At 34.7% G+C, this 144,179-nt stretch overlaps 3 protein-coding genes and 1 pseudogene across 3 annotated transcripts in view; 3 read left to right on the forward strand and 1 right to left on the reverse strand.

The window, feature by feature from the left end:
• sntg2 (syntrophin, gamma 2) overlaps window positions 1-32,503 on the forward strand; it is a 375,695-nt gene extending 343,192 nt beyond the window's left edge. Inside the window, exons 13-17 of the mRNA XM_088904645.1 lie at window positions 799-870; window positions 9,581-9,790; window positions 28,663-28,755; window positions 30,369-30,479; window positions 32,372-32,503. Coding sequence (XP_088760771.1) covers window positions 799-870; window positions 9,581-9,790; window positions 28,663-28,755; window positions 30,369-30,479; window positions 32,372-32,503 — 618 coding nt within the window. The remainder of the gene's footprint in view (window positions 1-798; window positions 871-9,580; window positions 9,791-28,662; window positions 28,756-30,368; window positions 30,480-32,371) is intronic.
• On the forward strand, window positions 24,976-25,073 carry LOC148839647 (U6 spliceosomal RNA; annotated as a pseudogene).
• Window positions 32,504-52,467: 19,964 nt separating the features above from the next.
• LOC148839648 (marginal zone B- and B1-cell-specific protein-like) lies at window positions 52,468-58,403 on the reverse strand. Its single transcript, XM_088907674.1, has 4 exons — window positions 58,182-58,403; window positions 54,878-54,981; window positions 54,116-54,220; window positions 52,468-53,316 (listed from the first exon to the last, which is right to left on the reverse strand). Exons 1-4 carry the CDS (start codon window positions 58,401-58,403, stop codon window positions 53,145-53,147), a joined length of 603 nt encoding a protein of 200 aa, XP_088763800.1. The 3' UTR covers window positions 52,468-53,144.
• A 15,219-nt stretch (window positions 58,404-73,622) lies between these two features.
• Window positions 73,623-96,136, forward strand: tpo (thyroid peroxidase). Its single transcript, XM_088936037.1, has 11 exons — window positions 73,623-73,716; window positions 74,362-74,455; window positions 75,034-75,203; window positions 77,784-77,916; window positions 79,854-79,983; window positions 81,519-81,725; window positions 83,555-84,070; window positions 89,967-90,225; window positions 91,293-91,463; window positions 95,145-95,382; window positions 95,923-96,136. The coding sequence occupies exons 1-11, from the start codon at window positions 73,623-73,625 to the stop codon at window positions 96,134-96,136; spliced, it is 2,226 nt and encodes a 741-aa protein (XP_088792163.1).
• Window positions 96,137-144,179: the final 48,043 nt, after the last annotated feature.

Raw genomic sequence — 144,179 nt, forward strand, 5'->3', positions numbered from 1 at the left:
AAGAAACATTGTTCAGGCTTCTTTGGAGAATGTGAAATTATAGATGAGATGAGCACAGGATCATGCACTCCATCCTTTTGTGAATGTGCGCAGCGGACCATAAGTGTAAAATCTGCTGCAAATGTGCTTACAGAAGGTTAGTTTTAACCTACAAGAGCATAGTGTGCACCTTTATTTTGCAAAAGCAGATTTCAAACTATTGATGTGCAGTATTGATGTATGTCTTCTTGCACTATGTCAAAAGGCTAATTTTAAATGAATCTATAATTATGGAACTTTGTAGCCTGTACTCCCTATATTTTGTCTCATTACATTTCTATTTTTATTTGGATTAATATTAATATACAGATTAACCAGTGAAATGTTAAGCATATCAAAACAAATATACACAAATACTTTAACTAAACTAAAAAAAACGTCCCAACACACTCCTTTTCATGTTCTCCAGTTAACTCTGAGGTAAGCCTTATTTTAGCCTTATTCTTTCAAATAGTAATGCAGATGAACTGTATGTGTAGAGCTAGTTTCTTGAATGCAAAAAAGTTTTTTTGTGCAATGTTAAGTTTTAAAATACTATGATTAAACAACACTAGTAGACATTTGATCACAAAAACATGTATGCTGATAGATTTTTTTTTCTCAGATATTAACTGAGTCAAAATTGTTAAATTAATTTTGACTTGGCTAATATCTGTCTTATCTTATCGGTGTGTTGACAAAAAATGTTGTTGAAGATTTCAGGCACTGTATTATAAAAGATGTTAAAAGATACTGTGTGTGCTTTTACTTATTTTTCAGGTCAGTACATTAGATTGGCCACGAGCTGAAACAATCCATAACCTCTGTGAGGTTCTCTTTAAGGTACATAAGGTAAGTGTCAATAGCAAGTGGCACTACAGTATATGCAACACAACTATAAATGTCTAGACCTTACTAAAATTATTTCTCAGCTTTAACCTTAAAAAGAAGTTATTTTGGATTTCCGATTCAAAGAAATACAATATATACCAATGCACAAGTGTAATGCATTTAATCAAATGTTTTACACAGCAAACAGAAAATGTGAACAGAACTCAAATCAATAAACAAGTACAACCTTTGTAAATATTAAAAAAAACATATGTTAGTGATCACAAATATACCTGAAAAAGCCCATGGATAGACTATCTTGAATACTCTTCCTGTGTAACAGCAGCCAACACCTGAAATCTAAGAAGTTGTAGTTGTTTCTCATTGATGGCATTGGTGAGCTTTTACCACAAATGGTCTGTTGGAGTCATTTCAAGGGGTAAAAGCTGGCAACAAGACCTTCACTTTGATTTCTGGAAACCACAAACCACATTGTCCAAAAACTTTAATGTGTTCATGGAGATTCGTCACACATCATTCTGTAACGCACAGAGGCTTGAACAATGCAAAAGTCAGTATAAAGAACATTAGAAGAAGATTCCATCAAATCTGTCATGGTCAAAATTAACACTGAAAAAAATACTCCAGCACTCTCTCCTGACATCTCAGTTATTGGCTGGATTATTACATACTGTATGAATAGCCTCTGAAAATGAAGGTCAGTTCCATGCAAAAGGTGAGCAATATCCATAGTCTGTTTATTTTTTCTAGATTGGTTTGTGCTATGGACACTACAAGCTGAAATTATTACACAGATGAATCAGATAGATATGAGGGCACCAGAATGATGTGGTGAACCCCTTCCAGGACATGGCATACACAGAGTAATTTTGCTGTTTTTTCTGACCTAGTTTGCTGATTGTTGAAGCAGTGCATCTCACAATCAGTAACATTCCTCACTGCAGTCTTATGCCTGCAGACTTATCGCAAACTACCAGATGATTTTCAGTATTCAAGCGTGGCGATGTCATATACAATATTTCACTGTTTTTGTGTAAACTGAAATCATGTCTTTTTGAATGGCTATTTATACAAATTCTTTAAACTAATTCTGTAAATTTTAACTTCATCAATCTTTTATGTGCTTTAGCACCTTTTGCCACAGTTTCCAACAGCGTACTGAACTGATTTATATTGTTCTTAACAATAGAACCCAAATGCCAAAATACCTAACACTTGATGTTTTTATTAACGTTCATGACTAAAGTTCAGTTTTTCTTTATAAAAAGTGGAAAGCTCTTCTAAGAAAATCACCAGACTTGTCTGCTCACTAAAATGAAATTAAAACATAGTACCGTATATGTGGCAAATTAGATATTGATGTAGAACCTGAGTGTTGCATTTTCGTTGTGTATTCATATAGTAAACAAGAGAAGATGATTTCAATGCTGATTTTGATTGCTTTGTAAAATTCAATCTAATTTGTAATGTCTTTTTATAGAATCTGTAAAAAGGTATATGACACAGATTGATTACAAGATTGAAATTCTATTTAATGTACAGGTACAGCAAAAATCAAGTTAACACCTTTTGTCCATGCATGAGTTACAGCTGAAATAAGGGTATGGCTAACAACAGATAAAGTTATACAGTACTTTTTATTAAAAAAAACTTTGAGTTTAGACAGAAGGATAACCAACAATAATAACACAAACCCAAAATAAATATGGTCAATAATTAAAACAGAAGCTCAAATACAAAATGAAAAAAATAACTGTAATACCACCATCTTAAGAGATGAATTTCTGTGGTAGTAGTGATTAGAATTACTTTAATCATTTAAGACAACACAGTCTGTGTTTATTCTTGGTAGGAACCTTTAAAGTAACCCAACCACTGTACTTATCCAATTGGATCTTGAAGATTCTCACTTCCAAGTACTTCCTGCTGTCCCGAAGAATAGTAAGTGATCATACAAGTAGCAATCCATGCACGAGAAAAAAAGAAACTCAGAGACGAGCAAGTTTTAAAATACAAGTCTATAATATTCCACTAAGCATATACAGTGAACAAAATGTTGAAGTAACTTCTGAATGAAGACCCATCAAAGAACGAAGCTTAATGCATTACTGCTGCATAGACCCTCAGCGAACAAAAGACACACTTCTTTTAATGGAGGGTTTTTATTAGAGTACAGGTGGTGGCAAGGTTCACCTGCCACCAAATAAAAGCTGTCCATTGTACTGATTGTGCATTGTGTGATTGTTATAATACATCTGAAGGTTGTTCTGGGCTTAATACAGTAAAAAAAATGTAAGAAAAATTGTGTTATGTTTTTTTATTCGACAGTTCCCTTTTTAGTGAGTTGCACCTACAGTATTATCTCTGGACATATCTATCAAATATAGAGCCGTTTTTAGCTTGGCAAAATATAATACCTCTAGGAAAAGGCAAAAATAATCCTGTTAAAAAACAAAATTAAGTGTTTATTATGCTTGATCAGGTTGTACTGTATACTGTATTGTATACTGTACTGTATTATACTGTATGTTAGAAAAAAGTGAAGAGTATGTCACAATCCTTTGAAATCCTTTGTGACATGTAAAGATAGAAAATACTTACAAATTCCTAGAAATAAAATCAAAATAAAATCCATTCATAAATCATAGAATTGTATATCACAAAATAGTTAATTCTGCTTAGTACAACAGCATCCTCCTCAGGTGAAGGCTTTTATAACTTTTTGTTTGCTTTCTTCTGTTCCACTGAAACTTTTTCAAACTGAGAGGGGATATGTAAAAAATCATTATGGATTGTGAACCATTGTGAAAGTCACTAAAATGTAGTTATCTTTTCAAATAGCAATGTATTTTGCCATACTAACCCCTAATAAGATAAAATCACTTTATTGGCCATATACAATTTCTTGTATTAGGAACTTGTCTTTTTCATATACCCCAACTTGCTCTCCATGAGACACACAGACAGGGAGATAAGCTTGGGGTCAGAGCGCAGGGTCAGCGATTTATATAGCGCCCCTGGAGCAGTTGGGGTTAAGGGCCTTGCTCAGGGGCCCAACGGAGTAGGATTCCTCTGCCGACCACGGGATACAAACCAGCAACCTTCCAGCCACAGGCACAGATCCTTAGCCACAAAGCCACTACACTGCCCAAATTCAGTATAGCTAGTGTTATGCTTCTGTGTAACAAACTGCTTTATGATTTAAATAAAGAAATGCATTTCTTTAACAACAATAGACTAGCCTATATGACTTAGGATGAAGGTCTGGCAGAAATTTAGATGATTGGACAGACCTTGGAAATTGGGAATACTGTACGTCTAGTATAATGTTGAGGAAGTATAAGACAGTGTGGTTTGTGCAATGTTTAAAACAAAATACATTTTCCAACACAAATTTCTAAAGTTAATATAATGCATTTGGTGACTTTGGAGTTCCTGAAACCCTGACTCAATTTAGAAATGAAAGAACATGCCATCCGTTATCAAAGATAAATCTGTGAAATCTGAGTTAAGTTCCAAAAATTTGTTGTTAATTTAAGTAGATTTATTTTGGAATGACCCTTTCTAGATAGCAGAGCTTTCATTTCATAAAAACAAAAAGAAAGAAAATATAATTGTGCTATATGTCTAATAATTACCCCCCCCCGCCTCCCCCCCAAAAAAAATAAAAAATAAAAAACAAAGTTACTTCCCAGAGTTTACAAATTAAATAAAAAATGGATTCCTTGGACCATTTTATTTTATTTTTTCTTCCAAGACTGAATTTAAAGTCCTTATAAACAGGACAATAAAAACTTGTGTAAAAGATAGAATTTTATGAATGCCTTTTTACAATTTAAGGTGGACGTTTGGCAATGCTTGTAACATTTGTTGCTATTCTGGAGAAAAATACATTTTCCCATTTTTATTTTAGGAATTGATTTACTTTTCTTAGGAGTAAAACATTTTACACTTCTTAATTAGGCAAGCATAATGGGTGCCATCAAAATGCTTTTAATGATTTAAGGATAAATGTCACACCTGGTGTACAAATATGTATTTCATTTTACATCTATTTTAGTCATGTACTAATTCGTAGTTTGGATATTATTTATTCAGACATTACTATAAGTTTAAAAACATTCAGGGAACTTTTTCAAACTCTACATTATATGTACTCATAAATACAGTGTTTATAAATAATTTCTTAGTAATTAATTTGCTTAATCAAATGGAAAACATGGCTAATCTCAAAGATTTTCTCTCAGATCTCAAATGTTTGTGGTTGGAAAAACAGAGTGTCTTTCAAATGGAATACTCAAAATAACACAGAAGCACTTGTTTGGAATTAATCTCCTCTGGATTTAAATTTTAAGAACTTCCACAAATGTACTTCTTGACTATTTTAAACACATAAAAGAGCAGTTTGTAGCATGTTTTGAACAAGTGCAAAGAAAAAGTGTTTTCCCCAGTAGTTATATACTGTACTCAGTAAGAAAGATCATACCAAAAAATGAAAAACAGCTCTATTACTACAACTGTAGGGCCTGAAATTCCATACTTATGGGATTACTTGAATAAATTTGATAGAAAGTCTAGAATAGGGATAGGGAAAGTAGTTAATAAAGCAAAACGAGATGTTTAGTGAAAGAAAGTTTTGTTAAAACCTTGAAAATATTTTAAATCTTTTTTAAGGTTTAACTTAAACATTTAGCCAATTTATTTTACATTCAAATAAATATACTTCCATTAAAAAGAAATCTTTGTTATACAGTACAATAGAATTTTTCTTGCTTTGAAATATTTAGAAAAGCCTTTCTCACAAAGGTCCACAATTGTCATAACCACACATAATCCAACACCAGATCCTTTCCGCAAATGCCGACGCATTCCCACAACCACAGACAATCAGACACCTACTCTTCTCAATTGCCGTAAACGCCAGCGCATGAACTAACCTTCCAATTGCACCTCTCACTATTCACCATGCTCACTATACTTAAGGGCTCACTTCGTTCACCACAAGGCTCAGTATTGGTTTCACCACTGGAGCTCCTGTCTCTTGCCTTTTTTCGAGAAACTCCTGCCTTTTGTAATATTATTGATCCTCCGGCTTTCTGACCCGAGACTGAACTTCAACTACAATTCTTGATCCCGCGATTTGGAAAGTACGCCTGGCTTTTTCTCTGTGCCTCGTTTTTTCTCTCTCCCGCTGTATGTGTGAGATCGCCAGTTTATCTCATAGGGTCCATCTTAATCTCATTTTAAACAGCACCCTTACAACAATAAGAATAACATTATCTTATACTGTAGTTCAATCATTCTTGCATATTAACTACAGATCCAGACATCCAGAATGCGCAACGAAGAATGCAGTATAATGCGGAGTACATGGTCTGTTTTAATGCTTTTTTTTTAATTCTGTTGCAGGACTACACTAATTTGTAAAACTGCCAGGTGGCACAGTGAATACTTAACGTGGATAAGGGATAATATTTTTCCAATAATAGAATTTAATTTATAATGGTTTATTATAGCTTGATGTGCCACACATGAATCACATGAAATACACATACACATGTATGTATGAAATGTATTTTTTGTAATCAAAATGTAACGAATAATTTCCTAATTATTGTTGCTGAAATCAGCATTAAGACAAAAAATAGATTATTTTATTCAGGACATAAACCTTAAAAAGTACATCGCTTTCACAAGCTATAATAAAAAAAATCTATTTTTTATAAACCCAGCTGAGTAATTTAGCTTTGTAAAACAGTACAACTTTTATTTAAAAAAATATTTGTGCTTCAAACCTGAACTGAACCTTGGACTTTCTAAGTAGTAGACAAGCTTTTAACCACTGTACCAGAGCATTGCTCAAGTGCAGTGCCCGACATTAGAAACTGAGTATTTTATTGTTCATTACAACAACAGCAAAATATAGTTAAAACGATCATGTTAAAATGTTTCCAAAATAACAACTGAACGAGTTCTTGAAATCGATGCAGATGTCTACAAGAAAGTGGAATACGGTACCACTACCAGCTAGGATAAATGTAATATTCAGATCAACAAATAAATATTGATAATGACATTCAGAAGGTATTTTTATTTACATTCCATGTTAATATTCCCTATTATGTTGATTTAAAAGTACTACAACAATTTATACTGTAGAGGGGGGTTATTAGGTGGGATTATTAGGCCAGGATGCCGGGATTACACCCCTTCTCTTTTCGAAAAAGTCCCTGGGATTTTTAATGACCAGAGTGAATCAGGACCTTAGTTTAACATCTCATTTGATGGATGGCACCTTTTTACAGTACAGTGTCCCCGTCACTATACTAGGGCATTAGAGCCCACATAGATCACAGGTTGAATGTCTCCTGCTGGCCCCACTAACACCTCTTCCAGCAGCAACCTTAGTATTTGTACATGCAAGCCAAAATGCTATTTTTGTTTTTCAGTTCAGTTTGTGTTTTTGATCATGAGGTTAATATGTATGCTAAGTAGGAACTAACGTACATGTTATGTTTCAGGTAATTCCATGCATATATTTAATCATATCAGATCATATAAAAATACTATGTGTTTTACCAAATTATTTCAAGTAACCATAAGTACTAGCCCAGTGGGAAAAAGACATATAATATACGTCTATTAAATGCATACCTTAGACGTCTAAATGTGGTCCGCAATTCGTCTAGAATGAAATTCTAATATACATCTATTGTTATACGTCAATTATACGTCTATGATTAGATGTTCATTATACGTAAATGGTTGGAGTTCTATTATACGGATACATTTAGAGGACTATTATACATATATGGTTAGAGTTCCGGATAACTTTAGAGGACTATTATACGTATATGGTTAGAGGTCTATTATACAGATAACTTTAGAGGACTATTATACATATATGGTTAGAGGTCTATTATACGGATAACTTTAGAGGTCTATTATACGTATATGGTTAGAGGTCTATTATACGGATAACTTTAGAGTCTATTATAACATATAATATAGAAGTAAGTTATTTTCACAGTAATTAATTTATTTATGATATTTATTACTATATTTATTATACACGTGTAAATAAATTAATTACTGCGAAAATAACTTACTTCGTACACTGTGCAGAGTGCCGTATACTCCTAGTTGCGGCACACACGATATATACAGTAAAAAGCCTCAGGCACTGTGTTAGAAGTGTTTTCGATGTTATATATGCGTTTATTAATGTCGTCGATTTTACGGTTGCAATTCGACAATGAATATACGTATAGCCGTATTTTCGCCGTGAATATACGTATATTCGACGAATCACTGCCCACTGGGAGGATTCATTCACTACAAGTGTATTTCAGACTGTTAAAGCTGGTATTTGGTTGTTTATCCCTTTGAGGTAATAACTGCTTGGATCATAAAGCATCCTCTAGAGAGGTATAACTCTGTATGATGTTGTATCTTGTTACACAGTGGAAATATGCCTCACTCTGTGACTCCTCTAGTCTCCACTGGAGATCCCAAGACAACAGAGAATGTGGCGCTCACTCTCCGCCCTGAACCTGCAGTAACTAGCTAATCAATTACATCTGCTTTCACGCACTGTGACAACCTTCATTTGCGGTCTTTAAATTGCTTTCACTTTTGGTGAAATATAATATTAGACTATTATTAAGAAATATACAAACATTCCTTCACACTTTAAAGAGTAAAACTGGTGGTAAATTTTAGAATATAAATATTCTGCAATGCATTTAAATAAAGTTTTTCAAGTTAGTTTAAAAAAGCACAATCCTAGCTAGGATTGGGATTATTATAGAAATTACATGTACTGTTATTTTTACTAGCTGAGACCAGTATCTTCTATTCATCACCATCATGATTATTGTAGAAAGAAATTTGTATTATACTTTATATATTAAATATAAATTATAAAATGAAATATACATTTATATATTTGTACTAGTACATTTAAACTAAGGATTAAATTCTGGTACATACAATATATAAAATTAACTATTGCCACTGAATAAATCCAAGCCTTATCTCAGATTCATGAGATCCACAGTCTACTGTAGGTTCCTCAGCTCTAGATAACCAAATCGGTAAAAGTACCACCTGACAGTTTGTATTTGCCCCAAATACATTAACATTATACCATTTATAATGAAGTATGGCTCAGCACTTATTTCCTTTCGACATTAACTGCCATCTAACTAATGGATAAAAATAATTGATCATGTCATTAAAACATGCTGAGACATCATAGTTTTTTAATCATTTGAACCTTTCATCCTCACAATTGTGTAGTGCTATGACGATTTAAAATTAAAGTGCAGTCACGGAAACAAGAAAACGACTAAATACTTTTTTACCTGAAGACGTTTCTATCATATTTTATTTGAACTGTCAAAAATACAAAACATACTGTACGTAACACTTATGACAGACCATTAATAATTATCTATAACTTCCTGAAAATAGGGACGATGCCTCCAACAAGTATTGTATTTGTGTTCTATTAAATGGCATTTAAGAATGTTTGCTTGTATCATAATTTCTATGTAGTGATGGATTCCCTATAATGTGTAGTTCTCATTCTGCTGTTCACAAGTAGAGAGTGGAAAACTAAAAATTAAAAAGTCCCAAAACTATTACACAAGAACAACAAATAAATAAAAAGTATAATTCATTAACCTGTGTACATTAAACTTTTCAGCTGTGGATTACCGAAGATTGCTGGTTACAAGCAAAACTGTACCTTGGCCTTCATCAGGACTGTGAGCTTCGAGACGATAAGTCTTTCTGCTTCAGTGTCATGGCTGGAAATGGCAAGAATCACTACTTCAGTGTTGAACTAGGCAGTGATTTGGCAGTATGGGAGAAGTCATTCCAAAGAGCAATTTTTATGGAAGTACAGAGATCATTGGTAAGTTTAACAAAAAATAAACTATTGTTATGAATGCAGTCTGCTTAGTAACAAATATTACTGACAGTTTAAACACTTAAACCTTGACCATTAGTGATTCATTACCATGTTAATATTCCACAGTTGATTTGGGTTAGGGTTTAGGTAAACTGGTTTTGAACTTAGTTGTCAAACGTGCTTATACTAATGTAAACAGGGCCCCAGACACTTTTAAAAAAAGAAACCTTTATTTGCTCAAATGATTTATGGATTTACTCCTGAACTGCCTGAGCAATGCTTCAATTTAGAATGTTTTACTATGGGGTAAAAAAGGTACCGTTCTCATAAATTTCAAAACTTATTCCAAAAGCAAAGGCTGTTGAAAGGCCTTGTTAAAATAAAATACCTTTTGTTGTTTTTTATATATACAGCATATATTTATATTAATATTCTGTAGTAAAAAAAATCTAAGGTTTTGTTTTTATATTAGTGTTACAAAAATAATGGTACTTCTGTAATACTAATCTCCCTACAAAGGGAATAGAAGATAAAAAATGTTGTTCTCATTTCTGTAAAATATGTAGAATAGCAAATGAATCAGTAATAGGGCTATTCAGCAACACCAAAAGTGGAGCCAAGAGGGAAATAGAGCTTGTTTCTGGGTTGGCATTCATGCATTACAGTCTATAGTTTTTTTTTATCAGTCTGCCTGCTTTGACTTACTATCATGCAAATTTTAATGTGACATTGTGTGGGGGAGAGTACTAGAGGTTTTGCACCTGTTATGTACTTATAATCCACATCTTCAAAGGAATAAATTCAATATCAATCCATAGAATCAACAGAACTTTAATTTTATGATAGTTTTTATGTAAATTGTTCATAATAAAAGTTTTATAGAAAAAAAGATAATTGATTTCTATTAGTATTTTTTATATTAGTTCATTGAAAAATGATACATTTATCATTGTGAACATTTACAGTATGTACTGTATGATGTATAGATTGAGGGTTAGAGATATACACTGCATATTCCACAAGAAATATGGAACATTCCAGGTGATAATTGAAAATGTGGAGAAACCTGAAAAAATACTTAATTGCTTTTCTTGGCTTTTGCAGGCAGGGAATTTATTTTGAATACCTTCTTAGGACAAAACTAAAAAAAAGTATTCATGCAGAGTACCCTTTGGCTTCTGGCACACTAATTTTGAATGACCTCTTTACTCATAAATGCTTTAAAAACAGGCATATAAAGAAGGGCTACAATAAGTTTTAGCTTTCTTTTTTTAAACAAAAAGACGTGCTTAATTAAATTTATTCAGAACACCATGTTCAGAAATCGACATCCTTATGGAGCTGTCAAAAAGCCTGTGCAGAACAAAAGCTCTGAACAGAAAGAGTGTTCTGATGGAAGACTCCCTGCTGTGGAAATTTGTAGAATCTTTTCAGCCTTTTTTCTTGGAACCTTTCTGGGTTCATGGAAAGAGCAAGTGTAGTGCACAAAGGTTGTATATCTTCTGCTTTTCCTTGAGAAAAAGGAGGAAGTCAAATGAACTGCAATGTATAAACATAGACTATAGTCGCAGCAGTTAAAGAAGAAGGGCTTTGTCAATGTGAAAAGGACATATGAAGCCAGATTCCAAAGGGGAATTGGGGTCGTCACCATCTCCATTATAATCAAAAATCAGTTCAAGAAGGCAGTGTTTTCTATTAAATACTGTATAACCCTGTACTTCATAAAAGAATAAACTAAGACTAGGGAGTTCAAGGTTTATCTAAAAGAAAAAGCTGTTGAGGAAGTTTACAAAAGGTAATATACAGCACTCATACTGAGAAGCAATGTTTAATGCCTAAAATCTTTAATAAAATATTGTTAAATATATTAAATAAATATATGTCTTAAGTTTATTTTTTACACCAACAAATGTATTTTTATCTCTGTTGCTTGAACCCATTCCAGTCGTAAAACCACACTGGTTAATCTCTGTAGTTTAGAAGTCACGTGCTTGTATTTAGACTGTCATATGGTTGGTATGATTGGGATTCCCCGAGCCGAGATGTAGAATTTCAGAAATGGCATCAGGGCTGGTGGGCTCATCCAGCTTGCCATGTACCTCTCACTTTACACTGTTATCGAATGAATGGTGTGCTGTTTGTCTCATCCCCCATATCTCAATTTATGTTTGGAATGTTGGGATCTTCTAGTAATATACAGTAACATTACACTTTCTACATACTTTTACCTCATTTAACCAGTACTGTATAGATGGATTAAAACTGATCTAGCTCTAGTTTGCTGTCTTGCCTGCTGTTGTTGATATATGGTCCCACAATTAGCACCTCTTCCATTGCAAAAATGCACACTGTATCATCTTCATTGTCATCCACTCCTAGCCATATTTCACATACTCGTATAATGTCATAGTTTCATGTTGATGTAGTATCCTATGTTTCTTGCATTTTCTTCCTTACTTCTAAGTTTCAGGCATGAGTATTTAAGAATGGACATGGTGTATATTTTAAGATTTTTTTTTGTGTTTTCTGATCCTACTAGAATCCTCTGCCATTTTAATACTTGACAACTACTCTATAGTAGTTGGTTATGGTATGGTTTCAAATACTTCAGTGGCCCTTTCATTAAAGTGCATGTGCATCATGTCACGTTTGTTCTAGAAACAAAGTACCAGACAAACCCCACCCCCACTCTCTGCACCAGGCTTTTTGTAAACTAGAGTGTTAATTCTCCAGATTTTCACTTGTTTTTTTTTTTGTTTTGTTTCTAGGCTTGCATGTGGCACAAGTAGAATTTAAGCTAAAGCTTAAATTTTGCTTGTTGCGGTTCAATCCCAGCTCAGGGCAGACATGATATCTTCAATATAATAAAGGGCAACAAATTAAGTTCTACAACTATGGCTGTTGCTCTTTGGCAACAGCTAAATCAAATATGTCAGTTTTCATTTCAATTCAAGAATCCATTTTTCTAAATAATAAAGGACTCTATCACATACAGTAATAAGACAAAGGTCTTTATTACTCTTATTACATAAATATACAGTAGTATTACATCAAATATCTATCTGTGATCATTAAAATCACTATGTAAAATTTCAATAAAACCTGTGGTTAAAAAAATACAAGATGTGGAAAACAATTTTTAGATGAAGGTCTCCCGAATTCTTTTTTTCCCCTATGTGTTTTGTGCAGAATAATATTTATTAGCATCAAACATTCTGAAGGATAATTTTTTTGATAATACTGAGGGAAAGTTTTAAATATAAAAATGGTGAGTAAACCAGAAGCAGTAGGAGAATCGAACAAAGTACTGTATAATAAAACAATATTGGAAGGAATGATCCAGGTTACATTCCTAGAAAACAATTTCCTGAAATTCAGGCCAGTTTTTCAATCACAGGTATGAGACTTGGCTATCAAAAATGTCAAGTTTAAATGGAAGCAGAGACAAATGCAGAATCCGAGGTGGGAAAGGTCTAATAAAATTAAATATTAGTAAAATGTATATTTTTATTTGTTTTTTTAAAAATACAGTTTATCTACAAAACTGTTTGTGTAAACGAGCTAAAGGTTTAAAATTGACAGCCAATATATGTGTATGAATGTGCATACATAAATATGCTGAGTCTGTGTTTAAAAACATTATAGTACTGGCTTTACAGAACTATAATTACAGTAATTTACAGTACAGATGAAACGCAGAGTATGCATCAGAAGTAACATCAGACGGCGATCTTTGAACTATAGCTTTCGAGCAGAGAAATCAGCCACATTTAAATTATTTTTAAAAATAACATAGGCCACAACTGATATGAAAATATGTTAGATGTGCTGAAATCCCTCAATTATAAATGGTAAATAAAATGATTCATTGGCACTATACTGTATATAAATAAAAATGTTATGTTTTAAAAAAATGTTTATAAAATGCTCAGTATTGTATACTTTAAGGTATTAGACGTTGAAGCATAAATGTATTTTTTAATCTTATTTAGTCCTAAAAATGTACTTCAATAATAAAACACAACAACTTCAAAAAGCCCTTTTGGCTTCAGTAAAAAAAAAACGTTTATGCAAAGATATAAAAAGTAATGTAAAAGCATGGGTCTGTCAAGCCAGATCTAAATCATTACAGGTCCAAGACAGAGAACAAAGCATAACTCTTTTTGTAAAATGGTGTATATATTTCATATTTTAAATTGATCCTGTAATTTCCAGACACAGATAAGATCTATAAATAAGGAGTTCCCCTCTATAAAAACACACAGTAAGTGGAAAATGTTCAATTGATTATCAATTGACTAAAAGTTTGGAAACCTACACTGCTGAAGAACTCCTGAGGTACAGTATCTAATTTTCACTTCAGTGCATGAGGAGACCTGACTTAAACAATCACATATTAAAACATATAATTTTCAATTTTTTCTTCAATAAAGACCAGATTGGCAGCCAAGTAGGTTCAGTGTGGCTAGGTTGTTACCTACCTATAAAGAGTGGCTCTGGTAACACTACATCTTACAGTATGTCTTCTGCTCATTATGGGACTGTGCTTATACAGCTGTAGAAATGAATTTATTGTCCTTTTTTATATTGGAGATATCATGTCTGCCCTGAGCTGGGATTGATCTGCAACAAGTAAAATGTAAGTTTTATCTTAAATTCTACTGGTGCCACATGCAAGCCTAGAAAAAAAAAGACAATTCAATAAACTGGACCATGTACATGGAAAAGCAGGACATTTTTGTTGTATAGAATGTTTTGGAGTTTTTTTAGATATAATTTAGGATATAAGAAAATAATTATTGAACTCCAAGCCTCAAGTAATTCTCAGTTGTATGCTCAACATTGCCTTCTGAAATATGAGTTGATAAAAGTTCAAAATAACATTATGGTGCTGCCTTAAAAAAGGATTTAAACCTAAAAATAAGGGTTCACATGACAAATATAGGATTGATCCAGTACTTTGAACAGTAACAGCACTTGTTGCATCAAAAAACACTGTACCCATAAATATTTGACCTTTAGGACTCCTTCAGGAAAGTACCAACGAGAACACTCAAAGGCAGGCTGGAGTAAAATGTATTTAGTGAGTGCTCTGAGAAACACATTAGAATATGTTGACAAAATCATATCAAACAACATCTGGTCTTTGTTTGTGATGAAATAAATATCCACAATTTCAAATGTAATTAATTGAAGTTTGGTTTTGAGTTTCCTAACTCAATAATCCAGAGGAGTTTGAATGTTGGACTCCCTGAGATGAGGTACTAATTCTGATTGAATTCTTTGACCGATGTCTTCATTGAATGAATATACTGTACAGGTATGTCTGAATTGAGCCTAGCTGCTGAAACATGCCTTTTTTATTTGCAATTCCTATTTCTTTTCTTACAACATTCATTGTACTTTGTGTGACTTCTTTTATTGTAGATCATTTTGTTAATTTATACAATATATTTTTATTCAGTTTACGATTTAATTTGAATGAATCAGAAATAATTTTAAATTTCATACAAAGAAACATTTTCTTAGGGCACACATTAAAGCAGTTAGAAATTATCTGGCAGAAAATGCATTGATAAACTTATTTAAACAGGATGCTTTTGTCACACAATGGTTGCTAAATGTAGGAAAAAGCTTTATATTGGTATTAAATTATGTCTAATTTCAATGTTCAATTTGTCAAATAGAATAAAATGAACTTTTTCCAACAGTTTTCAAAGGCAAAGAAAAAGAACATATTGGCAAAGCATATAAACTGCCCTTGTATTAAATATTAAATTATTTTCTAGAAAACTCAAATTGAACTTCATTTTATTGAGTTTCATCTTCAGAATGAACAAAATATAAACGAAAAATGTGTTAAGCACATTATCCAATGCAGGGTCACAGGGAAGCCAGAACCTATCCCAGCAAGCAAAGGGCACAAGGCAAGATACACCATGGATGGAACGCCAGTCCAGTGCAGGTCAAAGAGAGTGAATATTTTCATAGGCACTGACAAAGTAAATACATACAGTATACAGTAAAAATACACAAGGAACATTCTTCACAAAGCCTTTTTATTAATTTAAAGCAGTAGTTTGTAGAGTGTGTGTGATTATCATATTTGAAAAGGCTAGAGGGAATATTATGATAAAGTATCAAAATGGGAAAATTGAAGTAAAAAGAAATAAAGCATTAACATTGCAAATAAATCCCCATTGTATAGTGCCAGTTGAGCATACAGTCCATCAATGACTTACATTGAGAGCAAGGGTACTGTGAAGGACTGGTCCAAAGACCAAATGATGCAAAAAAAAAAGCAAAATGCTCTTAACTTGTTTTGCTAGTTTTTTAACTTCACTTGGAAATTTAAATGATGTAACATTTCTTTCTTAAAAATATAGACATGAAATTTCCATTGGGAAAACCTTTTGATGTATGAAATATAATATATTCCAATATATTTTTAAATGTATATGTTTTCATTTCATGCTTCAATGAGTAGAAACTTCTAAATAGAAAAAAAAATGCTAAATTTGCTTTGAGAGTTTACTATAGGTTATTCTTGGTGTGATGTGCTTTTTGATGAGATAGGTTTAAATAAAATACTTGGCTGGGAACAGAGAATGATGGAACATTTCTTCCTTAAAAATATAAACTTGAGAGATTCCCACAGGGAAAACCTCTCCATGTTAGAGATACTTTAAATTATAAGGGTGAGTGAAGAGCTCTCTTCTATGTTTCACCAATTACCAATGCCTCCTGTTGTCTTAGATGAGAGGATGTACTGAAAATTGAATTCAGGAAAGCTCAGAAAAAAGGATAGCTGGATAAAAAATAAACATAACTGATGGATACCGGAAGACAAATTATTGGAATTTTATGCAGTTAGATGTTTATCATTGATTAAATGTATTAGCATGTTCTTACTTTGCAAACACTGTAGTTAGAAATGTACAGTATATTCATAATACAGTCAAAGTAATGAAAATATAACAAGAAGAAAACATCTATCTTTGTGTGTATGTTTACATATAAATGCACACCGACTATATTGTCGAAAGTATCTGGACTTGAGATAAACGTAAGCATTTACCAAGGTTTAGGCTCACCTGTGGACTTATTGGCTGTTGTAATTCTCAAAGGAATACATTCTATTACTGTTAAGATAGCTTGAGGAATATTGTATCAAATCGTCCACAGTCATATATACAGTCTTTCATATGTATCCTAGATTGCAGACCTGCCTCTAGATAAGCCAAGTTGTTTTTATCGTTATGCACATTGAACAGCATGTAACCCTCCCAGTTTCTAACATGGAATTTTATTATGTTGGCAGAGTTAGATTTGTTAGATTCAAAACAAATCTTTTGTAACTTACTGTATACTATGACTGCTGTGTGGTATATTGTTGAAAGCTTGAGTAACATAATGTTATCATACAATATGTTAACTCAAGGAATAAATTGTCTTGTGAAGCAAATGCTACATTTATCAAACGAATATGCTAATCTTTTCAATACTAAACATTTAATTACTGTATGTTTTTAAACACACATTTTTTTTAAATGTTACAGTTCAGTACAATGGTGTCCAGTACAATTTCTTCTATTTAGCATTCTTGCTCACAAAAATATTAGGAACAATTCTTACTGTAAAAGTTACAGTTCCACCTCCTTGCCACCAGAGGACACCTCTAGCACTGGCTGCTGGCCCCGTCTGCGCAGCAGAGATGCACACCACACAGATGACTGTATTAAGTCCTGTCCAATCACAGACTGCCCAGTATACTTACTGTAGGGCTCCTCTTCCTTAGCTCTATATAGGCTGTGCTCTCTTTCCCTTCAGTGCTCAGTCTCATATACCTCTGGTAAGGCTGTGGACATCACTTACCTGTTTTTTCCTGGACTTGTATCCTGCTTCTTATTTTGCTTCTTTTTTTCCGGTCCTTGTTCATCTTCTTGGTCTTTTTTTTTCTTATTTTCTCCTGATTACCTGTAGTTCCCTTGCCCATGCTTCTTGGGTTTTATTTCACTTTGGATTGATTCTTGGTTCCTGATTCTGGCCTGTTCCTGGACTTTGATTAAGAATTTAGTCTTGTTGTGTAGGCTTAGAATCTCAATCTTTTGGTTCCTACAGGGTCCATTCCCCTGTTCACTCAAGCTGTCTAAGTTTTTACAGTAAATTACCAAATGATTATTACCCATATGTTCCCAGGCATAACTAAAAAAATAATATATCTTGTGAATATTTCATAAGCTTCCCATTCATTTACTGTACATGTATTTTCACAAATACAATTAGTTTTCACTACTGCAATTTATAGCCTAGCCTTATTAACTTTGTTTAATGGGCTCAGTTCAGTTCTGCCCCTGTTGCGATTTAATCACCATCAAAGGTGGGCTCAAAACATACACAGTTTCACTCCTTACAGGGACAAATTCCACTAAACCAAAAGATGGGTCTTTCACTTTGATAGAATTCTGCACTGTGTAGGTTTTATTAGAAAGTCATCACTTCTATAACATGCTCAGTGCCCCTAAGCCTTGATACACATGGATCAATAGAGCAATATGTTTACTTTGATGCTTAGTATAACAAGAATATGCAAGCCAGAAAACTGCCAGTGAACATGAATCCATATGGGTTAAAATAGAAAACACAAATTCTAAAGGCATAATGATAGCTGTGTACTACAGACCACCTGATTCAGAGATGGATAAAGAATGTTTGCTATATACTGTAATAAGATAAGAAAGATACCTGTATGTAGATATGAGGTAATGAGTTTAATTCACACTTAAAAATTGGGATATTGCTGTGGAGAGTACAGAAGCTGAAACTGATTAAAATGCTCAATGATTGTTTCTTAAACCAACTTGTAATGATACCTAGAGTAATGGTACAGTACTAGGAGAGATTTTCTAGAAGTAACCTAGCTAACAGTATAAAGATACAGATGCAGCCATTCAAAATAAGCGGGTGATACCGCATTATTTTGCGGTGCGCTTTACGCAGTCTACTGCGAGTTACTGTAAATTCTTGTATAGTACCGCAAAGAAAATAATAGTATCCGGAATTTCCGCAAGGTGGAGCTAATAAAGCTCAACCTCTCATGTTTGAGCTGTCGCCATCAAAGTCTTTAATGAAGATATTACTAATAGTATTAATAATGAATGACCTTGGACAAGCTGTAAACTCAAAGTATTGCCCTGGTCCACATTTTTTTTTTCATTGACCGTCTTTGTAAAAGTAACACCACAGCATTTCGCAATCACGCATTTGTTTCCAATCATGCAAAGTACAGTAATTTTTGAGAATCTCCGATTCACCATGCCTTTCACATGCTCATAAAAGAGATTGATTTAGGAACATAAACATATTACTATATGCAAACTGTACTGTATACAGTATGTATATGTATATTTAATGTCTTTACTGTGCCCGTTTAAGTATTGAATATTTATATGGAATTTTACCACTGAAGGGAAATCTTAGTAGCTGAGCATAAAAAGAATAGGAGCATACTGTAACGCGTGTGAAGGCCATAAACGATATTAATTTTGGAACATAAACATACAGTATATGGCTGGTCTCGGTACTTTAAAGAAAGCATACACACCACTATTCCATTTCTCCCTAAACATTTCAAGCATCGAAGTCTTTAACTAACGTGATACCGGAGTCAAAAAGCATACTTTTAGAATTTGATTAAAAGGGAATATAATATTGAATCGCGAATCTAAAGAAATTAATAATGATATAATTATATTCATGTACCGCAACACAAGAATTGTGCACGCTGTACGATGTCTGTTGATAATGTTTTGTAGGGCTTTTTCAACACTCCTCATGTGACCTTGCCGGTGGCGCTGTGGGTTAGGTTTCTGACTCCCACATCACACGCTGGGTGTTTGAATCCAGCTGGAGTCATGACTTTTTTTTTTTAACAAACATTTCTTTGAAAAAATAAAACGTTTCCCTGGGTCAGAGATTAAATAAAACTTCACTCGCACCAAACAAATTTATATTTCTAAATATCACAACATGATCGAACTTAAGTCATTTTAATAACAATGAATAGTCACCTATGCGTTACAATATTAACATTTATATTGATTTAAATCGCTTTTTGATTTAAATCGCAAACGCATGTTTAAAAATATGTGTTTTTTGATTCACAATAAGACAAATGCATTATAAATTGATATCTTTGTCTTCTAAGTATCTTAATAAACTTTCAGCATCTGTGAGCTCGGTGACTTTGAGACCACTTGTTATCCCAAGTTGTTTGAATCGCCACAATTCAAATAGAGAAAAAAGAGCTGACTGACAAGATTTAAGATGTGGCTGTCAATGTTGGATTAAAAAAAAACACGTTGCCCGACGTTAGTTGCATTGCTTGAAAAATAATTTTATTTCGAGAGACTGGATAAGTAATTCAAGTGTTTTTTTAACTTCCTGAAAAACAAGTAATAATTTAACAATATGTGCAAACGTTTTATGATATGTCGCTGTTGTGAATGTCTGTGGAGTGTATGTTATTTGCCTGTCTGTCTTGGCTGTGCTCTCTCTCTCAATTCAATTCAATTCAAGGCGCTTTAATTTTAACTTGCTTTAACTCCGCAAGTCTGAGTTCTGAGTTCTTGTGTCCGTCCTATCCGAACCCGAAAGTATTACAATATGTATCTTTATAGCAGGTGGTGTACAGCTTTTTAGTATAGATTACACTTTTCTAAAATGTATTTAAAAAATAAAAACGATTACAATCTAATCTTTCCACGTTTGATCCCAAGATCCCAAGAAAAATAAATCTAAACGGGGAGAAAGCTATGCTGAAAGTTTATTAAGATACTTAGAAGATTAGAAGATACTTAAAAGATATCAATTTATGTTGCATTTGTCTGATTGTGAATCAAAAAACACATATATTTAAACACACGTTTGCGATTTAAATCAAAACGCGATTTAAATCAATATAAATGTTTATATTGTAACGCATAGGTGACTATCCATTGTTATTAAAATGACTTAAATTCGATCATGTTGTGATATTTAGAAATATAAATTTGTTTGGTGAGAGTGAAGTTTTATTTAATCTCTGAGCCAGGGAAACGTTTTATTTTTTCAAAGAAATGTTTGTTAAAAAAAAGTCATGGCTCCAGCTGGATTCAAACACCCAGTGTGTGATGTGGGAGTCTGGAACCTAACCCACAGCGCCACCGGCAAGGTCACATGAGGAGTGCTGAAAAAGCCCTACAAAACATTATCAACAGACATCGTACAGCGTGTACAATTCTTGTGTTGCGGTACATGAATATAATTATATCGTTATTAATTTCTTTAGATACGCGATTCCATATTATATTCCCTTTTAATCAAATTCTAAAAGTATGCTTTTTGACTCTGGTATCACGTTAGTTAAAGACTTCGATGCTTAAAATGTTTAGGGAGAAATGGAATACTGGTGTGTATGCTTTCTTTAAAGTACCAAGACCAGCCATATACTGTATGTTTATGTTCCAAAATTAATATCGTTTATGGCCTTCACACGTGTTACAGTATGCTCCTATTCTTTTTATGCTCAGCTACTAAGATTTCCCTTCAGTGGTAAAATTCCATATAAATATTCAATACTAAAACGGGCACAGTAAAGACATTTAAATCTTTCTACGACCGACCAACGCACCACGAGTGCCCCTGTCGGTCAACCAATCACGTACCGCGGTATTTTGCGTCAACGCGTGTCACGATGCACGAGGCCGTAGCCGATTACCTCCGGTACGTGTCTGTGTCGCGCACTTTGAATGGCTGCATCTGTATTATACAAGATAGAATAAGTGGAGAATTGTGATGATCATATGGTATCATTTCATGTGCACTTTAAATATAAATTAGGCAGATTTTACTTTATATGCTGAAAATTCAAAAATTAGGGTTTACAATTTTAGAAAAGCAGACAATGAAGTAATGAAGTGGAGCTTGAAAACAATGAATGATAAACAGATGGTTACAGAGCTAACAAAAGAACACCAATCATACCACAAAAAGAATATTATAGCATCAGTATGAGTTAAAAGAAAAAATATTTCCTTCTTTCAGGGGTTTGACACATACAAACAAATTAAAGGAGGGAATTTAATCAAGCATACATTGTACTGTACAGTACAGTCAAATGTAAGGGGTATTAGTGTCCCCCCAGGAGATTACTTAATATTCTGAACAGTAAAAAAGCAAGAGAGAACTGGAAACTAAAAAGAAATTAATTAAGGAGAACTGAAGACTTTTCAATACAATCTGTGTACACATAAAGTATGTTGAATGGACTTCCTAACCAGGTAGTTGAAATCCAAACATTGGGCTCCTTCAGGAAGTGACTAGACAAGTGTTAGATTCACATACTCTAGCTGCAAACCTTTTAAACAGGTATGGTGGACCACAAAAACCTCCACTTGAGCCATTTCTTATGTTCCTAGTTGCATTGATATAATTACACTGATACAGTAAATACATTAGAAAGGAATCCCAGTAAAACTTTCAACTGCCCTCAAATGGAATTTACCAAATGACACCATAGCTGGTAGTATGGCAATGGCATTCAAGCTTGCAGTATGCTGTTGTTCAGAATTGCAAAATATACATTTGTGGTCTTCCTGCCTTTCACAAAAATAGATGTACTTTGTCCACACCATGACAAATATGGTCATATCAGCATACTGCGACTCTACTGAAGGATTCGAGCTGCTCCTATGCAAGCAAATAATTACCATTAACAAGACACTCATTTCAATTTGTTTCTTAATACTGTCAAGTGTCAGCAAATAATTGATCATCATCAATCAATCAGGAAAACATGATTAATTAACTATACAATATATTGATCCTGCTGAACACCACTTCAATAATTAAAGAGCTCATATAGTAGCAAAACTTGGAAGTGCAGTGAATTTGAGGGGTCCTATGTCAAGCAGACCTGGTTTAGTCTAAATTTCATAAGGAGCACACAATCAATGAGCAAAAGACAGGAAAACAGGGGGTGAGGAGTATCCCAAATTCCTGGGGAAGTGTTTCCCTGGGAGTAACCCCATGTTTTCAGGGTTTCATTCCAGATCAGTACTTACTTAATTAAGCTTACCAAAAATTTAACTGCAGACCAAAGTTTGGGCTCTTAAATAGTAAGGAAGGGTTAAAATTTGCGTGAAACCTGCTCTAGATGCTAGCTTTCAGAGCTCCATTTTTTGTTGTAAATGATCAGGTGGATTTAACCAATGACACTATACTGTACATCACAAATAAGGCTTACTTTGAAAGTATTTGACTTGGTGGCCTGTTTCTATACATCATTAATTCATAACCAATTAAGTGCTGAGACAACTATGGAGGACCACTTAGTTTTAAACACTTTGAAATAGACATATGGACATAGGGTTGCTACACTTCATGGAATTAATAAATTTAAAAGAGATTATTTCTGAAACTAAGAACTGAATGCAGAAAACAGTTCAAATCAAATAAACATCTAACCCAATAAAAATCATGGTCAGAGCAAAATCCTTAGGAGAACCAACGAATCAAGATTTTGAAAAACTTTCCTAGGGTCCTATGGACAAATTGAATTTAATGTTGACTTTATTTCATTAAATAATTATAGTACAACCAATTGATAAAGAATTAATGACACAACAACTCTTTTTCAGTGATCACAAACCTGTTCAACAAGTTACACTTTTCAGGGGAAAGACTGCCACCTACTGGCCAGTGTGTGAACCCTCCATACCTAATAATACTTTCACAAACAATTCAACCAATTACAGTATAGATTAGGATAATCTTTTTTGTACTTAACTATGTTTTTCTTTAGTAGCCTACATAATAATGTCCTTAGTAAATGCATATTCCATTAAAAAACACCATTATATAAATATGCATGTATCCTTACAATACAAAAAAATACAAATACTGCTAATTAACTGCCAGATTATTTCTCTGGTTCATACAATATGCAGTAAAATAGAATCCCTTTTGATGGTTTACTCAACAGTCATTTAATGGTTGGCAGATGTGCATTAAAAATTAGCCACCAAAGTGAAATTTGACAACATCTTGCATAAGAAATTATAGTCATGGAGAGTCAAACAAGGTGAGGTGTGCCCCACATACAGAGCAGGAAAGACACAGTTCCCACCAGGGTAAATACTGAATACTGAATAAATACTGTAGTTACATACAGTAATTTGGACCAAAAAGTTTTTGAATCAGGATTGCTTTTTTGTATCAGATCAAATAAGCCTATTTTTAGTGCAGAACAGGTGGAACCTTAAAAATTAAACATTTCTATTATACAACAGCAGTACTTTACTGATGTTTCAAACAGCTAAGAACAAATATATGCATCTAATAAGAATTCCTTAGACATATGAATATTGCATCTTTCATCCCACAGAGATTTATATTGTATATACTGTAGAAAACGGTCCACTTCACCATTGAAGATCAACTTTTACAGTACCTCTGTGACACGTGACAAATGCTCTGTTAGATTATCTAGAAAGGTGAGAAATTACTTTGTATTACCAATTGAACTAATACTGTAAGTCAATTAAATTTTAGGGGAATTTTATGGAAAATTAGGGAAGTTACATTGCACAAACCCAAGCTTAGATTCTGATATCTGATTAGGCTACTTTTAGAATTAGATCTATTTTTAGATTTAAGTTAAGCAGCACTGTGTTAAGTTCTTGCCTTTGTAATTTTTAAGAAGTATAAGGAGTATATGTATTGTAATCTGTGTGAATACAGTGTGCGTAGAGAAATCACCATAAAAATCTGTCAGTACATTCAGTACATACTGTACACTTGGGTACACACTGTACAGGTAATCTTCAATAAAACTATTTCTGATGCAGTTTTATAGTATAGTACGTTTGCAAAATACCACATATTGTTACTATCATTTCTTAAAAAAATGATACATTGTTTTATATTGAGAGGTCTTCAGTTTAAAATAAAAAAAAATACAGATAGAACCAGTGAAATTGGTAGTGCAGAAGAGAACTGTTTTGTGTGGGGGAACTTGATGTTCCAAGCTCGGATGATAAGCTGCCCAGGTATGTACAGGGGAAAAGGTCAAAAGTGTAATAAAGTTACACAAAAATAAAGGAACGAGATAGTTCTTGCCTTTTCATACACAATTTCCTTGTCTTATTGTTCACTTTGTCAGAGCATTTGTGAAACAAAACAGAGAAGACTAGCAAGGCTCCTTTGTGAGGATGACATGCAAATTTGTGAAGCATTAATTGTCTTAATGTTGAGAATAGCTCCATCTCCTGAATAAATATACTGTATCTGAAAGAGCATCCAATTAGCAATGTGTAGAAAAGGAAACTAAAAGGCACTGACTAGCTTCTTCACTTCATGCCAACAGCCCCAAAAATGTCTGTTTTTGTAACATTGTATGCCCTGTGATTGACTAGCATCCTGTTCAGTGTGTATTCTGCTTTGCATCCATTGCTTGCTAGACAGGTTCCAGCTCCCCCATGACCCTGCATTAGATGAGGTTAGAAAATGGATGAAGGAATGGATTAAATAAAAGATTGTTTTGTGAGATTACTGAACACATGCTTGAATCCAGAAAACCACATTGATCACTACTGATTAAATCAGTCTTACAGTATGTATCTTCTGTAAATTTTTGTTAGCATTTGTTGTACTGTACTGAATATACAGTACATCATTGTGTGGAGAAGGTACCATTAGAGTAATGAGAAAGAGAGAGAAAAACATGTTTTCCAGGGAGAAAACACCCTACATACAGTATTTAGAATTTGTTTTATTTGGTACTATGCTGCTTGATTAAAACAGGGCCTTGACAGGCCATGCTGAAATGTGTCATGCCTTACACAACCTTATTATTAGACATTTCTATATATACCATGTTCTGTTAAAGCAAAATAGTTTAATGTTGAATCTCAAGCCACAGCACTTGTTTACTGTAAATGCCACGTGATTTAGTTAATAGTGAACTTGAGTAATTGAGGTTCAGTGGCTTTTAAATTGGTAAATCAGGGAAAATTTTATATTATATAGACAAGAAAAGGAAATCCACAGTGGAAAAAAAAATGCAGGGTGTTGTAAAATAATATATATCTCCAAAAAAAACAGTTGGAAACTGGTTTTTAAAATGCCACCTGACCTATTGACTTTCACCAATTAATCAGGTGACTGAGTGTGGCAAGCCATTTCCCACAGTGTTCTAGAGAATGTAATACAGACAAGAGCTATGATCTTATATGATCATGCCTTTTTGTCATTATATAATCAAAACACATTTCATAAGCGGAAATAACATTACAGATTTTTTATTGGGAAAATGCCTCCATACTGTATCTTAAGAATCTATTGCTGGTTCTTGTATTAAACTCCCAGTTTAATTATTATTACTTGTATCAAACTGAATTTAAACTATTGATTAAGGGCATGTGATATTTCAATTTGCCTCTGCCAAAGACTGGAATATTCTGCAGAGTAAGAGTATTCTGTACTTTCGTACCTGAGGTTGTATTCAATTCCATAATTGAATCTTTTCTGTCTGACTCTTGCACTTCTAAAGAGTGCTATGTCCTTCTGGAGCATGTTATGTCATTTATTGATTGATTGTCCTTTTCATTGCCTTCTATGTAATATTGGTGTTAATGTTTTGGCCAGGTCATTGTAGTAAATGAGAAACTGTTCACGACTGACTTTCTGGTTAAATAAAAGATTGTTATTGCCTTCTGAAACAGGCTGAGTATCATTGAGGGCTGACACATCAACATACTGTAACAAATACATTAAAATGTAAATTACGGTATGCAATAACTCCTCAGAGCACTTCTGTTTCTAAGCTAAATTAAAAATAATAATAATTTTGGAATATTTGGATGTTTTAAATATTTTGGCAGAGTTGTTTCTGGATTAATAAGAAGTGGGCAAAAAACAAAGCACAAATCAGATGTTCACAATATCATTATGGATGTGTATCATGAATATCGCAGCTTTACAAAATCATGTCAAAAATGCCATTCATCTTTAAGAAGCCAGGACTGACATTTACAGAGAGGAACCAGTCATTATACATTTACAGTAGGTTATCTCATGTATTTGCTTGGCAAGCTCAGGTTCAGTTTTTTAAAAATTAATGTGTTTAAACAACTGAAATTGAAATTGAGATTGAGTGAGCTGGTCTGGAAAAATGAAAAAACATTTTTTATATTATTCCAAATCCAATTATTTGTTTTGTTTATTACGCAGGAAATAACTCCTGAGGAGAAATACCTTTGAGAGAATAGTAGAGTTAACTGGAGCTAATTAATCTAAAAATGCAAGCAGTATTGTGTTTGTTGTTCAGTTTGGTATGTTTTCTTTCTAAAATACAACAAAAGTAATGTTACAGCAAAGTACAGTTACAGTCAACATGCCTTCACACAAAATGTTACCTTAAGTAAATGATTATGTTTGTGTAAACCATATTTAACTTACTGTATCATTTGATAGTTTCATGGTAAATAGTATTTACCATCTATCCATTATTAAAAACACACTCAAGTGTCATAGAAACCCAGAATCTATCATGTAAGCATAGGATGTAAATCTTTCACAGGATACACATTCTCACAGGAACAATTCAGACACACATGAAAGTGTGGTGGAGAGGTGGAAGACTACTGTGTGATCTAGACAACAGAAATGGACAACACAGGGAGCACATGAAAGTTCCAGCAGAAGTAGCCTCAGGCTAGGATAGAACCCAAGACCCAAGAAAGACAGCAGTGCTAGCCACCTTGGCACTTTACCACCCATTTTGCCATCTTTTCCAAGAAATGCAGTGTAAAATGATAAATTACAGTACGTACTGTAGACCACAAGGATTACCTAAAGTAATGCAGCACAAAACAACAGAAGATGAATGCAGCAGATTTCTTTTTCTTACCCTCTCTCTTTATGGCAAATATAGTAAAAGTAATCTTTTTTTTAAATAGACAATATTTAAAAGCTGAACTGAATTAATGCAAAACCTCCCAGTGTTAGCTTTGCCCCATGTATGTCCTGAATTAATACCCATCAGATACAGACATTGACAAATCTGTCTTTAATAGGCATTAGTAAATATGTAGGAATGTTACACTTGACAATCTGTTCAGTTGCAAATTAGCCTTGTCATGTAATCAGATCAGTCAATCAAATACACTTTAAGCGAGCTAGATCATTAATTTAAAGTGATTTGTGCTCTTACTTTTTCATACAATCTTTCACTTTGATGATTCTAAGAAATCCAGATGGTGCCTACTAGAGATTTCCTAAACAAGAAATACTACTGCAGAGTATAAGGCTATTTAATCATTAGAGGTGTTTGCTGCTTATTATAACCAATGCAAAGTCTGAATCTCCAAGGTGTATATGGTATATCAAGATTGTTCCTTATTATTGTCAGACTTAACATTTTAGACACAAAAGTACAGTATGTACTGCAAATGTTTCATATTTTCTCCATTATTATTAATCATGCCCATCTAAGAAAAAATGGGAAAAATTAGTTATTTAAATATTCATTGTCAATAACAGCTAGAGATCTTTTGAGGACAGAACATTGACATTGTCCAATTAAAACCCAGTTTAATTTATCACCTATACTTGAAACTGGCAGAGGGTTGTTGTGTGATATTCCTTTACTTTGATTTATGCAATTAGAGGCTTAGATTTTAATGGAAAGCATAGTATCTTGCCATTAATTTCTTCTAGGTAAATAAACACATTTGCACGTGTATGTGCTGTGATGAAAGCTAACAAGCAAAACTCTTTTCCTGTCAATTCTGTGCTTTAATATCATAAGAATACTGTATCTGTCTTTCTCACAGTCAAAGACATATACATGCAGCAGTCAAGGAAAGATCCTACGTTTTACCATTGACTTTGAAACTGGATTCACATGTTCTGACAACATTTCTAAGGTAATTATTGAAAAAAGCTTTTTTGAAATTATTATCAAATATGTTATGGATTCCCAGACAAACAAATGCTTACAAAACTAAGTATTGTTCATTGCTAAATGTTATTGTTTACACTTTATAGAATATACATAAATGAACTACTAAGTTTTCACCACTTACAATAAAATGTATTATTTATTATTTTATTATTTATTAGCATTGATTAACTACACGTACATATAATGATTTCATTCAATTAAGAAGAGAGAAGGTGCCTTTTCTAAACAGATAACTGCATAATTAATTATAGCACTCACTTATTAAAAAAACCTTTTCATACTTAAGTCAAATGAGAACAAATTTTAATTTGTAATGACAACCGGTAGAGTACACATTTATGCAGTTATACTGCCAGCACTGTCCACAACGGTTAAAAAGATTTAAACTTCATTAGTTACACAAAAAGCTGTTTAAATATCTTACACAATTTGACTAATACCATTTATTAAGTCATTCCCTGTGTTTTCAATAAAATATATGTAATACTAGTAATTAGCTGTTTTGTTGCATAAATGGTGAATACAATATTAATGTTTCTCATTATTTTGAGTTTAGTTTTATATTTTCAAGATAATTAAATTAGTTGGCTGTATTTTTCTTGATTTTGTACTAGTATTATTATGCTGCTGACATTTTTTAACAACGTGTAAATCTGATTTGTGTTCATTAAAAACAGCAGGAAATCAAGTACATCCAAGATGTATTTTTATGTTACTGAAACCAAAGCAAGTATAAGCTAATTACTGTGTATTTGTATGTATTAAATTGACGGGCCAGGATTACATTTATCAACTACTGTATTATGTAGTATGGATGAAACTATTCTACATCTATTGATTTAATGTCGCTCAGCATGTGCTGGCAGAGTCTGATTGAAAGAAATATGAATAAAATTTTAGAATGACCTAGTTATATACAAAAAGTATTGATAAAACCTGGAATTGTTTTTGTGTTTATTTTATTAGATGCTAATTTTTGATAAAAATGACAGCATTTTTTGTAACCATTTGTACGTACCCTGTGAGCTTTAACTCACCATTTGATCATTGGTGTAGTTGATAGATTATTTTATTTAATGTCAAGTCAAAGGTATGTTCTGCCCCCATTCTTCATTAGTATTGTTCTCATTGTACTCACGAAACAATTTGATATTCATAACTAGAAATAATTAATCAGCTTGAGTTTGTTTACCTTAGATGTGTTCAAAAATATAACAAATATTTATATTTTCCTCCAGAGAACAAAATAGTACACAAATGACTTGATTAAAAAGAAATAACCTATTAATTAACCTATTAATGCTATTATAAATATCATGCACCCAAATTCTAGAATGTAAATTATGTACACCACATCTGATCTACCATTTTTGATCAGTGGTAAATTAATTTGAGTATGCTGCCTGCTAAGATATTTATAGTGTCATGATTCTGAAACAGTCATACTGCAGATTTAATTTTTATACTCAGGAATGTTATGGTTGTTATAACCTCGTTATGGTTGTTTTGTACATCTCTAAAACTGCCTCAATAATTCAATCTTTTCTATTTCTAACGTATGATTTTTTTCTCCAGAATGTTTTGTGGAAATATAAATTCTCACAGCTGAAAGGATCATCTGATGATGGAAAGACACGAGTAAAATTCCTTTTCCAGAATTCAGACACTAAGCAAATAGAAATGGAGGTACAGTAAATAATATCACAAATGCTAAATTGTGATTCATGCATTGCAAGTCTTGCTATGTATTGCTATTGAACAACTTGTCTGGCAGGGGAGTCCAAATTTCCTTTGATCTACATTGATCTATAGTATATGATTCCTGCAGACCACCACATACAGTTGCCTTGATCTCAAATGGACCCTTAATACCACATCTGAGATTTTATCCAGAACTGCAAAAGATCTCCCAAGAAGGCAGAAGATTTGGCCAATGGCCCCTTCTTTGGTGAGGGTAATGTAGCCAGCCAGACCTATTCCCCAGAAACAAAGTCTCAAACTCTAGAGGGCTAGTTGGCCCGCTGAACACCTGTTAAACGTTGGTTTTCCCTACTAAACATTAGTACTGCTGTTTTGCACCAGTACGTGTGACTGACAAACTAACAGCACCAGAGGCTGCTGATCCAGCTCCTCTGTTGCCTGGAGATGAGTGTTGATCTAGTCAAAACTTTCAATTTAAACCACTCCACCAGTGTGTCACTCTGTGGGTGTATTAGCGTGGATACCAGCTGTTGACAGAACTCTCAGAAAAGAAACTCAAAGTTCTGACCTTCTCATTATGGTGCTCATCCTGGACTCTGAAGTAGGCTATATTCTGCAAATTGCATTTGTTCATTGCTACATTTAGAGTAAACTTTAAGGTTCCCCTACTTGCGAAAAGGGTACTAAGTGATCTACTGTAGCTGCTGGTTGTCTTAAAAACTTACTGCATGAGTAATAGTTCAGTCATTAACCATTGATCAACTTCTATTAAATGTACAGGTTCTATTAAACAGTACTATTTCAGCTGTTCAGTAGTTCATTCAAATTCAAAATTCCAATATAATGACCCCACATATATAAAGGAATATGATACTTGCTTGTCTGAGTAAATGGCTGCCCTAGCCGAAGGTCAGAGTTCTCACAACACCCAAACAGATCTCCAAAACATCAATACAGATTTCTTTGAACATACAGTAGAGCTTGGAGTGAGTCAGTTTGGTTGCAAAAGCTTCAGAAACTGATAGGATTGCATGTAATCAAAGAGGAGTGCATATGATGCATGTGTGTATTTAATCAAGCAGATTCATACTGTAAAATACTTCACATATTACAAAGATACAATACTTCACACAAACACTGATGTGGAATAAAGTGAATGAGAATACCTCTCATGCAGACAGTGGAAAGTAAGTCAGCAAACAGATACTACGAAATTCGAACTCAATTGAAATTGAAACACTATTGACAAAACAATGTAAAAAACCTTGGTCTGTAGATGCAGTGGTTTTGGATGCTAGACCAAAAATGGAGGGAAAAGGGGAGGAGGGGGGCTGACACAGCAAAGTTAGCAGAAGAGAGAAGGAGCAGAAACGGAAATGAAGTGTCCATGGTTGAATTTAAATTCCATGGAGAATTGATTGATTGATAATAGGATGAAAAGAGCGGAGAACATGGTCAGTGCAGAGAAATTGTTATTTTCTGTGGAGAATCTAAGAAGCTGCTACAGTAGGTCGAGAAAAGGCAAGAAAGTGACCCAGCTTGGAGGAGCTGAACACCGCAAAGTCTTAGCAATGCAGACTATGAGCGACATCTGCCTTTGACGAGAGTGAAAGGCTGAGTACTAGGATCCTAGCCACAGGGAAATGAAAGTGTGAGATTAGAATTTGACCACCTCCTGAGCTTTTAACAGCACTTTATTGTATTTTCTGTGCTATTGTACATTTTATTGTGATCATTTGTTATTGTTGATTTTCAGAAAATTTCTGACTGTTCAATTACATTGTTGTGAATACATTTTTATGATTTGGTATTAAGTCTTGACATGTTTAGAAACAGCTTAAAAACATATCTACTGTTATTTTTTTCTTTTCTTTCAGGAACTAGAATTTTCAGACCTAACAGCTGTACTTCACTGCATACATTCTTTCATCGCCGCAAAAGTGGCAGCAGTGGATCCTGTATTTATTAATAGTCAAAGCATCGCAAGGAAGTATATGTACAACAGCTAAAATTTCTACTTTCTTTTATTCTTTGGATGACCTCTATTTAATCAGTATTTTTTCTACAAACCCCTGTAAGATAATCAACAAAATAACAAAGTAATATCTCTAACATTTCAAAACCGGAGTACATTTTTTTCAATTTCAGCTTACATAATCTACTGCTAAGTAATTTCAAGGTTTGCTGTGATCACTAATTCATTTGCACCTAATTGATATTGGTATTGTATAACACCACTTTGAAGAACTGTGTGTGTATGTGTCAATGCAACTCTTAAAAATAAGCTAAGTAAAAAAATATTTACTTAAGTATTTTGCTTGAGGTCCTAAATGTGATTGCATTATGATTCAAGACAATTGCTCTATGAACAAGAAAGGAGAATTTTTCATTGCTGAGTTTTGACATTTGCTGGAGTATGCATTTATTCAAAGGTGACATGCGTTCTGCTTGATTTAGCAGGAGATAAAGTGTATTTGTGTTCCAGTTAAATTAATCAAATGCATAAGCTCTTCAGTACTTCGTAAAAGACCAGCATTTTCACTGGAGATTTTTAGTGATTTTTTCTTTTAATTGGAATCCCCAGTTATTTTATTAATAGATTTTCCTAATTTCAATTCAGATTTGTTTCTTGGCTTGGCTAACAGGTATGACCCAGAGATCTGCATTGGAGGATTGAGGGAAGAGTATGTCTTCCTCTGAAATGTGCACTTCATATCCACTCTGTAAGCCCCATAGGGTTTCAAACAGGTTTTGTTTGGAGGAATGCTACAGCTTGCTCCAATAAAAAACATCCCATAGCTAAGCTCACTGGTTCTCAATACATCCTGGTAATTACTGTTGCATAGCTAGCTCTGTGTAATAATTTTCTTTTGTCACTCACAGACAGCTAAAGACATGGATCATGATTAAAATTGCTAAAGTATAGCAATGCTGGAGCACTGCCAAAGGGGTATAGAAGTGCAACCAATGTTTTATGTGAATGTGTTCTTGAGTCAATACAACATTTGATAAAAAAGCTCAAAAGTGGAGTGACTATTTTTAGACTATTTTAGATTACCATTGTTGGGATAAAAAAAAAAACCTTTATTAGATTTATTTTTTGTCAGATGCTTATTTTGTCCATATCTTCATCATCATGTGGTGAAATTCAATAAAATTTCAATGCCCTTTTAATAAAATATACAGCATATAGATTCAATTCACCACAATAAATCAACAAGTAAAATTCTGTTACAGTACATGTCCAGGTCAAACTATTTTCTTCTCCTGTGATAACACTGATTAGCAGTGTATTCTGTATGAAAGTTCTCTAACAGTGGCCTCATTTACGTCTGACATAAAAAAAACAACTAAGTCATTTTTTAGCTACTGAGTTTTGCCAAATTCAGGCTTAGATTTACAGGAAGGGAGAATTTTTGCAAGTTGTCTTGCACTCTACACAAAAACCATTATATTTTTGCACGTTTTGTTTAAATAGAAGTTAGAATAGATGAGATTTCAGCTACTTCCATCCTCAAGAAATATGATATATCACACAAGACACTTCAAAACTGTCTTTACCGATGTGGCCACATTATTTAAGATTTAAGAAGAAGACATTCAGATAATACACTTTAAGAGAAATGAAGCTTATTGAATGGTTTGTGTGGAATCCTATGAGCATGCAGCCTTTAAATAGAGATAATTCTGGCTTATTCCTGATCCAGTATGATATACAGTACAATAAATGTTTAGAGAGAGTACAATTTGTTTACTAATGTAATAAGCAATTCCATGCAGCAGTTGCCAAGCATGTTTTTCGCTAAATGTTCCAAATTATTTACAAACTTATTTACAAACCCCATGGACATTCACATTCTTTTAGGTTTTAAGGCTTCCATTCATTTAAAAGGCAAGTAGTCTTTCTGGTTACTTTCGCACTTTTCACACTTGCTTCTCCTCTTACACAGCAACCATTGGGTATTGCGTGCAGAAAGGGTATTTCATGCAAGCAGTAAAAACATAAATTATAAATACAAAATGGGAAATGGTAATCTAGAAAGAGCCTTACAGTAGATGTTTATGTTGACGTGCCATTTTCTAAACAACGTGGGGAAGCAAGTAAAAAGGAAAACATGCTATTACAGTATATATTAGATAAAAGCTTAAAGTTTTAATAAAGGGATGTTATTTTAAAAAAAGTTAAAATTACTGTATATAATGCACAGGTAAGACCTCTTTTAGAATATTGTATACAATTTTTGTACAAACATATTACAGAAAAGATATTGGAACCCGTCCAGAGAATGGCAAACAGATGCAATATCTCGGGAATTCAGGGAATGTCCTTCACTAAGAGAAGGGACTGAATCTTTTTAGTGATGAACAGAGGGGACTACAAGGGGACCAGAGACAAGTATTCAAAAACTTGAAAGTCACTGACAAAGTCAACCCGGTGGATTTCTTCAGAATGAACAGTGAAACACAAACAAGAGGACACAAGTAAAAACTATGTGAAAGTGCATTTAAAACCCAGAACAGGAGACACCTCTTTACCCAAAGGGTGGTGGGAGTACTGAATAAGCTACTGTGTAACATCTTTGGATCAATTTACTACTGGCTACAAAATGAGCTTGAATGGCTTCTTCTCATTTGTAACCTTTCCTATGTTCTTATGAAATAAAAAAAACATTTTTTTTGTTTTATCATACACTGTCATAATATGATTATGTGTAATACTAATGTTGTGCCTTAGACTGACTTATTGAAAACAAAATTACTAAAATGAACAAGGTTCAAAGTTTAAAACTGACTTTGAAAAATGTATTCCACTTATATTTAAAGCTTAATATTTATTGAATTTAGAATCAGTTTTCTAAAATTATATTATATATAAAATTTAGAATCAGTTTTCTAAAATTATATTATATATACAGTATATGAAATCATATGAGTACAATATGAGTAATGTTGGCCTGTGGTTCTCATACACTTATTAATGGTAAAAAAATATATATAGCAAACACAGTGTGAATATGCTAAATTTCTCTCCAGGACTTGGGATTAAAAAAAGAAAAAAAAATCTAAATTGAAATATAAAAAGTACATTATACAAGAACTCTCCATGTGTTTTATATTTATATGATTCTTCCAAAAGGGGAAAATAACAATGTGGCCTCCACTTCCTAAAGAGGCTGTGACATACAGCAGCTACTGTTTATTAATAGTGACCATGTTTCCTCTATAATGAAAAATCTGTTGCAAAGTCTACTTGAGAAATGTAACTAATGAAAAGCAAGACCAAGTAAAACTAACTAGTTGAAATAGCTGAGAGATACTTCTCTTCATTTGAAACAGCACAAAAGCAAACACCCACGTTTGAAAAAAACTAGCTGTTTTACAAATATCTTAAGTAATTACTGTCATATCAAGAGACCATAATGTATTAAATAAATATAAATAAATGGGGTAAATAGTAAACAAAGCTTATTAACCTAAACAAGTTTATATTTTTAAAATGCAAAAGGTGATTGCTATTATTTCTTGTACTGTTATTTCAGAAGCTCAAAAATGCTTTCTTTCCTGTTTCTTAACTGTGTTCAGTTCAGACCAGTTAATTAAACATGCATTATTTTTTTTACTTTCTGATGTAAATAAATAATTGGTTTAATATAACATGCCATATTTTCCGTCTACCTCCATGGCAAAAGATCCCTTAAGTCTTAACAGTGTATGAATAAATCCATAAATCCAGCATACAATCACCTTGAAAGACCTCATTACATTGAAAAATGTAGGTCAAACAGTGAATGTTGTATTACATATATAATTTGCATATGTACATGTAATCAGTCTCTGGATAGACTGTTTCACGACTGTTGCTGTGAAGCTGCAGCCAGCTGGCAAAGATTTGCCATTTGCAATTGTTTCCTGTTCAAAGAGCGGGGTCCTGGTCTCACAGGGTGCTCTCCTGGACTCATGGCCACTGCAAGACCTTCGCACTGTTTTCTAGAAGGTGTCATGGTGTGATCTAGCTAGAAAACAGTAATTTTGCAGAGAATCTTTTGACTAAAGGACTACAGTATGTATCACTTTGCAGTACGTTTTTCTTCAATTTGCATTTATGTATCACACTCCCACTCTGCCTATTGGCTTTAACAATGCACCAGTCAGTTTAGTGCTCACCATGACATTTCCACCTGTTGCCCCCACACATCAGGCCTGGCGAGCACAAAACTACATTCATTGGTGAATAAAATTCCACTACACTCTCTTCTGTTACCTTGGGGGTTTTCCCTCTCGTGGAAGATGAGTATACCATCTCTCAACCTTCTATATTACACTGAAAAGTCTCTGAGCATAGAGATTATTTTCATGCAGCTGGGGCAATAAACCCATTCTGCAGAGCCAAAGACTGTTGCTTCCTGGAACATCTTGTGCTATGCACTGTTATGTCTGAAAACAATTGCACAGATGAAGAAAATTAAAATGATGGTGCTTAGCCAGCGAACTGTCCATCTGCCTTTCGGGACATGATCTGATCCTCACAGAGCCATCCAGACTGCTGAGTTCTGATACAAACTATCTTATCCTCTGGACAACTTCTCTCACAGTCAGGACATACAGTATTCCACCATTCCAGGTATCAACCAGGTAATCTTCATTACACAAGCAGGGTGTGGACATTTATTTTTAATTTATCTTTCACTGTTTTTGCCTCAAGTAAAATCGTGTCTCTGAATGATTATTTTTACAGATTACTAATTATCTCATTTTGAGAGTTTTAACAACTTCAATTAAAAAAACTGAGCACGAAGCATTTATGATATGAAATGACTTGATTTCAGTATTTTGGTACAGTATGACAAGGAACAATAAACATATACTGTAGTTCAGGTGGGTAGCTACGTCAGCATGTGTATATATATACTGTATTTGCTCAGTAAACATAAAATGTAAATGACAGTACACAATTAACTATTTTCATTTTTTTCATGCATTTTGTCAAGATTTCTGTTTCACAGAGTATTCTGTAAGAGCTGTGATATTTCTTATTTTATTTGGTGTCTTTATTTTATTGCATACTGTAATACCATTAACCACATTTCATGGCATAGTTATAACATTCAACTGACAGGAAGCAACACATCGTGCATTGACAAGTCATTTAAAATACAGAGTGCAGCTCGGATCTTGAACATTAAAGTATTAAACTATTAAACTAAAGCACTGCAGTGATCACAAGTGTTCTCTATTGACAGATTTGTAAATGAAAACAGAAAAGAAGCTTTCCAGGGGTTATTTATTGTGCTCCCCAAACATCCCTGTGGTTTTCCTTTTCCATTTCTTTCTATTTAATAGTGCATGTATAAAACATTTCCTTTTTAAACTTCATTGCGTAGTGTAGTAGTTACTACTCTGGCCTCTAACAGTAAATGGAAGGTTGTATGTTCTGTTGCAGACACTGTTATTAAGTAAGACCCTTGAGCAAGGTACTTTACTCCATTTTCTCTACTCCACTGAGCCATACTAATGGGATACAGCAATGGTGAGGTAATGCTGTGATGAATTAGTGTCCCTTGCTGCGGGAAGTGATGTTCTCTCCCACCTTCTGCAGCAGAAACCGGAATAAGCTCTGACCCGATAAGCCTCTATGTTTGAATTTTGACTTTATATCTTTTCAAATAGATGTTAACTCTACAAACTACTTTGAAGGTGTATACACCTTCATTGACAATTGGATTTTCTGATTTATTTGAACATTTTTACTTTGAATTATCTATCCATCATTTTCTAAAATTAAGATGTATATTTGCTACATTATTTTTCTGTTCCTTTTTCCATCGCATTTGTATTGTGCAATACCATTAACAAAGAAAAATATAACAAAAAACAAAATTGTCAGTGCTTCACTGCTGCATTAGAGATTACACAATTAAGTAATACAGAAACTTAGTACTCAAATTCCTTAAAGGAAACGTAAATATTGACAATGAAAAAACCACACTTTTTTAATAAATATAATAATATATTACCATAAGATAAATTTATTAGTTACTGGTTTGTTTGTGAATTATATTATTTTTCGACAACACTGTCTCTTATCCACTCAGAGCAGAGAATATGGAAGAAAGTTTGAAGAGCTTAGATAACAACACCAAAAACAAACTTGTGAATCAATGGCTTTGTGCTTTTTCCATTTGTTATGGCTATTTGACCAAAAGGGCCTAAAAGCCACTCAACGTAAAGTGAGCACAGAACATAAAGTACTAACATCTTTGTTTGCTCTTTCCCTGCATTAACTTTCCAAATAAAGTTGGGAATGTTTACCACTCACCTTCACAATGTTCTCAAAGTGTTCTTTATTCTCACTATTAAATTCCTGCCACTGTATGTGTCTTTAAAACTGAAAAAAAAAACAATCTTTGAGTCATCTGTATGGCAAATCGTATGTACTGCACAACTAATACAGAAAGGAAATTACATTTCTGATACACATCTTATGATTTATTGTCTTGCTTGTGCCTTGCATTTTTCATAAAATTCAGTTTTTCTTCTGAAGATTGCCATTTCATAAACTAATGAAATGTTAATAAAATGTCATTTGCATTGCATGACCTTTAAAAGGGGACATATGCTTTCTTAACATATCACCAGTATATCTGTTTTTTAAGACATCGTTAAAAAGATATCACCTGTTACAAATAGATATTGAATGCAATTTGGAATTTATCTGTGACATTTTTTAATGTTTAAGTTTAATTAAAAAGTACAATAGCTCCAAACCTTTTATACTGCAGGTGGTGAAAAAATACACTTAAAATGTGCAAAGATAAACAATGCTTTACATACTGTAAATATAATTACAGCACTTATGTTTTGTCCTAGTGATACATAAATCTGAGCATACTCTATACATTAGTTTAACATTTACTGGTATGCAAGGCAATAATGTTACCTTAATTTCCTATTGTTATAAATGGAGAATCTTTCTTGTCCATGGTAACCCAAAAGAAGATAAATGTTGTTGATATATTATACCACGGTTTATAAAAGAGTGTTAATCATGCTGTTCACAACAGTTTGAAAGCCTATTTTTTCTACAATTTATCTGTTACATTTTACATAGAGGACTGATCTCAACACAGAAGTGCCTAAAGTGAACGATTTATCTTTGTTAAAACAAGGAACTATGAATCATTTTTTACAGATGTGTGCAATAGCTTCACTTATATATATACTGTATATAATGAAAAAAGCATTATTTAAAAAAGTAAAATATATTAAAGAGCACCACTTTTGAAAAAGTGTTTTCTTTCATAACAGCATGCAAGTTTTCTTTCTGTAAAAGCTAAATATGGTATAAATATTTTACAGATCTTTTTTAATTAAGGCTTTGTTCTAAAATTGAGTACTTCATACCAAAATCATTTTTTTAACATTACAAGTGTCAAAGATTGGAAAGGTCTCCTGCAGTGTAAGTAGATTGCTAGCCATACAGCTCATTTCTTTCCACTCCATTTTATTTCTTTGAAAACTGAAGCATGTCGAAAATGTAATGGTTTCTTGCATCACAATCATAATGCTCAATCCTAAAGATTCTTGTTTTCCATGTTTCAAAAGACTAATGTTTTCCCTTTGTCACAAACAAGATAGTACAAGCATTGTGTTATTACTGATGTCTTTTTTGGAGAATGAAATTAGGGTATTAAAATAAAAAAAATCTGCATTGGATCTTAAGAATATTTATATACTTAAATATAACCCTGAAAGTCTGGGTTCCTAAATTAAACTTAAACTTTAAGTTAAAAGTCTGGAATAGGAATAAATACCATGAGTAACTGCTGAATATAACTTTATGAAATCGTACATTGAACATTAAATGATTTGGTATTTTAGAAGGATGATTTAAGAAGAAAATTTAGAATCAATGAAAAGAATCTGCATGTGCTTTTATATATTTAACATGACGTTAAAATATTCCACCCATTCAGCCATTTTCTAACCGATTTATCCAATTCAGGGCAGCAGGGAATGGAAGCCTATCCCAGAAAGCAATGGGCACAAGCTGTGTTACACCCTGGACAGGATACCAGCCCATTCGAGGGCAGACACAGACACAAACATGCACACAATCATACAAGGGCCTCTTTTCTCAAAAGTCAAATAACCAACCAGTATGTTTTTGGAGTGTGGGAGGAAACCAAAGCACCTTAGGGAAACACAGGGAGAACATTCAAACCCCACGGGGACAACATTCAGTTAGCACCCCAGGAATTGTCGCTTCTACTCAAGATGAAAAGTTTAACATTTCAGAGTATTTTGAATTTTTAAAGAAACATCCTAAAGACCTCTCCCTGAGATATTTAAAGCTCACTTTCCTAAGTGACCATGAAGGTCTTGCTAACATAGGAATTTGGCACCCCAAGGTGCAGCCATTTTTTTGCTAATTTCCTTGTGAGAAAGTGAGGAATGCATTTCTATGATTGTTGCAGCACAGCCTTAGAGGAAGTGCAAATAAAGTGCTAATCTGCCTTCAGCAACTTGTCATATACTGTACACTACAAGAAAGGAGATGGGCTGAAGAACACTTAATTCTTAAGTAGATAAATTCCAAAGGGGGTATAGATACAGTAGTTCCTTTAGGTTGATCTTTTTAATCAACAGTCAAAAAAGGGCTTTGGGTAAAAATTGGAAACTAAAAGAGAATCTGTTAAAACACTACTTATACAAAGAGTTTTGGGCAAGTTTTGAAACCCCAGCAATGCAAGACAGCAATGATAAACCATGGCATCCTCTTTAAAATAAAATTTTATTTAAAAATACACATTTTAAAGTATTTGTCTTACTCATTCTTCAGTTTTGATTTTACAGTTCCTAATCATGTCATGTCACCATTTAATTTCAGCACAGGAGAAATAAAGCTAGTATCCATGTCCGCAAAAAATTGTACACCCAGACTATAGATTTTCATTCAAGTAGTCTCCTAACAAATCCAATATATTAAAAGATCTTTCCATAAATACATATGGATTGATCATCCCAAAGGTTTTGGAATTACAGTTGTTAAATTGGCTCTGAAAATGGTGCTCTTTTTTGTTGTCCCTCATACATTTGCTGATTTAGTTGCCATCCACTCAAAACTGAGCCAGGAGTTTAATAGGCAGAAATTCCCACAGTGGATGTGGGCATATGGATTATTGCACCTCTGCCACAGATGAAGTCTCTTCAGAGCCGTGCTTTCAGATAAATAAAAGCCTTGGGCAACACTGTTCTCAATGAGCACCTACAGTAATGGGTAATTTTAGCATAAATGTTGCTGAGACATTGGACCACTCTGTCTTACTTCTGCTACTGCAGAAGGTAACGTAAATGACTGTGAACTAAAGTAGAAGGATATTAATACAATAATGGAAGTTTAAGAGATAGCCAATGTTGATTTAGAAAGGGAAGATCTTGCTTTAGTTCTTAACACTAAAGCATACCATATGATAAATTTAAGTTCACATATATTTTTTTTAATATTCCTTGTAAATAGCTGACTCGAGAAATCCACTGTAATGTATACACATGGATCAAGATCTGGTTAATGGCAGAACAAGAAACACAATATTCTTGAGGGGCATAACGTTTAACTGAGCTCTTACCATCAGTGGTGTACTACAGGAGTTTGTTTTAGGCTCATTGCTCTTCATGATTTGTCTCAATTATTCCATATCTTGGCATAGATATAGTAGTGAACTAATTAACTCTGTAGATAATGCATAAATTCGAGGGAGTGGCAATCAAGCAAAAACAGCAAAAACTCATTAAATCTGAACCAAACTGTGGATTTGGTACTTAAGAAACATCAAATTGATAAGTCAAAAGTAATCCAAAAGCCTGTACATTCTAATGCTTTCTGAGCTTCAGGAAACTATAATTGAAAGGGATCTGGGACTCTCTTACAGTATGTCCTCATCAAGACAATGTGAGGAATTAAAACAGCAACTTTTGAACGTCTTGCTAGCAGACCTCTTCAGTTAATAGTTCAAGTAGGGAGCTGCATCAGCATGCGTAGGCTGCAAAGGAACAAATAATAATAATAATAATAATAATAATAATAAAACCTTTATTTTATATAGCGCCTTTAAAGGTGGCTTCTCAAAGCACTTTAAAGAATGACAACAACAATAAATAAAAAGAATACACAAAATAAAACACAATTGCAATATACAGAGGAGACCGTGGATGGTGGTACTAAGAAAAGTAGAGGGGTGAAGAATGGAACCAGTTAAGTAAAGGCTTTTCTAAAGAAGAAGGTTTTGAGTCTGGATTTGAAGGAGTTTAGAGAAGGTGACTCTCTGATATCCTTGGGCAGAGAGTTCCAGAGCTTGGGGGCATAACAGGAGAAGGACCTGTCACCCATACAATGTAGATGGGCTTGGGGGACAGTAAGGAGACCAGAATTAGAAGAGTGAAGGTTGCGAGGTGGGGAGTAGGGCAATAATAGTTCAGACAGGTACTGAGGTGCCAAGCCATGCAGAGCCTTGTAGGTGAGCATGAAGATTTTAAAGTCCACACAGAATTTGACAGGAAGCCAGTGCAAGGACTCCAGGATAGGAGTAATGTGATCATTTGTACTAGCCCTGGTCAGGATACAGTAGTCAATTTGAGAGAACACAAATGTGTATATCAGCTTTTCAGCCACAGTTAGTGATAGCATAGGGCATAGTCTAGCGATATTTCTGAAGTGAAAAAAAGATGTTTTGACAATATGCTGCACATGTGGAGTTGTTAAGCCAGAATCGAATATAACCCCAAGTTTTCTAATTTAGATTGAAGCTCAATTACAGAACCATCTACAGATAGGGTTACAGGATTGGCTTTATGAAGTTGATGAAGGGTGCCAATAAGCATGACTTCAGTCTTGTCGCGTTTAAGATGAAGGAAATTTTGAGTCATCCAAATTTTTATGTCAGAGATGCAATTAGATAGAATAGAGACAGCTACATCAGTGTCAGGTTTGGTATGGATGTATATTTGAGTATCGTCAGCATAGAAGAGATAGGTAAGGCCGTGTGATCTTAAAAGCTGACCAAGTGGAAATGTAAATGCTGAAGAGCAAGGGGCCCAGTATTGAGCCCTGAGGAACACCAGACTTAACAAGTTCAATTTCAGACCTATAACAATTAAGAGAGACAAAGTGACAGCGATCAGTGAGGTAAGATTTGAACCATTTGAGAGCAGTGTCAGAAACTCCAAACAAGACAAGAAAGTAAGATGTTATGGTCAACAGTGTCAAAAGCAGCACTGAGATCAAGAAGGATGAGTATAGAAAGAGAACCAGAATCAGAAGCAATTAGAAGATCGTTAGTGACTTTGATCAGGGCAGTTTCTGTGCTGTGGTTGCTGTGGTTGTCGAGAGCCAGGTTATTTTGGCACGGGGGTAATGGCAGCAGTTTTGAGGACCGTGGGTACAGTGCCAGTGCTCAAGGATTCATGTATAATATGGGACAGAGAGGACAATGTGAAGAGAAGAGAAACAGGACTGAAATAAAGTGGTGGGAATGGGATCTAAAATAGATGTGGTGGGTTTCATACAGATGCAGCCATTCAAAGTGCACGTTACAGACACGTACTGCAGGTGGCGTCGCGCATTGTGACGCAAGATGACGCGAGGCACCGCAGTACGTGATTGGTTGACCGACAGGGGCACTCGTGGTCCGTTGGTCTGTCGTAGAAAGACTTACAGTAAACGTCTTTGCTGTGCCCGTTGTAGATATTGAATTTTACCACTGAAAGGAAATCTTAGTAGCTGAGCATAAAAAGAATAGGAGCATACTGTAACGCATGTGAAGGCCATAAACGATATTAATTTTGGAACATAAACATACAGTATATGGCTGGTCTTGGTACTTTAAAGAAAAAATACACACCAGTATTCCATTTCTCCCTAAACATTTTAAGCATTGAAGTCTTTAACTAAAGAGATACCGGAGTCAACAGGCATACTTTTAGAATTTGATTAAAAGGGAATATAATATTGAATCGCGTATATATTTTATGAAAGCAAGATTGCTCAGCTGGACAAAAGTACACAACCTACCTTTATCAGAAATATTTATGCATCAAAGCCTTTACCGAAGATATTACTAATAGTATTAATAATGAATGACTTTGGACAAGCTGTATACTCAAAGTATAATTTCTTTAGCACATTTGTACAAGCACTTGGAATCTGTCCAAGCCATACTTTGTCAGGCATTTTGTTTTACTTCAACAGGCATAAAAACTCCCTTGCTTTTAACAGGGCGTTTCATAATTTCTAACTACGAAAATGATTTAAAATGCGACACTTATCATTCAACTAGAGCTCAAAATATCACAAGGATCCTCAAGAGCACAGCAAAGACTGTATTAAAAGATACTTGTATGAGATACATGAGAATCCAGGCTTTTTTTATCAATGCTTTCTTTTCCGTATACCAGATTTTATGGAACCACTTCAGAAGGGTGTCAGTCAGTCAGATTCCAGGAATCGGTACTTTAAAGGAAAAATACACACCGGTATTCCATTTCTCCCTAAACATTTCAAGCATCGAAGTATTTAACTAGCATGTGAAATAGCGTGTGAAAAAGTGGTAGTTTTAAGCTTTTCTGCTAATATAATATGGAATCGCGTATCTAAAGAATTTAATAACGATATGATTATATTCGTGTACTGCGACAGGGCTGTGTAGGGCTGTTTCGCCTCCCTGTCATGCGAGTTGTCTTGTAGCCTACTGGTCTACGTGTCTGATTAACAACTTGCAGGTTGTGTGTTCAAATCCAGCTGGTGCTGGACTTTTCTTTTAACAAACATTTCTTTTATATTTCAAAATATCGCAACATGATTGATTCTAAGTCATTTTTGATAACAATGAATAGTCACCTTCTTCCCTTCTGAAAACGGTCCCTGCTTCTGCTTCCGACTTCTATTGTGTGTGTGTGTAATAGAGTAAATTTTTATAGAGAAATGGAGGCTGGACAGTATACGATACAATATAAACATTTATATTGATTTAAATCGTGTTTTGATTTAAATCGCAAACGCGTGTTTAATTATATGTGTTTTTTTCATCATAATCAGGCTAATGCAACATACATTGATACAGTATCTCTGTCTTATTTTTAGTAAATAAAGTGCATTTTTGCACACTATATGTGCAAACGTTTTATGATATGTCGCTGTTGTGAATGTCTGTGGACATCTGCTGGCTGGACAGGAGGCTCCACTGTACACAGAGAGCTTAGAAGACAAAGATATCAATTTATTTTAGTCAAAAATTTATATATCACCTTTAAAAGTGGAATCTCAAAGCAAAGTAAATACCCAACACTGATTGAACCCATCTGCCATGCTAATAAAACACCTTGAATTGAATTGAATTGAGGGAAAGAGGGGGGGAGGGCGCGCAGCAAATAAGATACACTCCACAGGCATCCACAACAGCAGCATATGAAACGTTTGCACATATAGTTAAGTTATTATTTGGTTTTCAAAGTCGGGAGACATTAGAGGCTTGCCACACCCGGACTGTTAAACCAACGCATTAGCACGTCAAAGCCCATTGAGGACCCGGGCGCAATAATTGTTTTGTCCCTTGATTTACTGATCTGCATTAATTATGGAAATCGAGTTCCTGCTCTGTGCAGACGACCTGGTCCCGCTGTCGCCCACAGAACAGAGGCTGCACCAGAACCTGGCACTGCTGGAGCAGCACTGTCAGACCTGGGCGCTGACAGTCAATCTGGACAAGACCAGTTATGGTTTTCCAGAAAAAAAGCCAGACCCCAGGGAAACAGCTACAAATTCACACTTAACAACACATTAACACCTAACAACGGGAGCAGGGACGAATTAGGCCAGTACCCACTACTGTTAAACATACAGAAAAGGATATTAAAGTATTGAATATTAGTATTGGCTTTAGTATTAGCCATACAGAACATTAAAGTGCCCCTTTTCCATTCAGCGGGTGCCTGAGACGCTGTGTCCTATCTTCTGACAGTCGCCGTTGTGAACAAACATTTCTTTGAAAAAATGAGACGTTTCCCTTGGTCAGGGATATAAATATATAATATATAAATAAATTAAATTTAACTAACGTGAAACAGCGTGTGAAAAAGTGGTAGTTTAAGCTTTTCTGCTAATACAATATGGAATCGCGTATCTAAAGAATTTAATAACGATATGATTATATTCGTGTACTGCGACAGGGCTGTGTAGGGCTGTTTCGCCTGTCTCTTCATGCGACTGTACCAGGAAGAGGATTTCTTTCTATTCGAAACGTGTATTTTAAAAGTTTAAGAAGTAAAAACCTTACAGCGTACACAGATTTCTAAACTGATCAGGATCGTTATCTTTGTCTTATGCATAATAATGTTCACCGCTCTGTCCAGCAAATTAATAATAAACTTTATTTTATATAGCGTTTTAAACGAATAAGTAATTAGATTGCTCATAAACCTAATCACTTGCTTTTTCTTTTTATTTAGGCTCAGATTTCAACTATAGATCGTATTATTAATAACCATAATAACAACCAACCAACAAAAACAACCATATAAACATAATACCAACCAAAAACATAGATAACGACCACAATACAAAATCAAATATATCAAACCATTATACTCTCGCAAATTCCTCCAATTATCATAATCCCGCCCCTTATGCAAAACCAAACCCTCCTCCCATCCCAGTTTCTCCTCTTTATCATAAACAAAATCCACCTCAATTTTCAACATAAAGCCTTGCTGCTTACTGGGTTTTTGAGGGGGGGAGGTGTCTTTCGCTGGAAATCTCGCCTGCTTCTACTTTACGAGTACAACCCCCTCTCTGCAGGAGTGCTGGCTGTGACGAATTAAACCGGTTTCACAAGTATTTTTAAAGTAGGAAGTACAGTGTTAACTGGTAGCTGGGCACCTCAATTTAGTCACTTTAACATGCTAATGCGTTGGTGTAACAGTCCGGGAGTGACAAGCTTCTAATGTCAACTCGACTCGATTGGAAGACAATGAACGTATTTTAGCCCTAAATGAATTAATAGCAAACATGGTTTACATAAAATACATTTTTCCAAGAAAGTTTATAATAATGCGATCTATAGTTGAAATCTGAGCCTAAATATAAAGGAAAAGCATTTTCAGAGAGCAATCACGCTGTGTTTATGTAGAAAAAGCGATTAGGTTTATGAGCAATCTAATTACCTATTCGCCTAAAACGCTATATAAAATAAAGTTTATTTAGAGATGAATGATCAGTGTCGCAGTTTAAATAATTTTCGTAGGAGGGCTTGGACAGATTCCAAGTGCATTTTTGCAATTTACGTTGTAATACAGTTTAGAATACAGTTAGTCTAAGCTTTATCAGCTTTATTTATGGGTTGCAATTTAGAAAAAGTCAAAAACCGCACTCAAAATGCAATTTAGAGCTTTCTGGCAAGGGGAGACACCCAAATTATAATGTAACATGCCACTGTTTGTGCATGAACAAAGTTATACTGCAATTTTCCTTAGATACGCGATTAAAAAAAATAAATTTTTTGAATCCCCGGCGGAACACACTCCATAAGAATCAGCGCTTTTATACAGTATATCGCCTTTAAACACATATATTTAAACACGCGTTTACGATTTAAATCAAAACGCGATTCAAATCAATATAAATGTTTATTTTGTAACGCATAGGTGACTATTCATTGTTATTAAAAAGACTTAAATTCGATCATGTTGTGATATTTAGAAATATAAATTTGTTTGGTGCGAGTGAGGTTTTATTTAATCTCTGACCAAGGGAAACGTTTCATTTTTTCAAAAAAATGTTTGTTAAAAAATAAAGTGATACTGTACAGTAGTTCCATGGAATTCAATCACTGACCATGTGACATGGGAGTCAGGAAACTAACACACAGCGCCACCAGATTTGATAACGCTATAAAAACGCTATAAAATAATGTGACTAGGCACAGAACAAGTTTACAGCACAGTACAATAATAAATGCTGACCATGACTTTAGAAGCATAAATTACCTTACACTCAATTTAAACACAAGCTGTCTTTAGCCCTCTAAGCTGGTTCATACAGAAATGTAGAGATCCAGGCTCAGAACACACAGCTTCATTAGCGAATACATATGCAGGACAACTAGAGAAGACGTTTTACAGAGGATGGATTTTTAGAAACATCCCATCAGTGACATCACTGAAGTCAACTCCTACTGTTTGTAACTGTCGTGTGGATAGTTTCACAAGAATCAGACAAAGGTTTAAGCATCGCTTGTTCTAGATAAAACTGCAAAAAAAACAACAACCCATAATGTACTTCTTTGCTGCTCTGTTTGCCCAAATCATATATTCACAACATTAAATTAGAAAATAATATTACGTAACCAAAATCCGCAATATGGAAACAGAACCTGTGTAATTGTTGACAGATGATGTTCTCGTAACATTTTTACAAGACAAACTACAACATTTAAAAAATGACTTGTATGTACTTGATATCTCTAATCAATCCACGGCGATATAGTTAAAGCAGTCCCCGCACAAAACGAAACTAAAACACCCTGGGCATACCGTTTCGCGCTTCTTATCAGTTGCTCAAAAGTAATTTGACCGTATGAAATGCATAATATAAACCTAGAAACATATACAGTACGTGAGCAGTACTTACGTAGTATCGGTGTCAAGACATACCTCTCAAATACTGTAAATCAAGTTAAAAATATCTCAAGACCGAATCTGGTCATAATGAAACCATGTTTCGTGTATGTTTTCTTTAAAATACCGAGACCAGCCATATACTGTATGTTTATGTTCCAAAATTAATATCGTTTATGGTCTTCACACACGTTGCAGTATGCTCCTATTCTTTTTATGCTCAGGCACTAAGATTTCCCTTCAGTGGTAAAATTCCATATAAATATTCAATACTTAAACGGGCACAGTTAAGACATTAAATATACATATACATACTGTATACAGTACAGTTTGCATACGGTAATATGTTTATGTTCCTAAATCAATCTCTTTTATGAGCATGTGTAAGGCATGGTGAATCGATTCTCAAAAATTACTGTACTTTGCATGATTGGAAAAAATGCGTGATTGCGAAATGCTGTGGTGTTACTTTTACAAAGACGGTCAATGAAAAAAAGAATGTGGACCAGGGCAATACTTTGAGTTTACAGCTTGTCCAAGGTCATTTATTATTAATACTATTAGTAATATCTTCGTTAAAGACTTTGATGGCTACAGCTCAAACATGAGAGGTTGAGCTTTATTAGCTCCACCTTGCGGAAATTCCGGATACTATTATTTTGCTGGCGGTATTTACCGGTAACTTGCGGTATTTACCGGTAACTTGCGGTAGACTGCGTACAGCGTACCGGAAAATAATGCGGTATCGCCAGCGCATTTTGAATGGCTGCATCTGTATGTGTAACTAGTTTATTGAGGGATGCTGAGTCAAGAAGAGAGAAGCTGGAGAGAAGGGAACCACGGAAGGATGGAGGGGGTATAGAAATGATATGCGTAGTGGAGAGAATGTGATGCCGGATATTGTCGATCTTAGAACTAAAGAAATCTAAGAATGTGTTGCAAAGTTGCGATGAGGCAGGCAATGTGGTGGGGCAGTTTGGCTTGAACAGTCTGTTGATGGTGGAGAAAAGATGTCTGGGGTTGTTTTGGTGATTTTCAATTATGTGAGAGAAGTAGGTGGATCTTGCAGACTCTATAGTAACCTTATATTCAGAGTAATCTCTCCAAACCCGATAATGTACATTTAGGCCAGAAAGACAGCACCTACGCTTAAGGTTGCGAGAGGCTGCCTTCATATTTCGCAGATGGTCATTGTACCAGGGGGCAGGGCGAGAGAAGGAGATGGTTTGAGTCTTTAAAGGAGCAGAGGTGTCAAGGGTAGATAAAAGAGCACTGTCAAGTAACTGTATTTTGTCCTCTAGAGGGTCAGAGGAAGAGAAACAAGATAAGGAGGACAGAACAGAATTTGCAAACCTTGGGTGATCAATTGATCGCCAGTTGTGGAAATTTACAGAGCTTGAGGGGGAAGTGTTAGAAACAGGTAATTCCAGATTGAAAAGAATAGCTAAGTGGTCAGAGAGGCCTAGATCAAGGGGAGAGCAGTGGGAGACAAAAGAGTAATTTGCAATAATTAAATCTAAGGTGTGTCCTTTGTTATGTGCAGGGGTACAAACAAACTTAAAAGTAAAAGTTTATGCCATGCTTTTCTTTTTAGCATGGAACAAACATTTACTTTTTCCTCTTCAGTTAATGTTTATATATTGTAGGAATCTTGCAGCCTGAGGTGCAGCCACTGGTTTACTGATTTCCTCTTGAGAAAGTGAGGAATGCATTTCTATGATTGTTGTATCACAGCCTTAGAAGAAGTGCAAATAAAAGCAAAAACCCAAATTCCTGGTTTCAACAGATTGTCATGTATCGAAAGTTTAAATAAATGTAAAAGTCTTTTCTACAAGAAAGGATTGGTGGAAGGACACTTAATTCAAGTAAATAAATTCCAAGGGAGTATACTTAGTTCCCTGGGTTTAGTTTTGTTTTTAATCAATGGTGAAAAAAGGGCATTGGGTAAAAACTGGAAACTAAATGGGAATCTATTTGAGTGAGAGAATAGGAAATACTCCTTATACAAAGAGTTCCGGGCATCTGAAGCCTGTTTCTCTTTCAGGGGCCTGAATTCTTTCAAGAAACTCTTTTACAAAATGTTACATTCATTTAGCTACCAAATTGCCAGACAAGCAAAAGAGACCAAATGGTCTTCACTCCTTTGCAGCCTTTGCTGTGATGGAAGGTATATTAAAAGGGCTCAGACCAAAAAAACTTAAGTACTGTGTCTACACAGTTACACTGTCTACAGAAATGCCTATTTGAAAGAGAAATCTGTTATGGGCTTTTTGTCACTCAGTCCATCTTAGGAGTGCAAAGTTAATTTTTCCACATTTTTGTAACTATTAGCCTACTATACCTAGATTCAAATTTCGCATCCACACATTACTTAACATTTTAACTTTAAAAACTTGCATGTGGGTCATACAGTAATAGTACTTCCTTGCATTTTATATAGCAGTCTTCATTCTAAAGCATCTCAGCGTGTTTTAAATATGGGAGGTGACTCATGTCCTCTACCAGCAGGATGGTGTACAGTATGGCAATCCCATTGACAGCAGTTCAGATTTAGAAGTAAGAAATGGCATCACCAACTCAATTAAGAATGCCAGAGTAATGGGATCAATACCTACAGTAATATTACTTACAGTGCCATGGGATCTTAATTAGGCAATTATGATAAATTAAGACAAATACTACCAGTTTACACAAGTAATAATTTTAGAATAATAATTTTTCGACTTTTCTACTATAATACTCTATTATTAAAGATTTCAATACTATAATATATTATAATACTCTACTATAATTTTCTATTTTTCGACTAATAATTTTGGATGATATGTTAGGAAGCATGCCAGGATAGACTCCGGTTCCCCTGCAACCCTGATTTGAATGAAGTGTTAGGAAATGAATGGTTGGTTAGAAGCACCATAATGTGGCTCTTTAATTCTATACTTAAGCTCCTTCTGTGTAGAGTCTGCATGCTCTCCCAGATTTTCTTAGGTTCTCAAGTTTCTTTCCACCTTCCAAAGACATGTAGGTTAAGTTAATTGGCATCTCTAAGTTGTCCCTAGTTCATGTGTGCCATGTAGGATGTATTCCTGACTCAACCCTCCATGCACAGTATGATATGGCTAGACTTCGGATTGTCCTGATCCATTATAGGGTGAAGCAGCTCTGGATTATGGACAGATGGAAATCTTTATATTCTTCAGTTAGATACTCCTCAGAAACTTGAGTAAAGATGGATATAGTTATGACATGATTACTCCTGGGTTAATAAAACAATCCATTAATAAAACATAAACAAAAGCCTGCCTTTCTCGGATGCTTTATTTTAAATGTTGCTCAAATAACACTTCAACATTATAATTACATAATATGTGCCTACAGTACTTAGTTTTTAAATGGAGCAAGATTTAACACTAGTCATTAATACATCCATAAATCCATAGTACTTTATTTAGAATGGAAAAATGGTAACTGGCTGTTTCAATGAAAAATAATTTACTCAGAGGTCTCCATTTTGTAAAAACCTTGGAAAGCACTAAGGCTTTACTAGTCAAATTGCAGAAAAAAAGAAATATGGAACTTTAACATGAAGTGTGTCAATGTAACTACACTGGGTTTTTCAAAAGTAAAAGCTTAAGCATTTTTAAATATACTGTACATGGAATGAACTGTAAATCAGGATCATGGCTGAGGTATGAAAATATTTTTTTCTGCAAAGACATTAAAAACCCTTGTGAAGAAGCACAGTATTTTTAGTGAAAATATATTAAGATCTGTTTAGAACAACCCAGTTAACAAAACAAATGTCTACAGAGATTATACAGTACATATGTTTTATGGATTAGGATTTTACACAGTTTCTTGAATGTGACTTTTTAACCAACTCCAGAATGTTTTTTTTTTCAATATATACTGTAATATAGTTGCCGAGTATCAAAATTCTCTTTTCAAAAACATAACAAAGACAACCATTTCAGATCACAGATTTTAGAGTTCATTTTTGGGTGAATATATTTTTTCCTTTTTACTTAGCCTATTGCAAACTCCAGAGCTTCCAAAGCAGAGGTAATCCCTTAAGGAACTTGGGTTTCTTCTGTATTCTTGGTAAATTTCTGTTTCATCATATTCCCCCAAGTAGTTCTGACACATTTTAAATAACCTGAAAAAATGTGCAAAAGATAATTCAGATAAAATTAGAAAGTGCTTTTGTTAGCTGTTTTTTTTCATTTGCCTTGATTCCATTAGAAAGTGTTTTTTTCCCCTCACAAAGTGCTTACATTTTGTCCTTAAGAGTTCTTAATATCCATTTAGGACTTGTAAACAGTCACATTCTTACAATCATTTTAATTAATCAATCAGTTTAATTGGTTAATGAATTCTGATTAGCATTACACATACAAACATGTTTGGACAAGAGCTTGTGACAAACTTAATTTGACACATGAAGAGATCTTGATGACATCCTTTGAGCTATTTCATTTTGTCAGGGCTTTATGAAAGCATTGCAGACTTCATGTAGAATTTTCATTTTATTTCAGTGGCAGGAAGTGAATGATGGTAAGAATAGCACAGCCGTAGGTGTTTGCCTTTCAAATGATCCTGTTAAATCCAGGAGTTATGAGTGTGCAATGATAGCACCACTGATTGAGCAAATAGCAAAGACCAATCAGCCATAATTCTGACTTTTCTTGGCAGACTGCAGTACTTACTGTACAAAACTAAATTTCTCATCATTAAAAAACACTTTCACTTCATCACAGGCTCCTGTGTGGAATCTCCCTGTAGAGATGTTGGAAGATTGGGAAAAAAAAATACTGCAAGGAAAATACAGAACTACTATATAACATTGTATAAGATAAAGTTAATATAATTTAAATATAGAATATGCAGTTGCTTTAGCCAGCATCTACTGTAGCAAATGAGAATGTCTGAACTAACAGAGATGATATTTTTCATACCTTCCTGGCCACGGCCCCCCAAACATAACCATGCCCATCTCACTTTCAGTTTCCAGTCCAGGCCCTGAAAGATGTTTGACTCCATACACTTCTTTCAATCCATACCTGATCATGAAAAAGCATTGAAAGCATACAATATCATCACCACTGCTTTCTTACTAAATTAACAGTTGGTAGTCTAGTGCAGGTGGCCCCATTCTTTCAACTTCAGCTATCTACTGTAGTTATTAAAGTTGATACCCTGGAGTCTTTCAGGAAACAGCTGAATTTGATCCTTATATCAATAAAGTAGTAACAACTGAATGGGACCGATGAGCTGAATGGCTTCCTTTTGTTTATTACCTTTCTTACATACTGTACATACATTTTTAAAAATATTTTCTTTTAACTTTCATGTTTATGGGACACAAATGCAAATAATTGCAAAAAATTGAATGCATCTGAACACAAAAAACTAGATTTAAACTGAACTAAAATCTATCCACAGCCCAAGGAACCATATTACATACTGTGACTGTGGTGCAAAAAAAATGCAAGTGAATAACCCGACAACCAAAAACAGAATACATGATGTTTCCTAAGATACTTATGAGTCACAATTGGTATGCATAAGTATGACAAAGCAGTAAAGCAAACTATAAATAAATCGTAAATAATTTCCCACTTAATTTTAAGAATATTTGTGGTTCTTCAAATTAATAATAAAATACAGATTTTGTTTATTAAAAAAAGATGTCAAAAACAAGAATGGTATAAACTTACTGTTCCCATTTCTGAAAGCAGCTTTGTTCCAGTGCGTCCATGTACTCAGATTCCAGCAAATCTGCATTCTTGCCTTGCTGTGCTTTCGCCAGATATTCCGTCATCTTTCATACAAAAATAACACGCAAAATGTGTTAAAAGTAATGAATCCCAGCCAATTTTTCCTCACCCTAAATAATACAAAGTTTTTTTTTAATAACTCCTCAGAGAACACAATATTAGACTTTTCATGTCACCAGGGGCACAGATAACAGGAATTATAAAAGTAAGCAGATAATCTTGATTTTTATGAAAGGTGTTTTGGCATTTTCCAGAGGATATTACATAGGAAACAGCAGGAGAATTACAGGATTTGCTTAAAGATCACAGTAAGTTCCAAACATGTTATACTGTACTGTATATATTTTAAATTCACCCTTTACTTATGCCCTATATTTAAGTTAAAACACTAACATTCTTTATCGGTTACTCCTGAAGAAGGGCTAATATTCCCCACAACGCTTTAATAAGATGAACTACAGTATTAACTGATACAACACTTGCTTATAAAGTGCAAGAAAGTTCTACATGTAAAATTACTTACAGTACCATTTTATAACCTATGGACAAACGTTCCTACAAACTGATAATTTTACACATCATTAAAATTGAATTTATTCCACTGAAGATCATCATAAAACACCTACAGGTCATAAGAAGTTACAGTACAGTGCCTATCAAAAGTATTCACCCTCCTTGGACTTTTTCACATTTTACTGTTACACTATAAAATGTGTTTATTTGGGATATTTTGTCATTGATCAACACAAAATACTCTATAATGTTAAGTTGAAATCAAACTTTTACAAATCCTCCTATATTAATTATAAATATAAAACAGAAAATAAGTGATTGCATAAATGTATTTACCCCCTTTTACTATGACACACCTATAGCAAATAGGCTCTAGTGCAACCAAATGACATTTAGAAGTGATATTATTTTTTGAATGGAGTCCACCTGTGTTTATTTAGGATAAATAAACTGTAGCCATCTCTGATTAGTTCAGCTCCCAACAAAAGCTACTGTACATCATGAAGACAAAGGAACTTTCAAAGTGAATCTGGGATGTGCTTATTAAAAAGCGCAATTCAGGTGAAAGGAATAAGAAACTTTCCAAAGCATTACATATCCCCAAAAGCACAGTAAAGTCCATTATAAGGAAACTACAGAAAATACGGTACACCCTTCCCTCAAACATGGAGAATCAGGCAAAGAGAGCACTAGTCAGGGAAGCCACCAAGAAGCCTGTGACAACTCTAAAGGAATTATAGTCTTCCATGGCTGAAATGAGTGAAACTGTGCAAACGACAATTGCCTGGGTGCTTCACAAATTTGGGCTTCATGGGAGAGTGAGAAAAAACTCACATCAAATCTCAACTATACTTTGCCAGAGGCATGTGGGAGAGTCCGAGACAAATTGAAGAAGATTTTATGGTATGATGAGACCAAAATTGATCATTTTTGCCTCAACGATAAGCATTATGTTTTTTACATACAGTACATAATCCTGAGAACAACATCCCTACTGTGAAGCATAGTGGTGGCAGTATCGTGTTATGAGAATGCTTTGCTGCATTAGGGCCTTGAAGACTTGTGAAGATAGAAGGAAATATACTGTAGATGCAGAAAAGTAAAGAGAAATCCTGGAGGAAAACCTGCAGCAGTCTGCAAGAAAAATGTCAATGTTCAGGAGTGGTCCTGTCAATTCTAAAGTTAATCCAATAAAATACAGTATGTTGCAAAAGATGAAAATTGCTGTTCAACATTTCCCATTCAACCTGGGTAAGACTGAGAAATTTGTACTCTCTTTACTTTTCTACAGTTTCTATTTTTGCAATGGGCAAAAAATGTAGTGTCCAAATATGCAAGGCTGTACAAACTTATCCAGGAAGACTCTGACTTTGGCACAATCTGCCAAATTTGTCTACCAAACATTGACTTAAAGGGGATGAATACTTACTGTATGCAAGCATTTATTTTCAATTTTATATTTATAATTTAGGAGACTATAGAGTCTTGTTTTCATTTTGACATTTTTATACAGTGATTTCTGTCAATCAATGGCAAAACCCACCATTTAAATACATTATGCAATTTGATCTGTTGTGTTTTTAAAGCATAAAACAACTTAAGAATTGAATGAAAAAGTTATATGTCAGCATATTACCAGATGCAATATATCTGCAAAAACTTCCTTCAAATGGAAGAATTTAGTGAATCAGGAAGCAAAATTATGGAAGGATGCTCAATTTTTTAGAAAGCAACTTGTGTTTGTAAAGAGGCTTGTTTTAAAAACATTGAAACCCATCACTATTAACAATTAAATTGTGAAGTCCCTTCAGCCTATTAATATTGTTTCTAATCCTTACAAATCCCTTAAATTTTAATGTAACATTTTTATTTGATACTTTATTGTATTTCACTCTAGGTGGTGATAAAGTTATTATCTGTTTAAATTTAAATATCTACATAAGGTTATGTGCATTTCAGAAATCGCTTTCTAGTATGCTAGTGTTAATAATATCTTTACATTAGAACAATGTTTAATAGTGCACTTTCATTAAGCTCCCAAAAATGTTATGAAGTGGCTTCTCTTCATAATCGTTGCATAGGCATCCCTCCCTCCCAATTAGCAATGACATTGATACTGTGAAACTTACATCTGTTGATTATTAGCTTGCTTCTTGTTTGAGGAACCTACTGATGCATGGACATTACAAACCACAGTTCTGAACGTGCTGAATAGTTACGCGTATTTTCCTATTTCATTTAACAGTCTGTAGTCTAACTATGATTTGTTTTTCAGTAGAATAAACAAGAAATGTTGCTCTAACGTATTAGAACTTCTAAAATACAAGTTGCCTCTCTTAACGTTATTTCTTGTTCAGTATTTCAGAGCTCCTGTCAAAACACCATTGCTGATAGCAGAAGTTGCTTATTTCCAGAAGTGTGATCTTAACATCAAAAACTGCATTAAGTGCTTCAATACTATGGAAGCAGACAATTCATAAGATTGAGCAACTTCCCGATTGAGTTTGTTCCCGAATGCTACATTATACTGTATATAGGAAATAAAGAGTAATAATACTGTATGTGCCGTTTTGTTTAATATTGTAAACTAAACGTTTATTACTTCTATTATTTTAAGGATCCTGGCAGTCAAATGGAAGCTTTAAAAAATGCACAAAAACCTTCCGAAACATCACTTACTGTATATTATAAACGTAATTTTGTCAATAGTATTTTAGTTTAACAACCTTACCTGAAAGGCAATTGCTTTACAAGCATCGCATCGCAGATAGTCAGGCATATGCCCGGAATTTTTATCTTCTGCTGTAAGTTCTGGAGACGTAAAGCGGATAGTTTGTTCAGCAGACGTCTGCTCTTTTAATTCTGCGTGCTTTTCGACTTCGTCTATGCTAGCTGTCACTAGAGAATAAACACTTGCCATTAGTATTAAACTAATTGCTGTAGAGTGATACATTGTAGCTTTACAAGTGAAATGCTTAAGGAAGTAAGGGTGGATTTTCTGGGGAAGTTTGAACAGAACAAGCAATAAACAACAACCAATAGGACTTTGAAACGTATCTGTAAGGAAGTTTTATAGCCCTGCTACCTAAAACGCTTTGACCTTTAAATTAACAACTCAGTTCAAACGTGTTGCAGCGTTTTACAAACCGCTCTATCTGAAGTGAAAATAAAATTACTATTTTTTTAACATAAATTCAAAACACTAGAAATGTGCATTAGATACATCTAATTGATTAATCAGGGATTCTAATGCTCGTTTGTTTATTGATGTTTGAAGTGAACGTATAAGAATAATGTATAATAAGAGTTTACTAAACCCGACAAAATACAATTATGTTTAACAACAGAATTCACCCATTAAGGTCTACCAAGAACTATGTAGAGATTAAAATGACAATTTCTGTACCATATCTTTTTTGTCATTAGTTCACGAAGCACTAAAACCAACATTCGAAAAATTATCCTTTACAAACAAAATTGTGAATCAGGGTTTCAGGTATTTTATTAAATGGCGTACAGTATATGAGGATGAATGCCGTTGATATTGATTGGTCTCCTACAGTACTGTGTATCCCTGGTCTAGGTGTGGAGATTTGTTAATTGATTAGAGCTGTTGTAAGGTTCAAATGATGGGCTGTTTATGATGATTAATACATTTGAAATAATGTCCTGTATCAATATATTATTTTTAAAAATGACTTTGTTGAATATTTACATTCAAAAAACAACAAAAGCTATGGCAAAATGAACCCGGCTTATTTGTTATTAATTCTTTAGACATACCATTGTTATTGAAAGTAAATATTTTTAAGAAGTCTATTAATAAATAAACTGCATTAACAAGAAATTGGTGGTCACCACAAAAAGTTTAAACTTGCTTTGAACCACTGAACATCTGTTAAAATATGTCCTTCTTTGACAGATTTTAGAGGAAAGGGGTTAAGAGCTTTGATGACTATTTGAAAACCAAAGTATGCAATTAGCTACTGTCTTTGTTACCTGCAGCATAGTCTCCCACACCATGAGAACCATTTTTTCAATGGGTTGTTAATGATGGTATTCATGGTATTCAACCTGGCTTCAGGCAAAGAGTAATCTCGTGTGCAACATTGAAGTCAAAGCTGAATCGGTAAGAGTACTGTACATACTTAATCAGTAAGAAAGAGAAGTTATTGACCTATATCGATCTGCCACAATTTAGACTGAATAATACTGTTCCAAAATGCTTTAGGAATCTCTGTCCCCTTCTAATCTCACCCCTTTAATAATGAGGATGTGTTGGTCTGTCAATTGTTTCTTTGTTTGTACTTGTAAATGTACATTATTTGGTAAAGAGAATAAGTCATCACTCATATAAATTCTACATTTAGGTTTTCTACAGATTTTCTTCCATATATTTATGTCATAGTTTAATTACATGCTGGATCAATTAAGATATGTAATTTACTTGATCAAATGTATTAGCAATTTTAGTTCTCACTTTATTGGAGACTAGAAACATCTACTACAATCACACTTCTGATTAGATTTAAAGAGGTCAAGGAAACAAAATGTGTTGATTTCTAAACCTGATGTTTCTTGATCTGTTACTATATATTCTGTAAGTGCCTGGGTTCCTTCCAATAAACTATTGGTGGGATAAGCCAAGTTTGTACAAATTGGTTACAAAACACAAGCAGTAAGTGTAACAGTCAAATCCAATCAAATAGATTATACCATGGTCTATAAAAAGATGTTGTAGGTTTTCATTAAAATTAATTCTGTCCATTTAAACGTCATGGTTTTAAAGTTCACGTAAGACTTTTATTATACAGCCCTGTCATATTATCATAAGCTTTGCTAAAAGCTAAGAAATTGTGCAGTTTTGCCAAAAACTGTTTAAACCTGTAATACAGTATACATTACAGCCCCTGCATTCATTGGGTTCTGTTTTTCCACACAAACACTCAGATATATTCCTTTTATTGTTCTGAGTTTTTCTTACAGTTCTGAATTTTGAATAAAGAAAGGTAAGGTTCTTTTAAGTGTATTTAAATCTTTGTTGTGACTTCATTATTGGTTATGCTCTTTTAAATCAGCAGGGCCAGTGAATGAAAGCAGAAGAATTCATGGAGGAGCTTTAACAAATTCTTTTTTTTACATCAGTCCCCTTTTTGTATACTTTGAACATCAATGATCTTTTCATGACAAGGAATCTCTCTCACATTATGCTGTGCTTTGCACTAAACAGAATTCTGGAGTTCAAAAGCACTTCCTGACACAACGTGAAGGACAAAGTCCATTGTTAGTAGTTGAAATATACAGGGCACAAACATAATTCGTAAATGGAAACCATGACTAGAATTCATGTTGGTAATGAGTGGTAACTCAAACTGTTTTGTTCTTGTTGTACTCAACAGGCAACTTTATTTCTCTAGCTTTTATCTATTTAAGAGCCTATTGCACTGTTTGCTTTCTTTATAGTCTAAAAGATAAAATATTCACTGTATCTTGAAAGGGTGTACTATTTTAAAATCAATAAGTAATTTAGAGTCATCGGTGAAGTGGAATGTTGGGGGTGTCGGCTTGTGTTTGCCTGTGTTCTAGTCTCAGTTTCATTTTCCAAATAAAAACCGAAACCAGTGCTCCACAGGATGCAGCTTTGAGCAATCTAGTTTCAGTTACAGAGATTAGGAAACCTAGGCATGAACAAATTTACAGAAATAATGACAGGACAACATGCATAAAGTAGTTCTGAATCCATTCTTATTAATCACAAAATAAATTCCAGTGGATACAAATAAGGAAATTACTAATCAAGTAATCAGATCTGCTGTGCATCTGTTACAGTATACACTGTACGTAATGATTTAGACAGATCAATTGTGTTGTAGTTTTTCTTGTCTTCAGAATTTCTGAGATGATGAACTATTAATGTGTACATTGTGTTAAAAAGATATTGAAAGTGAATTTTTATATTGCATATTCCCTGCTGTTATTCCTACAGTAGTTACAAAAGAACACCAATGAAGTTGCCCTGGAGTATGGTTACATAAATGAGCCCTTGATACATGTAATCATTTTCTTTACTGAGACTTTCTGAAATTCCTTTGAAGAGAGGAACAAATTAGATGCAGAGTTATAACGCATTTCAACATGTTGAACATATTATACAGTATGTATGAATCATAGTCCATAGGGGAGATATTTGCTTTAAAGCAGAATAATTCTGTTGGGAGTGTTTTTTTTTTCTTTTCGCATTCATATTAAGGTAATTCAAGGATGTCTTGTCCCAAATGAGTTAAAAATCAAATGTAAAATGGTCTTATGGTCTTCAGTATTTGTAAAAAAGTTAATAATTTCTGTATTCAGCAAATGTTTTCAGTAAGTATAAATTCTATGTTCATGCCAAAATCTAAATTTCTGTTATGTATTCTGCATGTTGAGAAGAATATTCTTAATTTAAGTCAATCAGTTAAACAAATTATACTTTCTTGCACAACATGTCTTTGCTGAGTATTTTGTCTGTCATGTTCAAGCACATGAAACTATAAGAAATATTTAAAACACAGAGACCATTTGAGGTAGTGTGTTTGTTTGCTAATAAGCACTGTACCTTGCAAAAGGATTCATGCCCATCCTAAGGTGTCCCATTTTATGAAATTAAATTGATTCGCGCACAATTTTAAATTAATATTTTATTCAAAACTTGAGTGCTCAGACTGAATACCTCTAAAGGTATGTTACAGCAAATGCCAATAAAACTCTATCCATTTTCTAAACACTTCTTGCAAGTCAGGGTTGCCAGCGCCTATCTCAAGGTGGGATACACCCTGGAAAGGACACCCGTCCATCAAACTCACACTTTCCCAACTTTCCCAGAAGACAATTAACCTACCAGTATGTTTTTGAATTGTACTGTAGAAGGAAACCACAACAGGCAGAGGAAACCCACAAGAACAAGGGGAAAGCATATAAACTATTCAAATAGCAGTCGAGGTCTGGGATTGACCTGATAACCATGCTAACCACTGTGCCACCCCAATGAGAATTCAAGAACAAAAAAAAATATTTATAATAATTGCTTACACTTATATAGCGCTTTTCTGGACACTCCACTCAAAGCACTTTACAGGTAATGGGGACTCCCCTCCACCACCACCAACGTGCAGCATCCACCTGGATGATGCGACGGCAGCCATAGTGCACCAGAACGCTCACCCCACATCAGCTATCAGTGGGGAGGAGAGTAGAGTAATGAAGCCAATTCATAGATGGGGATTATTAAGAGGCCATGCTTGGAAAGGGCCAATGGTTACACCCCTACTCCTTTCGAGAAGCGCCCTGGGATTTTTAATGACCACAGAGAGTCAGGTTCTTGGTTTTACGTCTCATCCAAAGGACAACGCCTGTTTACATTATAGTGTCCCCATCACTATACTGGGGCATTAGGACCCACATGGACCGCAGGGTGAGCGACCCCTGCTGGCCCCACTAACACCTCTTCCAGCAGCAACCTTAGTTTTTCCCCAGGAGGTTTTCCATCCAGGTACTAACCAGGCTCACACCTGCTTAGCTTCAGTGGATGCCAGTTGTGAATTGCAGAGTGATATGGCTGCTGGCATATGATGAATGCATAAATATTCAGACCAGTGAACTCGATATTTGGTGGCAGCAACTTAGGCAGCAATAACTGTACAACTGCAGGTTGTTTTGGATAAGTCTCTGTCAACTTTGTACATGGACGTGTTGCAATTTTTCCCCATTAAAACTTGCTAAATCACTCTAACATTGCTTTGGGATTGCTTATGGATAGTAGTTTTCAAGGCTTTTTTACAGATTCTCAGTCAGATTCTCAGATTCTTGGCCACTCAAAATAACATTATTTTTTGCAAACCACTCCAGGGTAGCAGTAGCCTTGTACTTTGAATCAATGTCCTGCTGAAAGGTTAGTTTTTCTCCCAGTTTTATGTCTGAACCAGATTTTTTCTATGATTTGAAGGTACTTTTCCATATCGACAAATTTCCTAGCCTCTGCTCATGAGAACCTGCATTATAACATAATCCGGCCATGACCATGCTTGACAGCAGGGAGGGTATTGACTGAGTGTGGCCCTAAGTTGGTTTTGTGTCAAATGCAATATTACTGTATGCTTTGCATTTAGATATAAAAAATTGAAATTTTGTCTGTCTGACCACAAAACCCTTTGCCACATGTTTGCAAAATAAAGTAGCTTATAGTAAGGTAAGTGCTTTTTTGCAAAACCTCGTATAGCTCATACAAGCATCTTTTGTTTAAAGGAGTAACTGAAATTGTGTTAAGCCATGAAGATTTTCTCCCATTTTAGCCACTGAACTCTGTAACTGTCAAAGTCACCATTAGCCTCGCAGTGACACTCCTAACCAGTTTCCTTCTTGCCAGGCTGTTTATTTGAGATGATCTAAGCAGCTCTGGGTGCTTTTCACTTTAATGATTAATTTTACCATGCTCAAAGAGATATTAAGGGCCTTTGAAATCTTTTTATACTTCATGTGAACCACTAAACAAATTAATAACCTTTTAAATTATTAATCTTTTTTATTTTTGTGTTAAATGTGTGGAGTAGGTTGTAGATATTGATTTAACAGATATTAATTGCCATGAGATTTGAGGCAACAAAATCTGAAAGTGGCAAACATCTGATCACTTTTTAAGGCACTGTATGTTCTGTACATGTATATGGAAAATTTGATGTAATTCTCATCAGAAACTAAATCTTCATCTCACGTTCATCTGTCTGCTTAGAGAATTATTGTTTCAAGTATTCCATTTTAATTATCCAACACAGTGTAATTTGACTGGGTAGTATTCACTCTGACCACTAGATATGCCCACATGGTTATTCGTATTGAATGTTTAAAATCAGGAACAAGTTTATACAGATACAGCCATTCAAAATGCGCGGGCGATACCGCATTATTTTGCGGTGCGCTTTACGCAGTCTACCGCAAGTTACCGTAAATTCTCCTATAATACCGCAATTAAAATAATAGTATCCGGAATTTCCGCAAGGTGGAGCTAATAAAGCTCAACCTCTCATGTTTGAGCTGTCGCCATCAAAGTCTTTAACGAAGATATTACTAATAGTATTAATAATGAATGACCTTGGACAAGCTGTAAACTCAAAGTATTGCCCTGGTCCACATTCTTTTTTTCATTGACCGTCTTTGTAAAAGTAACACCACAGCATTTCGCAATCACGCATTTGTTTCCAATCATGCAAAGCACAGTAATTTTTGAGAATCGATTCACCATGCCTTTCACATGCTCATAGAAGAGATTGATTTAGGAACATAAACATATTACCGTATGCAAACTGTACTGTATACAGCATGTATATGTATATTTAATGTCTTAACTGTGCCCGTTTAAGTATTGAATATTTATATGGAATTTTACCACTGAAGGGAAATCTTAGTAGCTGAGCATAAAAAGAATAGGAGCATACTGTAACGTGTGTGAAGGCCATAAACGATATTAATTTTGGAACTTAAACATACAGTATATGGCTGGTCTTGGTACTTTAAAGAAAACATACACACCAGTATTCCATTTCTCCCTAAACATTTTAAGCATTGAAGTCTTTAACTAACGTGATACCGGAGTCAACAAGCATACTTTTAGAATTTGATTAAAAGGGAATATAATATGGAATCGCGTATCTAAAGAAATTAATAACGATATAATTATATTCATGTACCGCAACACAAGAATAGTACACGCTGTACGTTGTCTGTTGATAATGTTTCTGTAGTGCTTTTTCAGCACTCTGCATGCGACCTTGCCGGTGGTGCTGTGGGTTAGATTCCTGACTCTCACATCACATGGTCTGTGATTGAATCCCGCTAGAGCCATGAATTTTTTTTAACAAACATTTCTTTGAAAAAATGAAATGTTTCCCTGAGTCAAAGATTAAATAAAACCTCACTCGCACCAAACAAATTTATATTTCTAAATATCACAACATGATCGAATTTAATTCATTTTAATAACAATGAATAGTCACCTAGGCGTTACAATATAAACATTTATATTGATTTAAATCGCGTTTTGATTTAAATCGCAAACGCGGGTTTAAATATATGTGTTTTTTGATTCACAATCAGACAAATGCAACATAAATTGATATCTTTGTCTTCTAAGTATCTTAATAAACTTTCAGCATAGCTTTCTCCCCGTTTAGATTTTTTTTTGGGATCTTTGGATCAAACGTGGAAAGATTAGATTGTAATCGTTTTTATTTTTTAAATACATTTTAGAAAAGTGTAATCTACACTAAAAAGCTGTACACCACCTGCTATAAAGATACATATTGTAATACTTTCGGGTTCGGATAGGACAGACACAAGAACTCAGACTTGCGTAGTTAAAGCAAGTTAAAGCCTTGATTTAATATATCACCTTTAAAAGTGGCATCTCAAAGCAAAGTACAGATGCAGCCATTCAAAGTGTGTGTTACAGACACGTATCGCAGGTGGCATCGCGCATTGTGACGCAAGATGATGCTCGGTACCGCGGTACGTGATTGGTTGACCGACAGGGGCACTCGTGGTCCGTTGGTCTGTCGTAGAAAGACTTACAGTAAACGTCTTTGCTGTGCCCGTTGTAGATATTGAATTTTACCACTAAAGGGAAATCTTAGTAGCTGAGCATAAAAAGAATAGGAGCATACTGTAACGCGTGTGAAGGCCATAAACGATATTAATTTTGGAACATAAACATACAGTATATGGCTGGTCTTGGTACTTTAAAGAAAAAATACACACCAGTATTCCATTTCTCCCTAAACATTTTAAGCATCGAAGTCTTTAACTAAAGAGATACCGGAGTCAACAAGCATACTTTTAGAATTTGATTAAAAGGGAATATAATATGGAATCGCGTATCTAAAGAAATTAATAACGATATAATTATATTCATGTACCGCAACACAAGAATAGTACACGCTGTACATTTTCTGTCGATAATGTTTCTGTAGTGCTTTTTCAGCATTCTGTATGTGACTGCACCGGTGGCGCTGTGGGTTAGGTTCCTGACTCCTATGTCACATGGTTTGTGATCGAATCCCATGGAACTATGACTTTATTTTTTAACAAACATTTCTTTGAAAAAATGAAACGTTTCCCTTGGTCAGAGATTAAATAAAACCTCACTCGCACCAAACAAATTTATATTTCTAAATATCACAACATGATCGGATTTAAGTCTTTTAATAACAATGAATAGTCACCTATGTGTTACAAAATAAACATTTATATTGTTTTGAATCGCGTTTTGATTTAAATCATAAACGCGTGTTGAAATATATGTGTTTAAAGGCGATATATAAAAGCGCTGATTCTTATGGAATGAGTTCCGCTGGGGATTCAAAAATTTTTTTTTTTTTAATTGCGTATCTAAGGAAAATAGCAGTATAACCTTGTTCATGCACAAACAGTGGCATGTTACATTATTAATTTGGGTGTCTCCTCTTGCCAGAAAGCTCTAAATTGCATTTTGAGTGCGGTTTTTGACTTTTTTTAAATTGCAACCCATAAATAAAGCTGATACTGTTTAGACTTTGAATTATTTTAAACTGTATTACAGCAGCCCAATGCACAATGCAACGTAAATTGCAAAAATGCACTTGGAATCTGTCCAAGCCCTGCTCTGTCAGGCATTTTCTTTTACTGTAACAGACACAAAAACTCCCTTAAATTATTAAAATGTGCACAGTAAAGACATTAAATGATTAAATCTTTTCACTACCAACCAATGCACCACGAGTGCCCCTGTCAGTCATTTTGGCCAGCCAATCACTTACCGCGGTGCCCTGAGGTGCCCCGTGGTGGCTTGTGGGTAGTTTACCGTACCGCAGGTTTATACCGCGCATTTTGAATGGCTGCATCTGTATACAGTACATGGTCATAAAGAGGTGGGTTTTCGTTTTCTAGAGAGGGTAAAGAAAGCAATCTTGCAAGTGGAATTATTAACCTCTTTTTAAAAGATGAAGTACAACAACTTTGAGATATACAGTTTGTTCCAAATCCCTATAATTGATTTTTAAGTCCCTGAAACCTGAGCAATGAGTTGTAGGGGACATACTGTGTAACTCCATTTCTTCACCTGCAGCTTCAAAGAGATAAGAATTCAACAAGCATTTCAAGGAAATTGAGTTGTATGGCATCCATCCTAAGTATCTGATCCCTGTAATTTAAAGTTACTGGATCACATTGAACTGTTTATAGACAAACTCTGTCATTGCTACTTTTCTATTCCAGTCAGTCCCACACTCTGATATTTCTGCATGTGATAAGCTTGCGACAGCTTCAGATTTTTTATTGTTTATACAAGGTTCTTGCACTTGTTGATCACAAGTGTAAGAACCTTCTATAAGATTATTTTCTTCCAGTAGAGTGTGAAAAACCCGAAAATCTAGCATTCTTACCATTCTGTTGAGTTACTGTATGAAAATAAAACTGAAAGGCAGGAGTAATTTATTAAGCACAAGATAATAATGGAATAGACCAGACAGTAATTGATTAATTAATCATGCAATTGGAAGATGCATTGCTCATTCACCGTTATTTTCTATGAACAAAAAAACTTTAGATCAGTACACTCAACTAAAAGGGAAAAGTGCCGTGCAAATAATTTGATCTTTTAACCCTTTAGTTAAAAAAATCCCTATTTTCCCTCCCCTTGACCAAGGGCATCTGCATTGTCTCTTTTATCCTTCTTACAAGTGAAGAATTAAAATAATTCAAATAACAACATTGGATGGAAATATTTAACAGGATGAGTAAGCCGATAATAACATTCCCACAGAACAGCCGGTCCCACCATGCTTATCAGCCATAAGTGTTTGATGAACTGGTCAGTACTCGAACCATCCATTTAGCCATGTCAACAAAGCCCTGAGCATGTGTCAAATGAGTCTAACACAATGCAACCACACCTTCTAATTGTCACGATTGTAGTCCCTCCCCCTTAAGGGCGCTCCAGCTCTTTTCACTTCTGACTTGAATTTGTGCACCTGCCTCCTATCCAGCCCACCTTAAAAGCCAGATGCTCACTCTATTCCGGGCTCTGCATTGGTTCCCGTACCAAGCGAGTCTGGGATCTGGATCGTCTGGTCTCGTTCCCCCTTTTCCCCCCCCGACCCTCCACCGGATCCCGCTCTGGTTTTTAATCCTGTTTGTCTTCATTTCAGATGGACCGCCCGGCTTTGGACTTTTGCCTCATCTTGGATTTAACATTGGACTCTGTTTTGGATTGTTTGCCTCGGACTCACCCCCCAGAACACCTGCGCACCATCGACACGCCCCCCGTGTTCATTCCCGACTCCTGCATGCCTTTTTCCCCGTGTTTTCCTCACTCATCCCTGGATTGTGTCGTCTGCATAGGGTCCGGAAAGAACGCTTTCGTTACACTAATCCTTGTACTTTTTGTATTTACTGTATATTTGGCCATATCTGCAGACTACCTCTACCCCCGAGAAAAAAAAACGTCCCCCTCTCTTAAATTTTAAGAGGTTTTAATACTTTAAAGTTGGCTATAAAGCTTTAAGGATAATTTAAAATTTGGTAGACAAGGTTTTTTTTAAATAGTCTAAATATACTGTATGTGTGTATACTGATTCATGCTCTCTGAGCATAGTTAAATTGATTGATTCCTCCACTGCATGGAATAGTGAAGTGACTTTTTTTTTCCCTACAACCTACAGCCATAAAATATTATTAGTTATTACTTTGGTTTAATTCTGACACTCATGTATCTTGATGTTCCTTTAAGATCTGGTGTCTGCATACAGGTATATAGTTGTGTTATTATATTACATCATTCTAGCATCCCATTAACAGTGTAGATTCTGTTTGGCTTATAATTGTGCATTTACTGTAATTGCACTTTTTGTTTGATTTACAAAACCCCAAAAAACATCTGAATTATAAACTCCTTACAGGTAATTCTCCTTTCTCTTTTTTACTCTGTAGAAAATAAAAAATATGTAACATTCTATCTGAACTTTATTTTTTACCTATATCTTTGTTCTTCAATTTTTTGCCTATGATTTCTCCTGGGGGGTGATGTAGACATTCATAATCTGCTGGATTTCAGGAACAAAAAGATATTGACTTTTTATATTTATATATTTCTGATAAATGTATTCCCTTTTAGTTTATATTATATTTATATTTTACATTTTATATTTATATAAACTAATAATAACTATGATTATATTTAAGATGCTTTAAAGAAACATTTAGAGATGTTACTACTTGGAATTTGTATTTGAAAGCTACAGATGCAGAAATTCCTTGATATCTGGGATCATATTTATTTTACAAATATTCCCAGTGGTTTAATGATTTACTTTTCTTAACAGAGTGTACTGGACACTGGACTGAAAAAGTGTTTGTCCCCTTCCTGATTTCTTATTTTTTTGCATGTAAACACAAAATGCAGTTTTTAAATGAAGGTTTTTATTATTAAGGGGAAAAAAAATCCAAACCTACATGGCCCTGTGTGAAAAAGTGATTGCCCCCCCTGTTAAAACATAAATCAACTGTGGTTTATCACATCTTTGGAAAGCTGAGTTCAATTTCTCTAGCCACACCCAGGCCTGATTACTGCCACACCTGTTCTCAATCAAGAAATCACTTAAATAGGACCTGCCTGACAAAGTGAAGTAGACCAAAAGATCCTCAAAAGCTAGACATCATGCTGCGATCCAAACAAATTCAGGAACAAATGAGAAACAAGAGTAATTGAGATTTATCAGTCTGGAAAAGGTTATAAAGCCATTTCTAAAGCTTTGGGACTCCAGCGAACCACAGTGAGAGCCATTATCCACAAATGGCGAAAACATGGAACAGTGGTGAACCTACCCAGGAGTGGCCGGCCGACCAAAATTCGTCGAAATTTCGACCAAAAGGTCAGAAAAAACCCCACAACAACATCCAAAGAACTGCAGGCTTCACTTGCCTCAGTTAAGGTCAGTGTTCATGACTCCACCATAAGAAAGAGACTGGGCAAAAATGTTCCAAGACGAAAACCACTGCTGAGCAAAAAGAACATAAAGGCTCGTCTCATTTTTTTTTCCCCTTAATAATAAAAACCTTCATTTAAAAACTACATTTTGTGTTTACTTGTGTTATCTTTGTCTAATATTTCAATTTGTTTGATGATCTGAAACATTTCAGTGTGAGAAACATGCAAAAAAATAAGAAATCAGGAAGGGGGCAAACACTTTTTAACACCACTGTACTGTATATACTTATCTCTAGTCCTTCATGAATGTGTTTCCAATGGAACGCTATGGCTTCTTTTTGTGGGGAGTGTCCAGATGTGTTCTAGAATAGTTGTCCATTATTATTCAGTGTTTTTCCTTGCTTTAACCTAGTAATCTTACAAAATGATAGCCCTGGTTTTGCTCTGTATCAGCAGCAGCAGGTCTATTTGACTGATCTTATCATACCTAAAAGGATATTGACAACCCACATTCCCTCTCCTGGGATGAATTGCCCCTATATTACATGTTATTTGTGTTCACCTCTCTACTGTTCATATCCAGGCTTGTAGGAGGGGTGAGTGGAGACTTTGAGTGAAATCCCTATTGCATGGCATGTCTGTCATAGTTGGATAGCCTAATTTTAGGTTGTTTTGAAAGAAATCTGGTGAGTGTAACATTGTTTGTTTTATATGGGAAATTTTAGATATCACTACATGTTGATTCACAAAAAGAAAAGTATGGATTGCAATTTATGTCAGAAATATACACCAAAGTGTGTATAAATTGATGTTTTCTGTACCTGCCACCTGGGCTATAAGATGACACTTGTCCGCTATACCCTTGTACAGAACCAAGATGTAAGGGAAGTGTTTTGAAGTGGTCAGAAAAGCCAAATAAAGAAATAACATGGAATTCATTAAAATAAGTTGTTATATAATGTTTGCTATAAGCTTAAAAAATACAAAGTCATATTTACAAAACACTTTACATTTAAAGTATATTCTGTCCTGTACCTGTTGCTTGCAGGGATAGGCTCCGGCTCCCCTGTTACTGTGAATTGGATAGAGTGGTTAGAAAAGGGATGGATGGATGAGTATAAAGAACTGTTTTAGTTTGCAGCACATGTAAGTACAGTATATTGTTCTCCATGTGTTATTTTGTATTTTGCAACAGTTTTCTTTTCCTCACTTAAGCTCAATTAAAGTACTTTAGGTACTTCCAGTGAAAAACGCTGAAGGACACTCGAACCAAAAAGGCATGGAGCATAGATTAAATGTAGGCCACTAAAATAAAAGTACTTTGGCTTATACTCATTGACAAATGAGTCCATGAAAAGACTGGGTGCAGCCCTCTCTTCTTTCACCCTACTCTGGGTGCAGCATTTCATAAAAAGGTAAATATTGTTTTTGTCATCATATGTACTTTTTGACCAATATTTATTAATATATATTGTATATGTTACATCTTGATGATACTGTTGTACTGTTGACATAGAATATCATTCATACATCAAAAAATCATTAATATATTGCACATTTTATATGAACTTAGATAACGGTATACTTAAATACATCATCTGTTAATAATACGTTTTTGGAGTACTGTACACTAAAAGTGTGTGTGTACTAGTCTTTAAAATGTTCTTTGAAATATGTGCACAGACAACCCCAAAACTCTAAACTAAGCCTTAGCATTCAATTTTTAATCTATAAACAGACAACAGTGTCTGGAAAAGACAGTTTGTTGTCATCATGTTATATTTTAGGAACATATTTTCTATATTTTCTATTATGGAGAAATCAAAATGTTTGCAATTTAATGGCTAATTGCAAAGAAGATTTTTTGGGTATTAGAGTTCAGAGACAATACAACATTTTATGACATTTTAACATTTTATCATTGTATAAGTGTGGTTGTTTGAATGTAAAAGACCTGATGAATTGAAAGTGAAGCATCATCCAAACCAATATTAAAAAATGGTTATTAAAAAAAACTGTCTGAGAAAAAAGGAATATACTGTTGAAAAAAGGATACCTGTGACTCATGCACCAAGGACATGAAACCACAAATGTTAAAATAAATTCACAAATTCACATTCAATTGTGAAATGAAATGTATATGAGCTTATTAGACATTTCAGTCACTCTTTTTGATGAATTCTAATAGGTTATCACCAAAATAATGCACACATACTTTACATTAATTAATTTTTTTTCCTAATTACCTAACAATTAAGCTTTATTATTTGAATTTAAGATTTTTAAGCATAACCTTTTCTGTGGTGTCATGGAACAATACAGTACATAGACAATACCTTGAAGTTGTTTTGTAAATTCTGAATTGGTAACATTAGCAATTTTCTGACCACTTTTTTCCAATTCAGGGTCACAGGGGGAGCCGGAACCTATCCTGGCAAGCAAAGGGCGCAAGGCAGGGCAAGACCTGGACGGGACATCAGTTCATCACAAGACAGACATAGACACAAAAACACACCTAGGGTCAGTTTTCCCAGAATTAAATTAACCTACCAGTATGTTTTTGGACTGTGGGAGGAAACCCATGAGAACATGGGGAGAACATGGGGAGAACTCCACACAGATAGCACCCGAGGTCTAAAATACTGTATAACCCAGAGCCCTAGAGCTGCAAGGCAGAAATGGTAACCAGTGTGCCACCATGCTGCCCTGAATTGATAACACTTTCTAAAAATGGTCATTAATTCTGAATTCCATAAGGTATTCATGTTTTATTTATTTTGTTATATGAAGTCACAATCCTAAAACATACAGAAAATGAAAATAAAAATAATAACATGCACAACAGCTAGAAAACAATGTCTACTATACAGTATGGTGAATAGGTAACATTCTCTAAAAAACACTTCAAAGTCACAATGAATTCCATCAGAATTCAGAGGATATAACAAATTCATACTTTATTCCTGTGATATTGTGTTAGAATTGTATGGTATTGAAAATAATGTATGTTATTATTGTGGTTATCACACTATTATTAGTGTTGTCAACTTTACAGTGTTGCTTTTCTGTAATAATATTCTGTTAACACGTGGTTAGCATTGGAAATGATAAGATCGGGATGATATTTGCTGGTAAATGATATGCATTTTTTTCATAGCTCATCTATCACGTTATTTCAAAACCATGAGGATTTACTCAGGTGTTGCCATAGCTACATTACTGTCCTGCATGGTGCTCATATTCTTCTTCAGTAATGAGGCAGAAGAAGAAGCACAAAGTAAGTTAATATTGTTTTTTACGATGAAGTAATCTTTTACTTTTACTTTTTCACACACTATGTGAAAAACTCCAAGTATAATCCAAATTAAACTGAAGCAGTGTAATTGACCTGCATGTCAAATACACAATTTTAAAATATTTCTTACAGATTTTTTACAATTTATAGGGCAACCCTTAAAACAAACACCTGTTTTCTCAAATAAGTAACTAAACTTAAACACTTTAGACAACAATATCTTTTGTGAAGCCTGAACCAAAGAGTTAGGACATGACAATTACATTCTGCTTTTGAAATAATTTAGCCATAGTCAGGACGTTGCATGGTACAGTACACAGTTTTATCTTATTTAGTTTTGACTGTTAAGTGTATAGAGTATGTAGAATACACACTGTATTACACACAGTTTCTGAAATAACTATATACAGGATATACTGTACATAAAAATACAATTATAAAACAAAATAACTAAAAACTGATCTACTTTAAGTCAAAATAAAATAAACTTAAAGCCTGGGAATACAAACTGAGACATACTTTAATAGACTGAAAGTTCACTGGTAATAAACTGAATTCTCTAACAAAGCTTTGAATTGCTTAAGATTCATGCACCATTTTTTCCTGTGTTCCTCTTGTGTTTTCAAGGCAACCTGAAAAAGATTGGGGATTCCATTATCTCCTCTGCTTTCCAAGAAAGTCTTCACATGGTAGACAGAGCTATTTTCAACACTTTGAAAGGGTATGACATTTTTCACTTCAAGGCTGCAATACATTAGTTCTTCAAGAAACAGTTAAATCTAGAAGCTGGTAGCTTAATTTTGACAATCATTGCTTGTGTAAATTCTCCTACTTGTTCATAGTATTTTTAATGTAAAATAAGCATTTAAATTCTATCTGGTCAGCAGATCATGATGTCATCCATCCATCCATTTTTTAACCAGTCCTTTGCATGGAAGCCAGAGTCTAACCCGGCAAGCAACAAGATCAAGGCAGGGAATGCTCTGGAACGGATGTCAGTCTATTGCAAGGCAGAAAGGCACACATACTGTAGAAGTATTCTCAACCAAGGGCCATGTTTTCCAGAAACGAATTAACCTTAAAGTTTTTAAACTGTAGAAAGAAACTGGAACACCTGGTGGACACCCACACGAAAAGAGGGAGGAACATATTAAGTCCATGCAGATAATACCTCAGGTCTGGAATTGAGCCCAGGTCCCTAGCGCTGAAGGCAGAAATGCTAACCACTGTGCCGCTATGCTGCCTGTAATTTTATCATCTTTGCAAGGAATTGATTTTGCCTTTATATTTGACATTCAGGAATCATAACCAAGGCACAGTCCAATCCCCAGTGCAGATGTTATCATTTTTCAAGCAAGCTGAACCAGAGACCCAAGAGATATCAAGAGCTGCAGAACTTTTAGAAACAACTTTACACATTTTAAAGAGCAGAGCACCTAAGAGAAGTAAAAGAACCATTATGATAAAAGGTGAGTACAGCTATATCTAATTATTTCTTACAGTTAAGTCAATTGTTAGTTAATTATTATTATGATAAGAGAATTTAACATCAATAATATCTATCTTCTTTGTACCAGTACAATTCTGAAAGTGTAATTTGTGTAACCTGAAGTGATCCTTCAAAGTAATTGCATTGAGGAAGTCTGTTCATATTCCTTTCTACATTTTACACAATACAAACCCAGCCCTGATCATTTCAAGACACACTTATCTGTATGTTGTTGTGCAGAAAATACATAGCTTAGATGTCTATTTGGGCAGTGGTCTATTACATAACTCCAAGATTTTTGTTTACTATGTTTTTGTAATTGTGTAACATTTTTAAAAGTATGAAACAGGGAACAGTCCTTCACATAAATTGCAGAGTGGCTTCTAATAATTCTAATATAATATAAAATTTAAACATTATAGAAACCATGTATTGCATAAACATTTTGCATAATTTTATGGTTTATGTTGTTAATATCAAATAATGTAATGATGATGTCTTTCTCATTTTTATATGAGCCCCTTTTGTGGAATGAGAGGGATATACAGTAGTTGACCCACAGACTTTTTTCACACCTCAACCTCTTAACTCTGTATCTCTTACATAGTTGTTATTGGCCACACAGTATCATTCCTAACTGCTTTCCTCTTGCACAAGTGCCACGTTTGGAGAGAAAGCATGGTATAGGCTGTCAGGGTGCTTTGCACTTTTTGATTGATCTCATCATGCTCATAGAGATACAGTATTAAGGGTCTTTGAAATGTTTCTATCCAATTCTCCTGATTTGAGGCTTTAAGCAACTTTAGTTGTTTTGAATGCTCCTTGGTCTTCATGGTTGGATATTTGCTTCTTGAAATTCACTTCTGAAATGATGGACCTTATAGAGATACAGTAGGTTTAAGCATTCTTAATTAATCCAAACCACTATTATTCAATTTTTGGAACTTTTTGGACTAAATGCAAGAAGTATTTTTATCTATCTCACATCTAATGCAGTGCATCACTCAGTCAATATCATCCCTACTATGATTTATAGCTATGTTATTTTATGCTGTGGAGCTTCTCAAGACGTTTAGTAACATAAATGGAACAAAGTACAATACAAGTAACAGTACAAAGGTCTGTGAAATTTGAGGCTTTTCTTGCATGAACATTTCCTTTTAGATTTAATCTAAAAATCTAAAAAAAATCTAAAAATTTAGATTTTCAATGGGGTTTTAGGTTCAGACATTGAACTGGGCATACCAAACACACAATTCCTTCTTATTCAGTCGTTTCTGCTCTGGACTTTCCTGGTACAACACCATCATGTCAATGATCACAAGCATTCTAGATCCTGAGGCAGGCAAACCATGATACCATCCTTAAGAGCAGGGATTTGGTAATTTTATTTGAAGGCAATAAAAATGTTTGGTTTTCATCATAAAAAATGTTTCTTATTGTGCCCCAAAGCTGTGAACTATCCCAAGAACGTTCTTTCAGTAGTTTTGTGAATAGTCCAGGTGCTCCTTGCCATTCCTGAGTCAAGCAGCAATGTTCCTTCTAGAGAAAACGGTTTCTCCCTTGATATCTTCCCATGAAAAACATTCTTATTTAGTATTTTCATGATTATTGAGGTATGAACACTGATATTAGCTTCAGAGAGAGTGGTTCTTGTTATTATTCAGGGATTCTTTGTTACATTATGGATGATTTTCCAGGTTAGTGTTTGGAAGATCTTGGCATGATGACAGTCCTCAATAGGGTTACAGTACCTTGAATAATATTTTTCATTTGTAGACTATACAGTACATTGAATTTGTAAGGATGGAGCACCAAAAGTTTAGAAATGGTTGTGTAACCCTGTCCAGGTGATGAAATTTGATTGTGACATGATGTGGTTCCACAGGTGAAGAGCAAACTCTCAAAGATTCTCACCATTATACAGGATAGGGGCTGCCCAAACTGAGTTGTTATTTGCTTGTTATGAATTTAAGCACTTGGTTCTAATTAACCCCTTAATTGTTGTTAGTAAACTAGGGATTCACTTATTATTTCACATACATTGATTCTTAATTATTCTTTTTTTCCACTTCATTTACCACTGCATCTAAAAAAAAAACATTGAAAACATTGAACTGTTGTTGGTTTAAGAAAGCACTATTTTGATACAACAAGGGTGTCATGATAAAAAAAAATAATTCCCAGTATTATATTGAGACAAAGGACAACTTTTTCCCTTATGATCATATTAAATACCATCTGCTTATTCTAGAAAAAGCTGCATTCCACCATTATGTTGTGTGCTGATTTTTCCAAATAACTTTCAATTTACACATTGTAACTATATACAGTAAAAATTTATAACCATCTACTAAACTAAGAATTAGCAAAAGGTTATCATGCAATAAAATTGCTTCTTCATGAACTAATTTATCAAGCCAAACATTAAGGCAGGTAGGAGAAGACAAAGAGACATGGAAATTATATGCTTAGTTGATTAGTACTACAGTATATGCCAGATAATGAATCCATTGTACTCTTGCGTTTACATTTTGCTATGGAAATTTTTTTTTGAAAGATCATCTTTCCATGGAGGACCTGAAGCTGATTGCAAACCTGTCTGGATGTCTTCCTTATATGCAGCCTCCTATTTGCCCAAATGGATATCTGGCTAGGAAATACAGAACTATCAGTGGAGCCTGCAACAACAGGTTTTTAATTACAATGATTCTGATGATTCTGACAGCATCCATTAGTCCATCCAGTTTCTAAACACTATATCCAACACAGAGCTGCAGAGGAGATGGAGCCTTATCCAGCAAAGCAAGAGACGCAAGGCAGGACACACCCAGGGTGGTGTGCCAGGCCATCACAGGACACACACCCTCACACCAGGGCTAATTTTCCCAGAAGCCAATTTAAGTAATATGTCTTGGGGCAGTGCAAGGAATCCAGAGCACCAAGAAACCCACAATAATTTGGGAAGAATATAAAACTCCATGCAGATAGCACCCCAAGAATTGAATCCACATGTGTGAGTGAGTGTGTGTGCCTTGTGATGGACTCTTGTCCTGATTGGGGTATATTCTCCCTTGCACCCCTGGTTTCTGGAAAGGTCATCTGCTCCCCCTTGACTTCCCCTCTTCTTTTGTATTGGCTAAAGCGGGTAGAAAAGGGATGGATACCTTGATGTAAGTTTTAAATTTTGAACTATTTGTCATAACATTCTGCTTGTGTTTTTTTAATGCTGGATTGCCTAGAACTTGTAAATGATACAGTATGTCAACAACCATCTAACACACCACCTAGGCTTTTTTAAAAAATAATTCATCTCATTTAGAGGTATCCTATACTGTATTTACAGTGTACGTTTTTGCTACAGTACCTGCACACAACTTTCTGTATGTCTACATTCACTGTCTTGTGTCAGTTATTTGTTCAGACTTAACCTATATCTTTTTAAATTTAATGTATTGCTCCTATAGTACTTCCTAATTATTTTATTTTTGCATGATTTGCAAAATTCTAGTTTACTATACTAGGCTGTAATAAAGATTATCAGTACAAATTAGAAAGTGCAAGTCTAGTAGAGATTCTTGTGTAACCACAGATCTATAGTCTGTTGTATATTCATTAAACAGTTCTTAATACAATGACATGAATGACCCAGAAAGCCTACCTTCCGTTTTAAAATTAATCTCTTTTTTAAATTTTTTATTAAAGTCAAAATACTTTTGAAAATCTAAAACCCATATTACTGTATATGCTTTCCTTGAACCCATGGTCTTGCTTTACTGTGCCTTTTTTAACAGGTAAACTATTTACTATTTACATTTATTTTTACCTCCTTTGAAATTTTAATACAGTATATACTGTAGCTCTCTTTGGGCTTTCTAATTCCCCTGTTATACACGTGCCTTTTAATGATTCTGTTCTGCGCTTCTAACAGAATATCTTTAAACTGCCACCATCCAATTCTCTTATTCCATATTCATGCTATTACATTCCACTTCTTGTAACCACTCTCAATCATTAGTGGTGTGTTTTTTCAGAAAATTTAAATATTTTTCTTGACTTTATTGTACAGTTTTAGTACATATGTCAATACATAACATATTATCACAATTCCCTGATGTTTTTTTCTCCATTGCTTAGTCTACAGTATCATTATTGTTTGAAAAGCCTACAGTACATCAAATAGTCTTTCTTACAAATTAGTTAGAAGCCAGTTGTTGGCCATACCTGTATCTACTATTTCTGTTCCCCCTGATGCGCTTATGTTTTTATTAATCCTATGATAACCACTTCTTCCTTAAAACATATCTTCCTTATTTTGTTATATAAGTCCGTAATATAACTTAGATATCATTTTCATGGTAGCATGCTCCCCATCCTACTTTTTTATTTGCCCATTTTTTTTTAATTCACAGCTTTATCTGCTTTATTTTTGATGAAAGATAATTTTTTCATGTTTCAAAGTTTAAATAACTTGAGTTCAATTCAGAAATTCATTAGTTGAGAATTAATCTAATGTATCGCAATACTTAGAATGCAGCACAAGGTTATGATTTTTCAATGTGATGAATTCCTAATTCCTAAAACCAAACTGCCAATGACTGGTGCTAATCTCAGGTACGTCCTCCTCCAGAAACCACTCCCAGTGGGGGGCAGCCAGCACTGCTCTGGCCCGATGGCTTTCTGCGGAATACGAAGATGGGCATAACCAACCTAAGGGCTGGAATGCTGGATTGTTGTACAATGGCTTTCCACTTCCTCCAGTAAGTATAAAATAATAAATATCTGCTTTGAAATTTTATATTAAAGGTAATCTGAATCACTGTTCATTAAAAATAAACACAAGGCCAAATTTACTCCAAATTATAGAGAACAATAATACTGTCATATTTATTCCAAACAAACCTGAGGTAGTAAAATACAGTAAATCTGAAACATTTTTCTGTAAAAAAGCATCGTGTCATGAAAGAGAAGACATTGGTTTAGTTCACAATCAAGAAGAAAAATAAGTACAGTAGCATATAATATGCAACTCTCACACAGTACTTACAGTAGCTAACTTTCAAATAATAATAATAAAAAGACTGTATACTGTATGTTTCTTTAAGCACCCCTAATGGTGCTCAGATGAAGCAATACAGTATGACAGCTCTCCGACTGTCATCACAAATCAATTTCACACAAAAGGTAAATGCAGATTAACATACTGTAGATGAAAGCCATTCTTTAGTAGGATCTAAGGTTTGTTTTAAAAAAGTAATCGCTGTAAGTATACAGTACTGTACCTCACATCTGATTATTTAACCTGCCCTGTCAACTGTTAGTAAATGACTACAAATCAGCAGATAAAGTACTAGTGAAACAACAAAGAAGGGCAGCAGGTTGAATATTCTAGAAAACTATTTTAAGAATTATTTGGTTAAAAACATGCACTTCATTAACATTTGAAAGACATTTCATTCTGACTGAAATCTCATAATTGATAACTTCAAATGAGAAAATATTTTATTTCTAACAAAAATAAAACCTTTGGAAAATAGTGTGGACATCATTACAAGAAAATCCTACTGTCAGTAGAGCTCAAAGTGATATTATTTTAATTTAGTTTCTGTTTGATATTTGAAAAAAAATAACTGAAGTGCATTTTGGTTTATTCATGTATTGCTGTATGTGTGTTGATTACTAATGCAATTGTTTTCTCATGGGTTGCTTTTCCCTCATCAGTTATCAAATGGATTAACTGGAGCTGAATTTAACAGCTCTTAGTTTAAAAACAGTCTGATCTCCATTTATCTGTCTGTCAGTGGAAGAGAGGCAAATTTCTGGGGAAAGAAATGAGAGCACAAATCTTCCCTTTAGCATACATTTTCTGTTATAAGGTCCAAACCACATATGCATTGTTTTGAGGAAAGAATAACTAAAACTGTGCTCTGTTAAAAGGACTTACATACTGTAGCTTAAAATAAAATGACATTCCTAGCTTAACTATTCTCCTTTTCCTTCACGGAATGTCTTTGTTAATTATCTGTTTTATGGTGTGTCAATTATCTTAGCTTGTTAATTAATTACCATGTAATGTATTAATAATAATATTATTCTGATGTTGTATAATGCTTTATTATTTCTATAATCTATAATGACAAAACCTTTGAACTAATATAATTAAAAATAATGTTAGAATCCTAAGACTTCAGGATTCTAACACCAATCACAATTAGTGAAAAAAGAGAAGCCTATTATATGTAAATATATACATTTATATGTTCTTTAATTATATTTCTTGAATATATATAAACAGGTCAGGGATGTAAGCAACAATATAATGCAAACTTCAAATGACCAGATTGTGGAAGATGACTCCTATTCCCAAATGATTGTTGACTGGGGCCAATACATAGACCATGATATTTCATTCACCCCTCAGACCACAATCAAAGCCAGTTTTGTGGAAGGAGTGGATTGTCAAAATACATGTGAAAACTTAAATCCTTGTTTTCCTATTAAGGTAGGTCTTCCATTAAAAATAAAAGGCACCACAATAACACAATAACGTTTAAGCCTTTTAAAGTAGTTTTGTTTCATATATTTACATTTAGAGAACATTAATATTCAATACAAATTAAGAAACAAACAAAAGTAAATTGTTGAAGACATGACATAGTTTCCTGGCATAAAGATGATCTATATAATTTATTGATTTTAAAGTATTCAAAAGCATAGGTACTCTTTAAAGACAGAAAAAGCAAACAATTAAATAATAAGGTCACTAGAGTGGTAGTGCAAGGAAATGTGTACATTACAGTATGTTCTGAAAAGTCTTGGGTGTAATTCAAATAAATGAAAGTCCTACCATAGTACAGTACTAAATCTTTTTAACTTTCAGGCCAAATTATTATGCTATTTCCACTAATTTTATCCAAATTATTACACTGAGAACCTTCATTTATTAATTTATGGCTTAAACGCTATCTCCATTTCATAATATAACAGTAGATACTCAAAGGTCTTAAATAAGTTTGTGATATTACCGTATATTAAGAGGATCACAATTAAAAAAAAAAACTACTGTATAAAACATTTGATATTATATTGTATTACAGGCAGCAACCAAGCCTTTTTTTCTGTGATATTTGAATTAAATGATGAGATTTCTAAAAGAGCTATGATGCTGGATTTTAAGTAAATGTTTCTAATGTATGCATAGAAACATTTTCAACCATGCAATGATAAATTTAGTCTAATCTCAATTAACAAGACCAAGGGAAAGCTAGAATGTGATAATTCTATATTAGGAGCTTTTGTTCCTGATGATTTTATGTCATTTAAGTTACACATTCAGGCTTTTCATTCAGTAATGCATACCAGGTGTGAAAGATCTTTACCTTCTGGTAAAGACTTTAAGGACCTTCATACTGTATCATTGCTCTTTTCAAGCCAGCTAGTGTAAGACCTCTTCCTTAGAGATAATATTATTACAGAGTGCTTATCTAATTCAGGTGCCGCAGTCTACTCCACGGGGTTAGCTAAAGACAATCTGTTTCTCTTCCCTCTCTTATAACAGGGATTACTTTTTATTCCATGAGTCTGAGAATATCTGAGGCCCTTTAGTTAAGACATGTCCCACTATTCCTCTAACATGTCTTACACCCCATAAAAGATTATTTACAGTGATTTGTGCTTGATGTCTTTTAATTTTAACTCACAAGCATAGGACAGTCTGTTGACGCTTTAAACCCAAATCTTTTTAAAATACAGTATTGTACTCCCTTGAGTTGCTTGTCATTTGCCAGGCTGAGCTCAATAACCTGCAGCTGTCATCTCTCTTGTTTATACTTTTATACCAATTACAGATGTACTGTAATTGTGTAGAAAATGTCTATTTTTGCTTCTGTACAGCAACCTCTAGTGGCTATCTTCTTGTCATTACATCCTTTCCAGTCTGACACTTTGTCCTATTAAAACATTCCTTGCTAGACTGAAGGAGAATACAGTACTTCATAGTGGTCAAAATAAACATTCAATTGAATGTCTCTTTTAGAAACACATCCCTTTGCAGATCATATAACAATAAGCCTTTCATTCCAAAACACAAAACACAAAACATAATCAGAAAGTAAGCTAATGAGTCACTGTCATTGACATTTGGAGATGTTCAATACATTTACTGAGAGCAGAGGATGAAAGAAGGCTGTTATTAAAGGAATATCCTAGTGTAAATACAATGGCAGTAAACATTTTACTTAAAATATGCTTTGTATCTCTACATAACTTCCAAAAATTTAAATAATGCAGAAATAATATTTCAAAATCAATTATTTTGTCTCTTACACACAGATTCCACCGAATGACTCATTTTCTGGAACGAGAGACTGTTTACCTTTTTTCCGTTCTTCTCCTGCCTGCTTCACTGGTGATGAGGCTGTGCTCTTTGAAGATTTCAAAATGTTACCTCAAAGGCAGCAGATGAATGCCCTCAGCTCCTTCTTGGATGCCTCTACAGTTTATGGCAATAGCCCATCCATGGTGAGCAAGCTTCGGAACTTTTCAAGTCAAGAGGGCCTTCTTGCTGTGAACACAAAATTCACAGATAGTGGGCTCTCATACTTACCTTTCGTGAGTAAAACCCCCTCTCCGTGTGCACAAGACCCAAGGGATCCTGGTGGTGAAAGGATTGAATGCTTCATGGCTGGAGACACTAGGTCAAGTGAAGTAATCTCCCTGTCTGTTTTGCACACTCTTTGGGTCAGAGAACATAATCGGATTGCTAAAGCTCTAAAAAAGCGAAACCATCATTGGACTGCAGAGACTACATACCAGGAGACCCGCAAAATCATTGGAGCTTTGCATCAGGTTGGTCACACTCCTAATTCTGGCCTTGTCATGCAAAATTAGTACTGTATATTGCTAATTGGTCATCTTCTATAAGCTATTTTATTTACAAAATGAGTAATCCAATTTATTTCTATTCAGTTTATTTTTAAAATATACTTAAAACAAATCTAGTGAAATAATTGTTTCTTGCAATGAAGTGTTTACTTCATCTATATTTAAAGTATTGAAATAATAAGAGGTATCAACAATGACCCTTAGGATTCTATTACTATGCTAATATGAAGCACTCTTTTGACCATAATCTTTTAGTCACTTGTCTAAAACCCAAGGATACCAATGTATGTGGGAGCAGAAAAACAACATGAGATAACCAGTAACCAGTGCAGGAAAGAGGAAGTAGAGAAACAGACATGTATTTTTCACTGGATTTCCTTATATTTCATAATTTCATAGCCCTGCTTCCTATATAGTTTGCAGCTTCTCTGCTCCAAATACAGTATCTCTCAGTACTCCCCTTAGTCTTCTCTGACCTACAGTACATTAATTCCAATCCCAATCCCAAACCAATCTTTCTTTCTTCAGTCGGTCTTTCTTACTTTTCTTTGTTCTACACAAGACAAAAAGATTACCTACTAATGTGACTTCATAATTATAAAAACTGCACATATAAACTTGCTGAAATATTAAATAAGTATCATACTATCCACTACTTCACAGCTTCAGAGACTAGGGTTCGATACTGGTGTGCATGTGTGGAATGTGTATTTCTTCCCCATATACAGTACTGTACCCCATAGTGGTTTCCTCTTACCTCCAAAAAACATCTTATGTTTGACTTACTGACATACTGTAGGATGGATGGATGCAGACTGAGCCCAGCAATACCCATTTCTATACTCCTTTGAACACATTTACAGTACATTACTACAAGAGACTAAAATATCTTGCATCTTAGAAAAATATGTGCTGAGAAATGCTTAATTTATCTACTGTATATACTGTAGTAAAAAAGAAAAAACAAATTCACATTTTCATATTTTATATTCAATAATATGGAAAAAAAGAAAAGATCATGTTAACATATACTGTATTAACATCCATAAAAATGGATGTAATTTATCTAAGTATCGTAGTTCTTATCTCCATAATTCCAAATGGTGTTTTTTTAATATCTGACATTTTCTTGTAGAACAACTTTTGTTTTCTTCCTCACAAATCGATTCTGTCATTTGATTACAATGCTGTAACAAAGCATTACATGTGAGGGACTTTAATCCAACATCATGTCAAAAAGTAAATTATATATTTCCCGTATCCATCATACTTGGTTTAAACAAAAACCCAGTATTACGTCTGACTGATATTTATCTTTTTTTACTGTACCAAAGATTACATTATGCACTTCTTTGGTTAAAGCATTTAGAACATGATTAATGCTGCTCTTATAAAAACAATGCAAGTCAATATAAAATATGCTGTAAGATTAATTTAGTTCATTAATATCTGCTGCTTTTGAAAATTACTTTTGTTTACATAGATAGAAATTTAACAATAAAGCTATATCATAGTATAAATGAATTAAAATCAGTGTTTTATTTTTTTAAATCAATTGTTATAAATGAAGTAGACAATTCAAGGGAAATATAATTAATTTATCTTGATGTATCTTAAAAATATTTTAAAGATGTACTTAACATCTTAAAGCTTAACTGCACTTCCTTTTATAGAATAAAACACAGAAATGTAATTACTTAGATGTAGAACAACAGAAATTTAATTAATTAGATGAAATAACAAATAACAGTTTTGGCTAGGGGAGGAAATTAAGGTGAGGGTAGGACATTTTTAAAAGATACTAAAGAGAACCAGGGGTGAGCAGGAAATTGTAAAAGCCTAAAGTGGGCATCTACTCTTCACAGAATACCTTAAGCAGTATGTGTTATACTGTACATCGTAAGTAATATTGCTTATGAAAGGTATATTCTATTACAGAATAAAAAATAAAGCAGAACAAGAAAAAGCAGCTGCAATAAAAGATAAAGAAGAATGTTTACAGTTTTTTTTTCTATTTTGCATCAATATGTTTAAAAATATCATGGTGTAGCGCTGATTCTAACCAACCATCAATGCACATTCTTTCTAATTTGTGATACTTCTTTCCCATTTTCAATTAAGCTGACATTACCTGTTTTGCTTTAGGAACTTTTCTCTACAACAACTTTCTCAGAACTTCAAAACAAGTTAACACTGTGATCTGTCAAATCAGATTTAGTTGTGCAGCAAAATGCCGTGCAGCAAGCTGTTCAGTTCACATAAATAAGGGTTTGCACATTCCACTAATAATCCACTAATATTGCAGTAAAAGGCCTTTAACAAACCAGCACAGTAATAATTCCAAGTACTTTAAGGCACACTTACACCCATTTATCCTCATCCATAGTTTGCCCATCCACATGGTGTCAGGCAAAGGTAAAAATGTTTACTGTTGGCCTCAAGCTCAACTCAGTTCAATGAAATTGAACTGATCCCTTCATCACATCCTCCTAAAGATTACTGCACTACATACTGTAACTGTAAAGGTACATGGTTTATGTTCATTTTAAGAATATTCATTGTTATAATAGAAAACTGCAATACTTTATTATCTTCTTTTCATGTGTTATTTGGTACTGTATATTTATTTTTTATTTGTAGTGTATGATATATACTGTACTGTATGTAATTCCTGAGATCATCCATCTTTGTTTTTCACTGTAAGGTCTACAGTTTTTTTTTGTAGTACAGCCACATATTGCAACATACTGTAATACAGTACATACAGTAAGTGTTAAACAGTATGCCTGCAGTGCACTGCAAAGAGAAAAAAAACTATTCCTCCACAAAAAAATTAACTTTCCTCATGGAAATTATTTTGGGAATAATCAAATGGGATTTTTATTTTGTTTTAAAAAGAAATGACTAAATTCAGATTGTTCAAGTTGAAGGTCATTTTTAATGTATGGATTGCTACTTTCTCAAAAAACATTCAACACATTTAAGCGATCACCACAGAGAACTTTAAGAAGATACAACATCAATAAGGAACAAAATACCTTTAAATCTTCTAGCTGCTTTATCCAATGCAAGCTCACAAGGAAACCAACGTCTATTCTGGCGAGCAACAGGTGCAGGTTGGGATACACCTTAGATGGGAGGCCAGTCTATTGCAGGGCTCACACAGACACAGACCAGTGTGTCTTTGGACTGTGGGAGGAAACCAGAGCACCTGGAAGAAACCCATATGAACACATGAACACAGAGAGAACATACAAACTACACACAGATAGCACCCCAGGTCTGGAATTGAACCAAGGGCACCAGTGATGTGAGGCAACCAGTCCTCCTCTGTGCCACCCTTGTTTGTTTGTAGCAGATACAATTTATTCAATGTGATTATGTTCTGCACATTGTATGTCTTCTGCATAAGACTACTTAAATGCATGTTTTCCCCCAACAAATAAGTTTTAAAACATCTTAGTCTAACGTGTGTTTGATATACTGTACAGTATATTTACAGTATGACTTACTGTAGAGTTGTGATCAATTTGTATTTTGAAACTTAGCTTGGAGAACTTTGTTTACAGTATTTGCATTTTTCATTATCTGCAGATAGTTCAGCAATATATCCCCCGTGACTAAGCAGGGCCTGGTGAAGAGGGCTTGTTCTATGCTGTAGGCTGTGAGCCTGTAAGTGCTACAGCAGAAATATGAATTGATATGATTTTTGCTCTTTATTTCTCCTTTCAGTGTGGAATTCACCTCTACTTGTTCCTTTTGCAGCCAATCTATTCCCACACCTTCTCACTCTTAACTTTTCATAATAGAGTAGACTGAAAGGCATTCGAATGAAGCAGAGGAGTTTTGCAACAGTTTTTACTTAACAAAAACAAAATATAGACTGATTTGTGTCTTAGGCAGAAAACCGTGGACATCACAAAAGGTTAGGGTACATATGCTAAATTAACATTCAAACCCATTATCTAATTAAAAGAGTTTACAAACCCAAGAGGTTTACAACTGGGGAGGTTTTTTTTTTTCTGTGAACAATGTGAATATTTCATATTGAAAAATTATGTTCACTATCTGTCCATCACGTGTCTTCCATTTTATAGTAATGATTGGATCCGACATGGAATTAACATAACAGTAAAAAAAAAACAGTATTTATTTCTCTGTGGGACTCAGACTCCTCTCAGCCAGAAGTAATACAATACATGTACTGTACAGTAGCTCAGCAAGCATACATGGCTATGGCCACCAGCAATGCCTAAGGCCACTCCAGTGCTTCCCAGATGCTTTGAGTTCATGTCAGGTTCATAGGGTGGCTGAACCATCACATGCATGTTGTGCCATGTCAGGATAGTCTGATAAATGCATGCATGTAGACGGTTACACATTTACAATGGCAAAACCATTGTTTCTATAGCATTGCATGGTTAAGGAGACACTAACCACGATCTCCATTGATGCTGTATTGTAGCTCATGCCATGTTACACTTCCATCGCCAAACCAGTCCTTCTTTTCCATTTCAACATCTTACACTACAGAAGAAAGGGTCCTCCATTTCCCTATGGCATCCTGTCTTCTACTCTGCGGCAGTTGTTGAATTTTGGTTCAGTTATTATTATTGCTCTTATTCGCTAGCTTGTACCCACAGTCACAGGGACAGCAAAATGAAAACATTGCCACATCTAAAGTTGCAAGTGTGCATACCATTCTAATATATATTTCAAGGTGTAAAATATGCATGTGGACGAAATGCACTTTTCACCTTTGGTTAATGGATTATTCTGATATGCAGTGAATTAAATATTTCTTTCTGATAATTTTACTGTGCGTATATACTTCTGAGGAAATGTTGGAACAAAAATTATTAGTTACATTATTTATGACTCTCAGTATGTGTTACGTACAGTATATCTGTCCATCTGTCCATTTCAGGATCACGTGGGAGTATGTCAGGTATGTCAGTATGTCAGGGGAGCTGGGGTCTATCACCCCAGCAAGCAACTGGCACAAGGTGGGGAACACCCGGAATGGGATGTCAATCTCAGTCACAGACACAGACACGCACATACTCACACAAGGTCCAAATTTCCCATTTTAACCTACCAGTATGCTTTTGGACTGTGGTTGGAAACCAGAAAACCCAAAGGAAAACCACACAAATATGTGGAGAACATACAGTATAAGCTCCACACAGATAGCACCCCTAGTCTGGAATGAAACTCGAGCCTTAGCGATGTGGGCAGCATTGCTAATCACGCATCACTGAGCTACCTCAGTATGTTTTGTGTAATTCATACTGTAATGCACAATTCAGTTTTCATAAGGGGATTTTGATTGTAGAATGGTAAATTGACTTATTTCATATCATTTAGCATTGGAACATTTCAGAATTAAAAAAAAAATCCTATGTAACTTAAGATACCTACTATTGCAGATGAAATAATGTAACAACTGCTGCACCATACCTAAATATGTGCTCTGTACAGTATTGTACTTTATCTACTAGGGCTGAAAAATACATGCCTCTATTTTGACACCCACAAAGACCATACTTAATGTGCATTAAAAAAGCATCGCGATTTCTAGCAAGGCAGATTGCAAAGAATGTTGCCAGAAAAAAAATCTTAAGGATTAAAAAACAATGTTGTCACCTACATTTTGCATTTTGTCCTATTTGGGAAATCGGTAATTATAGAAAGTACACCCAGTAATTATACCTACGAAATACATTATTAATATGTATGACACTTGGGGGGGGTGCAGGAGTTTCACCTTTATCAGATAGGGAACAATTATGATAACCTCAAATCCATACATAAAACAGAGAAATTACTACAGCAACTAACTTCTCTTTTCTCTTTGAAGATTATAACCTTCAGGGATTATGTCCCCAAAATTATTGGAGCTGATGCCTTTGATCAGTACATTGGTGTCTATGGAGGATATGATTCTTCTCTCAATCCTACAGTTTCCAATGTGTTTGCAACAGCAGCTTTCCGGTTTGGCCATGCAACTGTTTCACCGGTCACACATAGACTGGATGAGAAATATCAGGAGCATAACAATTTCTCATCTGTGAGTCTACATGAGACATTTTTCAGTCCTTGGAGACTGATTAAGGAAGGTATGCTTAAACGTCTTTGACATGTTTCTTCACCAAATCTAACAGAACTCTAAGATAATTTCTATCCAATGGAGAAAAATGCAATACTGATACGTTTTTTTCCCTCATAGCACTATTTCACTTTTATTTCATTGGTGTAAGGAAGAAAGGATATTTTACCCATATAAATTATTTTTTCTTGACATTTCTCTATTGTGTGAAATCAACTTTTGAGAAACTTTGAGAAAGGCATACATAACTATTTTTATTTTACTGTAAATTGAACTCATTAAATATAGTCTAATTGAGAACAACATCTTTTTTAAAATGCTTTAGAACGATGTGTCATCTTGAACTCAAAACGGTGCCACAAAAGAAATGACCAGCTCTGAAAGACCTGGTTCTGTTCAAGTTGTAATGATTACCTTAGTTCACAGTATGTGTAATAATACTGAGCAACAACTGATTGATTTGAGTTGGTGTTACTTCTGGAAAATCAATTCCCTTTTTCTCAAACAAGTTTTTCAAAATTATCATATATTATCATAACATACACCCACTAATTATACTGAGTTCAAATCATGATGTTTTGGGTGATTTAAAAAGAATTAAGAAATTAGGTATTTATGTAATCCTAATGTTTATTTTGCTAGTGTTGTATATTTTATTTGTGCTCTGTCCCATACTGTGCTGCTCTTGGTTTTACACTTGATTTACCATGATAGATGACATGCCAAGCAAGCTTATCTTTTGAAAAGAGCCTGATGATAAGAAACCAGCAGGAACATGTCCAATACATTTGGACACAGTTTCACCAATGTAATTTATTTTATAAATAACACGTAAGTGTGTAATTATATATTTTGATTCCCTTATAAAATGTCCTCATTTCGGGCTTTGAGAACCCTTCTCACAGGGTGTTTTGCTCACATATTAATTAGAATGAGAGATATGATTCCAACAACAAAAACAGAAAAGAATGCTGAGCTTGAAATTACAAGGAAATATATACATATATAATGTGAACTACTTATTGAGGGGTTCAAAAAGCCACCCATTGATCTTACTGCATTTCTTTTTTCTGGTAGGTGGACTCGATCCAGTAATAAGAGGTCTAATGGTGAAGCCTGCAGTGGTTGTAACTCCAGACCACTTAATGAATGAAGAGCTGACAAAGAAACTGTTTGTGCTTTCCAGCCCTGGAGCTCTTGACTTGGCATCCTTAAATTTGCAGCGCGGCCGTGATCATGGGCTTCCAGGTCTGTTGCTCAGTCTTCTACCTCCTGGAGCTGAGTAAAATTACTGTCTTATGTGGAGATGAGAATCTTTTAATAGGCAATTCTGTAGGCAGTTTTCTTTACACAGAGGTTTTGAGTACTTTTTTTTGCAAAGTTATAGCAATTTCATTCTCTTTGTTTTATTTATTTTAAGACCCCCCCTAATGTATAATGCAATATTTCCTAATGGCAGTTGGCAATTAAAAAAAGTTCAAGATTGTTGTTTGAATATAAATGCCCCCAGATGATCACACTAGCACTGTATGATATTTAATTGCATGACTGATAAATAAGATCTGATTGCTTTCTTGAAAAACCATCTGGATGTGAAATGGACACTTTTTAGAAAAAAAAACAAAACAAAACCACATCAGAATTCAATGATACTGTATGTAAACAAAGTGACTTCAGAGAGGTTGACATTCTAGATTTGTCCTGTCATTACTAGTGCGGTCCTCATGAGCCCTCAAGAGTTCTCATTTTTTCTTTATTTACAGTATTAATAGATGCTGTTGGTAATGCTGATGCCTCCCATTTCTTGGGTCTTGGGTTTGATTCTGGCCTAGGGCACACTGTGTGGAGCTTACATATTGTTCTTGTGTCCAAGCTAATGGATGTCTCTTAAGTGACATCTTACCTGATATCAAAAGATATACTACAGTATGTAGGTTAGTTGGCATCAGTAAATTGCATGCTTATGTACAGTACCATATGTACAGGGTGTAATCCCACTTTGTGCTATGTGATTCTGAGATAGACATTATGGTGCTTTTTCCCTTAGAATGGATAATTACTAAAAAAATCATTATAAATGTAATATACTTACAGTATATCTTTTCAAAAGAGAAAAACAAACATAAATTAAATTCATAACAGACTTCACTTGCCAGGGATTACACACGCAAGTACTGTACGATCTAAGGCTGCCTTTAATAAAGTATGTTTATTTTTTGGACACATACTGTACATATATAATGTTTACTTATGAGACTTCACTCTGTTGTTTCAGGAAGGTCCTACATTTTCTCCACAGTTAGGGATTTATTTTGGTAAATGTTTTCATACTGTATATCTAAGATTTGTTTTGGAAGAATCTTGCAGGATTAGTAAAAGCACTTTAACACGTTGAGAGTTAGAGCTGGTATCTTTTTAATATCTGGATCTCAGCGAATCACTCACTCACACACACACACACAGAACTGTAGCCATGTAGCCGAGCAGTTTGCTGGCAACATTCCCACTCGCTTTAATCCACATACTCTTCTCCAAAGACTCAGTTCCAAGCTCCATAGGTTCCATAGATGGTTGGTGGTGTCTTTCCCACTCTCCATGTATTGCAGCACATATCAGAGGATATGATGCCTAGACATCAGAAACAGACCGACAACTGGAAGACTTTAGCTGTCACTCAATCAATGTTCCACCAAAAGGTTAGGTGAGCAAGGAGGGCAAATCACTTCCTATTGCTTTCTGGGGAATGTGGTTCAGACAATAACCTACATAATGTCATCATTTACCATCTCTGTAACAGCCAGTTTGCAAACCATAAAAATAAAGCTTTATTTACTCTTTACGATGAATGCTTTCAGTAAGCCAAGTTCTGTGGGTCTTAGTAATGAACTTGTGTTTAACAATTAGGGGAGCACTGGTTGTGTCACCACTGAAACAAAATTTGCTGAATAAATAGTTAATATCTGAATAGCATGGCATTTAAAACATATTATCGTCGCCTATGTATTTAGCAGCATTTTTTTTTTCAGTACAAATGTTTTTCTTCCTCAGTTTGTTTTGGACATTTATGTTATGTTAGTTAGAAAGTCAAAGCTATAAGCACTATAGTTTGTTAGATATACTGGTAGACACTTTTTTAGTGTAGTTGCTGTTCCAAAACAGAAAACCTTCTTGTATTTGTTCTTTAAAAGAAAATAATCTGCACTATGCTTTCTTGTTGGTTACTGGGAATTTGACGATTGGGCAATTTTCCTTGAATTTCATGATGTTGCCTTTCTGGTGTGAACTGCAAACTTCAGGGTCAATTTGATCAACCTCTGTCCCACTGAAATACTACTCCACTGGCCCTAATTTCACATTTTACATCACTGTGGAATCCCCCTGGGCTTAGTGAACAGCTACAGCATCTGATATTTTCCGGGAGTCTGTGTTAAAAATAGGTACAACAAGGAAAGATGATTGAGGGGGAATACACACGGAACTTTTCAGTTCTTCATTTCAGTTCAGGTATAAATCATAAACTCGTCTTCCTTCAGTAATGCAGATTACATAGTCTCAATGCCAATTGTTGCTGGTTTTCATAATTGATTATGGGTTGATTGTATTCCCCATTGCAGGTAGGAAACAATAAAAATAATTATTTATTTGATGTGGGTTATGGGTCCTTTATGTTGAAGATTTGGATTTCAAATGAAGTTTTGTTACTGCATTTTAGAAAATTGAATGTAATGTCATCATGTTATACCTGTTTTTATTTTTTGTGCTCTGACACAAAGTAAGCAGATAAATAGTAGGTAATTTAGATGGCTTGAAATAGATTTCTACTTTACGCCAGCTCTACGCCAGCAGCCATATCACCCTGCAACTCACAACTGACAGCCCACTGAAGCTAAGCAGGTGTGAGCCTGGTCAGTACCTGGATGGGAGACCTCCTAGGAAAAACTAAGGTTTTAGTGGGGCCAGCAGGGGGCGCTCACCCTGCAGTCCATGTGGGTTCTAATGCCCCGGTATAGTGACGGAGACACTATACTGTAAACAGGCGCCGTCCTTTGGATGAGATGTAAAACCGAGGTCCTGACTTTCTGTGGTCATTAAAGATCCCAGGGTGTTTCTCGAAAAGAGTAGGGGTGTAACTCTGGCATCCTGGCCAAATTTTCCATTGGCCCTTCCTAATCATGGCCTCCTAATAATCCCTATCTATGAATTGGTTTCATTACTCTGCTCTCCTCCCCACTAATAGCTGATGTGTGGTGAGCGTTCTGGCGCATTATGGCTGCCGTCGCATCATCCAGGTGGGGCTGCACATTGGTGGTGGTGGAGGGGAGTCCCCATTACCTGTAAAGCGCTTTGAGTGGAGTGTCCCGAAAAGCGCTATATAAGTGTAAGCAATTATTATTATTATTATTATTACTTTGACACAACTTTATCTAAATATAGTAGTTTCCAATTTTGTCGAAACAGGTTTGGAAACTGTTAAAAATAGTGTGATAAAGTGTACCATGGCCATATAATTGATTAATATGTGTAGTTCTTTACAAATAAATGCACTCACAACATTTTTATCCTTAATTAGATCTACCAACATTTTTTGTGTTGAGATGCCCCAGTGAGGAAGATGCATTATGTATTATTTATTTTCAAAATAGTTTTATCTTGTTGGAGCTCATCAGTATAAAAAGTACATTTATTGAAACAGTTTCATACTTATATCAGAATTTTTCTTAGAAATATCCTTTGGATTGTAATGGTTTTTTTCAGTAATAGTAATTTAATTATTTATTAATAAAATCAGATATCTATTTGTGGTCTCTAATCCATTTTTGTTTATTGCCACAATTAAATCTGTGGGTATTTAGTCCTTTCATGTTGTTCATATTGCTTACTTGACAGAAAATTATTGTATATGACATTTTTTCCTGGTGTCTGTTTCAGGTTACAATGCCTGGAGGAAATTCTGTGGATTTCCTACACTGGAGTCTCAGGCTGATCTACACACTGTTATAAGTAATGCAAGCATAGTTCAGCGGATAATGGATGTATATGGGCATCCCAGCAACATTGATGTTTGGTTAGGTGGGCTAGTGGAGGATATTTTACCTGGTGCCAGAACTGGTCCACTATTTGCATGCTTAATTGGAAAACAGATGAAAATGCTACAAGAAGGAGATTGGTAATTTGGAATGTGAATATACCTATATACAGTAAACACCTTAGACGTTCCTTGGAAGCGAGATTATCAATTTTGTATTACACACATTTTGCTGTTGCTTCGTACTTCTCTATGTCTGCTGTCAATGTCTCCTTCATTTTCTGGATCACATTTTTATCTTGATTTTAGGGACAAAAAATTAGAAAACAACATGTTTTTCTTAAACAGATAGCTTTAAAATGGAAATAAAACAAGCATTTAAGAAGCATAGCATCAGATTTATTTACATCTCAACCTTTAAAAACCTGTCTGTGACAAGAAATTAAGAATATAATAACGTGCTGAAGATGCACTAAAAAATGAAAAAAAATGTATATAAATGCATCTGCTCTCAAATTCTGGTAAAGAAAAGAAGCTATTTTTGTAAGGTGCAAGACTAGAGTATGTGCTTGTTATTGCATCGCCATAATTCAGGAGGTGAATATTATTCTTGTAGAGCCCTTTGATTTCAAATGTTACAGTATGTGTATTTTTTAAAACAGTTTTTTTTTGTTTCTGTAGGTTTTGGTGGGAAAACTCTGGTGTATTTACACAGACCCAAAGAGAAGAACTTGAGAAACATTCTCTCTCACGAGTTATTTGTGACAACAGTGGAGTCACAGAGGTCTCCCTTGACCCTTTCAGATTGGGAAGATACCCTGAGGACTTTTTTCCTTGTGATCAAATACCTGGAATGAACCTTGATGCTTGGCAGGAAAACCTCAATGAAGGTTAGCTTCAAGATTATTATAAGTATAAAAAATGACTATTGCATTAACTGTTGTAAAGTGCTCATTTAATTCTTGGAATAATATAAAATAACCTGTTAATTGACCCAAATCAGTGCATGCAGCTTTTAATTGTCATATTTCAACATTTATGACCCTTCACTGTTAACTTTCAAGTATGTCTAATTATAGTATACAAAGGAACAAGTAATAGGTTTATTCCATGCTGAAAAAAAGAAGAAAGAAAACACAACGTTTCGGCAGTGGAGCCTTCTGAACTAATTATTGTATATGTATTCAATCAAACTGTTGTTCAGAATCAATACTATAATGGTCAAGTTTTTAATGTGTTTTTATTGCAAAACTGATATACAGATTGATGAGATTGGGATTATTGATTTTTACAATTTAACATCACAATTAATAATGGCACACAGACAATGTATGGTCCCCTTTGCAGTAGTATTTTGTCCTGAGATTCTTTTGAAGGGAAACATCAAATAACCCATAAAATCAAGAAATGAAAAGAGCCCTCCAATAGGTGAGCTGACTTAATCAGGAGAATGATCAGGAGAATGATCAATTCTTAATCTCAAAGTGATCGTAACTTTGGTTACCGTCTGGAAGGTGCAGAGGAAATATTCTGTACAGAAAATGGCTGGAGTGGTGACCCTCCTCTGTGCAAAGGTAAACTACTTTTCATTTTCTTTTCTGCAAATCTCTTCTAATCTTTTAGAACTAGATAGTAACTCATCCTCAGAGATATGCAGTATATTTTTCTTCACACATACAATAATTAAAGAGGATAAACCCATTAACTATCATTTTACTTCATCATTTTACAGAATACATTTTGCATTTTTTTATTGAAAAACATTGATGGTTTGGAGACTTACTGAATTGATGACATTGTGACATCAGCACTGAAATGAACAACATTTTAGTCACATTCCAGGTTTTCACAATCATATAATGGAGACTCAATTCTCCTGGGTAATGGCCACTTAATGGAAGGACTCTGTTAGAAACCTGATTATTCACCCATCTTTCACTATGGGTACAAACTCTGTTGAAATGCATCAGAAAGTTTCCAAGACATAAAACTCAAAGCTCTGAGCATATTGAGAACAGAATAAACAGAATCCTGCAGAAGAGAAAGTAAATGGGGAGAAAAAGGCATTTTGCTGTCTTTTATTTTCAAAGTACATCTATTTTCTTTTTGTCATGTACCTGGAATTTTTCTCTTCTTCAACATTCTCTTTTTGCTACCATGGTCATCAATCCATTTTTTATTGATGTTCAACACTCAAGATGGAATGACTATAAGCCCCTGTGCACACAAAGCACCCTTACACAAGCTGCTTCATTTAAGGTCATTCTGCACCACATTATTTCCTCAGGTATTTTTTCTGATCTGCTTCAGTAATGCTTAACAATAGAAAAAGGTGATGGAATATTTTAACAAAATGAAAAAAAGAATGTGTTCCCTTATAAATTCAAAAGCTGTTAAACCATACTCAGAAACTCCACAGGATAGCAGAGTTTATATAGGCAGATACTCTGATCTTCAAAACAAAACAAAAGTTCTACAATGAACTGTATATTAACTACCAATACTTACTGGAACTTTATTTATAATAGTTTTGTGTTGGCTGAGCTTTACTCAGATAAAACCCCTGAAGAAACTGATGCTGCTGTCATGTTAGTGCTTTAGGGCTCCAAGGGCACACACTGTATATAGTACATGCTGTATAGCTTGGGACCAGCGAGACAATGTGCCTTTTCTGACATGACATTACCTTGACTTTCTCAAGAGAGATAAAACATCTGTTCTTTAAATAATGTAAAACGATAGGTTGTGATGCATTGCACATTTCAGGGATAGACTCTGTTCATAGACCCTAGCTTTATTTTTCAACTTCCATATTGCTTCATTGCTTTATTTTAATAAATTGTGGAAGCTGCCTTTAAGTTCATAATACCTATTTACTCCTTCAAGTAATATTAACAGTTATTAGCATGAAACACTTATTCCACATTGAGCATGGAGTAGGAAATGTTTGTTTTTTCACACCTTAGACTAGAGAACATTTGTGAGTTTAAACATAATGGACGTTGTGTTGGGACACTCTCCTCATGATGTCTGAAAAAAAATCAATAATTCTGCAAATCCATTTCTCAAACAACACTTTCATAATTTTTTATGTTAGGAAAAACATTACACTAGTAATTGCATTACTGATTTTACAAGATATCAGTTGTTGTGTGCAACAAATCAAAATGGAATGAACCAGTGTATAACAGCATATGCTAGATAAACAATAGCAAAGAATCAAACCTACATACTTTTATAGTGCGTTACATATTTTAAATGAGTAAATAGATAAACTATTTTTATTACATGTATACAGCTCATGTATGTCTCAATGTATAGGTCATAATTTCCTATTGGTGTTAAACCATTGTTAAATGTGTTGAACCTTCAATGTCTTAATACACATTTGTACCAGCAGACATACTGTAAATGAATGTGATTATCCCCAGAAACCAGTGTGCCACAGTTCATCTCACTGCATCAACACCAAAGGAAGCTATGAGTATCTCTGCTCAGATGTTTGTACTGCTCTGTACATTTCAAAACAAGCAGGGGTAATTTTTTCTTATCTTACATTTTTGACCATCTGGTTTCACATATCATTCTGTTTTGTGTACCAGTTTCTATCGAAGGAGAACAGAAACAAAAACAACAAACGACAACAAAACAAGCTGCAACAGCTGTTTACTATTATTACAGCACATCTCCCAGGACCACTCACATTGTACATTTGACATACTGCACGTCATATGACAGCCTGTGAAGCCACTGAGATTATAAAATTCATGTAATGTGTTTTTAGTTTTAACCATTTTTCTGGATGAGGTAAAAATGTAAGTTTCCAATTTAAAAGGTTTGGAAATGTAACGGGAGCCAGTCCAAGCTCCTGTGAAGCGTAGTTCAGGACCCTATGCAGACGGTATAATCCAGAAATAAGTGGAGAAGGACAACAGGGAAGAGACGTGGAGGATCAGGACGGGTTGACAGACAATGGGGCGTGACGACAGTGATCTGGTGCTCAGGGGGCGTAGCGTTCAAACTGTCCAAGGGGGAAATCCGGGGCGCAGTCCAGAGTCCAAGAACAAGGTGTTTCATCCGAGACAAACAAGGTCCGAGACAAACAAGGTTAAAATCAGGAACAGGAACGGGGAATAAAAACCAGGGTAACAAGGCCAGGCTCAGATGGTCAAGACGCCATGATTAAGCCTATGCCGTCGGGTCTCTCCTGGACCCACTGGTTGGCGGGCTTCTGGGCGTCCATCTCCCAGTGCTGAGCCAGGAAAAGCGGGAGTGCCAAGCTTAAATAATGGCAAAATAGGGGGCAGGTGCATGTAATAAACTAAAATAGCAAAGGGTCGGAGCACCCTTAAGAGGAGGGATGACGATTGTGACAGGAAAGAATTATGGTATAATGTGTTAGGCACTGTAAGTTACTTAAGCAGCTCTGTCAACAGAAAAGAATGTTACATTTCAAAACCACAGAAAATAAACTGTATTACAAATTTAGTTTCATATAAGAATACAATTTTTGATAATATTCTTTGTGTTCATTTATTATTTTCATATATATATACACAATTAGGGGATTGTGGACAATAAAGTCTCCCTACCTTTAAGCTGAAATGACTCATGTTCTTAACATAATTATTGACTACATTTTAAAAAAAACTTAATTTTTTGGTTAATTTTTAATAACAAAAACAAGAAATATTTATACATTTAATATTTTACCTCTCATATCTTATCCCTGCTCATTAAGCAATGGGAAATGATTTCTAATATTGTTCTCAAGTATCATGTACTGTATAATTAATTTACAGTTCAGTTGTAGTACAATAACTTTAAAGTACAAATTACAGTATAGTTCTATTGCTTTCAAAAGACTTTCAAAAATATGTAAATATATTGTATAGTTTTCAGTAGGAACATAGTCCTTAGATTGCACTTAAATGAGCTGAAAAATTATATAAAATACTGTTAACTCATTGTTAGTGTTTTAATCTAAACAAATTATCAGAAATAACAGAAATGATCAATTAATGTTTAAGTACTGATGTGATTTACAAAGAAGAATGTATTTTGTAAAAACAATACCTGCATGCTTACATACCATATAATGTACTTTAGAAATCAACCACAAATAAAATACTTCAGTAAACTTGGTTACAAGCTGGTGAAGACCTAATATTAGCTGTAGTAAATATTAATAGAAAAAGAAAGGTTTCTACACAACTGTTGTGGTCCTGCCTAAGAAAAGATCTATTTTCTTTGGAATCTTTATAAAAACAGTTAACAGTTGTGATATGAATTTGTTACAGTACTTTACATCATCATAGGGGGAAATGTTTAAAAATGAATGAACTGCAAGTCATTTTTTTAAATCAAGCTTCATGTAAATATATACTGTACAGTTGCAGGCGGGACATGATTGCATCTATCACAAACAATATACAGTCTAAAAATATTCAGCGAGAATCCCCTTAGAAAATACTTAGGTCTTTGTGTACAGAAAATACTTCTGCAAACCCAGGGAAAGTAGAGGGAAGTTGTAGCATGGACTATGTGAAAAAAACACAAAGTAAAACTGAACTAGAGATTCTAAATAAACTTAAATAAGTAAAACTACAACCATGACAAATCTTAAATACTGTACCTATCACTGTAAGTGACAACATCAATTATTATGTGTAAAGAAAGCATTGCAGGTTACAGTGCAAACAAAAAGTCCTGTTTTCCCAGGAGAAGTATGCATCTAAATAATTTAATGAAATCAAGCAATTCAAGCAATAAATGGTAATAATGGTAAATAAATGGTAATAAATGTACATCTCCACTGCTCACAGCAAACAAGACGCCTTATGTGTTTTGCAACTCCACAAATGTTTTTAAAAGAAAGCAATTTTCTTTTTTTATGTTTCAGATTCTGGAATGTTAACCAAAGGATATTTTGTTAACATTGTGATGGCATTAATTGGATTCATATCTTTGGTTTCCTTAATAGCGGCTTGATTTCAACACTGGTAAGAGCTAATTGTGAGTTTTATCAAACATGAAATAGTTTCTGATTTATCCAGCATGTGGTTCTCCTGATGACTTAAATTCAGACAGAAGCACATCATATTCTGAAATACTTAAAATACCTATCCATTTTGCTAAATTATATTGACATGTATCTCGATTATTTGAGTTAAAAATAGAATTAAGTTAACAGCAAATGAATAAACAGTACCTCTTTTTGAAATTATTGGATTTTTGTGTTTCAGTGTATTTTAAAGCCCTTAAGACAATGTTTCTTCAGAATGTAAAAGTTTTAATTACTATTATAGCAGTAGGGTGGCATGGTGGTGCAGTGATCAGCATTACTGCCATGTAGTGCTGAGACCCTGGGTTCAGTTCTAGACTTGGGGTGCTATCTGCATGGAGCTTGTGTGGGCTTCCTCTGCCTATCTTGGCAAGCACACTTATCTGTAATGAAAGTAAATCAAACATATTTTAAATTGAAGTTTTATTTTGTAGTCAGAAACAGAAAGCAATTGGTGTAGCAATTGCAACCTAGAAATGTCCCTAATCTAAAAGATGACTTTCCATAGTCCAGGCAAGCCCACTACTCCCTACATTGTAAAGTACTGGATAGCAGAAATGTGAAAGTGTCCTCTGTTCTTTCTTTCATGAAAGATCACACCCCTGCATCAATCTGGAGCCACTGTCTTAAAGATATCAAAATTAGAAAAATGTTCCATGTGTAATATTCAAAGTTAAATCATAGGTAAAACCAAAGATGTCATTTGTAACTAAAAGTGGAATATTTATCTGAAAAATATCTCCCTCTGGATCTGTGAAACACAGGATTAAGATTTCAAACAATGCTATTTGCCCTGCCTACGGTAACTACACGTTTGTTTAAAAATTATTTCAGTGTATGTATTTTTCTTTCTCTCCTTGTTATGCTTGTTAGGTCAGGCTGATTAGAATTAACTCAGAGTGTGTGAGATATCTAGATTTATTGGTCAAGTAGTCTTTGACAATGGTGTGCTCCCCTTAGTCTGCTATGACTAAATCATAGAAAAATGTTCCAAAGCAATATTACCATCAAGGTGGAATAGTGTTTAGTCGTGATACAGTACATTACAGCTTTTACTGTAGGTCTTATGTTTGTTTCTGGACTGTAGCATCATCTGTGTAGAGTTAGCAGGTTTGTGATGGGTCTGGCTTGTAGTGGTGTGCTGCACTGATTAATAACTGTTGATTCCATATTGAACTCAGTGAAAGTTGTTCACAAACTAAAATGCATGTTAAAAGTAAGGTTTTGAGAAACGCAATATTCTACATATTGTGTGTTCAGCAAACATTGTTTTGCATCTCATGCAGAAATATCCGTATTCTTACCACTTTATCCAATACAGGGTTGTGGGGAGCATGAGCCTATAGCAGCAAGCAATGGGCACAAGCTCTGTTACAAGCTCTGTCAAACCTCTTAGTAGCCTACTAATGATAAAAAGAGCTAAATGAAATTGAAGCAAAACACTAATTAAAACCTTGATTTTAACTATGAACTGCTAAGGCTTGGGGCATGTCAAAATTTGACCTACCTGCCAGTCTAATTCATGATTCATGGCAGTTTCAGCTTGGATTTGATGCATGGGTTGAAAGTTTGAATTTACATTGATATATGTATTTTAATTAAGGAAAGAGATCCATGAATTCATGACATGCTCTTTACCAGTTATTTAAATTTAGAAGATCAGTGGACAGACTGCTCAGACATGCACACGTGTCAGTGCTGTTCATTTTCTGGCTTTCTGACCAATGTCCTCACAGCCCTTGTGATATCCAGACATTTATGCGCTACTTGTGAAATCCCAGTAACAGTTTGCCAAGTATACACTATGTGCCAGGCTCAAACTGGAGAACCATAGGTATCAACGAGGACTCTTTACTAAGAATCAATCTTTACTAGTTGAGCCGTTCAGGTGACTTAGAAGTGTCATCACTATTTTTAGTGGGAATCTTAAACGCAATTACTAACAAGAGGCACCTAAATAACTTCTAATTTAACAGTATTTTTCTTCTGTGTTTAATTTTTTTAACCTCTACAAGCCACAAAAGTCATTAACACTATGATGTGTTTAATATCAATTAAAAATCTCCTTCTAGTTTTACATTAGGATTTCTGTAAGCAAATGAAATCAGATTCTTTGAAATGCTCACTATGTGACAGAGTATGTGTAGTAGCTTGCCAAGGTAGAAGTTATATAAGAATAGGTTTTCAGATATTTCAGCTTGATATAACATTTATCTCATTTTCAATTTACAGCATGTGTATTGTGGGTTAACCTGGGAATTCAGGTTCCACTGGTAATTAATAGAAATGTTAAACAACTATAACTGTTTTGTGTGTATCACTGACTGAATTTCTGCTGAAGTTCACAGTCACATTTCTAAGAAGTGTATGTTTTCAATGCAATCAGTTATAAAAATGTGAAAACTATTTTAGAGTCAAAATAGAAATCTATTACTGTACATACAGTACAGTAGTATTCAGAGGGAGATAAACAATTCCTCTATGAACTAACTCCAGGCAGTGTTATACTGTATGTATAAAATTGCATATATACTGACACACAATAAAAACACATGGCTTGTCCAGAAGCACCAAGAAACATCAAAAATGAACACCTGTGACCGTTTAATAAACCTCTGGATCCAAGTTTAAACTGCAGTGGCAACAGTATGAGAAGTTCAACAGAATGACCACAGCACACACACCAACACTAACATGCTTGAAGATTCAGAGGAAATGTTTTATTCATTTAATGTTGAAAACACCAGGTTTTGACCAGACAGCATTTGTCTTAGTGATAAAGACACTGTGGGATATTTTTTAAAAATAAATTAATGCCATATACTCTTGAAACATGGATTATAACATGGCCTGAGTCATCACAGTTAAGGTGCGGCAGACCACTGCATTATCTTATCCGATCTTCATTCTTGAAGGAAGAGTAATGGCTCAACAATACATGTACAAAATTCTATAACCACCAGTACTTCTGTTCCTTCAAGCTCATTGTGCTGGTACAATTCTTTAGGACAATAATATCAGTGCACTTACAGTATGGTCAGAGTTTTCAGCTTTGAATGAGCCATAAATATCTTTTTGGATTCTGTCTTTATTAACTGGCTACAGTATACACAAAGGAGGACCAGCACCCAACTCCTACATCTCAACGATCTCAAGATTGCCTGAGTGCTTAGAGAGGTCATACCAGATACTGTTAAATTGTTACTTTAACTTTGGCAGCACGACTTTGTTTATTAGAAAAAACATAATTGCTGATAAAATGAAATAATGCTTGGTGTTCTCAGGTTACATTCATGTATTTCTGTGTATGGTAATGTTTTTTTTTAATATTAAAGAAATATTTTATTTTAAAATGGCTTTTCTCCTCTTGTTGCAGGAGGTCTAACATTTCCGTATAAATGGATACAATAGTAAAAAGCTTTCACACCACTCACCTGATTACAAAAGAATTAATGTTTTGATGTTGATATTTCAAAATGGACACCAGGGACAGCTGGTACTGGTTTGAAAAAGAATATTTAAGTGTGTGTTTTTATTTTCATTCATTCTCCTCATACCTCATAATAGTCTGCCATCAGTTAGCAGGTTAAATTTGTTAGGAACTGTTCTGTATTAGCAACAGTTTTTCTGAAATCTCATATTTTAAATAATTAGAAAAAGTTTCAGTAGATGCATAATATTATTTCCCTATTACTTATCTTGTGCTAACCACAAAAACGTGATGTTCATGTTTATAAAGATAAAACATTATCTGCTCCTTACTAATTATTTTACTAATGATAGTTGTATACAGTAGTAGTTGCAAAGGTTTGAATAAATAAAACTATTTCTTGTTGCATGTTCCGATTGCCTTATTGAATTCTTGCTAGAACACTACTTACTGTCACAATCTAAAAACATTTAAACATTCAATTTTGCAACAATTGTTTAATACAGTAACTGTCCAAAAAAATTAAAACTTTAGCAACTGAACAGTATATTGAGGCATATTACAGTATATACTTTGATCATCAAGCAGTTAGCATCTAAATAAATGTACTGCTCTACTGAAAGATACAGTATGTCTATGTCTGGAGGCATTAAAATGTACAGTCAGAATATACTGAAGCAAAATAAAAATAAAACACCTCCAGTGTAATTTACTTTTCTCTCATTCCCTTTTGCATTTTTCACTTTGGAGAGACTCAAAATGGAAAATACTTTGTATCATTTTAGTTAATTAACATGTTACTAAAGACATTGAATACAGGGAATAGCTTCAAAATTGTTTTAGGTAATTCATAGTAACAAACTAGACGTGCGGTCTAAATATGAAGCTTCAAAATCAAGTACAGTATATTCAGGAGAAAACTGCAGAAGTATCATACAGATTCCATATAAACCTGCATAGTAATTCTAGAACTTCTGGAAAGTCAACATTATTTTGTTGCAAAATGTTAAATTGTTATAATATGTTATGTGCCTTCATTGCTTTGGATTCCTATGTACAGTGTATAGTTTCCGATCTGATAACATTGTAGCATGTTCATATGGATAGGGTAAATCTAGCAGTCATTTCATGCTCAGCAAAAATATATCTTTTCAGATGTATTTATAATAAAAGTACAGGTTTCTACCACAGTTGACTTTTTAATGCTTAACACAGAGTACTATTATGCATTTAAGCATGATTTAATAGAAACAGGTTACTGACAACATTTGGCATTACTGTATGCCGTATTACTGCTGAAGTGTGGAGCTCTCCTATTTACAACTGCAAAAAAGTGGATCATGTTTATTTTTGTGATCTTACAGAGACACACCTAATGTGATGTCTGATTCTTCCACCTAGTGGTGAATGGTTGTTATATTTTTAATAAGAAAGGACAGCTAGTAGAAACAATACAAAATAAAAGTAGGCCAATTCTCCTCAAATCTGCATTGTTTGATATTATATGTTTTAGGCATTACTAGCACTTATGTTTAGAAGTTTATAGCCTTGTGAGAATAGATAATGAGCATAAAAACTATATCTGTATTTCCAATGTATAAATATATAAATGTTTTTGGTGTTGTGTTGCTTAATTGAGTATTGACGACAGACTATAATACATTCAAGTTCTTACTGTTACATAAGTACTATCTTTCTAGCAAAAGTTGAATGGACACAATTCTCACTTGCTGTCCTTCCTATGGGATCATCCTGATATAATAACAGTCATACAAGACAGTGAACATGCTGTTCTTAAACAGCTTTCATGCAAGAGCAGAATGTGAACGTTATCCCATTATACCACAGTATACAGTATGTCCTAATCACCAGACACATTGAACCTTGTGGGATGAGCAAAGACATGTATTACCTGGACTTCAGATATCAATGAAAAAGCACGTTTATCCAGGCATTATGAGAAGAATGGAAGAAACTCACAACATTGTACTGTAGCTTTGACCTGGTGCATCATATACAGTGTGTATTGTAGCTTCTCAAGTTGGCCACAGACGTCTAGCCTGTGACTTTCACAGTAAACTGATGATTAATCTTGTAGATAATCAGTGTTGGTCCATGTTTTCATGCCTTATTGTAACAGGCTACCATAGAAAAACAAGAATACTCATGATATTTCAGCTATAATTATATTGGCTTTTGAAGAATTGTGGACACTTTTCTTCCCCTTTAGATACGTTTTTAAGTAGTTTAGACTTAAGCTTTCATTAACTCAGTCCTGCTACTCCTGAAGCAGGAGTATGATTAAAAGACAGTACCAATCAAAGACTAATGCATTATAGTATTATAATAATAGATCTCCCTTTGTTGGTAGCATAGCAAGGAAAATCTGCACACAAAAATCATCCTTTTATAAAGGAGTCTAGATGGCAAATGGACCACCCTGATGTCATTATACGTTCACAAGCCTCATTCTAGCATGAAAAATGCCTAAGTTCCACTTCAACAGATGAGCAATAGTGGAAAGTCCTCACTCAGTTGAACCTGTTTAGACCAGTCCTTCCAAACCCATATTCTCACTTACCAACATGCTGGCATGGCTACAATCGAGGCTGTTACTCACAATATGTATGGATTTTAATTTAATGTAAGATGTGAGTTTTTAATACTTTTCCAAAATATCACAATGATCTTACTCTGAGATTTTGTGTCTCACTTTCTGGCAGACTATAAGGGTCTAAACAGATAACCTCTGTCTATTCTTAATGTTTTTTCTAGTGTCATAGTTTTCACAGGTTCAGCAAATTTCATTATTCCCTCTTGAGGATGTCAGATTTTCTTTTTTGGGAATGTCTCATCATCACCTTCTGGCACCTCCACCCCATATTTTCCACTTAGGTTGTCCTGTTATTAATCTATTCTATTATCTATCCAGTAGGGTATTAGGGGAGTCAGAGCCTATCCCAGCAAGCTGTGGGTGCAAGGTGGTAAACACCTTGCATGGGATGCCAGTCCATTGCAGGGCAAACACACAGACACAAACAAAGACAAGCATGCTCTCATACCTAGGGCCTATTTTCCCAGAAAATGTGGAAAGAAAGCAGAGTACCTGGCGGTGACCCACACAAACTCATAGAGGACATAATGTACAAACTGCACACAGACAGCTCTCCAGGTCTGGAATTGAACCTCAGGCTCCAGCACTGCAAGGCTGCAAAGCTAACTACTGCACCCATATTATCACCCATATTATATACAGTAGTTTAACATATTAGTATCAGTCACTACATTATTTGATATATAAATTCTTCATAACGGATGATACACATGCTATTCTGAGTGTTATAGTAACCAAGCCATTACATATAATATTACCTCAGATTATTTACATAAGTACGTTAGACGTTATTCATCTCACCAAGTGCTTTTTCTCCTCTTGAAACTTCTATGATTTTTATGTTTTACATAAGTGAAACTTCTTTCACATATTATGTTCTGTTTTGTAACTGAGCTCAATTCTGGCAACCAGGGGTTACTTTCTTAAGTAGCTGGAATGCCGCATAAATTCTCTACCCACAATGTGACAACAAAATAGTCACAGACCAAAAAATCTTTCATGTTTTTTTTATTCTTTCAAAGACCATGCAGCACCAAACAGGTGCACTTTGATGTTGATCCTCATTAATGGCTTATGCAGAGCTTTGCAACACTCCATCAGCTCTTTTGCTCCCAGCCAACCCTCCAGGACACACACACACATACACACACCCACACACTCACAGGATACTGTAAGCTTTAAACCCCCCCTAAAATACTTTGATTTTATAAACAAAAGCTCTATTGGGTAACAAATAACATGCCATGCATTTCACCACAGGCATTCTTCCACACTGTGCAAAATCTTTAATAGCTCTAGCTGTAAAGCAGAGCTCCCGTACCCTCCCCTCTTCATGTTTATTCATCTTCTAATGTTACTGTGTAACATTAAAAACAAGACCAGTTTCTAGTATGAGTGTCTCTATCTTACCAATTTCTCCTTCCCCCTCTGGAAACTCAAGGCCTCTCCCCCTCATCATGGGAAAAGGTGCCACACACCTCTCTGAGGCCTCTTTGGGCACTGCAGAGGATCAGAGGAGGAAACAAATAATATGTTTTACTTCAGTCACTTCTCCAGTGCATGGAATTCTTCATCATATCAACAGGGTATCTGAGATTCAGCTGTTGCTTACAACTTTTTACCATAGGTCCTCACAAAGCAATAAAAATTGTCCAGCGGCACTGACTATTTCCCTAAACTCCATTAATATCAGATGTTGAATGCTGACTTTTCCAAACATACATTCTTGAGTATTTTGAATACTTGTACCATGTTCCCTACTAATCTTCTCTAGTTATAAAAAGGTTCTGTTCCTTCATCGTCCTAAGTGTAGGAGATTCAATTAAGCCCCAGTAGGTACTGTATCTGGTTTCTCTGGACTGATCCCAGAGCACCAATATCTTTTCTAAAATGTGGTAACCAAAATTTTCAGCAATATATATCCTATTGTTTAGGTTTCCTTTTTAATTACTTACCCGTATTGTCTAAAAGATGTAAATGATGTATCAACATGAACATCTTTTTCCATAAGTAGCCTTTTCTGCTTCAGTGTTTCCCATTTTCCATTTATAGTTCACGAGGAATGACAGCAGCCGAAAGCTTGGGAGAAATTAGAATCGTTTATTGTGATGTGGAGATTTGGTGTAACCCGCTTGGCTGAGGGCCAACCTCCCGGCCGTTGGACGGGGAGGATAGGACCCCCATGCGACCAATTGGGTAGCTGCAAAGGTGGAGAGGGGGGTGGAGGAGGGATGCAGAAAACAAACGAAGAAGAGGAGAGGGTGACGTTTGATATATATGGAGACCGGTTGCTTACGTCAGGATTAGTGAGAATTGCAGCAGCTGTGTCGAATGAGCGCAGCTGCCTTCATTCCTCCCGAACTTTCATTAAAAACTCCATTTAATGTTTTTGCTACCTGCATGTAAAACCCTGCAACTGTCTAGATATTAAATGTCATTTGCTAAGTGCTCACTTAATCTTGACTTTTATCAAGGATTTTATCAATTTTTAAAGGAGTAGCTTTGTTTGAAGCCTTATCATATGTGTGTAAACACCAAAACACCAATGATCCACTTTAAAAGTAGATCCACAGTACTTCAACAACTCCAGTTGGATTTTTTTCAAAGTCAACAGGTATTGCTGTAATAATCTGATGTTTATAAAAAAAGATACAACGTACCTGAGTGTGTACAGTATATGTTGCCTGAGCTACGTGTCAACCACTGCATTGTGGAGGTGGATGAAACAGTTCCTGGTTATTAATAAATGATACAGTAGTTGGCCATCATCTTCATCATCAAGTTAATTTTCACTACTGTCATCATTAGACCTGCCCAGGTTAGTGTAACATTTTTTCAAGGGACATTTAAAGGAAGGTGACATATTCTTCACATTTAAATTATGAATTTTATCTGTTTTACAGTATATGTACTTAGAAAATTATACCTTTAGCAACCCAAGGCCCACATGAAAGAAAGAAATCAAGGCATCAGTACAGCAAGATTTTCTGTGATTACTACTCTCAGTGCATATCTGGCTTTTCTATTAAGATGATTGGACAGCTAAGTGATACTGGAAACGCTCATTGAAATGAAATTATATTAGGTTTTCCTGTGTCACTACTTTGAGAACAACTGCACTGGATATTCAGTGAAAACGTTTTCTACCTGAATGCAAAAGGCTTATTCAGAGGTTTTAATGAAACCTTAAACAAAAACAATTCTAAGACTAATTCAAGATGACTCTTAAATACTTTGACAGATCTTTCCTTATTAATGGCATACAGTACAAACCCAACTTCTACTCATAATTTGCTTCATGGTAGGACTACTGTGAGTGATAAAAATATGAGAGGTTTAAATCCTCTGGAGTCAAGGCTCACAAATTAGACGTCAAATTTGATACCTTTAGAGATTTTCATTTGACAGACCAGAGGAAATGAATCATCTAACAATTTATCTAAAAATTATTCTACTTTATGAATGTGAAATATACAGTTCTTGCTCATTTGTCTTCACAAAAATAAATTATATTTAAATACAAAGAATATCACTTATGTGCTTTATTTTTCTCTTTCTATGTGGAAACGCTGCAATAGCAAAATAAAAATATAAACCTTTTAAATCTCTTTAGCTGAAGTCCTGATTAAATTCATATAAACTACATTATTTTCAGTTTTCTAACCATGGTAATACATATTTAAACAAATATCTAATACAATTTTTTTTCCAATACTGAATGAAGTTGTTTTTTCAAGGACTTTTAACTTATCCTTCTTATGTGCTTAAAAAGCTAGAATATATTGCTCCTGGTTATCCGACACATTTGAACCATAACAAAGACAAGCAATCCTTCAAACAACACAGGATTTATGCCTGCCTCAATCATCACTGACAGGTGTGATGATTCTTATCACTTTACAATACAAATATTGATCCAGAAAATTCTGCTGTCCTCTTTTTCTCCTCTAATTTCAATATAAGATACAAAAGTCTCAGCATGCCCCGTGTAGATATCACCTTTAACCTTTCCTCATATAGTGCATTCTTAGTTGCCAACTCCTTTGACAAAAAAACTTAATACCATCACATTTGTGTCTTCATAAAATGAATCACTCATCTTCTCTTAACTAATCTTTCAAGTGTTGTTTGTAAAGTGGCATTAGAAAAGACCATAAAATACTACTAATAGTCACAAGAGGGCGCCAACAAACAAAACAACAATAAAGCTTGATAATTGTTCTGAAGGAATTTTCATGTGAAGAATGTGACATCCTACTCTATGTAAAATAAGCAACAATGCTCTCAGGGTAATTAAGAGGCTTATAAATCATAAGGAGTATGTGGTTGTCTATTATCAGTCCAAAAGACAGTAAAGTCCTTTGAATGGGTTAGAGATTATTTTGGCTATGTATAAAATAGAATGCTGTTTGCTCTCTTAGAAAAGGAAATGTTTATTTTCATTGTGCCTGTTTAACTGTCTTAAAACCATCTGGTACGGGTGTGTAATCATGGCTATACCTCTGAATGAAGTGATTACGTCCCAATTAGAAAACCCACTAGTTATTACATCCACATACTGTATAAGGTAAAGAGGTGGGTAAGGATTACTATAGGATTTGCACTTCCATTCTCATTGTAATTATTAATGATAGATATAAATGAAATATCAACCTACTGTATTATATCAGTGCAAACCAAGAAAATATTTAATCATAGGGTTCAGACAAAATGCCCTAAAAAATTTCTATGTGGAGAAACAATTTTGGTCAAAATTGTAGTAACAGTGTTAACTTCTAAGGAGAATGGAAAACCATTTATGACTAACTGTGAATACAATACGTGTGTTTAAAGAGTTTCAAGCCACTAGAATAGAACTGTTAGCCAACGAGTGGGAAAGGATAACTCTAGTGGTATCCAACTTTTGACCAAATGCATAGAACAATAATGACTCTTTTGGCAGAAAGATAAATAAACCAAATGGCAGCATGTGCCTTCTTAGCACTTGTAGTTTATTGACTGTTGCTTTTATCCTTGAAAATGTAAAAATATGGAGATAACTCAAGCTTTGAAAGGAACTGAGACCAGATGAACTGATCATCCTCTTGGTCATGTACATCAAACTGATTGCGAAGTGATGGGCACAGTAGAAGTAATGCAAAAAGATTACCATGAGGACTCACTCTTCCAGCAGTGCTTTAATAAAAGACCGAGCTCCATCCAGCAGTGCTGGAAAAGTATCAGCAGTACTTGGTATTTCCTCTCCAAATTCATTGGAGTGATTCTTGGATTCTAAGAAAAAATTGGACATGGGTGTTGAAAATGACAAAAAGATCTACAGTATGAGGTGATCAGCAATGTCATCAAAGTACATAAATGGCATTTATGTGCCACCAATTCTAAGGACCTAGCATTTTGAAATCACTTCTCTTGAGACCCAATAAAGGAGATTTGACTTAAGCAAAAGATGCAATTAGCACTAATATTTTAACATTAAACTACTGATCTTGAAAATGTCAGTTGTGGAGAGCCTGCATATACACCTATAGTGGTTTGAAATGACTTGGAAGCTGAATACTCTAACAAGTGTAACTTCACAAAACCAAAAACAGTATGTCTCCTGCCAGTGGGAGTTTCAATGTCCTCTTTATTTTTCTTATTCAGGGCCAGTGCTGCTTGTTCTCAGTTTCCATGTAATGAGGATGTCTACCTTTCACATTCTGAGTAGGGTATTCATGCTGGTTAAAACTGATACTGGTAGTACTCAGGCACTGGTTATTTTTCATTCCTTTGTGTTTCCTAGGAAAACAGCATTCTTCCCTGTATGCAATTATCACATAAATAATTGTATGCCTTAATTTAATCAGTTCAGATATGTACACAAGTTCTGTGTCTTTATGCTCTAGGGAATACCATGTTCATATCATTACAGTATCTTCAATGGTTTGGTTTTGTAATATTATTTTAACATCTACAGTATTCAATATTCAGCACATGTAAATTTGGACATCTTTGTTTTTGCTAGTACAGTATGTATGTGTGTAACATGTAAGACTTTTAAATGCTTCTTTTAATGGTTTGTGAAATTTTTCTCAGTAGGTGTCACTTATCTTTGGCTTACACTCCTGAAATCGCATTAGAATTGTTTGTGAAGCCTTTACTGTCAGGCAAAAAATATTAAACAATGTCTGCTAGTTTGTCTCAGTCTGAATAAGGTTCAGGATTACCACAGATTTTGGCAAGTGTAAAAAAATCACCATTAATCACAACACAATACACATTATGAAGAATCTCTGCTCTAATTTCTATGCTCCTGGAAACAACTAAATAATGTTGTCAATTAATGGAATACCATATTAAAGTGACAGAAGATTTCTGGAGAGTTGTATTTCTTTAGACAACAGGGCTTGAGGAAGAGAGATGGTATCAGAATATATAGACTGCCAAACAAGGAATAACTAAGTAATTTAAGCATAAATATTAATCTGAAATTTAAATACATCAATAACATTTTACTACTTTTCCTTTGTCATTTATTTCTGTTCAATAAAGCAAACTGATCGTTCTTTGAGGAGATTGTGACTTGAGTGGTTTCATTAATATTTGTAAATTTTTCTTTTTCATGACTGTGTTCCATTTATCTTGCATACCTCATACTCCAAAGTATGAAGATTTATCATTTCTTGCATTTATCTAGCATGTTTCATCCTGAAGGATCCCAAAGTGATTCACATACTGTATAGCAGTCAATCCACTTAAGATGTGCAGCACCCACTTGTGTGATGCACAGTATCCATTGTACACCAGCAGCACCACTACAGGTATATACAGTAGCAGAAGACATGAGAAATCACTTGTTGAATCAAGGGGGAATTCTAGGCACAATAGTGAAAACCCATGGTGGAATTTAAACAGGATACAAGGTTAACATCACTTGTCTTACAAATGCTCCTGTGAGATTGTTAATAATAAAGCAGTAAGGATTTAATTTTAACTTCTCATCTGAATGACTGCTTATCCTATAGCACAGCACCCCCTAACATTCTGTACCACTGGCTTGGAAAGTTTGGAGAGACCACACGAAAGCAAACATTTGGTCCAATATCATTGACAATATCAGGTCTCCCACTTAGGATCTTTGCATAGGCTCTGAGATCAGATGACATTGAGCTAAAAAATATCTGAATTAAACAGGCCATCCTGTGTGTGAAAATATGTGGACTGTGTGTGAATCTATAAATTATTCATGACCATGAGAAAGAATATGAATTTCTGCAATACCATTCAGCACATCAAAGCAAATAAACATACAGTATACTAAAGCTGGTGTACTGTATGTAATGTTTCATCTTCCTGGTATTAGAATGACACAAAATAAATACTGTTAAGTATTCACCAACTTTACATCCAAATACTGTATAGATGAAGTTCAAAATTTCAGTTTTCAAGATATAATTTTCAATTGGTTCTTATGTTTTCCAGGTTCCCAGTCTTCTCCAAAGAATGTTCAGGGTCCTTTTGCTGAGAGAAAGCATCATGGTTGCAGGGCTCAGCAGCAATATTGTCACATCAAAAATATAAACAATTTTACCTAAAACAAAAAGAGAAAGCCAGCTGAATAGGTACATGCCAATGTCAACAGTTTATTTATATAAACATTACATTTTATATAAAAGTGGTACATAACTCTTCCAAGATGGTGGATGGGAGAGTCTAATGTGATGCTCCTGAAACTCTTAAAGCCTAAGGTAGCCTTATAATGACTAAATACTGCAGTGAAATTCATAAATTAATGTGCCCCTCTCTGCAAAAAATATAATGAATTTATTCTTTTCAGAAAAAACTGGATATAAACATTAAAATATATTGCAAAGGAACAAGTAATAGGTTTATTCCATGCTGAAAAAAAGAAGAAAGAGAACACAACGTTTCGGCCGTGGAGCCTTCTTCAGGTGTCACCTGAAGAAGGCTCCACGGCCGAAACGTTGTGTTCTCTTTCTTCTTTTTTTCAGCATGGAATAAACCTATTACTTGTTCCTTTGCAGCCTACGCATGCTGACGCAGCTACCCACCTGAACCTAAAATATATTGGTCCTGCTGTGGCACACACAAGTGGTCTTGACATATCAGTGGATCAGTTACATTTAGACTGTATTTAGACAGAACAGGGCCTCTTTGTAGCTGTTAAGAATTCATTTGTTAGACAGCAGTATTTAAAATAATATTTATTGCCACAGCTCCATAAAACCCAGAAATAGTACCCATTCCCTAAGCCTTAAATTATTTAATGCACTAGATGTTAAACTGCCACTAGCTGAGCTGAATTTGTGCTCAATAGACATAAAAATGCAGTTTAAAAAGATCATTAATCCAAGAAATAACTGAATACATTTATGGAGATTGGGGATGTCAATACATTATCCATGTATGTAAATCATAATAGTACATCATAGTACAGTATAATACTACAAAATATCTCTGTGCTTTGTTGCTTACCTCTTACATTCTTTGCTAATGGAGTTGAAGGTAATCTTGGATTCTTCAAAGGCTTATTTCTATTTGATCTGAGGACATCATGATTTGTATTAGTTCTCTTTTCATCCCATATTATTATCTGAGGATAACTGAGTGGCCCACAAACGTCTGCAAAACAATAAAAAGGAACGAGATATCCCCATGTTGATTTAGTTAGCATTACATTCATAAACACTAATAAACACACAATATAATTGGATTACAGGACTTTAATCTTCACCTAAGAAACCTGCTTCTTAAATATCAGATGCCAGGCATGCAAATACCAGAAAACATACCAACATAACTACAATGTCACAAATTGTATTTGCTGAGACTAGGAGATCTTTTTTGTTGTTCAATCAGCTGTCTGAGAGCTTTTGGTTTCAAAACAGCTATTAGTTTAAACAACTTGACAGCAGTTTAGGGACAGCAGTTGGAGAATGAGAGAAAACATTCACATAAGATTGTAAGAGACCAATGCAACTGGTTTTCATTAGGTTTCTCTAAAAATCGGTAGGAAACACAAGAAAAGGTCTAGTGATGAAAACAGTCTTTTAAGTTGGTCTTTAGGTTAGAGGTTAGTTGTAATGAGTCACTGATAAAGCTCAGTGCTCTTCCATCATTTCAAGATTAGATAAATATGGTACACATAATGTTATTTTCGACTGGATATGGAACAGGTTAAGAGGCTTAGCTACTGCTGGTTCACAACCTTTCTCAACTAGGAAACAAAAAGGGAGCTCTTCGGAGGATGGAGTGACTTTCAGCTAGTGGTTCAGGCTGAAGGAACCCTGTTAAATTTTGAACAAAAGGGTAATCTGGGTAGACTAGTAGATTTTGGCCCATATAAGGGATTTTAAGATTCTAAGATTCCTTATAATACAGGTGTTGAAAGTAAGTAATTTGTCCTATGCCACCTGCCACAGCATGTTAACAGTTTGAATTTATTTTCACTGGGGCTAAGAAGACTTTTATATGCTTTTATACATTACATAATAAGCATGCATATACTTTCATGACATTTAGACATTTACTGATGATTGATTGAATTCTTAAACATAAGGGATCAATGGGAAAACACAACTACTTTTGAGATTCTCTTTTTATTTTTATTAACTTTATAACAGAGGTTCGGGAGGAATGACAACTTCATTCATCCTTAGCATCACCTTCTCTCCCTCACATACTGTATGTCTTTTGTATCCCATCTCCACCCCACCACAACCTTTTGCAGCTGCCCCTTGCTCAGTTCTCATTCCACATGGGGGTCGTTGTCTCCTTGTTCTTTGGCCAGGAGGTTAGCTCTCAGCCAAACGGGTTAAGCCAAATTGACCAAAACATTCAAACCTTTCGATACACGTACTATAATTCTTGGGCAGTATTCTTAGTGAAATTACAGTATGTTAAAGAGTAACCACTACAATGGAACAAATACTTAAGAAATACTTATAAAATACTTATTTGTATGTATATGCTACACAGTATGTGAAAATGTCATTTATTCTTTTTATTTATTAATGCTGATGTACACTGAAGTACTACAACTATGCATGTTAACTATGTTAAAAAATTGCAGCCGGGTGTAACAGTTTCTTTTGAGAAAAAACAACTTGGTATAAGAAGGTCTCAAGATAACAAATAATAAACAATATAATCCTACCAGAGATCAGCTGCACAACATTAACACAATTATTATATAGACAACATGTAGGATATGGGTTATGAGTTGAGTTATGGATAGTCCTCACCTAAGGTTACCGTTAGAACTGCAATTAAACTTTAATTTCAGGTATACCAATAGACCTACACAGACCTTATTTAGTGCAATTCTTCAACATGTAACACAAATGTTCAGTTTTTGGTTTATAAGCTTATATATTACTTTGATACCTTTTCTGTCAGAATAACCCAGTTTAACAATTCATCTTTCCATCTGTTTTATAGTGTGTAACTTGCTTTTAGTTATAATGTAATGCCTGTAGATAAAGAGTAAATGTGTTGCAAAACATGTTATAACACTGTAGTAGTTCAGGTGGGTAGCTGCGTCAGCATGCGTAGGCTGCAAAGGAACAAGTAATAGGTTTATTCCATGCTGAAAAAAAGAAGAAAGAGAACACAATGTTTCGTGTTCTTCTTCAGGTAAAGAAGGCTCCACAGCCGAAACATTGTGTTCTCTTTCTTCTTTTTTTTCAGCATGGAATAAACCTATTACATGTTATAACACTGTTCAGTTAGCTTTACAGTAGCTCTGAACTCTGTTTCCCAGACAGCCAAACAGGTAACAGTGTTTTAAATGTGATGTTAATGTGGCCCTGATTGCTTCGCCACTAAGCCATTGACTTGGTCTTATTATAACTTAGGTTGGCAAAATATAACCTATTGGTGGTTCAGCTGGTGCAGACTCATTTATCTACCTAATCTACTCTGTAGTGGGATTGCTGGCACAGTATGGATGCTGCAATTCACTGGTTGTCAAAATTAGTTCCATCCTATAAACAATATAAAGAAAGATAATTCTATCGGTAGTTGCTGTGTATGATTTTAACTACTGCCCAAAATTGTTCTACATTGTTTTTTGGAAATTTAGTAGCCTACAGAGTCAGTCTACAGAATATACACTATACCTGTATATAGAATATTGTTATTCTGTAGTTACCACTGTTAGTTCTAGCTTGAACTAGTTAGTACGAGTCAGTAATGTTTAGTAGCTAGGGTTTTCTCGTTTAAACCATTGTATTGAGTCCTTTTGTATTGATTTTTAGCCTATAATATTCCATTTATTGTGTGTTTTGGCCAATCTGAACTCCATTTGGACCAAATCTAGTATTCAGGACCTCAGTTATCCACTTGTTTGGGAGAGAATTGACTACAAGAATACTCTTATCAAATAGTGGTTATGTGCTATAAATTTTTTGGTACAGTATCTGTTGCTAAAATGTGGTATGTACTGTAGATACTGCATTTCCTTCTACATGTGCAGCTGCATTTCTGATGGTATGAGAAGTGCTTACACCTAGGTTTAAATGTTATGCTGGAATTTTAAAAAGTTGATTCTTAATGGTGTGTTTACATGCGTGTGAAACACCAGACTGCACTCTCTGGAGAAGAGCATTTCTAATCTAAGGATGGTGTAAATAATATTTGGGTAGGACATAATATAATGTAATAACAAATGATGTTGTTGGAAACATCACATCACAGTGGTATAACAAATCATGTGGCTAGAAAAAAAATAATTGCTATGGCTAAAAGCTGTTAGTTTACAGTGCCCTCTGGGAATGTTCTCAAATTTGTGGAGTACAATACAATAGAACAAATACTATGAATGTTGGATTATGTTGTGTTTGGAGAGGAAATGAGAAAGAATTCTGAAATACTTGTATATGACAAAAGTATACCGGATTATGGCCTTTTATTTTCATTTATATCTCAATATTTTTGCCGCCATAAACTATTGATTCCTGTTCTTAATTCAGGCATTTTTTTCATAATTTATTCTTTATAAATCCACATTCTGGTCTTTATATATTACGGTTTGGTGAGGGGAAGAGGATACTGCAAAATCTGAATCATTTGAACTTTTTCTCTCTCCATTATTTTATGGTATGAAATCACCAAGATATTGCAGGAATTCTAGGTGAACTGTACCCATAGTCTTGCACAGTGCGTCCCCTTTTCAAAAGTATGCGTATTAACTATCCATCCAGTTTCTAAGTGTTTATGGAGTTGCAGCAGAGTCCATCCTGGAAAGCAAGGGTTGCAAGGCAAGATACACCAATCCATCATGGTGGTACACACAGACACAAACAAGCATGCATACTTTCGAATCAGAGCCAATTAACCTACCAGTAAGTCTTTGGACTGTGGGAGAAAATTCACCTGAACATGGGGAGAACATACAAACTTCACACAGATAGTGCCACATGTCCGAAATTGGTCCTAGGGTCCCAGCGCTGCTAGGCAGTAATGTTACTCAATGCTGTACCGTGCTGCAAGCATAGCCTTAAGTTTCTAAATTTGAATGTTAGTATCTTATTGTGTAGAGTTATCCACAACCTTTAAAAAAAGAATTCCCTTCATTATTAGTTAAAAGGGTAGTATAACAACAATTTCTGCCATTCTTGATTTAAATACTATCCATATCCTACCTTTCAGATGTAAGCTCTCTTCAATGAAGATCTTCAACTTTTTAGAATATTCCTCCTGAGTCATATCAAGGTCAAATTGTTTAACTTCTTTTGAGAATCTTTTGACTTTTTCGTTTTGAAAGGCAGCCAGCACAGTAAATCCCATTTTCCCCATTTCAGTTATAAAAAAGTGCCCAGGTTCACTTCCTCTGTCTGCAATTACAACAGCTACACCACTGGAATAAGAAACACCTGGTCTTTTAATTTTGCCAGAACAAAATCTAAAAATAAGCACAATGAATCCCAGGAAAAGGCAAAGGCTTGCAGGATAGATGGCCGATAGCATTGAAGCACACCATAGATCTGTCATAAGAAGAATTAAGTTTATAATTGTATTAATCATGTTTGCTGAATATAAAACTCTGTATTACTCTTGAGCAATGTTGTGCAAACCGCATATCAAAAAGTAATGCTCAGCATTAAATAGCATCAACCCTGCAGAACCACAGCTGACATATTGGGAAATATCTGGACAGCGTTTTTCTTTCATTCCAGTTCTTACCATGATGAAACAATATGTGCACAAAGTTCATGCTAAAGGATATGGAACTGCTAAAAATGAGGAAGAGTAACAACGATCAGTTACCTAAGACCTAATATAAAACACTATGTGCTCATTATTCAAAATGTTTATAAAGCAAAATATGTTCATATGATATACTGTACATTCTATACAATAATTTAACATTCCTTTTGCACAGAGGGTTTTAAACACCAGAAGTAATATATACAAAGTCCATGCCCCTCGATGCTTTGCAATACATGTGCAGTAGCTTAAGATATTGTTTTAAAAAGGAAAGTCAACTACATCTCACAAGACTAGTTATGCCTTGCCTTTCTGAAATGTTAATGCCACATACCCCTACCCATAATGTTTTTAGGATAAAGGGTTTCTAGAGTGAAATAACTGTCAGTTTTTTTGAGCTATTAACGCCCCCCCCCCTCCCCTCCTTCTTATGGAGTGGTCTCCCAAAGAATACTGTAGCATCTAATACTGTATGTACTGTAATTTTAAATCTCATTGTAAGATTCATGCTATTTCTGAATTGCCATTTCCTTTTCTGTAAAATGTTTTGAGGAGATTGTCTGGCTAAACTTGCTATAGAAACCTAAACTCTATAACGTATTATTGATAGCAAGTATTTTGAAGGCACATATCACAATGACGTCTAATGATTCTCCAAGCAGCTTTGTAATGTGCCACATGCCTGAAGCTTAACAAATGGAGCTTTTTTTATCCCCTGAGAAAGGAAAGCCTCTACTTACTGCCTTCAAGGAAGCTTATCTTTTTTTTTTCAGAATTGGTTCTGGGTGTTTTTTGAAATTGTGGTGGGTGAAATAGTAGAAGTGAAGCATGAAGGCAAGCTTTTCATTGGTACTGCCTGCTATCACAGCTCTGGTATAATTTATTCTTATTTTGTGAATAATGTGTAATTCTATACATTATCTAGCTGTTACCGGTTTTACCTTTAATTTAAAAAAAGGGGTATGTGGGTCACTTCTTTCATATTTTAAAGAATGCACTTCATGGTCAGCATCATATTAAAGCATTTTATGATGTCATGTTAATGTACACCGGGATAAATTATTAGAGATAAAGAAAATATAACCAAATAAAACTAATAAAGCTAAACAATCTTTGTATACACATTTCATTTTTACAGTTCTTTGAGATGTACCACATAAGGTGCTAAAAACTGTAAATTAAAGGTCATGAAGGAACATAACATACAGTATACAGTATATATATATATTTACATTTTAAAAAAAAATTAAATTTACAAGTAGGCCTGAAATTATAAATGGGGTCATAATTTAAAAAATGGTGAAGGTGGTTTGCAAGCAGAAAAAAAGATACTAAACAGAAACCGTCCTTTATAAGATCACACCACATGCAGTATAGTGGTTACACTGTAGAAAAATACATTAAGGATAACCCCAAGAGCTGTTTTCTTTTTAGGCTCATTTTCCTTTTAAAGTAAGATAAGAGTTACAGAGACAATGTGTAAACATTGAAGAAATGTCTTTCTATCGTACTGTAGCTCTATTATGGTTTTGTTTTATGAGAAAGTCAGAATCAGGGGCTCACAAAACAAACCTGCAGCACTGTAGTACTAGAGCTCCACCAAGTGGACTGAAATTATTTTTTTCAAAGTTGGGGTTGTGAACGACTTCACAATGTATTTGGAGATTTCTCATTCGAGATTTTTGTGCACTTGTATGCTAACAATGTTGCCACTGGATATATCCACTGGATCCATTGGTTCCCAATGTTGGCAAAATATGTTTTGTCTTATCAACATTGAGCTGCAGGCTGTTTTATAGACAGTAGTTCACAAGTGTGTCAACTTGTTGATGGCAGTCTCATTTACTGGTATTTGTAATGAATTCCATAACAGTGGTGTCATCAGCCAGTTTTAAACTCTTTACAGAATCATGGGTGGAAGCTGTGTATAGGAGTGGAGAAAACACACACTCTTGAGGTGTACCAGTATTCAAGGTAATTATTTCACAACCTAATGCCAATGCAGGAGAAAGTCTTGCATTTGTAAAGTCTGTATACAAATACATGTAAAGTAATCTTACAAAACAGTTTCTGTGGGATATTTATAAGCGATTTTATGATTATATAATTATAATTTTATAAGCAACACAGTATTTTAGAAAGCTATAGTAAGGTAAAGACATTCTAGTACACGTATTAAATAATTCCAGGTGTTTTAAAATGAAGGCCCAAAGATACATCAACATAAACAAAAACTAATCACATGATATGTGAACTGGAAAGGACTGAGTTGCTGAGATCAGAAACATTTTCCTACTTGTAGTCTGTTAATATCATGCAAGTGAGTCACGTGGTCACGAGATTATTAGATGTTCAATAACCATATTAACAACATTGATCACTAAGACATCATAGGTAGACCAGCACCTGAGCAGAAATAGTTGGAGTCACAAAAATGCTCTATTTCATAGTGTTGTGGTTAAATTTAAAAAATGTGCAAAAAAGAGCAGAGCTAGTAGATCCCCTCAGTTAAAAAGTATGTAACCTTTAATGCAATTAAGATCATAATCTTAAATTGCACACAACATTTGTAAAAAATGTGAAGGTGTTAACTGTACATTTAAGAAATGTTAGAAATGATTTCGTATACACAATATAATTAAGCATTTCAGAGCACAATGAGTTAATAAAGTACGTGCTTCAGTTTTATAATAGTATGCAGATTTATATTAATTTTTAATCTGTTGTTAGTTTGCAGCTATGGATCCTTAGGGGGTACATTTAAAAACATATATTAAGCCCTAGAGAAACCAGAACAATTTAAGAATTTTAGATTTTCTGATCAGGGAAATATTTTAAATTTAATATTTAATATTTGGTTTATGGAGCTCTCTGTTAACCCTATACAAACTGGTACATTTCTTGGTGATAGTCTCAAATGCCTGCCTTGATTAACAATGACATCTAACTAAATTTTAACATCCTCCTAATTAGAAGAAATATATTGCTGTGGAAGCTGGAGACATTTTTGGGTAAATAAATCCATAAGTGCCCTTTATATTAATCATCTTCAAATTCCAGCGGTCATGTCTGCCAAACCCATCAAAGGAAAGAAGAAACAGAATGTTGTCTGTAAGCACCAGCCTAGAATTCCATGTTAGAAAAAAACATGAAGTATTCAAGTTGCATAATGATGGTATGTTATATACAAAAATTTCCAGTTTTCACATTCATTTGTGATTTTGCTTTTACATTGAAATAGCTTTGTTATAATCGATATTGTTACAAATAGGGGGGTGTCAGGAAAATAAAAAGCAGAAAATAAAATAATGAAAAGAGATAATTAGAATAATCCCAAGGAGTATATATATTTTGAGGGAAGTGAGTACTAGCACGTGAACTCTTAATTCTCTGGCACAGCCCTGACAAAAGAGTAATTAATCACTAAATAACACAAAATATTACACAACAAAAAACATTAAATGTTAACACAAATACCAGTTAGACTATGTACAAAACAAGAGGCCTACCTTGAAAACCCAGAATGCTTAGCCTGAATCCTTAAGAACTATAAAAAAAAATTAAACAGGCCAACAAGACCAGTAAACTTTATATCCTAAACTGCTGAAAATGGCTAACAGCTACAGAATATCTTCCTTTTTAAAACCTGGATGCCCAAAAGTGATTTGTAATCTATTACCCTGTAAAGATACATCACCAACTAGGACAGAACATTTTTAACCTGGGATTTTCACAATTAAGTAAACAATAGTTTCCTAAAATAAAGGTCCTCATGCCTGGCACAAACTTAGGTCTCTCCCTTTGTCTCTTCTTATGATCCTTCTTTTTTTCTCCATCTGTTTTTGTGCTAGTTTCCTCTCATCTCCAAACAAAAAGCTGAGTAGATTTGATTAATTAATTTAAATACCCCTATAAGAATGTTTGAGCCCTGTCTGGTCACTATGAGGAAAGGACTTGATCTGGTGCCTATCTGACGCAACTCGAAAAATCAGGCACATGTTTACATAAAGAAAATGTTCTTTCAAAACCAATTTCTATTGCTTCTACCCAGGCTGTTAGTCAAATGTCATTAGTGGAAGAAACTTTGATTTAGTGTTCAAGTTAATAAAGAAAATCCAGCTTCAAAAACATTGTGGGAAATTTCTCAGTCCATGTATTCTAAATCACCACAGTGTAACTAAAAACCGGCACAGCAAGATATTTAGAAATGTTGTTCAAATTGAGAAAAACTGGGATGACATGCCTTGGCTTTTGATTGAGAGATTAAACTTTCAGCCATCTTCCAACAGCACATCCTTAAACTTTAATACAAACTCAGATTTTGTATTGATATTAATAAAAGAAATAACACAAGCTAATGAACAGTATCATATGAAAGTTTTAATGATACTCTGAACTGATAAGGTCCAGGATATTTTCAACTTCAGATAATAGTACATAATTTTCAATAGCAATTTAATTAATTTTCAGATGATTCTACAGAAAACATTTAGTCTGTATTCATTAATAGACCAGCAGGTGGAGACTGAGTAAATTTTCAATTCTAGCATTGCAAATACTGCTACTGTATACTACAGTATACAGTATACGGCTCTATTCACTGCATTACCCTAAATGGGAATGTTGTCTAAATTGCCCAAAAAGCAAATGTTTGAAAGAAAGTGGTTAAATTTTTCCAATTGTTGCATTTGGCATTGAATGCACTGGAATTTTAACAGATGCAGCTAAAATGTATTGGGTATTCCTGACTCTTAACCTACTGTACTTAACCCTGAAACCATGCTCATTGAGAACACCATTCAACACAAAATTTTCAATAACTGATTATTTGTCAAAAACTAAAATTGTACCACAGCTGATACATTTTATTTGGTTCCCAAGGCTGCTAAGTCTTTTCAAACTAATATTTCGATCCAGTAAGATATATTTTCCGCTCCAATAAGTGGAAGATTGCATTAATTCTTTGGAGAAAATCCGAACCCTAAGCCTAACCTACCCATACCCTTAGCTACTGTAGGGTTAGTGTTAGGATTCCTAGAAAACACAGGGAATGTTTGACGGCTTGGCTGTGTTTTAGGAAGGAAATGAAATTTAGGATATTTGGTATTTCAATGTTATCTTCACATACAATTTCTTGCATACTGTATATGGCTCTATACAGTACATGGCTTTGCCCAAAATTAGCACATTGTGTAAATTGCCCTAAATGCAAAAGCTGGAAAGAAAATGATTATACTTTTCTAACTCTTGCATTTGGCATAGTGAACGCACTATAATTTTAACAGATACAGGTAAAATTTATTGGGCATTGTTGACTCTTAACCTATTTAGGTTATCTAAATAGGTTAGGTTAACCTATCCGTCCTTCGGAGGAGACGTAAAACCGAGGCCCTGAATCTCTGTGGTCATTAAAAATCCCAGGGCATTTCTCGAAAAGAGTAGGGGTGTAACCCCAGCGTCCTGGCCAAATTTCCCATTGGCCCTTACCAATCGTGGCTTCCTAATAATCCCCATCTATGAATTGCCTTCATAACTCTGCTCTCCTCCCCACTGAGAGCTGATGTGTGGTGAGCATTCTGGCGCACTATGGCTGCCTTCGCATCATCCAGGTGGATGCTGCACGTTGGTGGTGGTGGAGGGGAGTCCCCATCATCTGTAAAGTGCTTTGAGTGGAGTATCCAGAAAAGCACTATATAAGTGTAAGTAATTATTATTATTAATTATTATTATTTAACCCTGAAACCATGCTCATTAAAAATACAATTGAACATGAAATTTGATATTTGATATTAAATAAAGAAATAACACAAGCTAATGAACAGTATCATATGAAAGTTTTAGTGATACTCTGAACTGATAAGGTCCAGGATATTTTCAACTTCAGGTAATAGTACATAATTTTCAGTAGCAATTTAATTAATTTTCAGCAGATTCTAAAGAAAACATTTAGTCTCTATTCACTAATAGACCAGCAGGTGGAGACTGAGTAAATGTTCAATTCTAGCATTGGAAATACTGCTACTGTATACTACAGTATACAGTATATGGCTCTATTCACAGCATTACCCTAAATGGAAATTTAGGAAATGTGGTATTTCAATGTTATCTTCGCAAGAAATTTTTTGCATACTGTATATGGCTCTATACACTGCTTAGCCCAAAATGAGCAAGTTGTCTAAATTGCCCTAAATGCAAAAGCTTGAAAGAAAGTGGTTATACTTTTCTAACTCTTGCATTTGGCATTGAATGCACGGGCACTTTCACTGCTCTGCAATGCTAACTCAAAAATATAATATTTATTATTCATGCTGTATATTTACAGTATATAATATATAGCACACTGTTGCCTACTGTTACATTTTGAGTAAGCTTACTTACATGTATAAGGTTTTATGAAATAATCCAAATATCCTTCAAAATACTAACACAGTAATTACAGATGTATAACACCATACAGTAGATTATAATAATAAAGATAATTATTATAAAATAACCCCAGGCCAAATAACATTACATAAATTCAGAATCCAATATAAAATATTAAAAATATTTACATATTGATAAAGAAAATGGACAATCCTCTTGAAAAAGTCAACAATGTTGGTTTGTTCTAGATTCTTTAGTTTTATCTTGTGACATTGTATTTAATGGTGTTTCTTCACTCCATCCTTTTTAGATAAGGAGAAATTTGATTTGAATGAAATTTCATTTAGAGTGTGCATAGAGATACATTTTCCATTCTTGGATTTTTTAAGTGAGAATTGAGATATTACAATTAATTACAATAGAGATACTCATAAATCTTACTAATTCAATTTCCCTCTAACAAAACCACATTCTTTTGGGAAGTACCTTTTAATGAAGAGACTTGTCTGTTTCACTGAAATTGTTATACTTGGACTCCAATGTGAAATTGAAAGATTTGCTTCAATATACTCTATGTTTCAAAATGATTAGAATTAGTATGTACAATCTGTTACAATTGTAGTCCCTCCTCCTTAAGGGGGCTCCGGCTCTTCCTTGTTTGCCCTATTCCCCGCACCTGCCCCTTGTTCCAGTCTCCTTCCTGTTTCCCTTTAAAAGCCAGACGCAGTCACCAATATTGGCTCTGCATCTGATTTCCGTATCGTGCGAGCCTGGGTTCTGATGAGTCTGGCTCCGTCATGGTTTTAAGTCTTTGTTCCTGTTCCCCTTGCTGGTTCCGACCCGGTTCCTGATTTTATCTCCTGTTTTGGATGGATCGCCTGGCCATGGACTCTAGCTTGTTTTTGGATTCCCTGTCTGTATTATTTTTGGATTGTTTGCCTTGGCCACACCTCCCCCGTGCACCAGCGCACTTTGGACACACCTGTTTTCATCCCTGTATTCCTGCATGACTTTTTCCCCAGTGTTTCCTCACTATTTCGGATTGTGTCGTCCGCATAGGGTCCGGAAAGAACTGTTCCGTTACATAATCCTACATGCCTGAAATTCTTTACAAAAATGGACTGAAGTGAATGAAGTTCAAACAGTGTTGTGTAATATACTGTAGAATTAGAAATAATATATTGTAGAATTCTTTGTTTAAACAAAGATTAAATTAAACTGTACAACTTGAAAGCAATCACTTTTAGTTACATTTAGTTAGTTCAGTTCATTTACATTTTCTATTCGCTCTAACTTTATAATGCAGGTTGCCAAATTAAAGCTATTACCAAGAAATCAATGTAAACTCAATAAGTAGATGTTTTTTTTTCTAATATATCAATTGATTTTGCTGGTGCACCATTATTTCCATTATTCATGGAGTGTGAGATACCTGTAAATTAATTAAAAAGCTGTCTATTTCTGCAGTTTGGTTTTCTTGCTTCCAGGTTGATCTCTGTTACAAATTACAGTATTTCTATTGATCTTCCATTTTAAAATCATCTTCCTTTGAGATATTAGTTATATTAAACTAGAATAAAAATGAAATACAGACAAAGGAAAACAAAACTCTACAAGCTACTGTTCCAAAAAAATGAGTAAATACAATGTAATTTTGTAATCCCTTGTCACACAAACACCTCCTGTGTGGGTAGTGTTGGCCATAGGACATTTTGTTCACAGAAAGAAAATAATACACGATGACAAGTCAGCACACAAACAAACCAAAAGGCCAGTTTTATTGAAGTTGCTGGCCACATAAACACTCACTGGGTCACTTCTCAAGTATAAAAATAAATAAATAAAGTAACAACCTTTTTATAATATCCACTCAAACCTTGCTCTTATTTCTAAACTCCTAACTCGCCACAACCGACTCCTGACTCCTACATGTAATTATCCCTAGTGCTTACCACACCCTTAAAATAGGATTTTATAATGGATATGGATATTATCCATTATGGATACACTAGGTGTAAAACATAACACAGTAATCTGGACTTCTTGGACACACAAATACATGAAACCCTTAACAATACACAGCACAGATATTCATTAGATCTTCTATACCTGGTTGTCATTTTTAGCAATAGCATTAGGCTCTGAAACCTCTCCTCTCAGCATTCCAGCAATGGTATGTTCCACTAGCTAATTTTCAGGCATATAACCAGTCTCCTATCTGTTTGCAACCTTCTGACCTTTCTGAGGACCCCTCCAAACAAATAGGCACTGGCTTCTCCTCTCATGCAGTGCTGTTAAGAGGTAAGCTAGTGGCATTCTACACTATGCTTTGTTTCTTTAGTGCCATTTCGCTAAACATAGTGTTCACTACCAGTAGTTTCCCCTCCTTCCCACAACCTGCGTGTGCACCTGCAGGCTGAGAAACAAACAGGGTAAATTGGTGAGAACTGATGCACTCTGTCCCTGTCCTAGCATGTTCCATTTCCCACAGTGACAGACTGCTCTGTCACATTATCTATCCCTTCTCCCAGATTGACCATTTTGGGCAATCGTGAAAGATAGTCAGCCACCAGATTCCTACTCCCTGCTTTATGCCGGACTCTAAACTTCTAGGGTTGCAGGGCCAGATACCATCTAGTAATCCAAGCATTCTTGTCCTTCATGTTGTTGATCCAGCTGAGAGCCCGATGATCAGGATCTAGGATAAAGTCCTTCCCTAGTAAATAATACCTTAAACTGTCTAGAGCCCATTTAATGGCCAGTGCCTCTTTCTCGATGGTGGAATATCTTGTTTCCCGGAGAAAAGGTTTACGACTCAAGTACAGGATGGGTTTTTCTTGGTCTTCTTCACCCTGGGCAAGGACAGCTTCAAGGCCCACGGCCGAGGCATCCACCTGCACGAGGAATGGCTGGTTGAAGTTTGGACTTTTTAGTACCGGTTCAGAAGTCAAACAGTTTTTCAGAGCCCTGAATGACCTATCACATTCCTCACTCCATTTTACAGGGTTCTGACTTGCTTTTGTTATAAGGTTGGTAAGGGGAGCAGCAATTGTGGCAAACTGGGGAATAAAACGTTGGTACCATCCGACCAAGCCAAGGAATGCATGTACCTGGCACTTTGTTCGTGGTCGGGCACTCTCTCGTATGGCTTTCACCTTGTCTACTTGCAATTGTATCTGTCCTTTGCCTATTTTATACCCCAGGTAGTTTCACTTTTTGCCAGGGCACATTTCTCCATATTAAAAGTAAACCCTGCTGCCACAATATTGCTTAGCACTCTTTCTAGGTGTTCCAGGTGTTCCTCCCATTAGTTACTGAAGATAACAACATCATCTAGATATGCTGCTGCCATCTTCTTACATCCTTCCAGAACCTTATCCATTAATCGTTGGAAAGTGGCTAGAGTCCAAATGGCCGTAAATTGGTACAGACCAAAAGGAGTTCTAAAAGCTGGGTACGCCTTTGAGTCGATTGACAAGGGCACTTGCCAATATCCTTTACAGAGGTCCAGGGTGGTGATGAAGGTGGCCTTACCCATGAGTTCTAGGAGCTCGTCAATTCTGGGCATCGGATAGGCATCAAAACGTGAGACTGCATTCACCTTCCGGAAATTATTGCAAAATCGTAAGCTGCCATCCTTTTTCGGCACCAGCACAATTGGGCTTTACCATTCGCCGTCAGAAGGCTCTATTATTCCTAGGTCTAGCATCGTTTTGATCTCTGTCTTCAGGCCTTCCATCAACCTTTCTGGTACCTGATGAGTTCTTTGACTAATTGGAGTATCATCTTTCAGCTGTATGGTATACTCTACTAGTGTAGTTCGTCCTGGCCTGCCTTGGTTTAGGCTTTGGAACAAACTTAGAAGGGTTTGCAGGTCTTGCTGCTGCCTTTCACGGAGGTGGGACACCTCTGACATCAGACATTTGTACAGCACCTGCAGCCCCATCTCCATCATCTCTTGCTCCTCATCTACCTGAACCACCATTAATGGCTACTCAGGCCTTTCTTGTTCCTTCCACTCCTTAAGTAGGTTGATATGGTACACCTGCTTAGGTTTCTTCCTGTCAGGTTGCAGTATTTCATAGGTGACTGGTCCCATTTGCCTCAATACTTCATATGGCCCCTGTCATTTAGCTAAAAGTTTGCTTGTAGCAGTGGGCAACACCAGTAATACTTTGTGGCCTGGTTTTAACTCTCAACTCCTTGCACAGCGATCATACCATAATTTCTGACTCCTCTGTGCCTTTTCCAAATTCTCCCTGACTTGTTCTCAGTGCCTCCAGTCAGTATCTCATTTGCAGGACATAGGAGATTATACCTGTAGTGGTTGTCTTCTCCTCCTTCCAGCTCTGCTTCGGGATATCTAGTGGACCTGGCACCTACCTCCCGTACAGGAGTTCAAAAGGAGAAAACCTTTTATATAGAACCTTTTATTATAGAATATACTTATATCTCAAACAACTGGTTTCCAGGGGTCCTATGATATCCATACCTATTATCTATTACTGGTAGCGGATTAAGGTAGTCCCTATTAGGTTTCCTAACAGCTTTTGCCTTCTGACAGATCTTGCAGGTTTCACAATACTTCTTCACATCAGTGTACATAGTGGGCCAATAAAAATGGTTACTCAGCCGTAAGTAGGTCTTCTCTTGCCCTAAATTAACTGCCTATGGAATGGTGTTTGCTAAATGTAATGCTGCAGGTCTGCAGGTTGTAGGCACCATTAAACGGTTTCCACCATTCTTTCTTAGATGGTCTCCCTACTGATTTCACTGCCTGGCCATCCACCCTACTAACTTGCTCACAGAGAGGTGTGAATGAGGGGTCCAACATTTGCAGCTCTCTGATATTTTTTTAATCCGCTATTCATAATCAATTTTTAACATAGTAGGTAAAATATTTTCCACTGGGGCATTGTTTTTTCTCCACTCAACATTGGCGACGACTCTTCCTAGGCTTACCTGCCAGTTCGATCAGTGCCTCATTTATATCAGGCAGTGGTTCTATCCCTTTCCTTGACTGAGCTATAGTTATGACAAGACACGTGGTATGGCTTTCTTGTAGTAAATCTATCAGGATTGGTACATCTCAACCCAGGATAAGATCATGTGGACGGGAATTAATAACACCCATTCGTAACAAAAAAACCTGCTTTCCTAGAGTAATGGTTCCACCTAAGGATAATTCTTTTTATCACCATGTACACAATGTACAGTATAGAAATTAGCTTAGTATAATCGATAGACTGAATCGCTACATGACTTTGTTTGATTAGTGAAACAGAACTACCAGAGTCAACTAAAGCTGTTAATGGCTGACCATTCACCTGTATCTGCATATACGGTTCAGTATAGCCCCACTTCTCTTTCTTACACTCCCTTTGACATGGTACATAACAAAAGCTTGGCAGTTTTGACCTTTTCAAAGGGCAAACTGAGGCTGTGTGTCCAGGCTGCTGACAATAATAACAAATCAAGCGTCTTACAGTCCCATTAGAATATCTACTCACAGATCCTCTTGGGTATTCCCATGGAACACTTGGAACCCGTGGAACACTTACCAGTCTGTTACCGGTCTCTGCAGTAGTTCTGGTCATTGAACTGGAAGGTTTTGTTAGTCCATGGCGGGCATTAAGGTATTGTGCAGCTTTCTCTCTCAGTGCTGTTAAGAGCTAAGCTAGTGGCATTCTACACTATGTTTTGTTTCTTTAGTGCCATTTCACCAAAACATAGTATTCTCTACCAGTAGTTTCCCCTCCTTTCCACAACCTGCATGTGCACCCGCAGGCTGAGAAACAAACAGAGTAAATTGGTGAGAACTGATGCACTCTGGTGTTTTAGAAAAACATAAGCTCCGTCCTTGTCCTAATATGTTCCATTAGCCACAGTGACAGACTGCTCTGTTACATCCCTTCATAGTAATGTTTCAAAGTATTTCAATGGTTGAGATTACTAGGAAGATTACTTAAATAAGTGTCATAGTACACTTGTCTAAAATGTAATGCATATGGCATCATAGTTTACTCAACTTGTGATTATTAATCAAAATTAAAATTTCATAGCAGATGGTTTAGCAGTTTAATGTTTTCCAAAAAGCATATTCTCAAATCCTAAGTGATGTGAAGAATATATTCTGCCTGACTTTTAAATCTTCTTTAATCTTTAATTGATTAAAAAGTCAGCCAAATAAAATTTATAATATAACTGCTATCTGCCAAATTGGAAAGCTGCTGTTCACTCCTTTTGTTTTGTAGTGTGACAGATGTTTCTTTTTTTCCTCAGGCACAACAGGGAAGGCTGGCCTGATGGTCAAGACCTAAAAGGCTAGTGAAGTAAATCAGTAAATCTGACAGAAAAGCCCTCCTTCACATGCCACATTAGTTTAGCTGCATAACAGCAGAACTCTTGAGGGCTTAAATGGATGTGCCATCCAACAGACAAGGTCATTCCGCATGCACAGTGCAAAGAGCACAGCAATGAAGTGTGAGTATATTGTGTAAATATTTTAGACATGTTTCCTTATATTGTAACAGAATTATTATTATTTGAAAATTAAGCGTGGTTTAGAAAATGTATTTACATACCATTTAGGTATAAATAAGTTAAACATATCTGTTACTTCAATTATTTAATAATTTTGTATTTAAAATTAGTCTGAAAATATTATCTTTCCTAAACATTTCCTTAACTTGTAGGTACTCTCCTTATGATACATATTTTTTAAATACTTATACATTTATAACATTGAGATTAACATACATAACTTTATATTAGAAATAGCATTAGATGGTTTACTGAAAGTTTGAATTTTAACAGCAATTATTTGGCAATTTACTATTTGGCAACAAAAAAGTTAGTTGAACTATTTAACCAGCAGTATTTTCATGTCTGTGTACTGTGCTGAGCAGGGAAATTAGCACATATTGAAATTGGACTACAGGGGACACGATCCCGCAGGACAGGACACACCAGAGGGCACTAACATCAACTGCAATCCACCAGCAGATTCATAATGGATCTCAAATGTATGAAATAACCAGCTTACCTACAAGGATTTGTCTTCCATGTGTACCGTATTTTCATTGTCCATAGGATCCCATTTGTATAGAATGGGCTTTTAAGTAAGCCAATTAACTTAATAAGAAAAGGGAGTTTATTTGGGGTAAAATAAAAGCATTGATAAATTAAAAAGTTAAAAAAAATGTTAAATGTGCACATATGTAGTGATTTTTTTCTTTTTAGTCTGCATGTTCAGTTCAGTAACTCTCTCACACAGACATATCTTAATATAATATAATACCACAAGAATCTTGCATTTTTAAATATTTAAATATATGTAAATATTTACTCACATTTTAAAAAAATATGTTTTTGATTTTGACAATACACTAAGATCTGCATCACTTAACAAAGGTCATTACATACTCAAATTATTTTACAATGTGCTGGTAGTGTATTAAAAATAAAAGTGACCATCTTCCAAATTAAGATATCAGATCTCCTACTTTCAGAAATGAAAATCAACCGAGTTGAATAAGTGGTTTATTAGTTTTCCTGATCATCAGATCACACAGCATAGAGGCACATACATACAAGATACAAATATTTCAGGTGGGTAGCTGCGTCAGCATGCATAGGCTGCAAAGGAACAAGTAATAGGTTTATTCCATGCTGAAAAAAAGAAGAAAGAGAACACAACGTTTGGGCCGTGGAGCCTGAAGAAGGCTCCACGGCCGAAACGTTGTGTTCTCTTTCTTCTTTTTTTCAGCATGGAATAAACCTATTACTTGTTCCTTTGCAGATACAAATATTTACATGTACTTAAAAATTAACACATATGACAATACAATGAAAAAGTCCAAATTAGACTGAATGCTTGAGCCCAGATTTTCTTCAGTCCAAAACTACTCTCATTTATCCCATCAAAGATGAAACAAACTTAGTGCAAACTTGAGCTGACCATGGTTTCTTAGCAACTAAAGAGTCTTCACTGTACAGTCTGCTGTCTAAAACAGATATACAATTATGAGACCTGCTTTTCAAAAAATGCATTCAGAAATACTGGCACTGCCTGGCAGGCACTAAAAGTAAAAGAAGCTTCATTTAGATACAAAAAAATCTCTTAAATTAATTCCAGTGGCTTGGATGATCAAAAATACCTGTCATTTTCCAGTCCCCCAAAAAACTGGACACAATTCTGGTGTCTTTGAACTTAATCCGATAGAACTCCCTGACAAGTACCTTGTTTTTTTTTTCATTCTGGAGAACAAGAGAGAACAAGATGACTTGAGTCTACTTTTTATAAGCAAAGCTGATCTTCCTGGACCAAACAATCACCTGTTACCCTATCCCATGCCAATTGAATTGATAAAGATTAATTCAAGAAAGTGACTTGAATATTTACTTGTCTTCTGAGCATATGAATGTGAATGTATTTGTATTTATCACAAGGATGGCTACAATAACAACCATATAGTCAGTGTATTTGTTTTGACTAAAATCTTTTGTAATTCCTGAGTGATTATATTCCATCTGCATCATGGCTGATTGATTCATTAATTTTGTTTTTTTTTTAATCATTGTATTAATAAAGTTGTGTACTATTATCATTTTAATGTGTATATTGATGTTTTTCTGATCATCACAAAGTACAAAGTACTCGGAATGTATTGTTGGTGAGTTTAGTAATTGTTAATAAAAATACATGTAGGTACAGTATTAATGCATTTTTGCTACAGCTAACATCCATTCTATAGAAAGCTACCATATTGCTTTACAACGTTAGTTCATGACATTTTTTGTGCTTCATGGATATATTAGTGAACATAAAACTAATCCTTAAACATTCATCTTTTTTGTAGCTTGCATTCTTTAAAAAAAATTTAATGGTTAGAAGTTATAAGAAACCCAATCTGTCTATATATAACATTTGTCTATATTGATATATAATATATACTGTAATATAATCTGGTGTGCAATGTTTGGCTCAACTGTGTGAAACATTCTGGTCTCATTTTCTGTATTTTACAGAATGCTACAGTACCTTATATCCATTGACCTCTAAATAACAATAACCACCACATGAATGTACTGTATAATATTAAACATAAATAATGAATGCAGTTAATGCTGCATCTTTTATCTGGTGCCCATGCACCTAAGCCTTTATGATTTTAAAACAGCACAGTACACAGTCATTGATGTGTATTAGCAAAGCATGATTCAAATACCTTAAGGGAATTGTTCTATGTATTATTCAGGCAATACTAGGAAGCACTGGAATGCTTTTAGAAGCTTCTTGAAGGCACTCAACTGCCACAAGTTTTTAAAAGCTTATTTCCAAAGAAATGTTGTTTTTTTGCGGTATTATGCTGTGCTCAGGAGTCCTTGACTTGATGTACAATCTCTGCAGTACTATTTAAACACATTTAATTTTATGAATCGGGACTATATTAAATATGATTAAGCTAATAAGATAATATGATTAAATAATGTGTGTGAAGTTTGCAATATTACAAGGTTGTATTTCAGTGTGGGTAAGTATGATATGAACTAAAATAGCCACAGAAGTCTTTTTGAAGTGCCCACATTGAAATTCATTTTACATTCACAATTGAATGTTAAACGTTTAAATATCTGAAATGTGTGCAGACCAAATTCTCATTTGTAAAAACACATTTGAAAAAACTAAATACGGGGATTAAACATACTTCCTGTTGACATTGTTTAGAATAAGCCAAGAAGACTAATCAGGTGAGGGAAGGTTGTTTTATAAGCTGCAAGCAGAAGAATGTGTACTATAACATTTTCTTTTCCATCAATCCATTTTCTAGCTGCTTTATCCAAAACAGGGTCACAGGGGAGCCAGAGCCTATCCCAACAGGGTGGGATATACTGTACCCAGATGAGATGCTAGTCCATCACTGGGCACACACAGACACAGAAACACACACTTACAGTATTTCAGGGCTAATTTTCCCAGAAGCCAATTAACCTACCAGTATGTCTCTGGACTGTGGGGGTGCCCGGTGGAAACCCACACAAACATGAGGAGAACATCCAATCTCAATGCATACAGCAGCCTAGAAACTGCTCCCAGGACCTCAGAGCTGTGAGGCAGCATTGCTTTCCATTGTGCTCTCATGCCACATAGTACACCGATTTACACAAAAGTAGCACTAATTTGTTAATAAATTAATACATTGTTAACATATAATACACAATAAAATGTGGTCTTGCAGGAGTGATTTATATGTGATACTGTGAAGTTTTTGGTGACTTAACATTTAATTTCAAGGCCAAAGAAGATGAAAAATATACAGTAAGATGGCACTTTATTTGAAGCTAAGTAATTACTCAATACTTTTCTTGGCAATACGTGTAAAGAAATATTACAGTTTTTATACTTTATGTTGAGACCTAAAATAGCTTCTTTTTCACTTGCATCAAGTTCTGATTGTCTGCTGTCTTTGTTACTATCACATAACCATGGGTGAGACTTCACAAACCTTACAAATAAATGTTGATTTCAAATGTATGTGTATTTTTTCCATGTGACATATTTCATTAATAGTCACCTTCCATATTTAAACACTAGGTCTGGATTTAAGCAGTTTCTAGTGATTTGTTTCATGGCTGCAATTTGGACAATTCTAAAAAAGTATTATTCTGCATCAGACGGCAGGTTGTCTGTTGTTTGTTCCAGAAATTAAATTCTAGGGTCCAGTGTTAATCCAGTAAGGAAAATATTTTATATTTCTTCAACAACCTTTTCCCAGTACATTTTAATAAATTTGCCAGACCAAAAATATTTGTATGATTTGTCAGGTATTTTCTGCAATTCCCCCGACAGTTTGTACTAAGATCTATCATATTTGGCGTGTAACTGGGGGGTTCTAAAATAATATGACGTTTCCATGCATATTCTCTCTTTGATGGTGAATTAGTGGTATTATGCAGATTTAAACATATGTCTTCCCGTTCCTAATTTTCTATACAAGAGCCAACCTTGCTCTTGTATTCCACATGTATTTTCTAATATTTTATAAATATCGCATGAAGTACTGTAAGTTAACATTTTGCTACCTTAGGTTTGTATCATATATTTTATTCAAGGTCTATATCTTTCACTGTTGCACTCTGGCTAAAATTGTCTGAGATGATTTCTAACCTATAAATAAATGTTCTGGGCTATGGAAATGAAAAATTAGGTACCGTAGGCCAAATTTGTCAATCAAGTGTTCAAATGCTAAAATGCCATCTTTGTCAGTTGAACAGTATAAATATAATGGATATACAATAACAGTACAGTATATCTGTCATTGACCATTCTTTGACAAGTCTAATTATTTTTTGGGTATAAAGTCAGTCTCATGCTATTTCTCTCAAAAGCACCCCACCCTTCTTCACTTGTTTTGAAATTACTAATTATTTCCATGTGTTCCAATTCAGTAGTTATTTATTTTCTTAATGCCTTGATCTATATTGTAAAAGGCAATATTTCTTAACCTATTTCTATTCCTCTTCATTTTGCAGAGGAGTTGTCATTCATCTAAATTATTAAAGCCTTAAGCTGAGCTGAATAATAGTAAGACTGTAGATTTGGAAGAGCTAGACCTGTTTTTGCTTTAGAGAATCTTAGAGTTAAGATTTACCCATGTTTTTCTTCATTCAGAAAGAAATCCAGACAGAGGTTTATTTATCTGGCATTATATATCTACTGTATACTGTATACTGTATACTGTATGTACTGTATATACAGTATAATGCATTGTCTCAATTCTTCCGAAGAGCAAGAGTGATACAATTTCCATCTATTCAAGTTTTGCCTCATCTGCTTTTAGCACCTCCTAGATATATTTAAATATACTGTCTATGTTTCTGTGTGTTGTAACTCCTAAATATTTGACTTTGTCCTGATCTCATTGTAAATGGAATTTAGTTTTGATCTCATGGGATACAGCTTCTCCAGTAACGATTGCTTCAAATTTTCCTTTGTTTAAATTTATATCCTGAAAACATAGTATATTCTGTGATTATATCCACAAGAACAGGAAGAGATTGTGTTGGATTTGTGATATACAGTACAGTATATTCACATTATCTTCATAAAGAGCCAGCTTGTGTGCTTCATGCTATATCAATTCCCTCTATATCCTTCTGTTATCTTGTCCTGTGAGTCAATGGTTCTATACAGAGAGCAAAAATCAATGGAGAGCATAGATCTCTTTGTCTTGTTCCCCTATATACTGTAAATTGAGGCTCTCTGACAAAGCTCCATTAGCCATTACTCGTATTCTTGCATTTGGTTGTTTAAACAGTACATTGTCTGAAACCAAGCAATTAAGTCATTATGAAAGTTATCTACAAGTATCAAATATAAAGGGCCATACTAGTCTGTCAAAACGTTTTTTCTGCATCCAGAGAAAATATTATATTTGTTTTATTTTGTTTATTTTCATTGCATAATTCATTATGTTAAGTGAACATTGGATGTTAAAATTTAGTTGTCTGCTAGACATAAAGCCTGTAGGATTTGGAATAATTATTGAGGGGAGAATGTGTCCTAATCTCTTAGCTATAATTTAGCAGTCAGTATTTTCATGTCCCCATTTAAAGGGAAACCTAGAGGAAGCACAGGCAGTGAGATCTTTACCTTCTGTAGTATAACTGTGATATAGAGCTCAATTAAATACTTTAGCTGAAGTGGGAATTAGTTGTTACTTAAAAGCTATATAGGATTCATTTGTACTGTATATACATCACTTTCTAGGTATTTTTCTATCTTAAATCTTTTTATTATACTTCTAAGTTCTTCTTCAGTTGTCATAGAGTCAAGATTATTAGTTTGGTTTCCAGGTAAAATTAGTTTTTTTAAAGTATTATTCAATTTAACCTGTTGTAGCCTTTACAGTATATCATTTGTGCTGTGGAAATTTTGATAGAACCAGGAAATCTTTTAAGCAATTCTGTTTTTCACTTTAAATATTTGTTTAGATTTTTTTGTATTATATTTTGTATATTGCATGATTTTTATTTGTTTTTAAAGTCTAAAGCCTGGAAGTGTAGCTCATCTCGGGCTGCTTTTATAAAAGTGCTTTCTGATTAGTACTGGGTTTTTCTCTACATTCCTGTTAACACATTTTTTAATGCCACCCGTTTCTCTCAACTCAATGTCTTTTTCTGTCCCAGGTTCTTATGCTCTTTCTCCTGGTCCTTTATTTGTACCCTAATCTCTTTCTTTCTCTTTTTATATATACCTCTGCCTCCCATAGATTTATCATAGTTGACCCATCAAGATGTACATATTCATTTATATCCTGTTTTAATTGACCAAAAAAATTATTAGTCTTCATAAAGGTTTTCCTCATTCTAATCCTGTGTCTAAGGTTGTGCGTTTTCTACAAATAAGAGCATGGCCTGGTACTGTAAGACAATTTAAAGCAGTTTTTCACTCTAAAAAATAATTTTTTGCTTATACAGTAATGACATAGTCAAGTAAGGAATAGTTTCCATGTGACATAGAATAAAATATAAAGACTTTAACATTAGGCATTGATTAGATTTTGCATATTAACATTTAAAATGTTTTGAAATTAACAAACAGTATTTTTTTTAGTTTATGCTTTTAACCATGGCTACCCTTATTCAAAGTAACTGCAAAATGTTAACAGTGCAAAATCTACTTTTATGTATTTCATGGTAGTATAAAACCTTTTACTGTACAATAAGCAAAACAATGAAATGAAATACAAGGTACAGAATTTGTAGTAACACAGGGATGAAGCAGCTTGAGGGATAAAGGGACAGCTTCAGAGTACAGTCCAAAATGCTGAGACCTGTGGAGGAACCAGGAAGTAAAAGACCATAAAATCACATAGATACCCTTCTTGTGATACATTTGAAATAAGTAAGTTGACTATCCAGATCTTTCTGGACCAGATGATGGGTAGGATGAGGCTCACTAACTAGCACAAAGACTCAAATTTCACCCAGCACATTTTTTACTTCGCAGCTCAACTATATCCCACTGACTTTCACTTGCAAATTAGTGAATGTCAAATCAGTGAATGCTGAAACCTTACTGTTGGTTATATTTTTTTCAGTGTTTGTTGCGTACCGATTAATCATTGCATGCTGAAGCAAAATTTCCAGATAATTTGAGTCAGGTCTAATACAAACTTGTATAACTCTAAAGCTATCAGCTTTAAATTATTGTGTTTAAACTACTTCTACTTCTCTCACAGTAACACACCAAAATTAAAACATTTTTTTCATAAGAAATTATCCTTTGTCTTAAGCAGATTAATCAGTGGAGAGCACATTATTATTTACAGTACAATTGACAAAAAGCTTACATACACCACTTAAAGCTGCTAAGCTTTCAGTAAAAAAGAAGTAAAAAAAAAAGTTTTTAAAAACTCAATGAAATGCAAATGCCATAACTGGGTATAACAGAATGTGGCAATGTTAACAAGAACAAGTGCCAGGAAGAAAACTAAAAATGCCAAAGGTGGATAGTTTCAGCATACTCTGCAAATAGTTCTAGACATTGCCAGCAGCACACTGAAATGACATCTATTCGAATCCTGCAGTTGCTTTTGGGGAGTTCATTTTAGTAAAACTGCTACAATACATTCTAAATGGTAGAAATTACAAAGAGAACTGCACTAAATTAACAGGATAGGGAGATTTCTCCTCAAATAAGTTTCTGTACATTAACTTAAATATCTGTAAAGCATTTAAGCATTACAAGCATTGTAAGGGTTTTGCAGAAAGGGTTAGTCAATCAAAGAGTAAAGATCACAATGGTGAGTGAAATACAGTAGGTGGTGCCAATGATAAATTGTGTAGAAGACTGATATAAGATATCAAGTTTCCTAAGAATAGGCCATTTCCAAAGCAATACGTCAATAGTCCACAATGATGGGTATGGACCATTGAACACATTCATGGAAGAATCAGTAAAGCAAGATTTATTCTGATAAAGTAAACCAAGTCTAGAATTAACTTTATCTTGTATTTTTTTAATTTGCAATATAAAAAATTAAAAAATTAGTCATGGCTTGCTCTGAATCTGTTTCACTTAATGTAAAATTTAAATTGTATCCATTAAACAACATACACTTTGCTCTATTTTATTTCAGCATGATGCTGTTGATGCTGTTACCATAAATTCTGCTTTATTGAAAACTAAGCTACAATTTGGTCAGTGGAAATGAAAAAAAAAAAGATCTGGTCAATACGAGAGTTGACTAATGCCTGAGCAATAATATTAATATAGATGGAAAAAAGAGTAGGGCCATGCGTGACTTCCTTGGCAACTGGAAGAAACAAACCTACTAGATTTTATATTAAAGTAAGTACACTTCCTTAGGTAATTCTGAAACCATATAAAAGGTGTTATGACGTGTCTTGCTGACAGGCTGGGGAATCAGAATGCAATAAGTCCAAAGGGGCTCAGTGTTAGTCTGAGACTGGTAGAGATAGCTGAAGTACATTGGAGCGCAAAGGCTGATGGAGGATGAAGACAGGAGGAGATTACAGAAGTGAAATGACGATTGGGATCTTGACAGAACTGGAAGCAAGTTTGCTGGCAGGCAGAACATGTTCAGGAAAGGCTAGGAATCTTTTGGGAGGTTTCAGGCAGAGTGTCCTTTGGTGATGCAGGGTAGTATAGCTGAGTACACTACCTTGTCTGAAGTCAGGTCAGTGGCAAAACAGTCTTGGGGTTGAAGGCTTAGGCACTCCTTTAATTGGTCAAAGGGGGCCAGGACAACTAGCCCATGGAAGTCCAAGTAGCCCCAGGTGGAGTTTGGCTCTTTATGGAAATTGGTCTGTAAGCTCTGGCTCACCTGGGTATAACAAGGGGAGTTTCTATGAAGATAAACACTATGCATTTTTTTAAGAAGAATGAAATGATTTACAAAGTCAAGATAACTCTATGGACTAAGTATTGTCTTGTATGCTCAAATGCTGCCTGGCGCACAAACATTGTTGCCTCAAAGAACTAGGGCCCTTGGTTTAATTCCAGTCCTGGGGTGGTATCTGTGTGTTCTTCCCATGTTATCCTGGGTTTCCTCCCACAGTTCTAAAACATACTGATAGATTGTGCGAAAATCGGCCCTATGCGCGTTTGTGCATCTGTGTTTGTACTGTATCTATCTGTAAAGTATCTATTTGTACTGTATCTATCAGAGAGTCACCTTCTCTAAACTCCTTCAGATCCAGACTCAAAACCCTCTTCTTTAGAAAAGTCTTTACTTACTGTAACTAGTTACATTCTTCACCCCTCTGCTTTTCTTAGTACCACCATCCACGGTCTCCTCTATATATTGTAATTGTGTTTTATCTTGTGTATTCTTTTTATTTATTGTTGTTGTCATTCTGTAAAGCGCTTTGAGAAGCCACCTTTAAAGGCGCTACATAAAATAAAGTTTATAATTATTATTATTATTTAGGTAAGGTTATGATATACTGTATGCAGTTGGTAATTAACCAGTGCTGCATGAATGCATTACTGGGTTCTGCATATTAGAGTGTATTTAATGTATTGTGCATGTATGAGAATTTAATATGGTTTTCCTAAAGATATCTAGTTTGCATACTTTGTAGAACCATATACTAGTGTAGGAGTCTTGTAAATTTACTGGGACAATTTACTAATTGTAACAATAATTCACGTGGTGGTTCTTTGGTTATTAGGATTTAATCGTCAGAATAATCAGCAATAACCACACGCTATCACATACATGAAATACATTTATTAATACATAAGATTGTGCAGATAAAAACATATGATGTCTGCCTGGATACGGATAGCAGATCGTATTGCGAGAGTTACCAAGATGCGGAATATATCACAATCATGAAGAGATATAAGACAAGGAATATGCATTTAGTATACCATTCGGCTATTCTATCTCGTTAATCATTCTCATTAATACAGATTTTACATTAGATTCTCATAGGTAAATACATTACTTATACAAATTAAATTGATAACAACCTGTGTTGAGATAATAATTGAATTCTCAAGGTCAGTAATGTAGAATATTGAATTTCTACTCATCCAGTATATGGATTTGTAACTCCTGGCACGGACAGCGAAGGAACAATTGACAGGCTCTGACAAAGCGGTATCCAATCCGTCTTCTGGGTCTTCTGGCTCGATGCCCCCCCAGTCTGTTGTTACTCTCCAGGGGCATGCTAGTTAGTATCGAGCAAGTCTGTGCACAGAGGTGACGGCGTGGTCA

Source organism: Atractosteus spatula, chromosome 2, assembly GCF_055471065.1.
Source record: "Atractosteus spatula isolate fAtrSpa1 chromosome 2, fAtrSpa1.hap1, whole genome shotgun sequence".
Classification (NCBI taxonomy): domain Eukaryota; kingdom Metazoa; phylum Chordata; class Actinopteri; order Semionotiformes; family Lepisosteidae; genus Atractosteus; species Atractosteus spatula.

Coding starts and splice junctions, on each gene's coding strand:
- LOC148839648 (XM_088907674.1), bottom strand. CDS start 58,403: ATGTATCACTCTACAGCAATTAGTTTAATACTAATGGCAAGTGTTTAT. Junction 54,982..58,181: donor GTAAAGCAATTGCCTTTCAG/GTAAGGTTGTTA, acceptor TTTGTATGAAAG/ATGACGGAATATCTGGCGAA. Junction 53,317..54,115: donor GGGGGGCCGTGGCCAGGAAG/GTATGAAAAATA, acceptor ACATTTTTTCAG/GTTATTTAAAATGTGTCAGA.
- tpo (XM_088936037.1), top strand. CDS start 73,623: ATGAGGATTTACTCAGGTGTTGCCATAGCTACATTACTGTCCTGCATG. Junction 75,204..77,783: donor AAGAACCATTATGATAAAAG/GTGAGTACAGCT, acceptor TTTTTTTGAAAG/ATCATCTTTCCATGGAGGAC. Junction 90,226..91,292: donor TTGGAGACTGATTAAGGAAG/GTATGCTTAAAC, acceptor TTTTTCTGGTAG/GTGGACTCGATCCAGTAATA.